This window comes from Ursus arctos, unplaced genomic scaffold (assembly GCF_023065955.2).
Source record: "Ursus arctos isolate Adak ecotype North America unplaced genomic scaffold, UrsArc2.0 scaffold_15, whole genome shotgun sequence".
Classification (NCBI taxonomy): Eukaryota; Metazoa; Chordata; class Mammalia; order Carnivora; family Ursidae; genus Ursus; species Ursus arctos.
Window position 1 is genome coordinate 22,954,765 of NW_026622819.1, and position 144,179 is coordinate 23,098,943.

The 144,179-nt window shown below is 35.4% G+C and overlaps 1 long non-coding RNA gene across 1 annotated transcript; it reads right to left on the reverse strand.

The window, feature by feature from the left end:
* Window positions 1-17,102: 17,102 nt before the first annotated feature.
* On the reverse strand, window positions 17,103-101,750 carry LOC123001449 (uncharacterized). Its single transcript, XR_006410356.3, has 4 exons — window positions 101,454-101,750; window positions 37,077-37,151; window positions 34,431-34,507; window positions 17,103-17,912 (listed from the first exon to the last, which is right to left on the reverse strand). It is a non-coding gene; the product is annotated as an uncharacterized LOC123001449 (long non-coding RNA).
* Window positions 101,751-144,179: the final 42,429 nt, after the last annotated feature.

The window sequence follows — 144,179 nt, forward strand, 5'->3', positions numbered from 1 at the left end:
AATTAATTTTTTTAAATTATTATCTGCTCCACCACAAAATGGTCATAAAGGAAATGGGATAGCCTTCAGGCATAGAGGAAGCAGCACATGAGTGGGTAAGAGCAGAATTTTTTCACTTTGAGGTCTGGGTCTACATCTTTTTGGCTACAGACCCTTCAACCAGTCACTTAATACCTCGAACTCTCTCATTTAAAAATAGGTGTTTAATAGGTACTATAAAATAAAACCTATTTTTATATAATATCTAAGATTATATCAAATATCTAAGATATAAATCACAGAGTATACACATAGTAACCATTTGTTAAATGTATCTTAGCATATCTTAAAAACATGTCATCTACGAACAAACTATTTTTTTCAAAGTTGATTGTAATGTACATCAGAATTACCATATTAAAACCCTTTATTTCAGGGGATGAATTCTCCAACAATTATATATATTTTGGACCTTATCTATATGAGGCAGTATTTATTTTTACAGCTCTCCTAGTTTTTTAAAATATTTTATTTAGGTATTTTTAGAGAGAGAGAGCACATGCACAATCAGGGAAGAGAATGAGAGAGAATCCTAAGCAGACTCCCTGCTGAGTGTGGAGACTGGCCCAGGGCTCCATCTCACAGCCCTGAGATCATGACCTGAGCCAAAATAAAGAGTTAACCAACTGCACCACCCAGGCACCTGTGACCTAGTTTTAATTATACACAATCAGTTTCTACTTTCAAGATAGCCATATAGTGGTTTTTCATACTACTACTTAGAGCATGCTCTTTGAAAATATTTTAAAAGCAACTTACTTAAAATTTTGATATCAATACCCACCTTTACAAGAAGAAAAATATTCTACCTTTTCTAAAATTGAATTAAGAGGACATAGACAGTAATGGGAGCCTCTTATCAGCCTCCAAAATGTTACTGCTACAGAAAATACCTTTACCAACTCCATAATTTCCAAACCTAATGAGATTCTGGGGGTGAAGGAGGATATTCCCTCTGCTTCCAAATTCAAGAGGAGAGAAAATATCTATCACTTGAACTTGAATAGAAGAAAAGAAAAAACAAGAAACATCTCTCATAGAGGGATGCATAAAGGTCCCCTGTGTTCAAAACTGTAATGAGATGAAGTGATGGAGAAAGTGGAGTATACAGCTGTGGGAGGTGTGAAACAACTACATTTATACAGCAAATATTGGTGTGATAGAAAAGAAGATGTCTGATGTGGTCAAAATGCCAGTGTCATTGTTAAAAACAAAAACAACTCATTTACGTCAAACTAGGAGCCATAAATTCAGAGTAAGTAGACAAATTAAATCTTTTAAAAGACCAATCTAGTCCAGCACTTGCATGTTATAAAGGCTCAATAAAGTCACATTTTAATCTGACTGACTTGGGTGTGAAGAATGAATGTATAGTACTACATAAAATGTGAAGTTTTAGGGGGTAAAAGTGAAATGACCCTCTATAAAAAGAATCAGGAACAAATAATCCTTTCAGACTATTTTTTATTTCTCTTACCTACTATTTAGATGTTTACGTTTTTCAAAATGTTTTAATCCACACACACAGGCACACGCGCACACACACACATACTGTTTAAAAATTTGATTACTTAAAGCTTTCTGTGAAATACAAAGAAAAACAGGGACTGTTTTAATTTCTATCTTATAGAATATAAAACTGAAATTTAAAGAGATTAAGGGATTGGTTCGTTTTCATAGAACAGTAATCAATAAAGCATTCGCAAAAACCAGTCCCCCAAGTCTGTTTTTGTTTTGTCTATTACTACAGAATGGAGAGATGTTCATAAAGAATTCACTGCCTAGTGTATGAAGACAGATCTTTTCTACCCCATTATTTCATGGTCATAATACTATGTGTCGGGGCGCCTGGGTAGCGCAGTCGTTAGGCGGCTGCCTTCGGCTCAGGGTGTGAGCCCGGTGTTCGGATCGAGTCCCACATCGGGCTCCTCCGCTGAGAGCCTGCTTCTTCCTCTCCCACTCCCCCGTGCCTGTGTTCCCTCTCTCGCTGGCTGTCTCTGTCAAATAAATAAATAAATAATCTTTAAAAAAAAATAATACTATGTGTCTGTCAGAAAAGATAAATTTCTCTAATGAGACATCCCATGTAAGCTATTGGAATTTCCAGTTAAGTACCAAGTCAGGTCAATAATCCACTGGTGAATTTCGTATTAGGATCAGTCTTCTCAATGCTCCCAGGGGTTTTTATGAAAAAAGATCCTGAGCACGGCAATACCTTCCATGGCACAGAGCCCTTAACTCCATTTGGCTTTTTCTTACCACCGCAATTCAGGTAGAGTGAACCGACATGGAGATGCTTGCCTCATGATGCTAACTTTGCAATTCTCACTTTCAGCCTGCTCTTTGTTTTATATTTGGTAGTAATTTTAAAGAATCTCAGAGATGTTTTATAGAATGAAGAAGACAGTGTGAGTATAGTAAGTGTTTTTTGTTTTGTTTTGTTTTGTTTTTAATATATACCTTTTCCTTTGGTGTAAAGTTTCTCCCATCTACTTCTCAGGTTATGCAGGGTACATGTGGACGATATGTTTAGTGAAGAGAAACTTCCTAAATGACAAAGCCAGTTATTTTCAGAATTTATATACTTTACTACATTTGAAAATATAATTCTAGTGAAAACTCAGCCAATATAAATGAGCATACAGATCCACTCGGATCAATTCTGTAAGTTTATTTTTAGCAGCATGTTGGTTTTTAAACATTCTTCACTTTCAACTCAGAGCAGAAAGAAAAAGACACCAAGGGAAGAACCTAGAACATTTTTCAGCATGCCTGAACATACAGTTTTGAAAATCCTTGGTATTTTCTAGACTCTTAGAATGCCTTTACTTAAAAAGGCAGTGAATATACATGGAAGTTGCTATACTGATTCAGCTTCTGTTTTTTCCATCCCACAGTTGAATCATTTGTGGGTGGCTGAGGGGGTTGAATGAAGTATATAACTCCCATATGCAAATGAAGGAGGAGGTAGGGGAGTGTCCAATAAATGCACACCTACAGTTGCAAAATCCCAAAACTTGCCTTTGCAAGTCCTAATAATAGCACATTCCCTTCCCCTGTGGATTTTGGCAGGCAAGTAAAATAAATGACCAATAATGGTATGCACAAAGGAGATAGGTATGTCAGAGAAGAAAAGCATGTGTAGAATGGAAAACAAGTTGGAAAACACAGAGGTAGTGGAGGACAGACCCGACCGGAGTCATCTGTACCTCAATGGAAACTTTATTTCTTTAATTTGGATAAGTTCCAAAAAGTGAAAGTATTTTTTACATCCTTCTTTGGCTCTGAGTAAATAGTTAGATACCATTTACCTAAGCACACTGAGCCAGATGAAAAAGAATCCACAGGCTTATAAAACCAAAGTGGTCTCTTCTTCAAATATAAAGCCTCTGGTGACGGCCAGTGTTGTTTGCTTTCTGAGAATTGCAGGTTAAATGAATTAGACAGTTAATGGAATCTAATTTCTCTAGAGGCAGATAACTTCCAGAGAAAACCTCAACCAAAGATGAAAAAATTCCACCTCCCGAATCCATTAAAATAGCTTAATCTAAATTATTATCCTTCAAACTTTGTAAAAGTAGTTTTGGGCAAAATCAGAAAATATTAAGCCATTCACTAATTCAGGCTGTATCCTTGAGGAAAAGTGTCTTTACCTGACTAATGTCAGGATTTGACACTGGGTCCACAATGAGCCAGGGAATCAATATCACATTAACTAACCTATAAATAAGTGATTGTTTATTTACAAAGCATACCTATAGCCTGTGTAACTAATCCTTACTCTCCTAATAGTACAGCTATACTAATCATAGTATAACCATGAATAAAGACAGTAAGGTCTCACGTAATGCCACAGCTATAGCATTGGTATTAACAGCCTCGATTTCTCCAATCAATATATTGAAATTGTATTTCACCTTTCTTCCCAGTATAGGTTAAGAATTTAATGACCTCTTTAGGTGCTTTCCAATATTGTATCTCTCTAAATAACTATTCGTGAATAAGATTATTCATATAGATGATCAAAATCATTCAGGTTGCTTAATATTTGCCAATATCTTAGAGAAAGACCTATCTCCTTTTTATTTAAATGAGACTATTTCAGAAATGAAAAATATTTGTAGAAGCTGTTTTTTAAGAGGTAACAATATAAAACTATTATCCAATTGAAATGTCTAACATTCAGTTTCACAGCCCATAATGGGCAAATTTCATGCCAGCTTGCTGGACTAGACCTGCTTTCTAGTCCTGCTTTCAGTCTATTGTTGACCACATACAATAATAAAATTCAAAATGGGGCTAAAGAGGTGAATGCATAAATGTATTTAGATAATCTTACTATCTAAATTAGTTCTAGGATAGTGATTTTTTTCACATATATAATTAGTTAGAAAAGATAACCCCACAATTTTCAGCATCCCTCATCCCATTCTAAACCTGGAAATAAAAGTCTCTCATTTCTATTTTTCTATTACAAGGCATTGTGGGGGACAATTAAGCATTAATTAGTTGACTTCCTACATTTGACTTAGATAAGATTTAGTCAAATTAAAACAAACAAACAAACGTAAGTCAGGGATCTAGAATGAAAGATACATGTATGTCCCCAGATACAGCTCTCAGAGCCCAACATCACTGCTGATATACCCTTAATACCATGCTGAGGTCAGCTGTAATAACTCTGCAAGCTAAACCGAAATGCCTAAAGACAACATTTAAATTCAGCCCAAGGTATTACACTGCCCCAATAATTTCAGTAGGAAAAATACTTTATTGCACAGGGATATGAAAAGGAACAAGGGAAAATCATAGTTAGGAACTGCATTAGTCTGCTCAGTCTGAGACAACAACATGCCACAGACTAGGTGGTTTACAACGGGAATTTATTTGCTCACAGTTCTGGAGGCTGACAGTCCAAGATTAAGGTGCCAGCACAATCCAGTTCTGCTGAGAGTTTTCTTCCTTTCTTGTAGGCAACTGCCATCTCACTGTGTCCTTATATAATGCCTTCTTTGGGTATTCATGGAGAGTGAAAGAGAGAGACAAAGAGAGAGGGGTGGGAGTGCTCTGGTAGTTCCAGAAAGGACACGAATCTTATCAGATCAGAGACCCATCTTTGTGACTATTTAACCTTACTTCCTTAGGGACCCCATCTCCAAATACAGCCAAACTGGGGGTTAGGGATTCAACATGTGAATTTAAAGGGGACATAAATATTCAGTTCATAACAGGAACTCCATCACTTTTGTCCAGAGACATCTGCTGGGGAGAAGGGAAAAGTGGTTGTCTTGAATTACGGAGCTTGTCTCTTTGAAAAGCGTGAAATACCTAAGTATTTATGCTGCATTGAATGAAACTAGCCTACTCTAGAAAATAATATTCCCTATATATCAAACTCTCACTTCAGGCTACATTGAAGATAAAGTGTAACTCACATCACTATACAAATGTTAGGAAATTTCCAAATAATCACCCATTTTAATCTGGTCTGACTTTTCCAGGCAGCTCACATCAGTGTATATTTTTATATGACTTTTGGACCACTGATTTTTCTTACCTTGCGGAATGTATAACTGAGTCACTGAGTTAAGCCAAAAAATTAAAAATGTGAATGTAAAAATTTCTAATAAAGAAAATGACTGAATGTGTAAATTATTTGAAATTGCACCATGGTCTTTGTTTTTTACTTTGCATAAAGAAATTAAGGCAGTCATGATATATTAAACAGAATACGTTTTACCAATAACCCTTAGAGACAGTTTAGGAGAGCCATCGAAAGAATGATCCAGAGTGGGCACTTTAAGAGAGTATATACAGATACTTTCTACCAGTGATATAACAATGGAGATAAATCTCGAACTGGAATTCAAGAACTTATTTTTTGAGATCCTCAAATTAATTGCACAATCTTTTAAATAAACATGATATATATAAATATATAAAATAAATGGCATATATACTACTGCGAGTATTAATGAATGTGAATATACAGTCTATAACTAGACTGAGCTAGGATGTTACAGTATATATGCAGAGTTTGTACATAGGTATGTCCACCACTCTGTATGAGTTTCCTTATCTAAAAAAGAAGATGGCCATATTAGCTACTTCGTAGGGTTATTGTCATAAATAAGTGAAGTAATACATTTAAAATAAAAATAATGCTTAGCGTGTAGGAGGTCCTAAATTAAGGTTCAGTATAATCATAAGGATCCGTATAATGATCATGTCCCTAACCATGTTACTAATGACCGTCATTCACCACCACCTCCAACATTATCATCATCATCATCTTCACCACAACTGGAAGAGGTGATTTCAGTCTCTGGAACTTGGCTTTGGATACCAAGTAGTTTCACTGGATATATCACAGCCTGATAAGAAAAGAACGGAGGTGAATTTAATAGGCAAATAATCCTCTCTTGTCATGTGAGGCCAAATGGTCTCATGTGCCGTTGCGCCAATGAAGATTTCACAGTCACTTCAGAAGATGTTCTGAGTGTGCTGAGTCAACTCTTGGCACATGGTAGTATTAAAGAGTCATTCCCGCTCTCCTTACTCGATTAAAAATAGTAAGCGTAGGAATTTATGCCTAGTTTTTGGCCTGCATTTATGTGATGATAACTTTAAAGTAGTAGTATTTAACCCTGAAAATTTAATGAGAAAAGTTTCACTTTAAAGGGGGAACAGTTTACCACATAAACATAAAAAAATATTTTAATAATAGAAGAGGATCACTCAGCAAGAAAGAAGCTTTCTTCTTCTTGCCCTGTATGCTGAGAGAGAGAAAAAGAACATTTTTTTCTACAAATATGTTGAATTTTTCCTTTACAAGGACTTCATTTTGAGGCTCACTCTAAGGAAAATGCTTTGGAATCATCATTCCAGGAAACACGTTCATGAAGGTGAACCCAGTCCTTTATGTGGCAGTACCATAGGAACTGTTCTACAATCTGGGCCCCTGTTTATCTGCGCTGACTGAAGAGAGTGGCTTTGATTTTAGGTTCACAATCTCTCTCCTTTCTTTTCCCCTGGTTAGATGCATAGCTCTTTAAAATAAAGAGTTTTGGATATCCGCCTGTTTCCATGATTGACAGGCTGATAAAAGCATTGGCTTGTCAATGGGCCTTAAGTTCTCTGGGCCACATGTTTTTTACTGGCAAAGTGAATGAGTGTGTCTTAGATGTCTCCTGAGGCTCTAACAGTTGATGATTCTATATATTACAGAAAAATTACAGTGTCATAATATGAACCATGAACATACATATTGGTTTTTGATTATTCTGGATACCAACATTATTTAGTAGAATAAATCTCAAAATAAGAACCAAAAAGGCAAAACGTAAGCCTAAGAATATGCAGGAAGGGCAATCTCCAGGACACATCTGTCTTCACGTTAATGAACTTACTGTCATGAACTTAGAGATATTTTAAGTAATTTTTTCTAATTCCATAAAAGTTAACAAAATATAACAGGGAAGTTATTGTGAGTCTGAATCCTAACACTACCAAGAAAAGCAATACATAAACGTGTGTACCATACATCTATCTCCCGTAAGAGTCTTCAGATACTAGCTTAATTAAAGTAAATATTATCCTATTCTTACTTTATAAATGTTTAGTGTACTGTTGAATCTTAATAAATCTTTAATAATATTAGGAACCAACGGAGTGACAAAGTCATTTTCCTTTTATAGATACAGCTTTTTAACTGAAGGAAAGGAACTTTATCTATAAAGGCCAAATGTTCTATAGAGTACTCGGAACCCATAATCTTGAAGAGACCTCCTAGCAGTATCTACATTAGCATTTAAATGGAGCAATATTTTTTTCAAACCAGTACCTCTGTTGAAATAATACGGTAGATTAACACAAAACAATCTGTTGAGCTATGATGTGACATTTTTCAATAAAATACATAAACTGCTTCTAAAAGTTGCCCAGAATAGATTTAATCCATTTCTTGTACTCAATTTTAATTCCAACTAAACTTTCTATTTCTCACTCAAGGAAAACCCCGTCAAAGCTCTTCTCGGTTAGAGCTAGTAAAACTGACATGTATCTGTACTTCTACGTAAGACTGCATATATATGTAACTATAAATCAATCTATGCAGCCTCTTTAACCGAAACTGGTATTAGCAGGAAGGGGGGGGGGTTTGAAGACCAAAATCATATATGCTTTTGACAATGAACTTGAAGCTTTCTATGGAAAACTAAAGTGACCTTTTTCTTTATTTGTAGTTTTTTGTATACAAATGTTATTCGAAACCCTCACCTGATTGAATCTCTTCCCTAGCTGTTCTAGTTAGCTGGAATTGCATATGTTTATTTTGAGGCATAACCCAGAGTTTGGGTTGCCTTTGTATACCATGTATACTGTGAAGTAGGAAAGTTCCTTCATGATTGAGAAAGGGTATGCTCGTGTGCAAAAGAAAGTGTACTGGGGCACCTGGCTGGCACAGTCCATTGGGTGGCCGACTCTTGGTTTCAGCTCAGGTCGTGATCTCAGGGTCCTGGGATCGAGCCCCATATTGGGCTCTGCACTCAGCAAGGAGTCTCCTTAAGATTCTCTCTCCCTCTGCCCCTCCCTCTCATTCTCTCTCTCTCATGTAAATAAACATTTAAGAAAAAAGAACAGAAAGTACACCACACCCTTATATTTTCCTCCTTTGCATAATGTATGATTCTATTTCTTGAAACCTAAAGGTTCTTGAATAATAAATTTTATAATTCTGAAATTTGGGGGAACTAAATAGATAAAATATGTAAGAAAATAGATAAGGCTATAATTACTGTGTTTATTTCCTTCAAATAAAAATGTAAAGTCTCCTAAGTAAAAGCATATAAATATCTTCAGCAATCTAATTTTGAAGACATATAGTAATTTCAAGGCCATACCATCCAAATGGTGGGTTAAGAAAATAGAATTATCTCATGCCATTACCAGAGTTTATTCTTGTTCAAAGTGGGATTTACTCAGGATTGGTTGAGGTGGTCTGTTTATCATAAGATGAGAATTTTAAATTATGCTCAGAGGGATTGAATATAGATAAAAATATTTAATTTTTATTTTAGTTTTTATATCTTTTAGCTATTTAAATAATATATCCTTTAGAAGTTTATTTTTAGCTCAGTATTTTTGAAAATGCAAAAGTGTTTCAATTCAAAGCACTGTGGAGAATTTTAGGATAGTATTAAGATCTGTTGTGGTTTGCTGTTCAGAATATCAGAACAAAACTTAATTTTAACATTGCCTCCTCCAAGATTATAACCTCAAATTAGGTATAAAAATGACCTGGTTTTGTTTACTCACTCGTCGGCACTAATAATCTTTTTTTTTTTTTATAATTTTTATTTTGTTATATTAGTCACCATACAGTACACCCCCAGTTTTTGATGCAAAGTTCCATGATTCATTATTTGCATATATAATCCACTGCACCATGCAATATGTGCCCTCCTTAATACCCATCACCGGCCTATCCCAATCCCCCACCCCTCTCCCCTCTGAGGCCCTCAGTTTGTTTCCCAGAGTCCACAGTCTCTCATGTTCATTCCCCCTTCTATTTACCCCCCTTCATTCTTCCCTTCCTTCTCCTACCCATCTTCCTATTTCTTATGTTCCATACATGAGTGAAACCATATGATAATTGTCTTTCTCTGCTTGACTTATTTCACTTAGCATAATCTCCTCCAGTCCCATCCATGTTGCTGCACATGTTGGGTAATCGTTCTTTCTGATGGCTGAGTAATATTCCATTGTATATAGGGACCACATCTTCTTAATCCAGTCATCTGTTGAAGGGCGTCTCAGCTCCTTCCACAATTTAGCTATTGTGGACAATGCTGCTATGAACATTGGGGTGCATATGGCCCTTCTCTTCACTACGTCTGTATCTTTGGGGTAAATACCCAGTAGTGCAATTGCTGGATCATAGGGTGGCTCAATTTTTAACTTTTTAAGCACCTAATAATCTTAATGCATACTCCCTACTTCAAAGATAGAATACCTGCTCAATTCAGAAAAGCTTGTGCTAGACAATGCATATACTTTAATGATAGCAAGTAATGACCCCTTATCTGTGTTTAGGGATAAATTATCATTGGTTCAGCAGACAACATTTAGTCATTTTTACATTTTAACAAAGAAAGTATGTATTTTATTGAGTATCATAGCTATTTAAATGTCTTAGTAACTATACATAAACAAGTGATCAACATGCACAAACTTAATACTAAGTGCTCACTTAATTTTTTTAACCTTGTGCCTAGATCCTTGTACATTTTAAATAATTAAACAGAGTCCAATCGACTGAGGTAGCCTACATAAGCGAACCAAAACCTAAGCCATTGTCAGTTCTGTAAATGCACTTATATCCAAGAACATGAAATTTAAGAACCAATCACAAACACCATACTAGTTTTTCCCAAACAAGGCAACTGTATCAGCTATAGCCAATCAAATAATTTCCTTGTTCTGTTTTCAGCTATGCCATATAAAAAGATTTCCCCAGAACCACTTTCAGTTAGGCACTGCCAGATTCAAATGGATGAATCAAGTAAACTCTTGAAAATTTTAATGTACCTTATTAGTTTATTTTGTGACACAAAAAAATATTAAAAGGGAGAAATGGGTTCAGACCAAAGCGTGGAACTGCCTTTTCATAACCGATACATATAATACAAGGAGAAAATGTACATATGGAGTAGAAAAAGCATGCTTACCTGCCCCAAAAGTCTAAACTAACATATTCAGATATTATTCTAAATAATTTGAACTTCAGCTAGTAGCACTCAGATAAGAAACCTATGTCTAGCCAGTTCTGCTCTTTTCTAGATAACTGCAGATAAATTCCAAACTACAAAATCCCTTTGCCACTATGATTATAGAAGATATTGATGATACCACACAAAAAGTATCATGGTTTTCCTGTTACTATCCAAGGCAGGAATGAGTGCAGCTTAGATTCAATCATGAAGTTATTACTAGAGCAATAAAGAATTATTCTAAAGATATCATTTTCATTTTAGTGAAGAAGGCAGAATATAGATAGAACAATATGTTGATTTTGGATTAGAAAAAGAGAAGAACTGCAGAGTCTTAGGAGAAGAATACAAGCCATTCTAATGTGGCACACATAATTTTATTTTCCTCAAACCAATCCATTTTTCTACTAGTCATATAAGAAGACTATACTACCAAGCACTCTTCTAGATGTGACTTTGTTTTGGCCAAATAAGACGTTTTAAACCTGTTCTTTGAAATGTCTCCATTTTCTTGCATAATGTATAGACCTCAGTTCTCACAGATGAATTCAAAGAATTGTGATATGACAAAGACATACAATGGAAGAAGCAAGGATACTTGTATCGTTATCTGGATTCTGCAGATTTCAAGAATCAGATGGACCAGATACTTTGTGTGCCTTTCATTCTTTCCTTTTCTAAGTATGAGATTTTATTCCTGTTATTTTTGTCCCTGTTTCATTCTTGTATATTTAGGATATGTGTGTGTGTATATGCAATAACTTGTCTACAATTATTCATAGGTCACCTTTCTGAAAAGGGAACAATCTGGACTTGATGGAGAAAGCTTTGGATAAACTGGAGATTAGGGATTTGGTCTGTGGAGACTGGATGATGGAACTTTGTGTTGTCATTCTTGGGGCAAGAGTGAGGGCATACTATGTATAGGGCGAGAGATGGAATGCAATATTTAGAAGCTGGCATGACCGAGATGCCCAGGAGAGTCAACTGACCCTCATTAAACTATGATATTAACAAGAAATGGTTTTAAGCCACTGTGCTTTTGTGGTTATTAGAGCAATTATCATGAATTGCCCTTATTTATTGCCCTTATTAACACACAAAAAAATACTGAAGGCGGTTATTTTAAAAATGGTGTTTAAAGCAAAATAACCCTTTTTAAAAAGTATGACTAAAATATGTAATTATTGTAAACTTTTGAGTATTTGAAGACTTAGAATTTTCTGTCCATAGTAATAGGGATACTAATTAAAGGGTATGGTTAGCCAAGAGCATGATGATGTGGACATGAATAGCATGAATTAGACATAAGAGGATCAGTAACAGAAGAAGATAAATTTAAAACAAAAGAGAACAGAGAGAGAATTAGTACAGGGTTCTAAAATGCCATAATTAGGACGAAATTAAAAATTAGTTGAACCCCAATAGATTATCACTTAGATTTTTGTGCAGATGTAATTGTTTTCTTAGTAATATATCTATCTAGGTCCTACCAGTATTTTTAGTTTGAAAATTTTTGTCTTAATTTATAGAAAATTTATATGCATTATATTCTACAGTATAACTTCCACTGTTCTCTATTTTAACACTTTCATTAAGCTCATCACTAAGAAGTATTCCAAATATTATTAGTTATCATCTGGTAGACCACATCTGACATTTGCAATTAGGATAATATAGCCAAATTGAGCAAACTAGTGGAAAACAATACTGTACACAGTCTAGCCTAAGAAAGATCATTGCTTACTGTGCATTTTGCTCTAGGAGGTTTAAAGATTATTAAGAGAAATAAAGTAATATCATTGGTATAGAATCATGCTTATGATTACCACACTTCTGTTATCATCACTTGAAAACTGTGTTAGAGGAATAACACTTGATCTGATGCTCCTTAGGATTAAATATATCACAGACATAAATCATTTTCTTAGAGGTACATTTCTCAATTTCTTGCTTTGCATTATTTCTTTCAGTGAAACACCAAGAATGGCTAAGCAATGTTAAAATGAATAGTTTGTTCCAATGTAATGTGCTCATCAACAGAAAGCAAAACACGGGCACAAACAAATTTTTATACTCTTCCTGCTCTCTTTTCTAGCAGCATCAGTGGTTCTGATAACGAGCAGCTCTATTTTTCTCTATGATAATAACATCTTTGTTTGACATTGTCTCATCTACAAACTCACATTATTATCCAGGCTGCATGCTGTAAATATTTTACCAAGTTTTCCTTTGGAGCATGTGGAATACACTCATTTTATTGTCGAAGAAAATACACAAAAGAAGAACACGCAAAGCCACCCACAGTATCGGAACTGAGGTCAGGATCATTTGGCTGATATTATGTCAACGGCAAGTGGAAAGCTAATTCAGGCTTCTGCTCCTTCTATCCCTATAAACAACCCATTCCTTTGAGTTGTGAAGCTTTGCTTTGTTCCCATATGTTTAGGGTTGGGACAGAGTGGGGCTAGGCAAAAGACCAGTTCATTGTAATTATCTTTAGAGGAAAAGGAAAACAGAAAATTAAGTTAAATATTAAAGTAATTAACAACAAAATTATTGCTTTCAACTCTGAGATCATTCTTTCTATGTAATTTGAACAGTTTATAAACAAAATTGCTTAACTGAAAATGTAGCTTTGGATATTTTGATTCCTCATTTGATTCACAGTGACCAAATTTTCATTGTTCACATCCAGGAAATTTGTGCCCACCACCATAATTTATGAAGTATAAAATTAAGACATGCTCTTAATTTGCATTCTTATTTTTCCTCAAGCAATGCAATATCCTCCAAAGATGTTATTCCTCATTCTTTATCATTTTGCCCTCTATGCAAGGGAGTTAAATGCACAATGGGGAAAAAACTACCATGAAGTCAGGGCCATTACCAATTACTCAGTTATCATATTGGTTTTCACAGCAGTTTGACCAGAAGACAATCCTGGACTTCTTTGAGAAGCAGAAGTTTTTAGAACTTAAAACTTGGTATATGGTAGGGGCGCCTGGGTGGCTCAGTCGTTAAGTGTCTGCCTTCAGCTCAGGTCATGATCCCAGGGTCCTGGGATCGAGCCCCACATCAGGCTCTGCTGGGAGCCTGCTTCTTCCTCTCCCACTCCCCCTGCTTGTGTTCCCTCTCTTGCTGGCTGTCTCTGTCAAATAAATAAATAAAATCTTAAAAAAAAAAACTTGGTATATGATAGCATAATTGTACACAAGATTTGTTTTTTAACTAGCCTAAGGGTTACAAGAAAATGGATAAATGAGTTTCTAGTGGTGATTTAATGTGTCATTTGGTTAAAGAAAAAATACATAGATAATATTTTAAAGCCCATAAAAATGTCTATTTTTTTGAAAATCTTATTTAATAGCTGCTATAAAAGTATCTATCAATATAATTCACATAAATTAAGTTCCATGAGGGTAGGTAGGAATGGCGTCTCTTGTGGCTCACTGCCATATTTCCATTAAGAAAACTAATGATACAAAATAGATGCCTAATGACATACCAGATAAAGGGCTAATATCCAAAATCTATAAAGAACTCATCAAACTCAACACCCAAAGAACATATAATCCAGTCAAGAAATGGGCAGAAGACATGAACACATTTTTCCAAAGAAGACATACAAATGGCCAGCAGACACATGAAAAAATGCTCAACATCACTCAGCATCGGGGAAATAGAAATCAAAACCACAATGAGATACCACCTCACACCAGTCAGAATGGCTAACATTAACAACTCAGGAAAAGACAGATATTGGCAAGGATGCGGAGAAAGGGGAACATTCTTACGTTGTTGGTGGGAATGCAAGCTGGTGCAGCCACTCGGGAAACAGTATGGAGGTTCCTCAAAAAGATGAAAATAGAGCTACTCTATGACCCAGCAATTGCACTACTGGGTATTTACACCAAAGATAGAAATGTAGTGATCCGAAGGGGCACCTACACCCCAATGTTTATAGCACAATGTCCACAATAGCCAAACTATGAAAAGAGCCCAGATGCCCATTGACAGATGAATGGATAAAGAAGAGGTGGTATATATACACAATGGAATATTACTTAGCCAACAAAAAATGAAATCTTGTCATTTGCAATGACGTGGATGGAGCTAGAGGGTATTATACTAGGCAAAAAAAAAAAATCAATCAGAGAAAAACAATTATGATTTCACTCATGTGGAATTTAAGAAACAGAATAGAGGATCCTGAGGGAAGAGAGAAAAAATTTAACAAGATGAAATCAGAGAGGGAGACAAATTATAAGAGACCCTTAATCACAGGAAACAAACTGAGGGTTGCTGGAGGGGAAGGGGTGGGGGGTTAGGGTAACTGGGTGATGGACATTAGGAGGGTGCATGGTGTAATGAGCACTGGGTATTATATAAGACTGATGAATCACTGGCCTCTACCTCTGAAACCAATAATACATTATATGTATTATTAACTGAATTAATTAAATTAATTAATTTAATTAACTGAAGTCAAATTAAAAAAAAAATAAAAAGAAGGCCAAACCATGCCTCCCAAAAAAACGCAAAATAGATGCATGGTAAATAAATGCCATTTAAATTTTAACTGGTTTGATGGATAATATGAAAGAGCAATGGGCTCAGATTTTTATAAATCAGACTCGTGTACTACCTTTTCACAAACTTGTGATATAAAACATACTTTCTCGGGGCATCGGTTTTCTTACTTATAAAATGAGGGCTTCTACTGTTCAATCCTATGGCAGCTTTAGCACTAAAGAAGTAAAGTTCTGGCTTTTTCCCCAGGATTTCCACTTTCAACAATATGTGGTTGACAATAAAATGAGTCCTCTGGCCTACTTCACAGCCTCTAGCTCCCACGTTGTAAAGGTAGTCTTCCCCTCTTCCTCTGGCCCTATTAACTGTCAGTAAAGGTTTGTGTTTGACAACACCCTGAGTCCTTAACAGGTTCATCTCTCCTTCATGGAGGAAGGTGGACTGCTGATTTCCTCTCTCTGAATCTTGAGGTAACTTATTACAATAGTACTTGTATTGAAAAGGGAAACTTTTTTCAAATTAGGTAAATGAAGCAAGTGGTACAGAAGCAAACAGAGCACATGTTAGGGAGATGAGCCAAAAACAAATATGAAGTAAGCTTTTTGAAGATAAGGTAAAGTGCATTTTCTGCCTCAGGAAAAGAAGCACATTCTTCTAAATACTGTGGAATTTTTATCCGTAGTTCATGTCTATGTTACTTTTTTTTTCTTTTCGCTGAAGAGAGTTTATATAAGCTACCCTTATGACAACCTAATTTCATATTCCTTATACCATTACTCTTTTTTTTCTTTTTTTATTTTAATGTTTTTTTATTATATTATGTTAGTCACCATACAGTACATCCCTGGTTCTGATGTAAAGTTCGACGATTCATTAGTTGCGTATAACACCCAGTGCACCATGCAATACATGCCCTCCTTACTACCCATCACCAGTCTATCCCATTCCCCCTCTGAAGCCCTCAGTTTACCACTACTCTTAAATGAAACCCGGTATTTAGTAAGATGGATCTCATGCTAACATGACTAATTCTACTGCATTGTGCATGCTGCAAGCATAGATGTTAAAAAGGAATACTATTTTTAAATTGTTTTCATTTTGCTGATATTTATGTACAGGATAATGTCAAAAAGAGTAAGAGTACACACAGTTTAAAATTAAGTCCTTACAATGTTTAAGCATGTATTTTTCTTTATGTATATTACAATAAGCTGGTTTCTAAAATTTGACAAATAAAATGAAAATATACAGTGAGTATACCCCTGTTATATCTACTTTTGCTGATGCTTCTTTTATTTAATTTACTGATGACTTGATATTTTCATCACAAAATATACTAAATTCATTTAGGGAAACTAGAACTATGGCGCAAGGATAATATGCGTTTCATCCAAGTGGAAAACACATCCTTCTCTGATTCTCATTTGATAATCTCTAAATTGATTTTAAAAAGAACAACAACAACAACAAAGCTTTTTTTTGTAGTCTATTTAAAAAAAAACTGTTCATATTATATTTAGCTCTTAAAGAGCTTTTAAAATTTCTTAGACCCTCCCAAATTTAATTTGCCTTATTAGGCATATTTTGACTTTATCCCTTTATACTTATAATAACAACATTAGATAAGGTGGCTACTCTGCATTAGGAGATAGAATCATAAATTATAATCCCAGGTCTACCAAATTGTCTCACCACTTGTTTTCATCTTCCTTTGATTACAAAATTATGTCTTGTAACTACATCTCTAAGACCCTCTTTGATCTCTAATTAACAAAAAGAAAATGAAATACATTTTGTGGATTGACTATACTTCAGATACTTTGCTAGGACAGGGGAGACCTAGGACAAAGATACAGCACACAATCTTTTTTCCGGAATGGCCTTTGGAATTAATTGGGAAGGATATATGTTGAGTGTGGATCGAACATGGGGGTAGTCAACCATTTCCAGATAACAACTGGTTTCACAGAGCAACCTTGAGGCAGAAATAAACTTCAGAGGAGTCTTTTTATAGTCTCCTATTCTTTGATCTCTCCTCTTTTTCACCGGTAGTCTCATGCTCTAGCAATCTCCTCCCCACCCCACCCCAATTACCTGAACATACCAAGCTTATTTCTGACCCTGGGCTTTTATATTTGCTCTTCCCTCTGACTGGTTTGCTCTTCTACTGGCTCTTTTTTAAAATGACATATTTATCTTTAAAAAAAAAATCAAAGTAATAAATGTACCTAATTTATAAATCTAAATGCATTAATATAATTATAATAAAGGAAACAAAGAATTGCCTTCAGAGGCAATCCACTTCAACTTTATAACACTTTCTTCTGTGTTAAATCTGTGTGTAATATCAAAAAAAAAAAAAACTGAGTTAAGGAAATACTCCATTTTAGGAAAATCAACAATTAGAGAATAAATGAGAAAAATAGTACCTACTAAGAGACTTGGCTCTTACAATGCCCTCCTGTTCAAGGTGGGGCTGATGAATTTTGGGAGTTTCGGTGACCGGCAGTTTGGGATTTGACTTGCATCTCTGCTGAAATCCATGGTCTTGAGACTGGATCAAGTTCATTTCTATTTAGTCAGAAAAATACCTAATTACCAATATAAGACTGAGACTCTTAGATTGGCAACATGGAATGTTAAGAAACTTGGTTCACTTGGGTGATTTTCATTAGCAAATAAAACCACACAAAGCACCTGTTTTTCTTACCTAGAAAATTAACTCAATCATTCATTTAGTAATTTTGAATAAACGAAGGTTATGTTAATTTAGCTTTTTATGAAAATAGAAAAATAAGACAAACTTACAGAATTAATACCTTACACTGTGATTCAAGAACTTATTTCAATAATTATATTTTGAAGATTAGTAAAAATATTTTCCCAGGTAACTCCAAATTATAAGCCTAATTATAAATTGTAACTACCAAATATAATTTATAGGAAAAAAGTTACAGATTTCTTCCCCCTTTCAAAGTAATTATATGCAATCGATGAATCCTTGAATGCTACACCAAAAACTAATGATGTAGTATATGTTGGCTAATTGAATTTAAATAAAACAAAAACAAAGTAACAGTACTATATTTTGTAATATTCGTTTTCCCACTTCTTCATTTTATTATCTATAGGTATTTTACCAATATACAGTGCATTTTATTAGTCTCTTTAATAACAATTTTTGTCTAGCCAAGTAGATTGTACAGTCCTAGGAGTTATGGTAAAGTTCAACTTTCTCTCCCCACAGAGTAACTTGCTTAGAGTTTGTATCACAATTGATGTTTATATTTATAGAATAAAAAGAGGTCATACAGCAAAATACCTCTTTGTTATTTTGAGTAGTTTACTCAAATCCAAATTTTTCACAATCATTGAAATATACTAAAATACTAATAATTTGCATCACTAATCATTCCATATATATTACAGGCAAAAGCATTCATTTTCCCCCAGAGTAGAACTCTTCATTCTTCAACAGATGAAGTGTCATGAGTGAATCGCAACCAGAACTGTACTGGACAAAGCCAAAGCATTCTTCTACCAGCAGATATATAGTCTGATTAGTTCTGACACCAGGACCTTTCTAGTAATCTAAAGTATGATGTCTCATGAAAGTTATTGTTTAACAATCGCACAGAAGGTTAAGTAGCAAAAAGAAGATTAGTGTTTTTGGACACCACCAGTATATCAACAGCAATATTTCTGACAAATAAAAGTCATTAGTTTGCCAAAAATGTTAATGAAATCATGATTAATAAATGCTTCTCAAAGGTCTACATCAAAGTCAAGGCATTTGGGTGATAAATGTAAACATGCAGACCCTGCTTTGCCAAAAGCTGTGTGTTTCACTTACACAGCGCCACTGATTGATCTGTCCATTATTCTAATACATAATTTATCACATCAAGGGGGACAATTCATTATGTGCATAGTATAGCCAGGGAGTTCTAAACAGCAAAATCTTTAGGAGACTTAACAGGTTGCCTACGTGCTGAAACTCTTTTTTCATTATAAAGTAGAGACTTGCAAACATTAACAAAAATAACATTTCCCAAACCAAACCAAACCAAATCTCAAATCTTATAATTTTAATTTACTTGAGAGCATTTTGACACATTCTTTTTTTCAGGTAACATTCTATTGCCCTCGCTGCTTTGTTCCTTATGAGGGGTCCATCTGTTGTTTAACTTAAATCAATCAGAAATAGGATGGTGTCCCAATTCCTGTCAAATAAGAATTCTGTGGCTATATTGCTTGAACCATAAACAGCAGTATGGACCATTACTTAAAACCTCATTGAATTAAATTATAGATTATGATATTCCTCTGTATTTAAAACGTGAGATGATGAATAGTATAGCACATTGGGTTTCCAATCATTCATTCTTTGATGCAGTCATCTGCATGACTCAATTCTATTGCTATATTTTGATGCAATCTAGAACTCAATAAGTGAATTTAACAGATCTCATGAATATCTTATTAGGAAAAATACATGCTTTTGTTGAAGATAAAAAATGGTGATGGATGGGATATTTCTCTGGGTTTTTGATGTGTACTTGATTTTTAGAAAGCTAAGAATTTGAATATAACCTTCAGATAAACAGAGAAGGCAGTACTACAGAAAGGCCTTTACATTTTTAGATATAAAGTGAGAACAGATGACTGAGCATACTGATTAGTTGATAGTACCAAATTTTATGCCTCCACAGCACACAATCCCTTAACTGCACTTACTTGCTTCTCACCAGCAGAATAATAAAAAAAAAGCCAACATTTAACTTTTTTTAATTAATGGAAATGCACTTAGGACTTTCCAATTCTGGATTACAACTTTAAAACTATATTTGCTGTCATGAATACATTAATCTATTTCAATCTGATCTACAGAAATAATGTGCCCATTTAAAGGAAAGTGATTCACATTGTTTTCTTAAGGATATGGTGAAAGTTAAGTGATCTGAAATGGAATATATTTATTTGAGGACAGTGTCTATTTTAGGTAATTAAGTAAAACTATCAGAAATTACAGCAGGAGACATCACTTTGCAAGTTCATATTCACAAGATTATGTTTCCTATCTTTGAGTGGCACTATAATCAAAAGATTGTAACTGAGCAATATTTACAATAAAGACATTCTTTTTTTTCCACCTCTAAAACGGTTTTATACCCTGCTCCCAACACTGTTTGCTGAACTTTGATTCTGCATTCAGGAAATTTAGCGGCTATTTTGGCACCAAAGAGATATAGAATCAAAGTATGTTGGAGGCATCTAAAACTGATTTATAAAACCTCTCTTAATGCCTAAAATTTGAATTTTTCCTTGGTTAAGTGTTTGCTATTATAATTGCATTACTTTACAGAGAGATCATTTAACTCATTATTTGGTTAGGGATTATCAATGTAGCCAAAGAAAATTCTAAATATTTCAAATATTTTAATTTAGCATAATCAAAATATACCTTCACTTGCATCGATAGCTGCTATTTTTGTACTTTTTCAGCTTAAATAATTAGTATCTCTCCTGCCTTTTTGGCTCAACCACCCACACCTTCCTTCTAGCCTGTAGTGCCAGAGCACCTGTGCTTCTGAGAGAAGCTATTCGATTCCTCACAGGTATTTGTTGGCTGTGCCTCTAAATGATTATGCAAATCATTTCAAGTGGGAGAGAAAAGGACATGTCTCACCTGCAGCTCAGTCCACAATGTTATGGATTGAATATTTGTGTCTCCCCCCCAAATTCATATATTGAAACCTTAATCCCAAAGTGATAGTCTTCAGAGGTGAGGCCTTAGGGAGATAATTAGGTCTTAAGGGTGAAGCCCTCATGGCTGGACTTAGTGTCTTTATAGTAAGAGACCACAGAGGACAAAACAAGAAGATGGTTCCTGCAAACAGGAAGAGTGTTCTCTCATCAGACGAGAAATCAGCCTGTACCTTGATCTTGGAATTCCAGCCTCCAGAACTGTGAAAAAGAAATCTTTACTGATAACCCACCCACTTTATGCTATTTTATTATAGCAGCCCAATCTCATGAAGACGATAATATTTGTAGAAATTTAAACAACAGGATGTCAATTTGATATCACTAGAATTTAAGTCTTGAAAAGTATTCTAATTTTTCAAAATATATTTGCCCATTTTTAATCAGCAAATACTTTTAATTTAAATCAATTATGTTATTTTTTATGTGATAAATTATTTCTGGATGGATCAAAGATATGTGTATAGTCAGGATATTTGTGTCCTCAAAGAGAATGCAGTGCAGTGAAAAGAGGGCAGTGAGAGGTCAGATCCCTGGGTTAAAGTCTTGTCTTGCTCTCCAACTGCTCTCTTGAGTAGTGACCCACTCTTTCTAAACTCCAGCATCCCATAAAATGAGAGGTTTATTTTACCACCTCATCTCTAAGATAACTTTTAAATGGACGATATATAGGAAAAAGATGACTAACTTAACCTTCAAGTACTTGAAGTAATGAATCTTTATCCAAAATTCATAGAATATTCATCTTTACTTTCTAGAAAAACTAAAATACAATTTTGAAAATAAATAGAATAAATTAAAGACTAGAATTAGTTCCTTCTTTATACTTACTGTGTATAACCAGAAGGCAATAAGGACAGTTGATAAGAGAATCTTATTGATTTTTTTTCCCCAATTACGTTAGGCAGATTCTGTTCATCCACTCTCTAAAATGGATATGAATATGAATTCCCAGAGGTATTTTTAACAAGATTTCAGGGAAAGGTTTCCATATCACTGCACTAACAGGATTTGCATGTAGTTGACAGCTGTGGCACATAAATTAAATAAAATTTTATTGATGTGTTAAAAACATGCCATTTAAACAAAATATAGCAAAGTTAATGTTTATTTTAGATGGAATAGAAAATAAGAAACATTTGCCCTGAACCAAATGTTAGTATTTGCTAGCAAAGTGCTCGTTTGTTTGTTTGATTTGATTTTTGTATGTATGCTTTGCAACAGCAACAAGCAAATGAATTAAATGTGAAATTTTAGTCATTATGAAATAGGTACTCTTACATATCTCTAAAATAGATTACCTGGACGGGAAGCTTAAAGTTTAAGCAGGAAACTAAAGAAAAGTTAAGAAGACCTGAGTACTAGTCCTAAGTCTATTATTAATTCACAGTATTTTTTATGTGGGTGGCACACTATCTTTCTCCACTATTGGGTTCCTTATCGTTAAAAATAAGGTTTTCAAAGGCCCCTGCCAACTATAAAATTCCGTAGTACTATCATAATTTAAAACTGAACAGAATCATACTGCCAAGGAAGAATAATTTACATAGGAAATAACTTAACACAGGGAGCATCTTGTTCACAAAATGTTCACGTATTTGTTGCCATCTTCCATTTGCTTTTCAGCAATTTAGTCAAACATGATTCATGCACTCATCTAAAATGTTATGATCAGCACATTTTTTAAAGCAAAACAAAACAACAACAGCAACACCCAGAAACATTCCTCAATGAATTGTGCATGAAAGCAAATCAGAAGTCCACATTTCTGATAGACCAATGGTATGATGTACTTCACACATTGAATGGGGGACAGTCATAAAATGAGCTCAATAAGCTATCAGATTGCTAAGGAAATTTCTTGAGTTAACCCCAGGAAGACCATATGGGTATAGACCATGAGAAAATGTATTTTCAAATATAGGGAAAAAATGTTTTGACACTGGCAATTGCTATGCTATAAAACCAGAGGCCAGTCTTGAACACATCCAGAACTGAGGATGACATGGTAAAAGTGGTCAACTCTGCCGTGAAGTAGCACACAGAGTGAACTGGTGATAGAAGCAGAGGCTATGTTGTTGACAGCTCTTATCTTGCTTTTAGGCTGCTATGCAAAATGTTGCAGCTAATGCAATTTGGAGAAAGTAATGCAGAGAGAGTCAGTTGTTCTACCTAGAATGCAAAGAGCCAGATATAGGTGGAGATGAGTTGCTAAGGAATTTGGCTCATTTGAATTCTCAATTACACATGACACATCTCTTTCCTGTCAAAGCAATGACATGGATAATTGTATAGCTGAAGATTTTACATTCAAATAAAACCGGTTCCATCATCTTCAATGGTGGCTTTCTACATGTACTACATGTGGTACATCCTCTAACTTGATGTGTACCAAGAAGATAAAATAACCACAATTGAACATAGATGGGTAGCCATTTATAGACTTTTCCAGTAAATCCATATATAATAAAATAGATATGTTACTGAAATTATTGAATTACCTCAGGAAGTGGAATGTCTTTGGGTTGTTTTGGTTTTTTTTGTTTGTTTGTTTGTTTTTGCTCAAAAATTAGGAACAGTTTGTTCAATGGACCAAGGAAAAGAAAGCTTATTGTACTGATTTTATCTATATTGAAAACTTGTTTATCAATTATCTAAAGGACAAATTAGGGAAAGAAATAGAAATGCTAAAAGTAAAAGAGTGAATTGGTTAAAATATAAAAGAAACACCCACTTCTTAAGAGTAATATCACTGAAAATTTCATTAAAAAGATAAGTATTCCTTAGCAATTTTCTCCAATGTACCCTACTTGTCAATCATTGACAAAAATGACTGTATATATGTGATAATCACTACTACATTGACATTTTCAGAGTCACATTTAGAATTTGCCCTACATAATCACAGTAGGTAAGTTTAAGAATAACTAGCTAAGCGAAATAAGTCAAGCAGAGAAAGACAATTATCATATGGTTTCACTCATTTATGGAACATAAGAAGTAGGAAGATCGGTAGGAGAAGTAAGGGAAGAAGAAAGGGGGGGGTAAACAGATGGGGGAATGAACCACGAGAGACTATGGACTCTGGGAAACAGACTGAGGGCTTCAGGGCGCGGGGAATGGGATACGCTGGTGATGGGTATTGCTTCACACTTGCAAGACAAATCTCATCTGCCATAAAAAGCACAAGGAAAGGGTATCAAAAGGGCGACCACAACAGGGGCTATTGCAATACTTATGTGGAAGATGTAAGGAGGAATGTGTAACAGAGCCAAAATTCACCTTTTTCAGTATGTTACTGATCTTTGCAACAGTGTTTTGAGTGTTATGTATTGGTGCTTCAGAATTATTAATTGGAAGAAACACTGATATTTTATGATAAAGGAATCCAGAGGCTATTTAAGAATAATAACTTATTTGCATGTATGTAATACTTGGCAAAATGCATTGCAAATACATTATTTCATTTATTTGTTAACTGAACCAGGGGAAGTATTAAAATAGGTTTTGATCTTCTTCCATTTCAGATTGGGAACCTTATGCTTTGCAGGATTGTGATCCCAAGATCTAAAATCTGTTAATTAGTAGAGACAAACATTTATACCTACAGTACTTTCCACAATTCTGCTTTTCATGCCCATTAGCACTTTACAACCACCTGTAGTGCTCTGCATATAGAAAATGCCCAGGCCCTGCCCTAGACTAATTAAATCAGAATCTCTGGAGATGAGACATAGGGACTATGATTTATTTAACGCTTAAGAGGTGATACTTATATTGGCAACAGAGCTGCTTTATACCAAGTATTCTGACTCCAAATTTAGTTTTCTTTCTATTCTCCCACAATGCCTTTCTTAAACAACACTTGATAAAATAGGCCTGACTTGAACAAATAACCAACTTTTGTTATAGGTTAGCATAATGATTAACATCTCAAATCCCAACAAACCAGATATGGACCTCAGAGTGGGAGAAAATATTTGCAAACCACATATCAGATATGGGATTAATATCCAAAATATATAAAGAACTCCTACAACTCTATAACAACAACAACAACAACAATCCTTTTAAAAGTTTGGCTCAGGCACTAAATAAATATTTTTTCCAAAGACAACACCTAAATGGCCAACCAGTACATGAAAAGATGCTCAGTATCACTAATCATCAGAGAAATGCAAGTCAAAACCACAATGAAATATTATCTCACACCAGTTAGAATAGCTATCATAAAGAAGATAAGAGCTAATGTTTGGCAAGGATTTGAAGAAAAGGGAAGCCTTTTACAGTGTTAGTGGGAATGTAAATTGGTTCAGACACTGTGGAAAACAATATGAGTTTCTTCCAAAAAATTTAAAAATTAACTACCATAAGATCCAGCAATTCTACTTCTGGGTATACACTCAAAGGAGATGAAAACGGAATATCAAAGAGATATATCCATTCCCATGTTTATTGCAGCATTATTCACAACCTAAGTGTCCATGAATGGGTGAATGGGCAAAGAAGATCAGTTTATATGTATGCTGGAATATTATTCAACCACAAGAGAGAAGGAAAGTCTGCAGTTTGTGACAACATGTATTGGACATTGAGGGCATTATGCTCAGGGAATAAGCCAAACAGAGAAAGACAAATACTGCCTGGTATCACATAAATGTGGAAAATAAAAACAAAACATATAAAGCAAAGTCATAGAAACAGGAAGTAGAAACATGGTTGCCACAGCTGGGGCAGAAGAAATAGGGGGAGGTTGTAAAAAAGGCACAAACTTTTAATAGTAAAGGTAAGGTCCGAGGATATAATGTATAACATGGTGGCTGTAGTTGATAACACTATATTTTATAATTGAAATTTGCTGAGAGTGCAACTTAAAAATTCTCACCAAACACATATTTGAGATGGTGGATATGTTAATTAGTTAAATGGGAATCCTTTCACAACGTTTATGCATATCAAATCAACATGATACACACTTTAAATATCTCATAACAAATTTTCAGTTATACTTCAATAAAACTGAAAAACTTAAAAAAAAAAAACAGAACAAAACCAAATAAACAAATAAAAGAAGAGGTTAATATCTACAGGACTGTTTATAAAACTCTCAGTTTCTAATTTTTTTAACCTTATAATTGCATTAAGCAGAAAGACTGCAACTCCCCATAATTACATAGCAGACTTGTACTAAATTGTCCCGGTATTTTAAGTAGTCATCATTTACAATAAAATTCATTTTAGAATCAAAGAAAAAGTAATCATTTTAAACCCTAGTAAAGTTTTTTGGCTTCTGCAAAAGAGGGTGATAAAACTTCCAAAATTAAAAAAAGATACACAATTTAAATAAAGAATTTAGAATTGGCATAAACTATTAGATATAAATGGGAGGTTAAATGAGTTAATAGATAATATTGAGCAGCTCCATCAGAATTATACACCAAGATAAAATATGTGTGTGTGCTTGTGTGTTTATGAAAGAGTAATGAGAAAACTGATACACAGATGACAGGACTCAATAGTCATCTAATAGGAATTTCAGAAACCATATAGAGAGAGGAATACAGCAACAGTAATATTTGAAAAGGATATTGCTTAGAAATTTCCAGAATTATAGAAAAACACGAGTCTTCTCATTTAAAGCAAACTCTAGCTAGGAAAAGGAATAAAAATCAGTTCTCACTTACAGAAATACTAATGAAACTTTATAATACTAAAAATAAAGATACAGAATACAGAGCACCTACAAATGAATAACTTTACTAACTTTTCCAAAGAAATAGTACTAGATTACTAAGCGATAAATTTAGAAGTGTAGAAGAAAAATGATGGCTAATCCAAAATTCTACACCCAGCTAGCCTACCTTCCATAAATAGAGTCAAAATAATGACACTTGAAGAGATTAAAATCTAAAATCTTTTGATACATGATCTCTCATTGAAAAAATTATAAACAAACACACTTCACCTAGAAGGAAAGTAAACCCAGAGGAAAAACACATGAAATAATTTAAAAAGTAGCATTGATAAATAAATTGAATTAAAAAGTAGCATTGAAATTAATAAATATATAAACTGAATGAACCATTTCTAAGAAACAGAAAAACTAAACAAAATATTTCCAATTATAGTGTCCCTATTTAGCCACACACACATACACAAAAGTGATAATGCTGACAGTGTATGTAGTAGGGAGTATAGGTTTTGATGAGAGAGAAAAAGATGTGCAGGCGATTAAGAAGTTATTAGAATAGGCCAAGGTAGAGATATAGCATATGTTTAAGTAATGGCAATAAGAACAGTAAAGAGCCGATGCATCTGACAATTATTATCACTAAATTTACAATGTTTAACAACAAAAAGACATACCAGTATTAATTCTAGTATTTTAAGATGCACTTATGTGAAATAAGCTATTACATTAAAACAGCACTGTTTTTCAATCTTTTTTCCTTTATTTTCAAAAGATTTTAGTTTCAGTATATTTCTGTGTTCTATATTTCTATTCAAATATATCTTGCAGTGACAAAACAGGGTTTTTTTTGTCAAAAGAAGCTTATTATTGAAATGTAATGAGGAAATATAACTCTTCTATGTGTCAAGAAAATGTGATGGTAAAAATAAACACAATGTGTTAGTATAAGCATTTCTTTCCAAAATGAAGCCTTTCAGTGCTAAAAAGTTTTTGTTTTATTTTTAGGGATTTATGCACCCTGTGGAGAATGAATACATAGAGAATGTAATCTTTCTTGGACTTCCATTTTAATCATAAATTTACTAATCTTCATTTTATTCTTTGGAGGCACTCTTTATTCTTAAAGAATGGTTTATTGTAATAAAAACATTGGCTTTCATGTGTTGATTTTGAAGATATATTTGTTGGGAGTATTGTATTTGAACATAATGTAAGTGGAGTAGATTCTAATTATATTATGAACGTTGCAAGTAAGCAAAGGTCAAAAATTGCAATCTAGATGTTTTGCAAATATCTCACACATCTGTTTTCAGTGCATTAAAACCATTTCATATACTTATACATATATCTTCTAAGACTTTCAGTCATTCATATAAAATCTGATTGATTACCTGCTAAGGACTTGGTTTCAAAATATTTTTCTGAGGAAAGCAGAAAAAGGAAAGCTGTTCATTTTTTAACTATCAAAATATATAGGGGTAAAATATTCAAGGAAAGGCAATCTAGAGTATACCAAAAGGACTAATGTTACTCATGACACCTATTTTATTAAGTATATGAAACTATTTAATCTATACCCCCTACCCTAGTATTTTCATATATGGTTGGAACAAATATTCATGCTTCCAAAGGTTAAACAGTTGATGGGAACAGTGGGCAGAGTTAGCATCACCATACTTAATTAATCACAATAAAATATCACAGTGCCAGAGTCAAGTGCTTAACCCCTCCCAGAGAGGGGGTTATGTAAACAACATAGTTTACATGTGCGTGTGTGTGTGTGTGTGTGTGTGTGTGTGTGCATGTGTGTTTTGGAAGAAAGGAAGAGGCATGGAGGGAAGGAGGGAGAGAGAAAACACTATTTGAAAAGATATAGACACCCTTATGTTTATTGCAGCATTATTTACAAGAGACAAAATATGGAAGCAAACCAAATGGCTCTTGATAGATTAATGGATAAAGAAGGTATGGTAAATATATACAATAGAATATTACTCAATCATAAAAAAGAATTAGATCTTGCCATTTGCAAAAATAGAGGGTATTATGCTCATTGAAATAACTTAGAGAGAAACAAATACCATATGATTTCACTTATATGTGGATTTTAAAAGCAAAACAAATAACAACAACAAAAATAGAAACAGACTCATAAATACAGAGAAGAAACTGGTGGTTGCCAGAGGGGAAGGGAATGAGAAAGGAAAATAATAAGTATAACAGATATAATAAGAGACAAAATGGAATCATAAAGTGTTCAGTTAAGACCAGAAAGCAGAAAAAGAAGAAAAACAAGGAACAAATGCAATAAACAGAAATCAGTTTTAATAATGCTACATATTAATCCAGCTGTAGAAATAATCACTTTAGATATGAATGTCCTAACTAAAACATTTGACAGAATTTCAAAGGAGATAAATACATGGAGGTTTAGGAACATCCTACCAAAGAATGAATGGTTCCACCACTAAATTAAAGAAGAAAATTTAAAAATACATGAAAAAAATGAAAACGAAAACATGATGGTCCAAACCCTTTGGAATACAGCAAAAGTGGTCCTAAGAGGGAAGTATATACCAATACAGGCCTACCTCAAGAAGCAAGAAAAATCTCAAAACCAACCTAAACTTACACTGAAAGCTAGAAAAGGAACAACAAATGAAGCAAGCCTAAAGCCAGCAGAAGGAAAGATAATAATGATTAGAGCAGAAATAAATGATATAGAAACAAAAAACTGTAGAACAGATCAATGAAACCAGGAGCTGTTCTCTGAAAGAATTGATAAAATTGATAAACCCCTAGCCAGTCTTAACAAAATGAAAAGAGAAAGTACCCAAATAAAATCACAAATGAGAGAGGAGGGATCACAACCAAAACCACAGAAATACAAATAATTATAAGAGAATATTATGAAAAATCATATGTCAACAAATTGGGCAATCTGGAGGAAAGGGATAGATGCCTAGAAATACATGAACTACCAAAACTGAAACAGGAAGGAAGAAAAAACTTGAGCAGACTGATAACCAGCAAAGAAATTGAATCAGTAATCAAAAATCTTCCATCAAACAGAAGTGCAGGGCCACATGGCTTCCTAGGGGTAATTCTACAAGACACTTAAAGAAGAGTTAATACCTATTCTTCTCAAGCAGTTCCAAAAATAGAATTGGAAAGAAAACTTCCCAACTCATTCTACAAGACCATCATTACCTTGATTCCAAAACCAAAGACCCCACTGAAAGAAAAGCATTTTAGGCCAACATCCCTGATGAACATGGAGGCAAAAATTCTCAACAAAATACTAGCAAATAGAATGCAATAGTACATTAAAAGAATCATTCACCACAATCAAGACGGATTAATTTCTGGGCTACAAGGGTGGTTTAATATTTGTAAATCAATTGTGATAAACTGCATTAATAATATAAAAGAATATGATCCTCTTCATAGATGCCCCCCCCCAAACCAACAAAAACACACATTGAAAAGTACAGCATCCATTCTTGATAAAAACCCTCAACAAAGTAGGGGTAGAGTGAACATACCTCAACATCATAAAGGCCATGTATGAAAGACCAACAGCTAATATCATCCTCAATGGGGAAAAACTGAGATCTTTTCCTCTATGGTCAGGAACAAGACAGGGATGTCCACTCTCACCATTGTTATTTAACATAGTACTGGAAGTCCTACCCTCAGCAATCAGACAACAAAAAGAAATAACAGGCATCCAAACTGGCAAGGAAGAATTAAAACTTTCACTATTTGGAGATGACATGATACTCTATGTAGAAAACCTGAAATACTCCACCAAAAAATTGCTAGAATGGATACGTGAATTCAGTAGAGTTGCAGGTTACAAAATCAACATAAAAAATTTGTTGCATTTCTATACAGTAATAATGAAATAGTAGAAAGAGAAATCAAGGAATTGATATCATTTACAACTTCACCAAAAACCATAAGATGCCTAGGAATAAATTTAACCAAGAGGTGAAGATCTGTACTTGGAAAACTATAGAACACTTACAAAAGAAATTGAAGACTACACAAAGAAATGGAAAAACATTCCATGCTCATGGAGTGGAAAAACAAATATTGTTAAAATGTCTATACTACCTAAAGCAATCTATAAGTTTAATGCAATCCCTACCAAATACCACCAGCATTTTTCACAGAACTAAAACAAACAATCCTAAAATTTGTATGGAACCACAAAAAACCCTGAATACAAAAGCAATCTTGAAAAAAGAAAGCAAAACTGAAGGCATCACAATTTTACACTTCAAGATATATTATAAAGCTTCAGTGATCCAGCCAGTAGGGTACTGGCACAAAAACAGACATATAGATCACTGGAACAGAACAGAACACCCAGAAATGGACCCACAACTATATCATCAACTAATCTTCAACAAAGCAGGAAAGAATATCCAATGTAAAAAAGACAGTCTCTTCAACAAATGGTATTGGGAAAACAGGACAACAACATGTAAAAGAATGAAACTAGACCACTTTCTTATTCCATACACAAAAGTAAAATCAAAATGGATGAAAGACTTTAATGTGAGACAGGAATCTATCAAAATCCTAGAGGAGAACATAGACAGTAAGCTTTTTGACATCAGCCATAACAACTTCTTACTAGACACACCTCTGAAGGCAAGGGAAACAAAAGCAAAAATAAACTATTGGGACTTCATCAAGATAAAAACTTCTGCACAGTAAAGGAAACAATCAACAGAACTAAAAGGCAGCCTACAGAATGGAAGAAGATATTTGCAAGTGACATATCTGATAAAGGGTTAATATCCAAAATCTATGAAGAACTTATCAAACTCAACACCCAAAAGCCAAATAAGCCAGTTAAGGAAAGGGCAGAAGACATGAATAGACATTTTTCCAAAGAAGACATACAGATGGCTAAAAGACATATGACAAGATAATCAATATCACTTATCATCAGGGAAATACAAATCAAAACTACAGTGAGACATCATCGCACACCAAAACTACAATGAGATACCACCTCACACCTGTCAGAATAGCCAAAAGTAACAACACAGGCAATAACAGATGTTGGTAAGGATGCTGAGAAAGGGGAACCCTCTTACACTGTTGGTGGAATGCAAACTGGTGCAGCCACTCTGGAAAACAGTATGGAGGTTCCTCAAAAAGTTAAAAGTAGAACTACCCTATGATCCAGCAATTGCACATCTAGGATATATACTCAAAGGATACAAAAATACAGATTTGAAGGGGTACCTGCACCTTGATCTTTACAGTAATAATATCAGCAATAGCCAAACTATGGAGAGAGCCCAAATGCCCATCATGTGATTAATGGATAAAGAAGATGTGCGCTATACATATGTGATGGAATATTACTCAGCCATCAAGAAGAATGAAATCTTGCCATTTGCAAGGATATGGGTGGAGCTAGAGAGTGGATTACGCTAAATGAAATAAGTCCATCAGAGAAAGACAAATACCATAGGATTTCACTCATGTGGAATTTAAGAAACAAAACAGATGAACATAGGGTAAGGAAGAAAAAAAGAGAAGTAAACAAACCATAAGAGACTCTTAAGTATAGAGAACAGGTTGCTGGAAGGGAAGAGTGTGGGCAATGGGCTAAATGGGTGATGGGGATTAAGGAGGAACTTGTCATAAGTACTGGGTGTTATATGTAAAAGCTGAATCATTTGAATTCTACTGAAACTAATATTACACTGTATGTTAATTAACTGGAATTTAAATGAAAAGTTGAAACTAAAAGAAAAAAAAAACTGGCTCAAATATATGTGATATAAATCCATTTAAAATACAATGAACCCCAGGGCACCTGGGTGGCTCAGTCAGTTAAATGTCTGCCTTCAGCTGAGGTCCTGATCTTGGGGTTCTGGAATCGAGACCCATGTCAGGCTCCCTGCTAAGCACTACTAGGATATGTACTCAAAGGATACTAAGCAGGGAGCCCGCTTCTCTTTCTCCCTCTCCCTGTTTGTGATCTCTTGCTCTCTCACTCTCTTGCTCTCTCCCTCAAATAAATAAAATCTTGAAAATAAAAAATAAAAATAAAATAACCCCAATAAATTAAAAGTATGGAAAAATATACCATGCAAACAAGTAATCAAAAGAAAGCTGGCGTAGTTATATTAATTTGAGACAAAACCAACTTAAGACAAGGAAGATTATCAGGGATAAAGAGAAGCATTATATAATCATAAAGGGGTCAATTCTCCAAGAAGATAATAGTAATTCTAAACATGTGTGCATCTAACAACAGAGATTCAAAAATATGAAGCTAAAATTGACAGAAATTGAAAGGAGAAACAGACAACTACACTATTATTGTTGGCTACTTCAATATCTTTTTCAATAATTGATAGATTAAGCATGCATGTAATCGATAAGGCTATAAATGGCCTCAGCAGCACTATCAACCAACTTGATTTAATTGATATTTATAGAATACAACATACAAACAATAGCGGAATATATCTTCTTCTCAATCTCCCTTGAAACATTCACAAAGCTAGACAATATTCTTGGCCATAAAATACCTTAGCAAATTTTAAATAATAGAAATATAAATTCAGTGCTCAGATAACAATGAGATTGAATTAAAAGTCAGTAAATGAAAGGTGTCCAGAAATTGCTAAATATTTGCAGATTAAATAACACACAAAAAAAACATATGCATTAGAAAGGAAAAATATATATATAACAATGATAACCTAATCTGTGCATTAGACATCTTGAGAAAGAAGGCTAAAGAAAGGCTTAAACAAGAAGAAAAAGGAAATAAAATTAGAACAGAACTCAACAAAATAAAAAAAACAATATGGAGAAAATCAAAAACACCTAAAGCCATTTTTATTCTTTTAGGAAAACTTCAGTTAAATTAATGAATCTCTATCCAGGCTAACCAAGAAAGAACCAGAGACAGCACAAATTACAAATACCAAAAATAAAAAATGGTTTATCACTACTAATACATGGACATAAAAAGGTCAATAAGGGAATATTAAAGATAAGCTTATGCATACAAATTTGAAAATTTAGATGTGATGGACCAATGACACATTTACCAAGCACACAGAAGGAGAAAAAAATAACATTAATAGCCCTTTATCTATAATAAAATTTTATCAATAATTGAAAACCTTCCAAAAAAAAGCACCAAACCATTATTTCACTAGTTAATTCTCTGAAACACTTAAAGGAGAAATAATGCTTATTCTCTGAAATCTCTTCAAGAAAATAAAAGCAGGAAGATCAATCCTTATGCATGCTGTGATGTCAGCATAACCCAGGTAGCAAAACCAGATACAAATATTACAATAAAAAAAAGATGATTATAGACCAAACTCTCTCAGAAAACGCAAGCAAAAATCCTCAACAAATCCAACAATATGTAGAAAGAATTATGCTCCAAGACCAACCGGGATATATTTTAAGTAAATGAGGCTGTTTCGATGTTCAAACTCTGTAAATATAATCTACCGTATCAATAGATTAAAAGAAAAACATATGATCATATTCAGATGCAGAGAATTTTAAAAAGCCAGTACCCATTCCTGATAAAATTTCCACATGTTTTAAATGAGAAGCATTCTAAAAAATACCTTATCAGTGTTCTTCAAAACTGTCCAGATCACCAAACACAAGGAAAGTCGGAGAAACTGTCATAGCCAACAGGAACCTAAGAAGACATAATGGATAAATGCAATGTAGTTTCCTGAAAGGGATCCTGAAATGGGGGGGGGGGGGGAGACATTATATAAACCCAAGAAAATCTGAATAAAGTATGTACTTTAGTAAAGAATTATTAATATTGGTTCATTAATAGTGACAAACAGGCCTTATTAAGTATTAATAGTAGGAGAACTTGAGTGTGGGGTTCATGTAGACTCTCTATTACTTTGCAACTTTTCTATAAATCTAAAACTCTTCTAAAATTTAAAAGAAGTTTATTTCAAAACAGTCAACAAAAATCGGAATAAATGAACTCATATATTTTCTTCAAATATTTCCTCTTAAAAAGAATATGTAAGTTTTGGCACAAATTTCAATGTGTTATTTTTTGAGGGTGAGGGCGTTAATGAACTTTGCGGAATAAGCGGAAAGAAAAATATGATGAGATAGTAGTATTCAGCCTACAAGTATAATTTTTGGTTTGTTATATGCTTTTTAAAGACAGTTTTCATTTCTTTTCTTCTTTTCAAATTTTTTTTTTAAATTCTAGTTAGTTAACATACAGTGCAATATTGGTTTCAGGAGTAGAATTCAGTGATTCATCACTTACATACAATGCCCAGTGCTCATCAAAACAAGTGCCCTACTTAATACCCATAGCCCATCCCCCCCATCCATTTCCCCTCCAGCAACCCTCAGTTTGTTTTCTATCTTTAAGTGTCTCTTATGGTTTGTTTCCATATCTCCCTTTTCTTTATTTTTTACCCCTTCTCATATCTTCATCTGTTTTATTTCTTAAATTCCACGAGTAAAACATATAGTATGTGTCTTTCTCTGCTTATTTCACTTAGCATAATATAATCTAGCTCCATCCGTGTTGTTGCAAATGGCAAGATTTCATTCTTTTTGATGGCTGAGTAATATTCCATCATGTGTGTGTGTATACATATGTATGTATATATGTGTGTGTATATATACACACACACATATACACATATGTATACACACACACACACACGCACACACACCCCAAAACTTCTTTATCCATTCATCAGTTGATAGACATCTGAGCTCTCTCCATAGTCTGGCTATTGTTGATAATGCTGCTATAAACATAGGGGTGCATATATCCCTTTGAATCTGTAGTTTTCTATCCGTTGGGTAAATACCTAGTATTGCAATTGCTGGATCATAGGGTAGTCCTACTTTTAACTTTTTGAGGAACCTCCATACTGCCTTCCAGAGTGGCTTAACCAGTGTGTATTCCCACCAACATTCAAGAGGCTTCCCCCTTCTCATCCTCATCAACACCTATTGTTTCTTGTGTTGTTAATTTTAGCCATTCTGACAGGTGTGAGGTGGTATCTCATAGTGGTTTTGATTTGCATTTCCTTGATGATGAGTGATGTTGAGCATCTTTTCATGTGTCTATTAGCCATGTGGATGTCTTCTTTGGAAAATGTTGAAGACAGATTTCAATTTGATTTTTAAAATGTCCCTAAAAGAACTATAAATCTGTCCTCTGTCCTCTACAACTTTTTTTTTAGCCTGAAAATTTCCTTGATTCTTAGATTTGAATTTGAAAGTATTTTCAGACCTTAAGAGGTGCAATGAGTGTACCATTATTAAAATACACATCCTAATTTTAAATCATTCTTTTTAGCATATTAAAAGCATGTTGTGTATGTGTTTTTTTTTGGCAAAATATATATTTTTGCCAATAAATTCTATGAATTACTCATAGTTTTGAAATGTCTCTACTCATAGAGTAAGGATGAAGTGTTTTATATGACTACGTCTTTGAAGGTACAGTCAAGTGGATTTCTTCCACATGTTCCATGAGAAAAAATAGTTTAGCTATGGGCTAATTATTATTTCATGCCATTTAATTTGTCCCATTTAATCTAAAGGCATGAAATAAAATATCTCTCACACACTAAATGCTGGGGAGCATGTGTGTGTGCGTGTGTGCACGTGTGCGTGCACACACACACGCACATGCACACATGTGCATATCTTTGGGGCACTGGCACAACATTTAATATTTTTCCCTTTGATACCATGTCAGTAAAGACATATAGATATAATGAAATAAATATAAACACATAAAAAGAGTATTGATCAGTACTTTTTCTTTTTTTAAAGAACACATACACCAGGTTACTCAAAGTTGGAGATTTGCTTTCCTTACTCAAGAGAGGGGACTGATACTATGGCTTTTCTTGTTTTCCAACCATTGCTTTCCAGGAAGGTAGAAAATAAGGGTTGATGTTCCTCTTAAAATCCAAGTTGAACTGTCTCCTGACTTAATCCTCTCAGCATAAATCAGCAACAACTCTTCCCCTGGCTTATGCTGAAATATTCTCAGTTGATTATACAATATACTACATTTGAAAGAAGCAAATTTGTTTGGACACTTCTGCAAGTTAGAAAATCTCTCCCAAATCCTGAGCTACATTACCTTTCTCTTTGTCTTTCACCCCTGTATCTGTTTCTGGGCTGCTTTAAAAAAAAAAAAAAAAAAAAAAAGAAGAAGAAGAAGAAAGAAGGAAAGAAAGAAAGAAGCAAAATCTAACCTTTAGTGACTTAATGTCCAAAGCAATTCATCATCTTGATAACTGCCTTCAGAATGTTTTCCAAAATTTCCACATCTATAAAAAGGTTAAGGACAAAAAGTAGTTGTATGAAATATGTTATAAATTCTAAAAATGATGAGATCATATTTAAGTAAGGAATGGATATAGAATATGATAATGTTCTTGGTTTAAGTTCATTTTGGTAATACTGCTCTTCAAAAATGATACTGAAATTATAAATTATCAATGGTTTTATTAAATCCCATGGACATATATGATGGTTTTTTTTCTACAATTTTTTTTTAAAGCAGAGAGTTTGATGCAAGTTGTAGATTTGCATATTTTTTTCTCAGGTATACATCCATATCTATTGTCAAAAAGAATAGTATACACTTTATTTTTTATAGAATATTAAGAATACACAACAAAATGTGTGGCATATCTTAAAATAATAAAAAGACATGTTACCTAGTATGTTTGGTAGATAATAAATTTGTTAAATATTGCCTAGCCTATAATAACTAACAAATTTATTTTTCATGGCATTTATGAAAAAAATTACCTTTGAAGTAATTTACATTTTTTTCTTTTTAAAATGTGTCTGGGTTGTTCATAGTTCCTTGCTCTTCAATAGATAATTGTAGATAGAGTGATTTTTAGGTAGAGTTCAAAATATATAATAGCTTGATTGGTTTCTCCCTCTTTCATTTTTCTTGATCTTATTTACTTGTGAGTTAGGTGAATAACAGCCACAACAATTTATCAGATGGCCATTCTTATTTTCAAACTTTAAAACTTTGTTTGAGGCAAACTGCATATTTAGAGTAGAAATCAAAAGTTGAACAAAGAAAGGCAAATAAAAATTTTGGTGTGACCAGTTTTACAAAACACTATGGATTAATTTTGACTTTCACACCATAAACTTTATATCCAGGCAGAGGAATTCATTGTGTTGCAGGTTAAGCAACATTAAATTTTAAAACACCACCATGATTTCATCCTATGAGCATTTGAGAAACTTTTATATTTTAGCCCAGATGCATATTTAATGGGTTATACTCTACTAGGCAGCAGCAGCAGCATTATGAAACTTCTGAATAATTGAGGTCTATGGGAATGACATATAGGAATGTTATTAGGATTTTTCATTTTTTATTACAGTCAATTAGACACTGATATGCTAATAACTTTTGAGATTGTGCATTTATCTGCTTAAGAGAGCAGGCAGGAAAAAAAAATTATCTGTGTTCTATACCACAGAATGTAGTAGCATAAAAATATCCACTACCAAAATCTCAAAGATCTTGTTTACTCAGCAGATTAAGAGAACTCTGGTGACAAGAGGAACAAATGAGTTAGCTGTTATTCACCAAGCCTCTTAAATAACGTAATGGATACAAGATTTAAATTACTAGTCCTAGTAAATTTGTACCTTTCTGATAATTTATGCCTGCTCAGGCAAAATACAAGCATGTTATTTCAAGGCATACTGCAGGGCACTTGGGGTCCTACTCCCCAGGACTGTAATTGTAGTTCGCAAACACTATGCATCAGTATCGGGTAACATGCTAATGAATCAGCTAGCCATGTGTACGTTCCAAGGTAGTAAAAACATTCGCGTTTATTTATCAGAGCTTTCTCCAGTAGGTCACATTATGATCTGGCTGTCTTGGAGCACAGTCTGCTCCCCTCACGAAATCATTTCAAGTGATTTAGATGTCTGAATCTCACATTGTGTTTTCTTGCTTTCTGTCCTTTGTTCTCACCTCAACCCTCACTCAATTAGGCTGGCCTACCCACTCATTTATCACATCTTTGCCCATAAAGAAAGCACTAGGTGCCATGCTAGGTAATGCCAATATCTGGTATCTTCTGAGGCCTCTCTCCTTAGTTTTCAGATGGCTACCTTCTCGATGTGTCACGACATGACCTTTTCTCTGTGCGTGGATGTCTGGGGTATAAGGACACTAGTCATATTGGATTAGGGCCCAGTCTAATGCCCTCATTTTAACTCAACCACCTCTTTAAACAGCTCATCTCCAATGATGGTTACATTCTGAGGTACTGGGTTTGGGACTTCAAAATATGAATTTGGGGGGACACATCTACATCTAGGCTCATAACAATGGTCTTGCTGTGGAAGATTAAATTCAATCAGAAAAGGCCAACATATGTAACAGGCTTCAGAAAAGAGCATGTAGAGAATTGCAGATCATTATGGCTGAGAAAATATTTGAATGGAGCCAGGAAGTGACAAGAGATATCATAAGGCAAGCAGGACCAGATCACAACATCCTTAAAGGTAAGTGATTACCAAAATCCACATTCTTTTATTTCTCCTGAGCACATATGCTGACTTCAATTTCAGGTTCCTTTTCAGCTAGATGTTGCCATGGAACTGATTTCCAGCCAATAGAATATGGATATCATTTCCAGGCTTCCAGAAAGTGACTGTGCCTTATTACATTGTTTTATGAGTTTTTTGTTTTTTTCCTTCTGATGGTAGCAGCAGACTAGATGGAACCAAAAGATGTAAGAATGTAGAACTCTGAATCAATGTATGATAGGAAGCTCTCTGAAAACCCAGTAAAATCCACATGGCTGATTTATAAAGCAAGAAATTTAACATCCATTACCAAGTCATTGTATGCTTTAGGGAGTTTACTTGATACTACAGCCTAATCTATCTTAATTCATTTATATAATTGGATTTATGCAATTCCTGAAGACACTTAGAGCATTAGAAAATTTAAAGGGGAGAGACCTCAGGAGTTCTGATTTAGAAGATCTACTCTAGACACATGAGAAGTATGGATTAAAGGGACACCAAGCTGCAAACCAGTAAGAGTCTCAGTTATCATCACAAAATGATGATAGCCTTAAGAAAGGAGTGGGAGATTTAAAAACAGCAGATAGGCTAAAACTTCAAGTACTATGTTAAATAGTAATGGTGAGAGGGGACATCCTTGTCTTGCTCCTGACCATAGGGGAAAGGCTCTCAGTTTTTCCCCATTGAGGATAATATTAGCTGTGGCTCCTTCATACATGGTCTTTATGATGTTGAGGTATGTTCCATCTATCGTTACTTTGTTGAGGGTTTTTATGAAGAATTAATGCTGTATTTTGTCAAATGCTTTTTCTGCATCTATTGAGAGGATCATATGGTTCTGACCCTTTATTTTATTAATATGGTGTGTCACATTGATTGATTTGTGAATATTGAACCATTCCGGCAGCCCAGGAATAAATCCCACTTGATCGTGGGTGAATAATTCTTTTAATGTACTGTTGAATTTGATTTGCTAGTATTTTGTTGAGAATTTTTGCATTCATGTTCATCAGGGATATTGGCCTGTAACTCTCCTTTTTAGTGGGGTCTTAGTCTGGTTTTAGAATCAAGGTAATGCTGGCTTCATAGAATGAGTTTGGAAGTTTTCCTTCCTTCCTTTTTTGTTTTGTTTTGTTTTTGAACAGTTTGAGAAAATAGGCACTAAATTTTCTTTAAATGTCTGGTAGGTTCCCCTGGGAAGCCATCTGGCCCAGGACTTTGCTGGGAGATTTTTGATAACTGATTAAATTTCTTTGCTGGTTATGAGTCTGCTCAAATTTTCTCTTTCTTTTTGTTTCATCTCTGGTGGTTTGTAAGTTTCTAGGAATTTGTCCATTTCTTACAGGTTGCCCAGTTTATTGGCATATAATTTTTCATAGTATTCTCTTATAATTGATTGTATTTCCGTGGTGTTGGTTATGATCTCTCCTCTATCACTTGTGATTTTATCTACTTGGGTCCTTTCTGTTTTCTTTTTGATAATTCTAAGGGCTTATCATTTTTATTAATTCTTTTAAACAGCCAGCTCTTAGTTTCATCAATCCATTCTACTGTTTTGTTTTGTCTGTCTCTATATCATTTCTGCTCTAATATTATTTCCCTTCTTCTGCTGTCTTTAGGCTTTCTTTGCTATTACTTTTCTAGCTCCTTTAGCTGTAAGGTTGTGTATTTAAGACTTTTCAATCAGACAACAAAAAGAAATAAAAGGCATCCAAATTGGCAAGGAAGAAGTCAAACTTTCACTCTTTAAAGACAGCATGATACTCCACGTAGAAAACCCAAAAGACTCTGCCAATAATTTGCTAGAACTCATACATGAATTTAACAAAGTCACAGGATATAAAATCAATGTGCAGGAATCTGTTGCATTTATACATACCAATAATGAATGAGCAGAAAAAGAAATCAAGGAATTGATCCCATTTGCAATTGCACCCAAAACATTAAGATACCTAGAAATAAATCTAACTAAAGAAATAAAAGATCTATACTCTGAAAACTATAGAACACTTATGAAAGAAATTTAAGAGGACATAAGGAAATGGAAAAGCATTCCATGCCCATGGACTGGAAGAACATTGTTAAAATGTCTATACTACCCAAAGCAATCTACACATTTAATAAATCCTGATCAAAATATCACCAGCATTGTTCACAGAGCTAGAACAAACAATCCTAAAATTTGTATGGAACCAAAAAAGACCCCAAATGCCAAAGCAATTCTGAAAAAGAAAAACAAAACTGGAGGATTTTAGGCTATATTACAAAGCTGTAGTCAACAAGACAATATGGTACTGACACAAAACAGACACATGGATCAATGGAGCAGAATAGGGAACCCAGAAATGTACCCACAACTATATGGTCAACTAATCTTCTACAAAGCAGGAAAGAATATCCAATGCAAAAAAGACAGTCTCTTTAACAAATTGTGTTGGGAAAACTGGACTGCAGCATGCAGAAGAATGAAACTAGACCACTTTCTTATTCCATACACAAAAATAAATTCAAAATGGATGAAAGACCTTCATGTGAGACAGGAAACCATCAAAATCCTAAGGACATTGGAGGCAGCAACCTCTTTGACATCAGCTGCAGCAACTTCTTACTAGACACACCTCTGTAGGCAAGGGAAGCAAAAGCAAAAATGAACTATTGGGACTTCATCAAGATAAAAACTTCCGCACAGCAAAGGAAACAATTAGCAAAACTAAAAGTTAGCCTACAGAATGGGAAAAGATATTTGCAAATGACACAAATGATAAAGGGTTAGTGTCCAAAATCCACAAAGTTCTTATCAAACTGAACACCCCAAAACCAAATAACCCAGTTCAGAAATGGGTAGAAGACATGAATAGACATTTTTCCAAAGAAGACATACAGATGGCTAACAGACACATGAAAAGATGCTAACATCACTCATCATCAGGGAAATACAAATCAAAATCACTATGAGATACCACCTCACACCTGTCAGAATGGGGAAAAGTAACAACATAGGAAACAACAGGTGTTGGTGAGGATGTGGACAAAGGGGAGCCCTCTTACACTGTTGGTGGGAATGCACACTGGAACAGACACTCTGGAGAACAGTATGGAGATTCTTCAAAATGCTAAAAACAGAACCAGCCTACGATCCAGCAAGTGCACTACTAGGTATTTACCGAAAGGATACAAAAATACAGATTCAGAGGGATATATGCAACCCTATGTTTATAGCAGCATTATCAAAAATAGCCAAACTATGGAGAGAGCCTCCAGATGTCCATCAACTGATGAATGGATAATGAAGAGGTGGTGTATGTATACAACAGAGTATTACTCAGCCATCAAAAAGAATGAAATCTTGTCATTTGCAACAACATGGATGGAGCTAGAGAGTATTATTCTAAGCCAAATAAGTCAGTCAGAGAAAGACAAATATCATCTGATCTCACTCATATGGGGACTTTAAGAAAACAGACGAACATATGGGAAAAGGGGAAAAGAAAAAATAAGAAGAGAGGGATACAAGCATAAAAGACTTTTAATGATAGAGAACAAAATGAGGGTTTATGGAGGGAGGCAGGTGGGGGATGGGGTTGATATAAGATAGGTATTAAGGAGGGCACTTTTTGTGATGTGCACTGGGTGTTGTATGTAAGTGATGAATCACTGAATTCTATTCCAGAAACCAATATTGCACTGTATGGTAACTGCCTAAAATTTAGATTAAAAAATAATATAAAAAATAAAAATAAAAAATAAAATAAACATAAAAAAAGATTCTCTCCCTCTCCCTCTGCTCCTCCCCCTTAAACACCACCTGCAACCACCAACCCCTGTACTTTCTCTAAAAAAAAAAAAAAAAAAAAAAAAAAATGAGTTTTTTGTTTTACTTCTAAAAGTAGTAATCATTTCTTTTTTAGGTCAGTTTGGTCATTAGTATAGTTTCTTACCCTTTAGTAATATTTCTATTGTATCTTTAAGTTTTTTAAACATTGTTTAAAATACCCATTTTATATTTTGCCTCAGTAATTCTAACTTCTGAATTACTTCTGAGTTTTCCTTCTGTTGTCTGGTTTTTTTTTTTTTGTTTGTTTGTTTGTTTATTTTTGTTTTGCTGTTAACCATGTATTTTTTCAGAGTCTCACAGGAAAATGGATGTCACTATAGAAGTCTTTAGCAATAATAATAAAAATAATTATTATTAATAATTATTATAATTAGTAAAATAAAGGCATATGCTAACTTGAAAGAACTGGCATGCCAAATGTCAGCAATTCTGACAATAGCTTTCAGAAAATCCAGAAATGTAGCAATTACTAGAATCTCTAGCCAATGATCTCTTCTGAAACTCTAATGATTCAGGATGATATGTGGAAGCTGTGAGAGAAGAGGCAGGATGTTGCAGTTCACGCTCTCTCATGTAACTCATTTGGGTAACCAAGTAAGCAATTCTCAGAGGAATATTTCCACCAGTGGAAGTACCCTATAGCTGTGTTATCTACTAGGCTGTTTCTTATTCTCTTCAACTTTTCAGATTTTATGTGCATGCTTCTTATATGTGAACTTTAACTAGAACTTTCATCAAAGAATTCTAGGAAATGGAATACATTAAAAATCTTTGAAAAGCAAGAATAGTAATAAGCATCTAATGACAATATATATCAAGGTGGTACTTGTGTGGAATTTATTATTTTCTTGGATATTTTATATGTTTATACCATGAGCCGTATTTTCTTTTAATTTTTTGTGAAGGTTTATTTGAGGAAAAACTTGAGGCCAGGGTTGAAGGTAGTTTAGAGAGAAATTGCTCCTGTTTCTGACATTTCATGTAGAATCAAAACCATTTTAAATAAATCGTTTCCTTAAATTGCCACATATCCAGAGAGTGTGAATTTGGTGCAAACCTGTTTTGATGTTGACTTGAGGTTATGGAATCTGAAGAAAGAAAAAAAAATGTTTCCCATCCTTAGAGCCAAGGTTTATACAGTTGTGAACTATATGTATTTTGGATTTGAGTTGGCAATTATAATTAAACACTGCAGTGAGGATTAGTCTTCTTGGATCCCAGTTTAATGGGCAAGGGACTTCTTATGAGATTCTGCACATCTCAGTAGGCTCTGGGCTTTATCCACAGTGACCTGAAAGTTAATAAGGTTTTATCAAGTATCAAGTAAGGCAAAAGTAAGCTTTAGTGCTCCTCTGACCTCCCTGGAACCCTCTTTCATCTACTTTTTGGTTTCTGAATATCCTGTGTCTCTTTTCCAATTCATTAAGTTAAAACATATTTTATCCAACATCCTTCAGTTGTTTTCAGCATGATGGGTAGTTAATCCACCAAATTGCTACAAATAAAAGTCTATAGGTATTTTTTAAGGCAAATATATATATATATATATATATATATATATATATATATATATATATATATATATCCTGAGAGAAAAATATTTGATCCCAAAATTATTAGAACATTTTATAATAAATCCAATCAAGATGATAAAAATAGACAATATATGTAAATATATGTAGACAAATATTTTATTTACAAAAGATTAGGAAATTATTTTAGTAAGAAGTATTAATGCTTACTTTTACAAAAAAAAAAAAAAGTATATCTGTGCTTGGCAGGCATTAGCCAACAAATACCAACACCTTGCACTTAACTTTCTACTTTACCTAATGTGGGTGAAATTATTTTCCATTCAAAGTAAGATAAATCCCACCTGAAGTAATTAAAATTTAAGACCAAAAACATCTCCCATAATAAAATGTACAAAGATAGAATTATTTCGGAGTTTATTGTTTTAATCTTTGCATCTTGATTTCATGATAATGTCCTTATTTTTCTCAAGTTACCTCCCCTCATGTTCCTAAGATGACTTTGTCATTTTTCAGATGGCACATTCAAAATGATGATGTTTGAAGTAAGAAGAGATTACATGTCACTTTTTTGAGAATGAGTAAAATTTTCCTAGAATTTACCTGAGGACTCACTCTTTGCTGTCATGGTCAGATTTACTCTGTCGCAAATATGCCTTTCCCACTCACTGGCAAAGGCAATCATATTGCTATGGTGAGTTTAAACTAGTTAGAATACACACCTGAGAATCAAAGAAGGTATTGAACCAAACAGTGAAAACAATTTTAAAAGTCACATTTATGTTAACACGTAAAATGAAGAAAGGTATATTTGTTGATGGATAATAGTAGATAAACATGACTTTATCTGCAGGTACATCTTTCCATATGTACTTAAGCAAACAAATGCAACAGCAAAAATGAGTAGTAATAACCGTTTATTTTAATATATTTTAATGTAGTACTTATTCACTGCAACAGATACCAACTTTTTTTCTAATGGCTGGACCATCGAATTTGCATCTGTACAAGTGAAAACATCAAATATTGGTATATGTTGTTCTTAATTAAAAATGAGAATGAGGTTTGTAATGTCTGAGCTGGTTTGTGTAGGTTTTGTACTGTATCATGGTTCTAACGATACCAAGAATGTAGGTTCTAGAGTAGTTCCTAACTTGTGCAATCCTTCTGCCAATCTGGAAGGAAAATTTTACTAGAATAGAAAAATTACAAATGGCTAAGTATTTGTATACTCATTTGTCCATCCTCATTAGTTCCTTGTAGTAAAGACAATGGATGAAAGATCTAAAAGGAGGGGCGCCTGGGTGGCACAGCGGTTAAGCGTCTGCCTTTGGCTGAGGGCCTGATCCCGGCGTTATGGGATCGAGCCCCACATCAGGCTCTTCCTGATGAGCCTGCTTCTTCCTCTCCCACTCCCCCTGCTTGTGTTCCCTCTCTCACTGGCTGTCTCTAGCTCTGTCGAATAAATAAATAAAAAATCTTAAAAAAAAAAAAAAAAAAAAGATCTAAAAGGAAAATGACCGTAGGAGGGAAAAGAAAATAAAGTATAGATTTTAAGTAATTTCATTAAAAATGTGTTTCTGGAGGAGGATCCTGTGTTCTCTTTCTTTTTATAAATTACTGGGACTTTCCATTGAAGTTTATGGAAACAATTCTGCAGGCTAAAAAAAAAAATGCCCACTACTCCTTCCTTTACCTATAAATAACCAGAAAATCTTCTTGGAATTCTTTTCTTTTTCTTTTGTTGTTTTAAGCATTAGCTCACCTATTGGTAGCACTCTGAAAGGATATAGCAGTTCTTTTGTTTGTTTGTTTGTTTTTTGTTTTAATGTTTTTTTATTATGTTAGTCACCATACAGTACAACCCTGGTTTTTTATGTAAACTTCGATGATTCATTAGTTGCATATTAACACCCAGTGCACCATGCAATACGTGCCCTCCTTACTAACCATAACCAGCCTATCCCATTCCCCCACCCCCTCCCCTCTGAAGCCCTCAGTTTGTTTCGCAGAGTCCATAGTGTCTCATGCTTCATTTCCCCTTCTAATTACCCCCCCTTTCTTTATCCTTTCTTCTCCTATCGATCTTCCTAGCTCTTATGTTCCACAGATGAGAGAAACCATATGATAATTGTCTTTCTCTGCTTGACTTATTTCACTTAGCGTTATCTCCTCCAGTGCCGTCCATGTTGCAGCAAATGTTGAGAAATCGTTCTTTTTGATAGCTGAGTAACATTCCATTGTATATATGGACCACATCTTCTTAATCCAGTCATCTGTTGAAGGGCATCTCGGCTCCTTCCACAATTTAGCTATTGTGGACGATGCTGCTATGAACATTGGGGTGCATATGGCCCTTCTCTTCACTACGTCTGTATCTTTGGGGTAAATACCCAGTAGTGCAATGGCTGGGTCATAGGGTAGCTCAATTTTTAACTTTTTAAGGGACCTCCACACTGTTTTCCAGAGTGGCTGTAACAACTTGCACTCCCACCAACAATGTAGGAGGGATCCCCTTTCTCCACATCCTCCCCAACAACTGCTGTTTCTTGCCTTGTCAATTTTTGCCATTCTAACTGGCATAAGGTGGTATCTCAGTGTGGTTTTGATTTGAGTTCCCCTGATGGCTAATGGTTTTGAACATTTTTTCATGTGTCTGTTAGCCATTTGTATGTCTTCATTGGAAAAGTGTCTATTCATCTCTTCTGCCCATTTTATGATTTGTTTATTTGTTTCTCGTGTATTGAGTTTGAGAAGTTCTTTGTAGATCTTGTATGCCAGTCTTTTATCTGTAGTGTCATTTGCAAATATATTTTCCCATTCCATGGGCTGCCTCTTAGTTTTTTTGACTGTTTCCTTGGCTGTGCAGAAGCTTTTTATCTTGATGAAGTCACACAAGTTCATTTTACCTTTTGTTTCTCTTACCTTTGGAGATGTGTCATGAAAAAGGTTGCTTTGGCCAATGTCGTAGAGGTTGCTGCCTATGTTCTCCTCTAGGATTTTGATGGATCTCTGTCTCACATCGAGATCTTTCATCCATTTGGAGCTTATCTTTGTGTATGGTGTGAGAGAATGGTCAAGTTTCATTCTTTTGCATGTAGCTGTCCAATTTTCCCAGCACCATTTATTGAAGAGACTGTCTTTTTTCCACTGGATGTTTTTTACTGCTTTATCAAACATTATTTGCCCAAAGAGCCGAGGGCCATTTCTGGGTTCTCTATTCTGTTCCATTGCTCTATGTGTCTGTTTTTGTGCCAGTACCATGCTGTCTTTGTGATCACAGCTTTGTAGTACAGCTCGAAATCCGGCATTGTGATGCCCCCAGCTTTGTTTTTCCTTTTCAACAGTTCCTTGGCGATTCGGGGCCTTTTCTGGTTCCATACAAATTTAAGGACTATTTGTTCTAGTTCTTTGAAAAATGGCATTGGTATTTTGATCGGGATAGCATTGAAAGTGTAAATTGCTCTGGGTAGCATGGACATTTTAACTATGTTAATTCTTCCGATCCATGAGCATGGAATATTTTTCCATCTTTTTTTGTCTTCTTCAATGTCTTTCAAGAGTGATTTGTAGTTTCTAGAATATAGATCCTTAACGTCTCTGGTTAAGTTAATTCCAAGGTAACGTATGCTTTTTGGTGTTATTGTAAATGGGATGGATTCCCTAATTTCTCTTTCTTCAGTCTCATTATTCGTGTATAGAAATGCAACTGATTTCTGAGCATTGATTTTGTATCCTGCCACATTACTGAATTGCTCTATAACTTCTAATAGTTTGGGAGTGGATTTTTTTGGGTTTTCCATATAGAGTATCATGTCATCTGCGAAGAGAGACAGTTTGACTTCTTCTTTGCCGATTGGGATACCTTTTATCCCTTTTTGTTGTCTGATTGCTGTTGCAAGGACTTCTAGTACTATGTTGAATGATAGTGGCGAGAGTGGGCATCCTTGTCGTGTTCCTGATCTTAAGGGAAAGGCTTCCAGCTTTTCCCCATTGAGAATGATATTTGCTGTAGGCTTTTCATAGATGGTTTTTATGAGATTGAGGAATGTACCCTCTATCCCTACACTCTGAAGGGTTTTAATCAGGAAAGGATGCTGTATTTTGTCGAATGCTTTTTCTGCATCTACTGAGAGAATCATATGATTTTTGGATTTTTCCTTCTGGATAAAATCTAAGACAATGACCGATTTGCGAATGTTGAACCACGCTTGCATCCCAGGGATGAATCCCACTTGGTCATGATGGATATTCCTTTTAATGCACTGTTGGATTCTATTAGCCAGGATCTTGTTGAGAATTTTGGCATCCATATTCATTAGGGAAATCGGTCTGTAATTCTCTTTTTTGATGGGGTCTTTGCCTGGTTTGGGGATCAAGGAAATATTGGCCTCATAGAATGAGTTTGGTAGCTTTCCTTCTGTTTCTATTTTTTTGAAATAGCTTTAGGAAAATAGGTATTATTTTTTCTTTGAATGTTTGGTAGAACTCCTCAGGAAAACCATCCAGGCCTGGAGTTTTGTTTTTTGGAACGTTGTTTATCACTGTTTCAATCCCTTCATAATTAATTGGCCTGTTTAAAAAATCAGTTTCTTCCTGTGTCAGTCTTGGTAGTTTATGGGTTTCTAGGAAGTCCTCCATCTCTTCCAGATTTCTTAATTTATTGGAATAAAGGTGTTGATGGAAGTGTCTAATAATCCTTCCAAATTCATTGCTGTTGGTTGTGACCTCTCCCTTTTCATTCATAATTTTATTAATTTGGGTCCTTTCTGTATTCTTTTGGATAAGTCTTGCCAGTGGTCTGTCAATTTTATTAATTATTTCAAAGAACCAGCTTCTAGTTCTGTTGATCTGCTCTACTGTACTGCTGGTTTCTAATTCATTGATTTCTGCTCTAATCTTGGTTAACTGCTTTCTCATGCATGGATTAGGCCTGTCCCTCTGTTGTTGAACCAGCTTCTTGAGGTGAGAATATAAAAGCTGCATTTTAGATTTTTCTATTCTTTTGAGTGAGGCTTAGATGGCTATGTATATCCCCCTTAGGACTGCCTTTGCAGTATCCCATAGGTTTTGGACCGTTGCATTTTCATTCTCGTTGGTCTCCATAAATTAAATTGATTTTTGATTTCCTGGTTTATCGAACCATTCCTGAGCAGGATGGTTCTTAGTCTACAAGTGTTTGAGTTTCTTCCAAATTTTTCCTTGTGGTTGAGTTCCAATTTCAAAGCGTTGTGGTCTGAGAATATGTAGGGAATAATTTCAGTCTTTTGGTATCGGTTGAGTCCTGTTTTGTGACCCAGAACATGCTCTATTTTTGAGAATGTTCCATGGACATTAGAATAGAATGAATATTCTTTGGTTCTGGTGTATAGTGTTCTATATATATCTATGTGGTCCAACTCGTCGAGTATGGCATTCAAAGCTCTTGTTTCTATGTTGGTTTTCTGCTCCGGTGCTCTGTCAATTGCTGATAGTGGAGTGTTGAGGTCCCCTACTATTAACGTATTTTTATCTATATGTCTCTTTATTGTGGTTAAGAGTTGGCTTGTGTATCTTGCTGCTCCCCTGTTGGGGGCATATATATTTATAATTGTCATATCCACTTGTTGGATACATCCTTTAAGAATAATATAGTGCCCTTCTGTGTCTCTCACTATAGTCTTTAGTTTAAAATCCAATCTGTCTGATATGAGAAATGCTACCCCAGCTTTCTTTTGAGGTCCATTGGCGTGAAAGATGGTATTCCATCCCTTTACTTTCAGTCTGGATGTATCTTTAGGTTCAAAATGAGTCTCTTGTAGATAGCAAATGGATGGGTCATGTCTTCTTATCCAAACTGCAACTCTGTGGCATTTATGGGAGCATTTAGGCCATTTACATTGAGACCGATTATTGAGAGAGATGATTTTAAAGATGCCATGTTGCCAGTAAAGTCTTTGTTTCTATAGATTGTGACTTTCTGTTCTGTATCACTCTTGGGGCTTTTCTACTTTTATAGAACCCCCCTTATATCTCCTGTAGGGCTGGTTTCATGGTTATGAAATTGGTCAATGACTGGCGATTCTGGAAGGTCTTTATTTCTCCATCAATTCTGAATGACAGCCTTGCTGGATAAAGGATCCTTGGCTGCATGTTTTTCTCTGAAACAGCTTTAAAAATGGCCCCCCCCAACCCTTTCTCTCATTCCAGGTCTGTGTAGACAGGTCTGACATAATTCTGATACCTTTGCCTTGGTATGTGAGAAATTTCTTTGCCCTGGCCACTTTCAATACTGTATCCTTGGATCTAATATTTGTGAATTGTACTATGACGTGATGTGGAGTAGGTTTGTCGTGGTTGAGCTTGGGAGGGGGTCCTCTCTGCCTCTTGGACATGAATGCTTGTTTCCTTTGCTAGATTAGGGAAGTTTTCTGCTACAATTTGTTCAAATATCTCTTCTAGACCTCTGTTTTTCTCCACCCCCTTGGGGATGCCAATGATTCTGAAATTGGAACGTTTCATTGAGTCAGTAATCTCCCGTAACCTACATTCTTGAGAATAGATTTTTTTGATTCCAGATTCTATTTTAGTTTTCTCTTCTACTAACCCATCCTCCAGTTCACTAATTTGTTCTTCTGCCTCATTTACCCTGGCCGTCAGAGCCTCTAGTTTTGACTGCATTTGGCTCATAGAATTTTTAATTTCTGCCAGATTCACTCTCATTTCCGCCCTTAGAGATTCTATATTCTCATTAACATTTTCATTAATACTTTTTTCAAGTCTAAACATCATCTTGACCATTGTTACTCTGAATTCCATTTCTGATAATTTGGTTATATCCATATCCATTAGTTCTGTGGCAGAGGCCACAGACTCAATGTCTTTTCTTTGCTGGGGGGGGGATTTCTCCTTCTCATCATCCTGATGAGGAGAGGTTGCGGGGTTGTCCAGAGCCCAAATTATTGACCTGGACCCAGGCAGTGTGCACTTGTTTTATAGGGATCTTAGGGATGTGGGCTTCTTGATTTTTCAGCCTCCTTCTGGGGGAGGGGCCTGCCAAGGCGATACTCAGGCAACCCTGTTTGGGTAGAGTCTCCATGTCCCCTGCGAGGGGGGATGGGGATGGGCACACTGTGAGCCGGTATTTCCAGGCTTTTGTTCTCTGGCGGCTTTCCCTGGCGGTTTGCCGTGCCTCTTCTGAGAGTCAGAGCAGCAGCAGCCGAATCTCAGCCTCTGTCTCAGAACAGAGGGATCGTGGACCGTTCTCCACTGATGCTCTGGCCACTTTAACTCTGTTTCTGTTGGTGCTGCTCAACCCTGCAGCATCCGGGGATGTGCGCCCCACACCCGGCGTTCCAGCCCTCACTTCCAGGGCTGGGGCATCTCTGTCCTTTGTGTTTCTAACGCCACCAGCCACCTGCCGCCAGCCGCCCCACACACGCTCCTGGAGCTCCCGGTCTCAGTCTGGATCCAGTGAGCACACCGGAGTTCCGGTGTTCCGCGAGATGCCTGGTGGCGCGCGCTCCCGGCTCACAGTCTCAGTCTGCTGTTTTGCGGGTGCCATCCGCGAGCCCACCCGCTCTCCGGTGCAGGTGGCTACCGCTTCCCGGTGCCAGAACGCGGCGGCTCCCTCCCCCTTCTGTTTATCTTCCGATATCTGTGCGTGGTTTCATGGCTCCCCGCTTTATACCTCAATACTCAGCGCTGGAGATGTTCATTTGTAGAGATCCAGATGCATCTTCCTGCATCTCAGGCTGATTCTATGGATGTTCAGGCTGGTCTGGTACCTATCCAGCTCGACTCAGGGGACCGGCTGAAAAAGGGGTCCCCTACTCCTCTGCCATCTTAACTCCCTTCGGATATAGCAGTTCTTAATATTCACCTGAAACATTATTGATAAGTCACATATTCAGGGAGTGAAAACTGAAGAGTTCATAAGTGACCACAGAATAGAACCAATAGAACCAAATAAACACAGAATATTTTCTTCTGAGTTCCATCCACGCTTATCAACCATTAAATTTCCTTTTTGTTTAGTTTGGTTTGGCTTGAATAGCATTCAGAAAGAAAACTCCCTTGGGCTTCTTAGGTGTGATTTATAACAAACATTAAGTTTAAAATTAGTTTTTTGTTGGAATTTCCCTGAGAGTTAAGTCCCCTTAGGAAATTACTACCCTCACTTGAACCTGCATGGTCTGTAGCAGATGAATTATGGCTCAAAGAAAGACATTCGTTAAGAGAAAGTTGAGAAGGATTGGGGAAATCAAGGAGGCGGCAAAAACAATATTCTGATTTAATCTGTTCAGCCAATGTCTGAAAGAATTGAGTTCCCCCATCCATACCAGAAAATGCATTTATTCGGGAAAAAACACAAATAAAAAGGAAGAGCATCATCCTTCAACAGCCACATGTATTCCTCATTTCCCTCAGGAGAAAGTGAGTAGGCTTCCCTAGAGAACTTAATTCAGTGGCTCTCACTCTTTTCAGTGCCAGATTTTAGAAGCTAGTTCAAGATAAAATAAAGTATGGATAAAACTGAAGAATGAGACAAATTCAATCCTCAAGAGGATTGCCCCTCAACCAAAGTTTATCTCTGGTTGTATTACTTATACCCAAGAAACTAATTTTCACAGCAGCAGAATGATTTTAGGCTTTGTTTTGTCTTGAGAAATAGGTGAACAGGGCTTTAAATGATTTCATATACAATTAATTTTAAAAACATTTAACCATAAGTACTCGTTTTTAAAAAAAGTTTATAATAAACGGATTTTAATGAAAATTTAAAATTTCATCACAGAATGAGTGGAATAAGATTAACACTGTATGGAGAGGTTGTACTACTGATCCAGTCAATATAGGCTCCTAGGTTTTCATTTGCCGAATTTTATCTGTGCAGTTGTTGTATGTGAGTGTGTAATGGCAGTGTCTAGGTATCCCTAGACTTCTTGGGATTAGTAACAGCTCACGGATAGGTATAAAGAATTTGAGACTGACTAGTTTAGGGCTAGAGTTCCTGTATCATGGAAAAGAATATCCAGTTGCTACTTGACTGCAGTCATGTTTTCATTAGTTAAAATAACTATCCTTTTCTGAAGAAATGCATCTTCCAAACACTTTTTCTTTATACATACTTCAGGATAGGAAAGACGACTGTAAAGCTTTAAAGAATTGCCATTCCTCTGATCACACTGACATCTCTACTTCAAAGTTCTGTTTGAGATATAGTTTTTGAACCTCACTGCACCAGTATCTTACCTCACTTATAACTTTTCCTTGAAATGAAAATTTGGCTAAAGAAAATAAATCTTGGACCATATGAATGTGGGATTTGAAACAATGCTTAAGAGAAAAAATAATTTTTTTGAGTCTCTTGTTTAAAATACGAGAGAGAGAAAACTCATTCTAATTTGCATCATCAGAATTCATTTGGTTTTCTTTCAGACATAGTGGATATAGCGGGCAGAGGTTTCAAGACCGCTTTCCTTTGCTTGGGTAGAGGTAGAAGGTTGAGCGTGGGAGAAATGTTAGAATCCCATTCTCCAAAATCTGAAGCCAGAATAATCTTTATTTTAGTCTTAAATGGAAGACAGAGATTTAAGTTACAAGACTGTTGTCTTAAGAACTTTCTAAGCTTTACCATTGCCTCATCTCTAAATTGTTTATATCTTGTTTCCTTCTGGTGATTTGCCTTAAGACCTAGTATAAGAAAACTATATGTCAGAGAAAGATGCTGTATTATCTAACTTACATGTGGAACTGAAAATTGTACTCATAGAAACAGAGGGCATAGAATGGTGGTTGCCAGGGGCTGAAGGGTTGGGAAATGAGAGTACAAACTCTTAGTTTGTAAGATAAGTTCTGGGTATCTAAGTATAGCATAGCGACTAAAAACACTGTATTGTATATTTAAAGGCTGCTGTAAGACCAGAGCTTTAAGGGCCTCGCCATCACAAAAACAACAAATGGTAATTGTGTGAGGGGAAGGGTAAGTTAACTAACCTCGTCATGATAAACATTTTGCGATATATATACCAAATCATCACATCATACACCTTAAACTTACATAATGTTACATGTCAATTATATCTCAGAAAAGCTGGCACAGAATGAGAGAGCGAGAGAGGCGGAGAGAAAACTCTCTGGGTGTTTGTCTCTGAGACCAGCAATAAGTAGGCATTCAATCTGGTCTGCAGGTTCATTTGTAAAGCCGAGAGAGATCCCCAGGTGCATGTATCAGTGGTGGAGGCCGCAGGGATGAGAGAAAAGCGGGCTACACATACAGCCCTGGATTAGAGGATGAAAGGAAAATCGATGGGGATAATCCAAACTTGAGAAGGGATGTCATGACTCAGCAGTTACAAGAAAGCCTTGAGGAGGATTAAGGCAAAAGGCAAAGTGACAAAACATTGGACAGTATGTGTGACACCAGGGCATTAGAATGAATGTACTCTAGTCCAGCTTGCACCTCCAGAATTTAGATCTTTAGGAAAGGGAATGGGTTCTAAGCGATTAAAATAACAAACACTAGAAATTAATTATTTGAAATTTTATGAAATCTAGGAATTTTTGAAATCCTAAAGTTGAGGGGCAGCTTCTGCCCAATGCATGATCACCTAAATTCCATCCTTTGTACTTTTCTCCTCTCTCTCCTCCCGTCTTTTGCCAGGGGCACTCTTTTAAGACCTTTTAGTGGTTTAATTGATTTCATCCACTACCTGTAGGGCAATGAATTGCAACTTTGTTGCCAGTTTTCCCATTTCTATACAATTTCTTCCTTGGCAATTGCAATCACCTCAAATTAAACACATCTAAAGCTAAGCTAGTCTTCTTGGACTCTCACCTATCACCACCGTTAGCTGCTGTAAAATACCATCTGCTACGTGTACATGTGCAAACGCAATCAGAGGTCATCTCCCAACTACATAACATGGGGGGGGAGTATATTTTCTTTATTATCTCTTCAGTAGTTAATACTATGCCTAATAGTAGGAGTTCATTCAATGGTGAAGTAGTGAATGTGTGGAAGAGTAGAAACTGAGGAAGATGGTCCCATGCCATGCCTCAGCCGTGACAGGAATAAAGGGCATCAAGGTTGGGAAAGACAAATCACATGATCTAGAGGCTTTGAAGGAATCTAGGGAGGCAGAACACCTGCACACACAGAGGGGCAATTACGTAAAGATACAGGGAGAAGGCACCATCTACAAGCCAAGGAAAGAGGCCTGGAACAGACCCTTCCCATAAGGGCCTCACAGGAAACCAACTTGCAGACACTTTGATCTTGGCTTTCTTGCCTCCAGAATTTTGAGAAATAAATTTCTGTTGTTTAAGCCACACAGCCTGCAGTATTTTGTTACAGTAGCACTAGGTGACTAATGCAGATTTTAGTATGTGATATTAGTACGTACAGATATTAGCATGTGTCACGGTAGTACGTCTAGAGGGGAAGATTTCCTCTATATATTAAAAAAAAAAAAAATCGTGGGTCTCGTACCTGAAGAGTAGAACAGAGTTCAGTTCTAAGCCTATATGCATAATCCTAAAGAGGAAAAACTCTGATGAGAAGTTGCTGTTTTTCATCAAGATTTAAATGCAATTATAATAAAACCATGTTTGTTTGCACTAGAGTCAGATGCTTAAACAAGTCGATAAATTTCTGGAAACACAGGAAGGAGAGATGCTTTGTTTACTTTTATTTCCATATTAATTTTAGTACTGACAGAGGCTGACAAAGTGATAGCCTTAGAGACCACTAAAATCATTTCATTCACAAAATGGGTGTTTTAGGAGTAAATGCTCTGCAGATCGCTTCTCTGTCAAGAGGGTTGCTCAGGGCTCGGCAGATGGCCACTGGAGTTGGAAAACATCTGTTCACTCTCCCTCCTTTTGTCAGTCCAGAACCCACAAAGATAAAGGCTTTCATATAATGATGTTATCTGCCTACCAAGACCATGTTTTATTCGGCAAGGACCAGGAAATTCAGTGATTTTGATACATGTGATTCAAATAGTGCCAAGGTGTGAAAACATTTCAGCTACATAATAGAGACGATACCCTATAAGAAAGAGCAGCAAATATAAGGTCATGAATTGACCGTTTGAACTTATTAAAGTAACTCACAAGTCAACACTTTTTTGCACCTAAGAAAATGAGTGCAGATTTCAAAAAATTGCATTTGTTCCAAACCCTACAACAACTTAATTTCTACTCTAAGTTTGGCTTGTACAAGTAAGTTTTAAAATAGAAGCATAAAAACTTAGAAAGAATTTTAATATCTTTTAAAGCCAGGCTTTCACTGGGATATGTTTTCTCAGACCAAAAACAATTGAACTGAAAATATTAAGCACCTGCTTGGCTCATGCAAAGAAGTTAGGTATTAGGGTTGGCAACAATACAGTAGTATTTCTGCCTTCTAGAGCTTCAAAAGATTTAAAACAAAAAGACATACCAAGAAGAGTAATAAGGAAAACATTCATAAATTACATCTACATGGCCCACCCAGTCAGGTGTAAAGGTGGTCACGTAAGGTCTCATGGAGAAGGAAGACCTTCAGGTGAATTCCAAGGGACAGATTGTGACAGGGAGGTAGGAAATAGCATTCACTATGAAAGTCTTGTTAAAAAAAGAATAGAGTCAGAATTCCACGACTGGGTTCAGATAGACTGGATAGAATAGTCCAGTGGTTTTCAATCATTTTTAAGACATCTACTGGAATATATTTTGTTACATTTCATTTTGATTTAATTTCACATTTACAAAAAAGTTGCAAAAATAGCCCTGTATTTTCTACATGCTTTACTTACATTCACCAGTTGACAATTTTCCTCTTAACATTCTTTCTCCCTCTCTAGGTACGTGGCTATCCTTTTGACATATCTCCATGATTCTTAGAGCACATCTGTAATGTCTGGCACGACAGGATGGTCCAGGCTTGCATCTTGCTTTTTGTGGCTCAGCCCCACTACACGCTACTTTCCCTGTTCCTTTCTCCATGGATAACAGTTTTTAGAAAACAAACCTGGGGAACCAAGTGTATTCACAGCTTCTATGCCTTCTCGGTGAACAGACTTAGAAATATGTCTATATTAAAATGACAAGTTCACATCGATGTCTCTAATTTTACCCAACAATTCAGGGCACCTAGTTTTGAGGGTTTTTTAAAAAAAATATTTTTAACTCCTTTTGAAAACAATGACAAACCTGGTTCTCATTAACCTCAACATATTTACGCATTTGCTTAAACTTAGCAAACACAGAAGACAGCTTTGAAATTGGTAACCTATACCACTAAAGCAAAACAAAAAACTCCTAACTAGAGTTCAGTATTTGTTTACCATTCCTTTGTTTCTTTGAGATAAAATGTAATTAGAGTGAAATGAGCAAAGCTTAAACGTAAAATTTAATGAGTTTTAACAAAAGAATACACTGTTAAGACATAAGATTTACATCACCTCAGAAACACATGGCTGTTTTCAATCAGCACCCTTATCCTCCACAGAGGTAAATACTATGACTTACTTCTTTTCCATCATGGATTGGTTTTGCCAGTTCTAGAATACAGCATGAATATAATACTACAGCATATAATTTTTTGTATCTAGTTCATCTTCCAAAGTGTCTGTGAGATGCATCTTTTTTATGTTTTAGGGTTTTTTTTATTGAAAAGCAGTATATTTGTAATATGAATTTACCATAAAATATTTACATATTTTCCTATTTATAAAGTAGGGCCACTTCTAGTTTTTGACTGTGTATAAAGCAGCTCTGGACATTCTTGTGTAAAACTATTTATAGACATGGGATTTCATTGATCTGGGATAAATAACTAGGGTAGAATTTCAGGGACAGATGTATTCCTTTATGATAGGCTACCAAACTTCCTTTTTTCAAAGGAGGTACATTATTTTTATTCTCACCAACATATATGAGACCTAGTTGTTCCATATCCTGGCCAACATTAGGTGCTGATAAACTTTTAAATTTTTATCATTCCAGTGAGTGTAGATAAATTTGATTTTAATTCACATTTTCCTAATGAATAATGTTGAATATTTTCTCTTATGTTTATTGAACACTTGTACATCTTTCTGTGTGAAGTATACAAGCTTTTTTTGTCCATTTTGCTAGATTGCTTATATACTTATTATTGAGTTGTTAAGGTTCCTTACATAATTTTGTATGATGGTCTTTTTTCTGTTATAGGTTTTGCTTATACATTTTATTAACTCTCCTACATTGATGAAGTCTGATTTTAATGAAGTCTAATTTATGTCTTATCTTTATTGTTCCTTTTTGTGTTCTAAGAAATCTTTGCCTCCCTCAGGTTCCAGTTTATTTTTTCTAAACTTTTAGAGTTTTAGCTTTGCATTTAAATTTAGCTCCATTTCAATGTTTCTGTATGCTACTAAAGGGGATTAAGGTTTGTTTATTCCATACGTGCATCCAGTTATCGCAGGGCCATTTGTTTAAAAGACTTCCCTTCCCCATTGAAATGCTTTGGCATATCTGTCCAAAATTAAATGAATTTATAAGTGTTTGTCTATTCCTGGATTCTTTATTTTGTTCCACTGTTCTACTTTTTCTATTCTCATACCAATAGCAATCTATATAACTTAGTTTCACATGATGATTTAGAGTTTCCCAACTTTTTTCTATCTATGTGTGGTCTTCCATTTACTTTCAGTCTTTAGGATATGTCCTGGCTTCTGGGAATGCAGGCTGGTACAGCCACTCTGGAACACAGTATGGAGTTTCCTCAAGAAGTTTAAAATAGATCTACCCTATGACCCAGCAATTGCACTACTAAGTATTTACCCCAAAGATACAAATATGGTGATCCTAAGGGGAACCCACACCCCAATGTTTATAACAGCAAGGTCCACAATAGCCAAACTGTGGAAAGAGCCCAGATGTCCACTGACAGATGAATGGATAAAGAAAATGTGGTACATATATACAATGGACTATTACTCAGCCATCAACAAAAGTGAAATCTTGCCATTTGCAAGGGCATAGATGGAACTATAGGGTGTTATCCTAAGGGGAATAAGCCAATCAGAGAAAGACATTTATCATATGATCTCACTCATACGTAGAATTTAAGAAACAAATAGAGGATCATAGGGGAAGAGAGGAAAAATAAAACAAGACAAAATCAGAGAGGGAGACAAACCATAAGAAACTCTTAATCATAGGAAACAAACTGAAGGTTTCGGGGGGGGGGGGGGGGATGGCATAACTGGATGATATAATGAGCACTGAGTATTACATAAGACTAATGAATCACCGTCTTCTACCTCTGAAACTAATAATACATTATATGTTAATTAATTGAATTTAGATTGAAAAATTAAAAAAATAAATAAAAACTGTTTTAAAGTAGTTTTTGTATTATATATACTTAGTTGATCTAAAAATAAAAGGTACTTCATGTAGGAGGGAAAAAAAAGTCTCCTCCACCAGGGCCCAGGTGCAAACGGATTAAATGGGCACCATCCACCTTGCCCTATTCCTGGCAGTATCCACCAACCAAGTTATTTTGAACAACTCTCTGCTCCAGCCAGGGCCACTTAATCCATTCATCTCCATCCACTTTCCCTGAGTGCAGGGGAAGGCGGGATATTTTTGAACGGCAACTGATGAGCCTGAGGCTGAGCCAGGCACAAGTTTTTACCCATAGTATCTGGAGGAGCTGACTTCGGGGTTCAGTGGTGTGACATCACCAACATCTTTAAGGTGGTCCACTACAAGCTGGTGAGAAGGTCACATGTCCACCTTCATGTTTATCTTCAGGTACCCTGCAAAGAGCATCGGTGCCTGGACTGCACAAAAGAGCAAGATCTTCTCAAAGGAAGTACTGAAGGTAGATGTGTTTCATGAGTCAGGCATGCTTTGGTCAGCCAGCTGCTAGAGCATATGGAGGCTATGATGAAGGTCATTGCATCAGGCGCAAATACTGCACTGGGCTTTGTTCAGATGCTTCCTGACAGATGTCACCTGTCCACCAAAGAGCAGCTGTTGGAGCAGATGTACATGGCCCTGGGCAACCATCTTCTTGAACAAGACCACTTCCATGGGCAGGATGTTCTTGGTACCTATAACTTGATCCTGTCGTTGGCCACTGGCTGTGCTGTTGCAGGACTCTGTCCCCTCCTGGGAACTGACCTCTACCCCGGGTTCTTGATAGGTGGTCTCTGGCATAGGGTCCTGCAATTCCTGAGGTTTTCCATCATAGGTGCCAGGGAGGGAATTATCACAACTCCTCCAGCATATGAGGGTACTACCTAGCCATGGGGGATTCCTTGCTCTGATCCTTCCGTCACACATGGGAGACAGCTCTCAATTTGCATTTCTAATTTTTGTTTGAAATAAAGTCCTTAGTTGGCATGCTTGCATAAACAAACAAAACAAAACAGGAGTTACCACTATTCATATTCCTGTCACCATTAGGTGAGGGATATTTCAATTGTGTGATTTATAAATTGATAAATATCTATATTACATTTGCAGGAAGACAGAAAGTCAAGGAATAATATCATTTAGAGGTTTTAACTGACATGGGAGGGAAAGAAGAGAAAATGATTGAAAATTACAAAGAATTTGGTCCTGTTTAGTTACATAATTGATGGACACAGAAGACCCAATGTAAGGATCTAATTTTATGATTGTGAGTTTTGGTATAGATGTACTGTGCTAAAATAAGAAAAGACATTTATATCCAAGTAGCCAAAGACCGTTGGAAATACACACATTACATTCATTCATGACTGAAGAAAGTAGTGGTAAAGAGCTCAGATATCTAATGAGTAAGAGAAGGAAACAGAACATGCTTTAAGAAAGTCAAGGAAAATGTGGGCTTGGGAAATATTAGGTTTGTGATTTGTGAATCCCCATTATTTTTAATGGTTGACACTAAGGAATTTAGAAGACAGGGGAAGGTAAGGCAAAAATAAGGAGTTTAAATTGTGAAATATTAATTCTTAGAAATCAGTAATTCAAAAGGAGAGATGGAGTTTGAAGAAAAACAACGGCAAGAGCAGCGTGATGGCTATCTCTGTGTTTGTTGATTATTTACCTGTTTGGTTAAATTAAAAGTTACAAAGGAGAATGAGAACTGAAGCATACAGGATACAGGCTGGGCTATAACTGAAAACATAAGTGGAGAAATTGCTTTTTGGCAGTCGTACAAATGCCTTTTGGCCTGAGGCTGGAGGGTAGGAAGGAGCTAAGAAAATAGAGAGTGAGAAGAGACATCACTTCAAATAACTTTGATTTCTCAATAAATATGTTAGATTCAATTAATATAAGTGAATATAAAACTAAGAAAAGTGGAAAAGTTTTGGAACAGATACTGTGGAAGTACAGCCAAAGAGGAGTGGAAGTATTATCAAAATCTTTCAGAGCCTAATCGATCTTAGTATCTTTCACATAATACGAGCTCAAAATAGTGATGATAGTCTATGATTTTCATGAGATAAATATTCTGTATAATAAGAGCAAAACTAAACCAGATAATGAATTATACAGAATAAATTAAACTATTGTAAAGGAGAGCAGATTCCCATCCCTTTTCTTGAGACATCAAACTGATGATTTTTAAAACATGGTATCCATAATCTCATTAATATCAGCACTTACTAGGCACAACGATTTTTCAAACCATTTCACTTGGACATAGTTCCTCTGAAAATGTTTTTCATAGTTTTCCTACATCTTTTCTTTTATTGATAACTAGATTATTATGAGATCCAAATATATCTAGTATATTAGGTAAACAATGTTTAAAGAAATCACCATTCTGGGGGCACCTGGGTGGCTCAGTTGGTTAAGTGTCTGCCTTTGGCTGAGGTCATGAACCCAGGGTCCTGAGATCGAGCCCCGCATCAGGCTCCCTGCTCAGTGGGGAGTCTGCTTCTCCCTCTCCCTCTGCCCCTCTGGTCATGCGCTCTCTCTCTCTCAAATATTTAAAGAAGAAAAAAAAAAAGAAAGAAATCACCATTTGGAAAGCATTCCTTTAAAATCTAACACTCATGGAGAGAAAATACTGATATATAATTTTAAGCATTCTCATAATGATAAACAATACTTATGTAAAAAAATCTAAACCAACAATCGAGGTTTGCAATTATAATATTGTGTAAATTCAAGTCTGCAGATTTTACTCAAGTCAAAGTGTTATAAACATTCAGTTGTGACAGTGACACTATCCTTGTTACCATCCTTTGTATCAGACCACATAAAAGATTTCCCAGGATTGATATCTACTTAAATGTACAGAAATTCTTTTGTATTTTTTGAATATGTAAAGCTTTCATCTTCCACTTAAAAGGATAGGACTCTGTGTGTGGTAATAGGACACATGGATGAACACTGCACAGCCACGAAGGGATGTAATTTACCCCCTTCCCCATTTCATTAGAACAAAGACCAAGTGACTGAATTTTGAAAGATAAAGTTAGTGGATTCAATGAAATGAAAAGGAAAAAACTTAACTAATGCTATTGTCGACAGTGTTCACATTAATTATTGGGATTGTTAACCAAGAGTGTTCAATAGAACAACTCTGGATTTGGACTGTATACTTATCTATTTTGATATCAGAAAACAAATAATACGAAAATTCTATTTTCAAATTTTTAATCTTTTTTGTTACCTTTCCCACAAGATTTCCTTTTTTTGCCAAATTTTCTATTTCTAAAAAAATCTGCTATAACATTTTTTTCTTTAATTTTTTATATTTTCTTTTCCTCTTTTCTCCTACTTTCCTTTCTTTCTTCCTTCCTTCTTTAGAGAATTATTATTTTGCCTTCCAAATACACTTTCTTTATATTTTTTCTCACCTCCCAACATTGTCTCTGTTTCCCACTTTAGCACATAGGCTATATTATAACTTCGTCTTAAATGTTTATCTCAAATGTTAGGTGCTCCTTGGCAATTTATATGTAACAGTGAGACACTAAAAATCAGCTTAGAAAACCCTTCAACACAGACCTACTGCCCATCACTGACTGATTGGATCAGGACCAGACAATAATAGTAGGAAATATTTTGGCTGTATTTGCTTCACGGAAAATAATAACTTCATTGTTGTTTCTACCATAAGTTTGATTATTAGCTTTCTAGACACTAAACTGGTGCTGGGCATCAAACCATTTCGATCAAATCATCTTCACTTCTTACTTTTTTGTGGAACCAGGAAAGGAGAGCTTATGTGGTCCCTACCTAATTTTTTCAATGGATAACCAATGAAGGTAATAAACAAGAGAACTTACTAATCCTATACTTTGTTTGGTTATTGGTCAAAAATAATAGCTTTGTAGTTTTTCTGTCTTATAAACATTTAGGTGGTAGGAAGTCATTTAGCTCAGTATAGACTGGCACATGGAATAACTATACAATGCAAAATCAGGACCAAAAGTTTAAAAATAACATGAATGAATACATATGTAAATAAAGGGAGAGGACATATCTTAGCGTAACCAAAACTGGTAATTTTTTTTTCTCTTTGTAAGTCTGTATTTTGGGTTGTAAAATTAAAATGCCTCACTTTTTTTTTTTTTTTTTTGATATGCATTCACCTATAAGGACTTTGAGACTCAGAAATGGCTTTCTCCAAGAAAACTTATCCAATTTACATCATGCACTTAGAGTTCACTTCGGGATCAATGCTTTCATTACTAGAGAGGCTCTATCACTTTCTGGAAGTAATAGTTCCTGGAATGTTAAAACGTCTCACCTTTGATATTGGTGGTAAACTAGAATTTATGACCTATCCTGGTTGGCACTGAAAGCCCCATTTTCCCTCTCCAGCCTGCCCATTGTCTTCACCAGAAAGAATAAGTTTTCACTGTTTAGCCAAGTTACATCTGAGATGGTTGCCAGGGTTTGGGAAGCACTTATGCAGCCTTCTTCGGTTTCATGCACAAAGAATGAGCAGGTAGCATTTACTATGAATAAATCAATAAGACTGATGCACTAGAAATGCAGTTTGAAAAGGGCAGCCGTCTTCTAAAAGCTTTGGAAGCTCACTTTTAACTTTAGAGAGAGGGGTGAAAGTTGAAATTCACATGGTGGGATTATAACCATTATCTTTTTTCATGTATATAAAAGAACTATAACTCACTGGGACTTACAGCAACAGTAAGAACTTTTCCAAGAGATGAAGAAACATAAAGATTGCTCTTTCGTGCTTCAAGATATTTTGTTTATTCTGTTAAAAAAAATAGAAAGCTATTTGTTTTTATGCAGTGTCCATGTATTGCTCAGGAATTATGACAAACCCTAGTTTATGACAATGATGATAATAGAGCTAGGAGATCAGAAACCCATTGAAAAACGTCATTCTGTACAGAATAGACTTTCTTTAATAAAATCAGAGAATAAATAGTAGATATTCCTACCCAATAACATATTATTTTCTGATTAAATAATAATCACAAGATACATTTTGATGTGGATATTTATAAAGCAATAATTTGTGATACTGATGATATTTTCTGGTTTACAACCCTCATCTGAGGGTACTGGCATTCTGACCTCAAAAAACTTTTTTGGGAATGCAATGTTTGTACCTACCAGTGGTAGTTAGCAACCGCAGAATACAAACTGACTCCTGTGTAACATTTTTGAAGTGCATTATAGGCAAATAATGATCTATTTCTAAAAGCAACAATATAGTGATGCTGCAGGTAACAGAGCTAATCCATTTTTTAAACAGTCATGTTCAGAAGAAAGGGAATATAGAGATACTTGCCGCTAAGGCTTAATACAGCTTCCAGAAAAGTTTTTTCATATACATCAAACTTCGTAAGATTTCTGCAACAACTGGGCAAGCAGCATTTGGTTTCAGGCTGCTTCATTCTATAACAGATAAAAGGTTTATGTGAGGCCTCTCTGTTTGGGAGACTGATTTTAATCACAGACAGTTCTAAGAGTTTGAAAACCTCTGTTTTATTTTCTGGCTTCCTCCATGCAGAGAGGGTAATGGTGACATAATTAGAAGAGGGGACTGAATTTAAAAGTCGTGACATTTGTTATTTTGTCACCTTTTTTTTTTTTTTTATCACTGGTGTGCTATATTTAAAGCATTATTTTAGATTGTGGAGACATGAAACAAGTTGGGAGGTTCTTGAGATAATGATACAGGATAAAGGTATGGCTTCTATGCTCTGAGTTCTCACAATAGCCTGGAAGAGTCTGACAAGTACACATGTTAGACGAGAGTAATTAAAATAGAGGTCCACAAACTATAGATCGAGAATAGAAAAGGCTAGGTTTTATACTGCCATTTTAATGCATTCATACGGCACAGGTATTTGTCCTATATGTTAAGAATACATAAAGTTAACTGGATGTCCTAAGATCAAATAAGTAGAGACCGATGTACCAATGTGTGTGTGTTATGCCAACAGTCGTTTGTTTGCAGGAGAGGACGAGTGGTGAGTGGGGGGAGGAAAGACTCATATTTTACCTATATCAGAAAAAAAGGTCATGACATTTCCAATTTGGAATCTCTGTTCTACCAGGAAAGTTCCTTTTCTCTGCCACATAATTTATCTTTCCCTTCATTCCTCACTTAAAGAGCTGCTAATTTTTTTTTCCCCTCTATCATCCTAAACAATTCAGTTTTCACTCTCAGCTGGCATGCTTAGCTTAGCAAACAAAAGCCTGGTGATTAGTAGAACCACAAACATTTTCTAATGCATGCTCTTTGGGAGCCTTATGACCCTCAAGAACATATCCTAAGGATCTTATTAATATATTCTTTCCAGAAAAATAAGGTCCTCCCTAGGGTATACATTTGTTGCTATAATTTGAAGATCTTCTCAATACAGTTATATAAATATGAAGAATCTCTGAGATTCAGATTCTTGTGGGGGAAGGGAGTTCTTGCTCATTAGAAACTCCCTAGCACATTCCCCGCCCCCCCCCAATGTGAACCTTATTCATATAATGATTGTTGGTAACCCAAGGTCTCAGAAATGCAACTTGTTATAGCAGAACAATCTTCCTCTCTGCCCCTCCCCCATCCTGTTTGCTCTCTTTTCCATTTTTTCCCTCTTTCTTTAAAACCAAAAAAATTATTCTAGTTGCTGAGAATGGTGAGTGAGAATCCAAAACAGTGATCTCAGTAAGTAGTCCTTAGAGAAAGAATGAGAGATTGAAGAGAATAGGAACAGAGAGATTGGGGGAGAGAGGGGTGACTAGCTGGTACCTATTTAACATCTACAGAACTTCGTGACTTGACTACACAGGGTCAATGAGAAGGACACATTTCTGGTTTGGCTCGTTGGGACAGTTGAGGGAGGTTCTATTCATTCTAGTACATACTACTGAGAGGAAGATTTTTCACAGAAGACAGATATATTTATTATTAGAAAAACTGTGCTCGAGGTAACTGGGGACAGATCACAAGGTCTTCTTAAGCAGAGGGTGCAATATATTGGTTAAAGAACCAGACTTCAGGCAGTTTATTCACAGTTAGATTTCCCTGAGTTTGGTAATAAGTGAAAAATGCAAATCGGTATGGTCTCATGGAAGGGACTGGCAGAAAAGAAGATTCTTTACGGCGATCTGGGGAACATTTAAAGGGTGGATATCTGAGGAACAGCGTATAACATAAAATAATAAAATGAGATAGAATGAACTACAAGAACAGTAGGAGAACAAGGAACATGCATTTCAGGAAATTCATGAGAAGTGGGGAATATCCACTGGACAGAAATGCTGCCAAGAAATTAAGAAAAATCAAGACTAAAGTATCCATCGACTTTGAAGTTAGGAGAATCCCAGAGATTTAATGAGGCAAATTCTAATACAGTCTTCATAAGATAAAACCAAACTGCAATGAGTTGAGTAGTGATGGATGATGAAGAAGTGATGGCAGAATGCTGATTACTCTTCTAATTAATTTGTCCCTGACAGGAAGGGGGAGTTTACACAGTAATAGAAGAGGATAGAGGTTTAAAAAAAAAATGTGTGTGTGTGTGTGTGTGTGTGTGTGTGTGTGTTGGGGGGTGGGGGTGATAAGGGAACACGATTCTTAAAGTTTTAAGAAGAAACTGAAATAATAATTAAGGTTTTTAAATTTGCATTTAAAAAAGTGAGAACAGATGCAAGTGGAAAAACAAGATACTATGTACCACTATTTATTTAACTGATATTAAAACTCTTATTCACATTCCTCTGTGACTAAAATCAAAGGAGTCTGTCAAAACCAAAGCCAATTCTTTCATTGCTAATTTGAAATTCCTAACAATGCTACTGAAGAGGAATTCCTATTTAATCATAGTAGTTAAATTCTGAGAACTACATAATAACATATTTATTGATGTTCTCCAGTAGTGTTTTCTACTATGGGGCATGTGTGTGTGTGTGTGTGTGTGTGTGTGTGTGTGTGTGTATGTGTCCTTGTCCTTGATATATTTATAAACCACTCTTCCTTTTGAACACAGGAAATTGTGTCTCATCATCTCCTGTTCAGTGTGCTGAGTACTGATTTTGTGCTTAGATGGCCAAAGCACAGCAGCACAGAAAGTGCCTCCTTTGCTGTCAAAAGCCAGGAAATATGAGGCTTAAACATGATCTGAATCGGGCATACATGCAGGCATTCTTTTCCTTTTCATTTGACATTTATGCTCTCGAAGTAAACACCCAATTACTGTTATTTTATGAAAGACAATCCTAACAGTTCTAGTGAAATATAAAATTAGTTGAAAAATTTTTTATTCAGCATTCATTTTTTTAAAGGAAAATGGCGATACACTTAAACATATATAGGAAGATTTTAATCCATGCAACATTTTTATCATTTTTCCCCACTCTGGAAGCAATGGAGACAATATATTTTATGTTTATCTAGTTTTACTTTATCAAGAGATACTTTTTCAATGTTTCCCCTATATCCACAGCATCTTCCAAATTCTCTTAAGAATGATCTAGATACTCACTTCAAGTCTATTGATTAAAGATAGGACTTGAACTTCATCTGAAGGGCAGAAATGCCCTTCTCTCAAATGCCCTACTCTCTCAAAAATTAAATAAAGTACTGTTATGTCTCCATACTCTGCAAAACAATAAGGATTCACAGTCGCATGCCCTTAGTGAAAGAAATGTTCTCACTTACTAAATTAAAAAAAAAAATCATTGGAAACTCTGTTGATTTCTTTCTCTCAGTAGCAAGGCATTATTTTTGTTCCTTGCGTAATTTATGTCACCATTATAGACATGCTTATTCTCCTTCCTCCATTTAGAGCTATCCAGACCAGTAAAAGGAAATATTTAAAATTTAATAACATGACTAGGATATTTAGTGGTGTCAGAGTCTATCAAAACAAAAGCCAATCACTTTATCCTATACCTCGGAATACAAACTCTGATGTCCTTCATAATGCCAAGAAAGAAACTTGTACACATTTCCAAGGCTAACTGAGTTACAGCAGTGCTGGATCAAACACATAGGGAAAAGAGGTGCAGATTTGAGGTAAGGCAGACCTGGATTCAACTCACTTATTGTGTGACCGGACAACTTTTTTATCTTCTCTAAACTTTGACATCATCTTTTTTTTCTCAGTTATTGCAACAGCTACTTCATGAATCCCTCTGCTGCCACCTTTGCCTCCCTATAGCATATTATCCACACAGTGACCAAGATGACCCCTCTAAAATGCAGAGCTGAGCTTGTGCCAGCCATCTGCTCAAAGGCACACATGAGACCATAAGTTCCCCCTGCTTCCACCTCCGACCCTGGCTACCATCATATTCTCCCTTGCTCACTCCTCCATGCCAGCCAGATGGCCAGGATGGCCTCCAAATATCAGGCAAGTTCTCAGCTTCAGGCTTTTCTACTGGTGATTCCTCTGCCCAAGACGAGTTTTTACTTACCTCATTAAGCTTTTTCTTAAAAGTCACCTTGTCTTTGAAACCAAACCTAAATACACAAGATTGCAACCCTCTCCTCTTCACTACTATCCCCACTTACCTGCTTCATGTTTTCCATAGCCCTAATCACCTTCTAATTTACTATATAAATTAAGCATTTTAATTGTTTATTGAATTTGTCTTCACAATAGAATGTAAACAACACAAAAGTGGGCATGTTGGAGTCTTTTGTTCACTTTTGAACCCCAGTACCTAATACAAAGCCTTGCACAGAGTGTGCCTTCAATAAATATCAGATAAATAAATGAATGAATGAGCATGAATTTTCCTAACTACAAAAATTCAGACAATAATTCTTTACTCAAGAAAAAAAAAATTGAAAACCAGATAAAATAGTCTGTATTTAGCCCAGCACTAGACACACAGAGGGTTGTGATGGGAGCCAGTATTGTGCTGCCATTATTGATGTTATTGCCATCAAAAGAAGAGTCATAGTATTGTTTAAAAAAATGAACTGGGCAGACTGCTAACCAATTACACATAGACACGTATACAAACACATACACCTCACACACTCACTCACACAAACTTTGAAGGGCATGCTGAAGTTTGATTTTAAAATGAAGTGATTCATTCTGGTTTTGTTTGTTTGTTTTCCCCAGTCCCTCGCAAACAGAAAATGGCCTAGTGATTAACAATCTGCAAAGTGGTTAACTCTCTGAAAAATATATCAGGCAGAATGTCACATTAGAAAGCAATGCCATGAGCAGAACCAAACTCCAAAATAGTGACCGTAGTTGAAAATCAAACAATAGTCAGAAGTATTTCAAAACAAAGTCCTCTCTTTCTCTCTCTCTCTCTCTCTCTCTCTCACACACACACACACACACACACACACAACCTGTCAACACCAGTAAGATATCTAAAAGGGCAGTACATTTTGGAAAAGCTAGTATCTTCACTTTAGAACCATCTTATGGACTACCAATGAATTTTTGGGGGGGATGCTGTTGTTAGATTTTTATTCATTTATTACTCCATCCATTATAAAATCCCTTGAATTTTTTCTCATCTGTGATTATAGTCATTAATGTATCTTGCTGCTTCACAAAAAAATATGTGTATTGTAAAAGAAAGTATGATTAAGTTGTAATAAAAATGACCATGCCTTTTTAGTTACTATTTAGACTATTTAAGCATTCAATCATTTAATCCAAAAAGATTAATTTTACTTTCATTTTAGCAAAGAAGATCCATTAGTGACATAAAATGAAGTTTTCATTTGGTTAATTAGTTGAATGAGGGTCATCCATATCTATCATCAAAAGCTAAAGCTGTTAAGTCACAAAAATAAATGTATTCCCTGTGCATGTGAATCAGCTTAGAAGCACTAGAGTAGGTATTGAGATGTATCAGAATGGAATGACATAGAGAGGCCACATAGAACATGCTAGGAGAGTAGATCATTCTCATATACAGAACAACATCTATGTGTCTGAATCTTTAATTCAATTTGTCAGGGTTACTAGTTCTGGATTTTATCTAAAACTGAAAGGTAATTGCCTTTTGTTTCCCTTCTTAATGAATATTAATTTCTTTCTACCACATTCGTTACATTTGCAATTATTCTCATTAACAATTTTTGTGACATTTAAAAGCTTTTAAGTTTGCTTTAACTCAATTAAAAAGGAAAATGTAGTCATTATAGTACAAATCCAAATATTTTACACAGATTTCCTTTAAGTGTGATCTCTCTTTTTGCTTTGTATGAGGTCTGAATGGTTAATGAGAACTTATAATTGTACACAAATACTTTTAAGTGGAGTGCACTTTAGAAATTTTGGATCTTAATGACTCCAGACTAGTTTTTATATGAAGCTATTTTAAAACTTGTTTCAGAAAATGTTGTATAATTTTAAAAAAATTAACTTTAATATAGACTTAATTCATACACACAAGAAACCAAAACAAACATAGTACAGTGTTTTGTTTTTTTTTTTCTCTCTCTCACTTTTGTATGCAGTACTTTTGGGAACAATGTGTAAATATAAACAAAAAGAAACTGACCTTTTAAAAAAATGTACTTACTGGGGTGATGTCAGCATGATGACGGAATAGGGAGCCTTAAACCCCTTTTCCCCCAACAAACACACCTATTGAATAGTAATTCATAAACATGTTACCTTTGTGAGAAATCTAGAAATGGGTTAAGAGAACCCTGCACCCTGGATGAGTGTGAAACCTGCCACATCAAAACCAATAAGGAGATTTGAGATACTCTCTCACCACAATTTCTACCTCCAGCACAGTGCCACACAATCAAGGAAGGAAGGAAGGAAGGAAGGAAGGAAGGAAGGAAGGAAGGAAGGAAGGAAGGAAGGAAGGAAGGAAGGACTCAACTTCTCCTTAGGGAGGAAAAGAGGTATATCACATGTTCATGTGTCCAATGCTTCAACTTTTCCAAGTGTTACCCAGAGTACTGCCTTCCATCTAGCCTATCTGAGAATGCTGAGATAATATGGAATATGATAGTGGCCTGGGGTCAGTAAAAACAGAGATAGTGATTTGAGCTGGAAGTCACCAAGGCTACTGTCTCTGGCCCAGCAGAGCTAAGAGTTGAAAAACTCCAGGTCTCAGTTTCTCCCAGGGGAGGGAAAGAGATGTACCAAACATCCAACAACCCAACTCACCTGGGGACTTCCTGGGGAATGAGCGTCAGTCTCTGTTATCTCACAGTAGTAATGGGACCCAACATACCCTAAATGCTTGGGGGCTTCTAAAACAAAGAAAGTAGTTTGGACTGGCATAAAGATTTGAGAATATCTGGCCAGACTTACTGGTGAAGCTCTTCTCTAGTACAGGACTAATCCATGAACACTAGGAGAGGTGGCTGTTTTGTCTAATACACAGACACCAATACAGGGTCAAGAAAATGAAGAAACAGAGGAATGTTCTCCAAATAATTCAATAAGATAAATCTTTAGAAACAGGTGCTAATGAAACAGAGACATATAATTTACCTAACAGAGGATTCATATTAACTATCATACATATGCTTACTAAGGTCATGAGAATAATGCATAAATAAAGTGATATTTTCAACAAAAAAGATAGAAAAAAAAGTACCAAACAGAAATCATGGAGCTGAAGAAAACAATAACTGGACTGAAAAATTCACTAATGGCATTCAATACCAGACTAGGTCAAGCAGAAGAAAGGATCAGTAAACTTAAAGACAAGTCATTGGAAATTATTTAGTCAGAGGAGAAAAAAGAAAGAAAAAATAAAAAAAGAAAAAAGGAAGAAAGCCTGAGGCATTTACGGCACACCACCAAATGAATTATGAGAGTCCCAGGAGTAGGGTTGGGGGGGTTGGGGGAGGGGAGAGAAAGAGAAAGGACCAAAAAACTTATTCAAAGAAATAATGGCTGAAAAGTTGCCAAATCTGTGAAGGGTGTGGACATCCAGATCCAGAAAGCCCACAGTATTCTAAAAGATGAATCCAAAGAAACCTACACTAAGACAAATTATGATCAAATTGTCAAGACAAAAACAAAGAAGTCATTTTAAAAGCAGCAAGTAAAAGCAACTTGTCAAATACAAGGGAAATTCCATAAGATTAGAAGCAGATTTCTCACCAGAAACTTATACACCAAAGGGACTGAGATGATATTTTCAAAGTATGAATAGAAGAAAGAAAGAAAGAAAGAAAGAAAGAAAGAAAGAAAGAAAGAAAGAAAGAAAGAAAGAAATCTGGCAACCAGGAATACTATAAATAACAGAACTTCACAACTGAAGGAGAGATTAAGACATTCTCACAAAAGCTGAGAAAGTTATTGCCACTAGACCAGACTTACAAGAAATGCTAAAAGGAATGCTTCAAGTTCAAAAGATGCTAAATAGCAACACAGTAGATTAGAAAGTCTAAAACTCAACAGTAAAGGTAAATATATAGACAAAAACAGATTATTGTAATGGTGGTGGGTACCCTTTGAATTATGGTATAACAGTTAAAAGACAAAAGTATCAAAGCTATAAAATATGTTAAGATACACAATAAAATCAGATGTAAGTTATGACATCAATAACAGTTTGGGGGAGGAAAAGTTAAAGCACAGAAGTTGTATGTGATCAAGGTTATGTTGTTACCAGCTTAAAATGGATTATTATTAACTACAAGATATTTTATGTAAACCCCATCTCACACACACACACACACACCCTATAGATATTACAAAAAACAAAGGAATCAAAGCATAACAATACAGAAAATCAACAAAACATAAAGGAAGCAGGAAAAACAAAATAACTCTAAGACAAACAGAAAACAAGATGAAATCCTTCCCTATCAATACTTAAATTAAATGTAAACTGATTAAATCCACCAATCAAAAGACATAGAGTGGATGAATGGATAAAAAAGAATATTGATCCACATGCTGCTCACAAGCAACTCACTTTTTTTTTTAGAGAGAGGGAGCGAGCACATGTGAGCAGGAGGAGCAGGGAGGAGGGTGGGTCAAAGAGAGAGAGAGAAAGAGAAGCTTAAGCAGGTTCCATGCCCAGCACGGAGCCCAACACAGGGCTCAATCTCATCACCCTGAGATCATGTCCTGAGCTGAAATCAAGAGTCAGCCGCTTAACCAACTGAGCCACCCAGATGCCCCAAGAAACTCACTTTAGATTCAAAGATACAAATAGGCTGAAAGTGAAGGGATGGGAAAAGATATTCCAGGGGTACCTGGGTAGCTTAGTTGGATAAGCATCTGCCTTCAGCTCAGATCATGATCCTGGAGTCCTAGAACAGAGCCCTGTTTTGGGCTCCCTGATCAGTGGGGGTCGCTTCTCCATCTCCCTCTGCCCCTCCCCCCTGCTCATGCTTTTTCTCCCTCTCCCCCTCTCTCAAATAAATAAATAAAATCTTTAAAAAATATATATATATATATATATATATGCAAATGGCACCCCAAAGAGAGCAGGCTTGGCTACACTTATATCAGACAAAATAGACTTCTGGTCAAAAACTGTTACAAAGAGAACAAAATTATACTATATAATGATAAAAGGAACAATTCAACAGGAAGATATAAATACACAATTATAAATATATAAATATATACGATGTATTAAAATATACAAAAATGGCAATTATAAATATATATGAATACAACAGAACAAACATTATATACAGCAAATATTGAAAGAACCAAAGAGAGAAATAGTATTACTATAATAGTATAAGACTTAAATACCCCACTTTCAATAATGGACAAAAATCAGCCATATGAAAATCAACAAAGAAACAGTGGACTTGACAATGGTATAGACCAAATGGATATAACAGACATTGCACTGAACAGAGGCAGAATGCACAATTTTTCAAGAGCACTTAAATCTTTCTTAAGGATAGATCAAACTTCAGGTCACAAAACAAGTCCCAACAAATTTAAGAAGACTGAGAAGACACCAAGTATCTTTTCTGACTATGGTGGAATAAAACCAAAAGCAGGGAAACAAACAAACAAAACAAAAACACACACACACACACACACACAAAAAAAAAAACCTGAAAAGTCACAAATATGTGGAAATTAAATATATTTTTGAATAGCCAAAAAGAAATTAGAAAAAAATTAGGGAATGTCCTGAAGCAAAAGCAAATGAAAATACATCTTATCAAAACTTATGAGACACAGCCAAAGCAGTAACAAAAGAGAAGATCATAGCAGTGAACACTCAAAAAAAAAAATCTGGAATAAATAACTTAAGTTTACACTTCAGGAAACTAGAAAAAGAAGAAACTAAATCCAAAGTTAGGAGAAGGAAGGAAATAATAAAACCTAGAGAAATAGACTAATAAAATGGAGAATAGAAAAACAGAAAAAAAATCAAAGAAACTAAGAATGTTTTTTTAAAAAGATAAAGTTGATAAACCTTCAGCGAGACTAGTCATGAACAAGGAGAGAAAACTCAAAATCAGAAATGAAAAGAAACATTACAACTCATGACACAAAAATAAAAATGATCCTAAGAGATTATTATAAACAAGTTTATGCCAACAAACTGAATAACCTAGAACAAATGAATTCCTAGAAACATATAACCTACCAAGACTGAATCATGAAGAAACAGAAATCCTGAAGAGACCTATCCTTAGTATGGAGTTCTTTTATTAAGTTTTTATTTGTTGGTTTGTTCGTGGAGTTTTCTACACATAAGATCCTGCCATCTGTGAACAGATCTGCTGTGCAACATCTTGCCTATAGTTAACAATACTGTATTGTACACTTAAAAATTAAAAGTTTAGAACTCCATGTTAAGAGTTCTTACCACAATAAAATAAAGATTAAAAAAAATCTCTGCTGAAATGTTTGTGTGAATTTGTTTCTTTGAAATTTTCCATAAAGGGATATAAAGTGGTAAAGTTCTCTTTATCAGTCACTGGTTTTTTTTGTTTGGTTGGTTGGTTGGGTGGTTGGTTGGTTTTTGGTGTTTTTTTTTTTTTTTTTGGTGTGGGTTTTGTTTTGTTTTAGCGTGTGTGTGTGTGTGTGTGTGTGTGTGTGTGTGTGTGTGTGTGTTTTAAGAGTTTTTAAAGTACTTGTACTCTTAACTGGAACACAACAAAACGTTCTGTTCTTGCTTCTATTTTCCCTTCACAAAGTCACACTATTCAACAAGTTTTCTCAAGAACAGCTTCATTTTTACTGCCCTCTTCAAAGTTTCACAGTGACTTTTCATTTCTTATACGAAAAAAAAAAAACACCTAATTTTCTTACCCTGGAATTCAAAAACATCTGTAATGTCTTAAAATCTGTCTATATGGCAGGATCATCTACCAAGTTGTTGGATACTCAACTTGAGCCCATAGAGAAGGGAAGGAAGCTGAGAGGAGGCACAACCAAAACCAGGTATACCATAATAATTAAGCACTGGTCTCTCAAAGACAAATTGTATTTTTCCTAACTCCAAGAGACATAGTGAATTAGGTCCTGATTTCTGTGGTTACAGCCAGGTCTAGGAAGTGATGAGTAAGAATGTTAACAGGTATCATTAAGCACAGTGAAAGCAGAACTGCACTTCGGAGCAGGATGATAGCCAGTAAGTGGGCACAGAAGTCGAGGTTCAATTACAGATGAAAAGATTCTACCCAGGCCTTGGTAAGGGGCAAGATCCAAGCCAAGGAGGTCCATGTGTGACAGTAGAGACATGCAGTGTTTTAGAAAGAGGAGGAGGGGTCTTGGAACAGTGGGATGCCAAATTCTACGGACTGAGAATCCTCTGTAATTATAACTAATAATGCTTAACCGCTGTGCCACCCAGGCGCCCCTGCAAACTGGCTAAATTCTTAATCACCCTGTGCACATAGGCCCTACCTCCCTTCCAGATATAACATACCCCTGATTTACACAAACTGGATATGATTAAAAATATTCACCAATGGTTATGAAGAAAGTAATAGTACCTACAGCAAATTTCTGCTTTTGTGCTCCTGTAACCAGGCTAAAACTAGGAGTCCAGGGAGGGGATCTTAGGGGTTGTCAAGGTGAGCAAGATCTATTGCGAATTCAAGGGTAAGTCTTTCTTTTAGCAAAAAGATTATTCAGGTGAGAAAATTGTGCTTCATCATAAGCAGATTTTGAGCCTACTTACATTTTGGTGCCTCTACTGATGGGAATTGTATATTATATTATTGAAAGAACAGAGTCACATGTTTCAGTCCTCCTGATGGAAAATAAGTAAAGCACAATAAGAATTAAAAAAATACTCCCAGCTTTAGAATCCAATCAAATCCTTACTATGATCATCATGTCAAAGGTGCTAAAGGAGTTATGTTGTGATTGGTTTTATTTTCATTTTTATTAAATTCTGTCAAGCTGAGAAGACCAATAAGCACTTTTATGCATGGTTAAATAATTATGTACTGACTTCATGGGAAATAAAGATATCTTGCAAAATGTAAGACAGGAATATTATTCCCTTCTTAGTATTCTTAGTAAGGGTTTTAACGTTTGCGCTCAGAACCTCAATTTCTATGGGCATTTGCCAAGCAGGTAATAAGTATATGCTGGGTGTAAGGAAATCACACTACCAAATCATAATCACTATTTTTACTTCTTTAAATGCAAGTATAAGCATATTACTTTTACACAATTGTGCATAGCATAAGAGATTATATTTTAAATTGGATATCTTAAAAAAATTAAAGCAGAAATACCCAATTACTTTTATTTCAATTCAATACTTTCATTAACAGAAAACCTGATTTTTTTTTTTCCATACACATGAACACGTTAAAAGTCAGATTTTGTATTTTGGGCCATACAGATTTAGACTTGAATTTTTAATGTGATGTTAGTAATTTATATTTTAAGGCTCAAAACTGGAAAGAAAAGCTCTACTTAATAGAACTATTTGACAACTTAAGATGAAAACTTACACAATATTTTTTTTGGTTATTTTTAGGATCCTGGCATCCAATATTACCACATGTCGTTGTCAGAGTCCTTTCTCAATCTTCACAGTAAATATCATTTGTAATGTTTCATTTACTTAATATCTATTGGAAAAGGCAAACTGATCAATGTATTTTCATTATTTCATGAACTTTCTGTGAAATTCAGATTTCAACACCGTGCTTTAAAAAATGTAGTACCGATGACTAATCTATTCACCAAATCAATGTTGAATGCATATTTTGTGCCAAACGTTATACTAGACAGTCACTGAATCATATGTATTACAGATCAGTCTAGGTATTATAGGAAGGTGAAAATTTTCCTGTTCTCATGGAACTTAAATTCTAATTAAGAAACAAAAGTCAGAAATGTGGGTGATAAAGGAAAGCCTTTTTAAGGACATAATTATTAGACTGGTAAGTAAATGACAAAAAAAGAGCTGGATATATGAATATCTAAGAGAACAGAATTCCAGACTGAGAAACTCTGCATTTGTTCCTGGATACTGATGTTAGAAGAGCAAAATCCAAAATTGCATAATCAGTTTCTCAATTTACAGTGACACTAAAAGACTGAATCACAGCAGAGAAATATAGGAAGTGTTTGTAAGGGCTGTACTTTCAAACATAAAGTTCGGTCCACTCTTTGCCGGTGAATCAAAGTGGCACTTCTTCCTTGAATAACATTATCATGGTAGAACTTGAAGAAAATGTCCAAATATTGCCTAAGGCGTCTGATACTGGCATATAATCATTTCCCTTACACTATGGAACAGATAGAACAATATATTATTGCCATTTTTTCTCAAGCAGATCCTGCTAAGGTCACAGCACACTCTTTACAAGATGGCTGACAGAAAACCAAAAGTTTAAAATTCCTGATTAGGAACCCTCTTTACTTGTGGTTAATTCATGTATGTCCATAGATAGGTTGTATCTGTTTAGCCAAATGAGGCAAAATGAAATTCTAATTGGATTTCAACATTCATCCACAGTTGTGTTTCTCTGTAGAAAGTAATAACATCTTTCAGAATACCTGTAAATTTGCTTAAAGTCCCTCAAAATCTGTTATGTGTTTTTGTCAATAGACACTAAATGCCTAGTGTGCTACCCCTGTTCAGTCTGTGGAAGTCTTACTACCTTCAGATGATAAAGTTTCCTATCTTTATATAAAAAGGCAAAAGGTAATGGGGTAATGCCTAGATATTGTTTAGAATTGTATTCAAATGTTCCCCACCCAGAAACTTCTCTAGAATGTGGTATTTTGCTGAGGGCCAACGTTCATCCTAATGATGTCCACGGAGACATTATTCCAGAAAGACTCGAAACTTATAAATTGCACTAATTGGAAAAATGTAAAAGCTCTAAGAGTAACATTACTCTTAGAAAAATAAAACAAGAGTTTCATAACCCTTTCATAACCTTTGTGGAAAATTTTAATAAATTTCTGTTGAGACAAGATATGAACCAAAGGCAAGAGAACCAGTTAGAATCTTGGGAATGATCCCTAAATTGACCACTGTGGTAGGTTATTTTTTAAAATTTTATAACATGTCAAAATGTTTATATATATATGCAAAGTTTAGAAAAATAGAATATCATCCATTCCCATGAATCATCAAAAAAACACAATCTTCTCCTTATTTAAAGGAAGAAATTATTTCACTAATGTGTGCAGTTGAGAGGTAGTACAACATAATGATTGAGATGCTGGATTCTGGGGGCGCCTGAGTGGCTCAGTCAGTTAAGTGTCTGCCTGTGGCTCAGGTCATGATCCCAGGGTCCTGGGATCGAGCCCCATGTTGGGCTCCCTGCTCAGTGGGGAGTCTGCTTCTCCCTCTCCTCCTGGGCATGTGCTTTCTCACTCTCTCTCCTTTCTCTCTCATGTGCGTGTGTGCTCTCTCTAATAAATAAATAAAATCTTCTTAAAAAATGCTGGATTCTGGAGTTGACCAGTTTGGCTTAATATACTGTTTTATCACTTACTGTGTGACCTTGGGCAAGTTATCCAAATTCTCTATAGCTCAGTTTCCAAATCTTAAAATCAGATTTATAATAGTACTTACCTCTTAGGGCTGTTGGAAAGACTTGAAAATTTAAAATATTTAATGTGCTTTAAAGATTTCTAGAATATAATAAGCACTCAATAAATACTACTTATTACCACCATTATTATTCTTAAATGTAATGAGAATGCTAACCCTTAGCAATAAGAGAGTAGAGAAAACAATTAGTATTCTTTGAGAAGTTTCGGTAAAAGGCAATGGATCCATTAGAGATTATTTTAAAGAGTGCCTAAAGTCAAACTTCCTATAATGGAAGAAGTCAGAATATGCTTAGGGGAAATATAGATGGAAAAAAGAAAGCTATAGAGTAAGTACTGAGGAAAACCAAGTAGAATGGAGAGGTCATACTAGTGCAGTAGGAAAGAATTACCCTCTGATATTTTAGGACAAGAATTTTGAATTGTTATAAATATATTTTTGGAAAGAGATGAGAATATAAGAAACTCATTGGCCACATTTTCATTTTTCAGAGAATGGATGACAGACATTTATGAAATAAGAGAGTTTCATGCCAAATCTTATGTGAGAAGTTTAGAATTATATTGGACAGGAATGAAAAAGGGATGACTGTAGAAAATTAAAATAGTGACTGTACATAGAGAAAACAGCTGTGGTTGTAGTTCATTAGCTTCAAATAACAACAGTCTGAAAGTTGGATTATATTCTTCAACAGAAGGCATTTTTCCTTGTATAGGAATGGAGGAATCAGATTGAAATAGTGATTTGGGGCCTTGAATTTTCACAGGAAGGTATGAAGGAAATATAAGTATCTTAGGGAGGTGTGGTTCTCTGGTAAAGTAGAAATATATACAACGAGACAACTGAACAGGTAGGCTGATGGATTGAAGAAAATTTGAAGAAATTGGTAATAGATCTCTGTGATATTGAAATGTGAGTTAATATTAATGCCAAAATAGAAAGTTAGGCTTGTATGTTAGGAGAATGCTTTTATGAGGTATACATTTTCAACAGCAGGGGTGTGCGTGTGTGTGTGTGTGTGTGTGTGTATGTGTGCTCGCGTGTGTGCACGAGCACGTGGTTACACATGTACATGTGTGTATAATATTTGTAATATATAAGCAATGGTAAAATCCAAGTAGCAGTCCTGGATATAACCATCAGAAGTTATTGTGTAGGAGACAACAATCACTGGGATTATGAAGGGTCAGGCGCTTTTTAGTCTTTCTGGGTGTTCTTTTTGGTGTTATTTCTAATTTCAAGAGTATCATTAGGATTTTTATCAAAAGGATGCAAGTGATGCAGAAGTTTCAGGAGAAAAATGTGAATGTCTCCATTCATCTTACCCAGCCCTCCAATAGTCTCTATAGAGACAACTACTGTTAACAATTCTATAAATACAGCCTTAAGTGGGACAGCACTGTTTGTGCTTCCCTACAACTTTATTATTGTTTTCTTAATTAGAATTCACTGTCCTACTTCATATTTTTTTAAGTACTGTAGAGTATCTCATGCATACCATAATTTAACTGCTTTTCTAATTACATCAATCTATATTCAGTCAGTGAAACAGAAGCACTCTGTAATATAGATAGAGTTTTAATAGAAAGATCTCGGGTAACAGCATAGCATGTCATGGGAAGCCAGAGAAGTCAGGATGGTAGGTTTCGGAGGAGCCCAGAGAATCCCAGCCTGTGGCTCTGATGTGGGAAATGCTGCTGTGGTCATGATGCTGTGTGAGAGTTTTCACTTGTGATCTCAGGTGGCAACGACACAACAGGGGGCTCTCAGGCACTCACCAAGGAATGGCTCTACACCTCTCATTTCCCCAGGTATCTGGTTACAGCCAACTCCTGAGAATAAAGGACTCTGCCTCCCTCTGCCTTCCAAACATTTCCAGATTCATTCCATTTGGCAAAAATGGAATCCTAGACCATAAGGGAAAGGAAACGAGGAAGCTTCTCCTTAGCAATGCAAAGGTGACTTTGAAAGGGAGGTGAGGTGGTGCCAAGTTTACAGTAGGGAATATAACAAACTCACAATAGCAAGTCAGGTTATTTCGAAGTTTTGATACCACAAAAAACAACAAGGAAAAATTTGTATATCCATCCAAACAGGAACATGGGAGAAAATCTTTATAATATTCTCTGTAGAGACTGCTTTTAGGCAAACATGCTTGAGCAGTGGAATGTAGAAAGGGTCCACAGTGACCCCCTGGCTGAATACAGACAGGCCCATCAGGCAACCCACCTCGAAACATCCATAAATCCTAACTGACCCACGGGCTACTTACAACCAGGCACAATTACCAAAAAAAGAAAGATTCCATACGTGGCCACACCACCTCATCTTCCCCCTTTATAAACAGCCCTCACCCACCGTCTCATGGCAGACCTTCTCTACTCTGCTGTCCTGCCTGCTGCTCCCTGGCAGTGGATTCAATCAACTTTTACCTCCTTTGTTCTGCTCAGATGAATTCTTTCACCTCCAATGCCACCAGCTTCCACCCGATCATTGCCCCACATTTGGGGCCCCCATCCCATCGAGAGACACCCCATTTAGACACCACATTCTCCAGCCAATGCAACACAACAGTAGTACATTTTTGTGACATTACATACATTCACATTATCATGCAACCCTCATCGTCATCCATTTTTAGAATTTCATCTTCCCCAAATGAAATTCTGTATCCGTTAAACACTGGATAACCCATTGTTCTATCTCCTTGCCCCTAACAACCACCACTCCACTTTCTGACTCTGTGATTTTGATTATCTTAGGAATCTCACATAAGCGGTATTATACAATATCTGTCCCATGACTGGCTCATTTCACCTAGCATTACCTCAAGGTTTATCCACATTGTTGCATGTATCAGAATTTCTTTCCTTATTTTTTAAAAGATTTTATTTTTAAAGATTTTATTTCACTCATATGTGGAATTTAAGAAACAAAACAGATGAACATAGGGGAAGGGAAGGAAAAATAAGGAAAATTGTAAGAAACTCTTAACTGTAGGGAAGAAACTGAGGGTTGCTGGAGGGGATGGGGGTGGAGGGATGAGGTTGCTGGGTGATGGACATTAAAGAGGGTACGTGGGTGTTGTGTGCAACTGATAAATCACTGAATTCTACCTATGAAACTAATGATATAGTATATGCTACTTAAATAGAATTTAAATTTTAAAAAAAGATTTATTTTCAGAGAGAACGACAGTGCAAGCAGGGGGAGGGACAGAGGCAAAAGAAGAGACTCTTAACCAGTCTCCACAGTAAGCGCCGAGCCTGGTACAGGGCTCAATCTCTCGTGACCTTGAGATCATGACCTGAGCTGAAATCAAGAGGCAGGTGTTTAACCAACTGAGCCACCCAGGTGCCCCAGAATTTCCTTCAAATAATATTCCATTGTTATATACTATATTTTGTTTATCCATTTATCCATCACTGGATACTGGGGTTGCTTCAAACATTTTGTCTATTATAAAAATTACTACTATGAACATGGGTGTACATTTCTATCCAAGTCTCTGATTTTAATTCTTTTGGGTATAGGCCCAGAAGAGGAATTGTTGGATCATCTGATTACATGGTAATTCTGTTTTTGTTTTGTTTGAAGAATCACCATACCATTTTGCATAGTGACTGCCCCATTTTACATCCCTATCAGCAATGCACAGGTTTCCAATTTCTTCACATCCTCTTCAACGTGTTTTTTCTTTCTTTCTTTTTTTTTTTTTATAACAGCCATCCTAATGAATATGAAGTGGTAACAGCCATCCTAATGGATGTGAAGTAGTATCTCATTGTGGTTTTGGTTTGCCTTTCTCTAATACCAGTGGAATGTTGATAATCTTTTCCTGGGCTTGTTGACCATCTGTATATCTTCTTTGGAGAAAGGTCTATTCAGGTCCTTTGCCCATTTTTACTTGGATTATTTGTTTTTGTTGAGTTGTGGTAGTTCTTTATATATTCTAGATATCAATATCTTATCAGATATACTATTTGCAAATATTTTCTTTCATTCTGAGGGTTGCATTTTTATTCCGTTGATAGCGTGTTGTTTTTTTTTTTTTTTTTTTTTTTTTAATTTTGATGAAGTCTGATTTACCTGTTTTTTTTCTTTTGATGCCTGTGCTTTTGGTGTCATAGCCCGGGAATCATTACCAGAAAGCTATTTATTTTTGCATACAATGTTCACTGTGGTCCTCCTGTTGTATTATCTTATTTGCTTACAATTATTTGATTCTTTTGGACTTCCTATGTAGATGATCATTGTAAATAAGGCATTGGATAATGTCCCGTGTTTTTTAAGCTAAATTGTTGGAAATCTTAATTTTAAAATTTACCTTGGATTGTGTCAGGATTTGTAAGAGTCTGACGGATATGAACCAGATCCCAAAATAATTTAATGAATATTGCGAAAGTGATTTCAGAGAGCAAAGTAAAACTATGTTGAGAGGGAAGGAAGAAAGATTAGATAATTCAACAGATAATGAAGAGCATATTGATATGGAATGGGAATGTAAAATTGTACAAATGAAGATTGAAAAATGCTTACTTTTCCAAGGCTATCACATTTTGTAAGAATGATAAGTGATAAGATACTAGTGTCCTGTCTCCTTACAATTTATTGTACAACTTGTAACACCAGAGTTGCCTGAAGTGTCCTGACTGTATCTAGATCAATTGTAGAGAGGTGATAAAGACTGACAATTGTTTCATATTCTTTTTTACTAGTGATGGTGGGGGGAAGGTTAGTTCTTTGCTTTGTGAATGAAAGTAGGAAAGCTATCTAGGCAAGGGAACTACTCCTCTAGATCAATACATAATATTTTAATACTTAAATAATATTTGAGTACATGTAATGAATAAAAGATTAATCACTGAAAATTATCGAGAATAAGAACTTAAAAAGTGCAGGGGCACCTGGGTCGCTCAGTCAGTTAAGCATTTGCCTTCGGCTCAGGTCATGATCCTGGGGTCCTGGATTGGGCTCCCTGATCAGTGGGGGGGGCTGCTTCTCCCTTCCTCTCTGCCCCTCCCCCTGCTTGTACACACTCTTTCTCTCTTGCTTACTGTCTCTCAAATAAATAAAACCTTAAGAAAAAAAAAAAAAACTTAAAAAGCACATTAGTTGTTACGGCCACAATGCCAACCTGTACTGTCCCACAGTAATTCTACTGCCCTTAAGAGCTAGCAACACGAGGCTGTGATATACACTTGCGGAGTTTTGAAAATGCATTTTTAGCCACTGTATAGTACATCATCAGTTTTTGATGTAGTGTTCAATGCTTCCTTAGTTACATATAACACCCAGATAAAAAGCAAAAAAGAAGAAAAAAATGCATTTTTAGTAATCTGTACATTAACAGATATATTGATATAACATGCTTCTTTTTACATACGTGGAGTCAAACAATGCATATTGTTCAGTAAGTTCCTTTTTAATGTCTCACATATATATGTTCTCCTATTTCAAACAATTCTCTATTTGTTCCATTATACAGCTACAACTTAATCCATTCTTTTCTTGATGGTCATTTATAAAGTTTCAGACTTTCTATTTTTATACATTAGGAGGGTAATAATCATACTTACTATATCTTTGGGCATATGAGAATATCTAGCACATATAACCAAAGTTGGAAATAATAACTGAAGGGGCATTCAGATTTTAAAAATACATAAAACCTATTAAAATGTCTAACAAAAAGTTTGTATAAGTTCATACTATTTCTTGACTTCTGAATTCAACTCATCCTTTAAGGCCAGAGTTAATGCTTTGTTCCCCTTAGACCTCCTAGGACCTCCTTTACTCATCCTAATTATCTGTGAGAATCCCTTGCAATTTTCTTTTACTTTCAAAGTTGCATTATCCTTTATGTATAATAGAGCTGCATATTAACATTAGTATCCTCTTATTTATTTCTCATGAGGAGGGCAGCATGAGTGGAAATAAGTATGAACCTTGAAGTCATTTGACTGCCTACATTCCAGACCCCCTTCCACGATTTGCTACTTGTGTGATCTGGGTAAATTTCTTCATCACACAGAACATTAGCTTCTTACTCTCTCAAAAAAAAAATCAGTAATGAAAACTTACAATTCCATACCAGAATTCACCATAAAAATAACTTAAAATGTTGTTTAAGTATACTTAAAATGGGTGGTTGAAGTCACAAAGTTTACTTGATTTAAATAGCAATATTTTTCCAATATTTTTAATCTGAAAATTTAAGATGGATGAATTCCATCTTGATAAATTACTGGATTTATTATTAAAATAGAAATAATAAGGCACCCACAGAATTCTGAGATTTAAGCAACAGGTTTACTAAGGTGCTATACGAGATATGCACAAATATATGTTCAGATATATTTCAATTTATTCTTTTTGAATTGTGTACTAAAAAGGAAATATGAAAAATGATAGAATTTTAGTGAAACAAGTTTTGTTTTGAACATCTAATAGTTTATGTCTTTTGTCCCATTATATAGAAATAGTTTGTGAAATATGAAAAATGGAGAAGTAATTTAAAATTTGTATGGATAAATTTGTTTACATTTTAATATTCAAAAATTATTTTATTGAAGAACTCATTCATTTTATGTTTATGAATGAACCCACTTACACAAATTCTTATGCTACTGCTTTTTGTCTAGCATGCATACAATGAACATTTATACATACAGGTGAAAAAGAGTAACAGAAAAGAAAAAAAAAAGGTGGAGCTACCAATTTGTAAATGCAGCAAGTAAATAAATATAAACAAGGCCTCCAGGAACCTTCAGTTCAGGTTAAATTAGTCGTATAAATGTGTAATTGTGAGGTGGATATAATTTGTGTTGCCTTTGCCAGTGGCTAATAATAATGAGATACTTCCTTGTGAAGTAAAATCACATTATCTATACTAACCACACATTTGTAAGCAATTTTTATAAATACCCTGATCAGAGGCAGCTAGGTGCCTTAGTCAGTTAAGCATCTGCCTTGGCTCAGGTCATGATCTCAGGGTCCTGCTCAGCAGGGAGTCTGCTTCTCCCTCTCCCTCTGCCCCTCCCTCTCCTCACTCCTGCTCTTGCTCGTTCTCATTCTCTCCCTCCCTCTCTCTCTCATGCATCCCCCCCCAAATAAATTAAAAAAAAATCTTTAAAAAAATACTCTGTTCACATTTTTTGATGGATAGATGTGGAGTCAGTAAGACTTCGCAGAAAGATGTATCTTAGAATGTTTTGGTTATGGTTTATAATTTAAAAGGAATATTTCTCTATAAACGTGTTAGATCACAGTATTTTAACACCACAAATAGTGGCTAATGCTTTCCTTGGAGCAGAATCTGAGACAAGTTTTCCTACAGAAGTGACTCATTAAGATAAGTCAAGAGGAATCTGGTAAGGTACTAGAGGAAAGCAGGTGAAGAAGGGAGAAGGAGCCAGTCCCGTCGTGAAGTGCTGGCTTCATTGATAAAGCATGGAATGAGGACCATGAAAAACACTGCAAAGTTTGTTCTCCATTGAGGGGAGGGAGCTTGATTTCCAAAATCCTACACCAGTCAATTGCTTGCAGAGAGAGGCTGAACTCTGGGCACAGTTATCTCTCGGAGCATCTGAACATCTGAATATCTCGTACACAGAACCATTAAGGGGATCGTAGATGATCTGGGTAAGAGCACTGACTGTAGCTGCTGGAAAGAAATTTCAAATAATCAAAATGGACAAGATCATGAAAGAAGTTATGCATTTTAATTGCATAACATTACCAGCAATGAGATCTTTTTGATAATCATATTTGAGAATTATAAGGTACTAGGATAAAAGATCATCAATTCACTGATAAAAATAATCAATGAATGATAATGATGTTCCCCATATTAAGTAAGCAGAAGCCATGACAAATGCCAGGACCAGAAATGATTACCTAAGTGAAGATTCTTCTCAGGAATGTGGTGTCATTGAGAAATCATGGTCTAACATAAATGTGATACCAATATTTGCTGGCTGAGTAACGAACATGCATGAAGCAGCCACTGTATAGCCTGCTACATTAAAAAATGCCTATTTTTTAATCCATATCTCATTGCATTTTTAACATGATCTATGTTATGGGCATTAGCTTTCTCTTTTAGGCCTAAAGAAACTGAGGGTCTAGAAAATTAAATACTTTGTTTAAGTTTACGTTGAGTGAACTTTGGATTCAGGTCTCTCAGTGCTAAGATCTGCACTCTTTTCAGTATTATTTTAGGTATTTCCTAAAATTCTACTTTTGATCATCAGATCTTCTGGATGAGAATTGAAAACTAAATGAAGCTGATTTAAGCCTCAGAATAGAAACTTTCCTCTTGGAATTTTAATCATTCCCTTACATAATGGCGACTAAGCTACTGCTAGGATTTAAAATTTAGATAACAAATACGAATGAAGCATCCAAAATTAAAATTTTACTAGTCAATAAGATCCAAGTATGAAAACGGTGTGCCTTAATAAACCTGTATCCATAAGACAGAGTAGATAACCCAACAGTAAGTAATCCATCTATCTCCTATCTTCTTGCCTGGGCCTTAAGAGAAAATAACCTGCCATTATTGACTATGCCTTTTTTTTTTTTTTTTTTTTTTTTTTTATAAATTAGAAACAGTTCTCAAGTTTTAAAGGAGAGAAAAGATATGGTTAATACTAAGCCAGGCAAAATAATCAACTTTTCTTTAAATAGGATGTGATATTTAGGCCATAATCTAGTAATAAAATGTCCACTGTATTATATTTTTTCAAGTCTGAACTCCAGAAACATTTCTCATACTTTAGGTATTCTGATATGCTCCATACTGAAAACCAGTATGCACTTTTTAATTTAAAATTTATAAATTTTCAAAAGGTAATAGATTATTAATTAGGAATTGTTCTGCTTGATTTATTGAGATAATTAGGACAATCTGACACACAAAAATAAATTGATTATTCATCAAAACTTTTCTTGTGAAGCAAATAACTTAATTCATTTTCATTTGTCCAGTTTCTTACCTTTATTCTGGGAGAGGTTTCTTTTTTTAAGAGGATGTTTTAAAGTTTGATCTGAAAAGCTTAAAAAAAAAGTTGTGCCTTGTCAAATATTAAGAAGACAAGATGAGAAGTGATTCATTTTAGGCAGTAACACCAGTGACAATGAGCTGTGAAGGGTTTTATTTTTATAATAGAACTAATTCAAGAAGTAACTATGGAAAAGTTGAAACCCCATGAGCTTCTAAAGCATATTGCTGTAATTATCTCTGCTTTCTCCTTCTTTCACAGAAATGAAATCACTTCAAACAAAACTATTTAAAAAAGAGACAAAGCCGCCACATATAATATACCCAAGCCTAGGAAAAGTCAGTTATTTTAATGAATACAAAACAAAGTCTAATGAAATGAATGACATTGAGTAGCATGAGCATAATTTCCATTTTTTGCCTTCCTTTTAGGAAAATGTCTTTATGCTTCATTTTTTAAATAATAATCTAAAAATAAAACAAGCTTTTACAATGGTAACTGGCATTGTCAGTAAATTGCAAATTCTTGTTCCCCACACAAGAAAGTTATTTCTCCTTGTTCTTGTTCTATAGGAAAATATGCTTGTTTTGTTAATATAATGTAATAAAATATGCCACTTATTTCCAACATTTTGCTTGTAATCATTCAAAAGCTAACTTTGATAGTAATTGAAATAGTCTTTTAATGACACTGTTCCAAAATAATTACAAGTAATTTTTACAAAATAGTTATTTATTTGGCAACTTTCTGAAAGCAATAGACACCTCTCCTATAAGGCAAATAATATGAAATTAAAAGAGGATGATAAATTATGATTAAATCATATATAATTAAACATATATATAAGATATGATTAGAATATATAATTAGATTTTAGTGAGCTATAATGTATACGTAGTAAAATTCATTTTCTTTGATGTATAGTTTTATGTTTTGAAATCATATGCAACTGTAAAATTATCATCATAACCAAGATACAGAAAAGATCCCTTACCCAAAAAGATTCCCTCATTTTGTACTCACTCTCTTCTGCTAAGTCTACCCCATGTCACCACGGATGAGTTTCTGATCTATATACATTTGCTTTTTCTAGAATGTCTGATAAATGGAATTATGGGTAACGTAGCTTTTGAGTAAGGCATTTTTTTCATTTGAGATTTAGCCATGCCTTTGCACACTGTCAGTTGTCAGCAGTTCCTTCATTTTCATTATTGAGTAATACTCCACTGTAAGATTATACCATTATACCACAGTTTATTCGCTTACCAGATGAAGGACATTTGTACTGTCCCCTGTTTGGGTCATCAGGATTAATGTTAATTATAAACATTCATACACAGGTTTTTATGTGAAAATGGCTTTCAATTCATTTGCCGAAACCGATGAATGGTATAGCTGGGTAATATGAATGTAGCTTTTTAAGAAACTGCCAATCTAGGGGCGCCTGGGTGGCTCAGTCATTAAGTGTCTGCCTTCAGCTCAGGGTGTGATCCCAGGGTCCTGGGATTGAGCCCCACATCGGGCTCCCTGCTCTGCTGTGAGCCTGCTTCTTCCTCTCCCACTCCCCCTGCCTGTGTTCCCTCTTTCTCTGGCTGTCTCTCTCTGTTAAATAAATAAATAAAATCTTAAAAAAAAAAAAAAAAGAAAGAAAGAAACTGCCAATCTGTTTTCCAAAGTGACTATGCCACCAGGAATGTATGTGAGTCCCAGTTGGTCCATGTTCTGTGGCAGAATTTGTAATTGTCGTTTTAATTTACTTCTTTTCATTCTGCTAGGTTCATAGAATATACTCTTTTTGAAATAAAAAGTAACAAAAACAAACTAATTGTTTAAATGGAGTTATTCTGGGCACCTGAGTGGCTCACTAGGTTAGGTGTCCCTCTTGCTCAGGTCGTGATCTCTAGGTTGTGGGATTGAGCCCATGTGGGACTCTGAGCTCAGAGCAGCATCTGCTTGAGATTCTCTCCCTCTCCCTCTGCCCCTCCCCACCACTCACACATGCTCTCTCTCTCTCAAATAATAAAATAAATAAAATCTTTAAAAGGAACTATTTAGTTGAGCATAATGATTAATGTCTAGAAAAATGACTGTCTCATGTTTTGAAAAGTAAAGCTAATCCTCTGCAGTATAAATTGATATTGTTTATAGTAAATTAGGAATTCAAGATATTTTATAGTTATATGAATCAACAAATTTTGTTGTCAGGGCACATCAAAACATCTGGGTTATTAGATATCTCAATAGCTATCTAAACTTACTTGTCATTTCAGAAATAGGACATCTGCATAAAACAATGTATGTTTTTTCCTTTTCAAGTAGGAAAACTTACTGAGAATCCAGTATTTTTCTGAGTTAAATTTCTATGGGCAAGTTAAATAGAATTAAATTGAAAAGAAGTACATGCATTTCTTAAGCACTGTAACATTTGGATCAAGGAATGAATAGTTTTCTTCATATGGCTTAAATCATAAACAATATTAAGTTTCAAACTTCAATGCTGAGTCAACTAACAAAGAAAATCTCTAGAAATTAAGTAAAAAAGTATGCTGATCCATAGCAGCTGTGTTTCTAAAAATCAATTAATAAGCAGAGAACATTTTCGAAGACCACCAATTCTAATTTTTAGAAAATTTTATCATCCTAATTTCATCAGTGATGGAGTCACTCCTAATCATGATTTCATCCATTTAGTAGATACTCTGAGAATGTAGCACCCACAGAGGTAGCATCAAAAATTAAAAATTAGCAAGCTACTTTTCCAAGATTATTTTAGGAATTCCAGAATCCGGCACTTTGCAAAAGCCCCCCAAACTGTGAAAATTGTATTTCTCCAATGTTTAGATTTTGATTATATGCACAAAATAGTTAGTTAATTGAAAAAAGGAAAAAAAAAACATAAATAGGATACCATATCGGCAAACACACTTGATAAAGAGCTTCAGTTGGTCTCATCAGTTGTTCTTCTCGGGAGTTACTGCTATATGGGAGTTTTTACTAAAATGTTGTGGAAATTTTTGAGGCAATGAATAATAGCGGTTGATTGACTTTTAGAGGTGATTCTACTTAATGGTTTCTTTGGTTAATTTCCTTATCACTGACCAAAAAATTGTTCACTGTAGAGAAAAATGTACTTAAAATTTAAAAAAAATAATAATTTGTTTAATAATTTAGCATAATCATATGGAAAGAGTAAAATTGAGACAGTTTTTCAATTTTAAGCTATTATAGTCATTCTCCATACCAAAAAAAAAAATGCACAGAAATGGGTTTTGTCACTGTACTTTTTCTCCCTTTTATCTTTCATGATCATAAAGATAAACTATATCATTATATTGAAATCATCAGGAAAACGTTTTCTTGAAAGTTACTGAATAGATTGTTAATGCAAAAATATTCAATGGAAAATTGTTAAATTTCCATATTTTTATCCTGTAAGTCTCTTCTTCTTAATGAAGGAGATTGTGACTGTCATTTCAGTGCTCCAGAGAGGCTTGAGTTTACTAGGGACATGGTGGCATATTTTTTTATGTTTTAAGACTAAATTTAATGTGCCAGAATATAACAAGGGCATAAAGAGAAGAGATGCTGATACCTGTCAAGCTCAACCAAGTTAATTAGGATAAACTGAAATGCAGAAAGCTAATTGTGTCAGATAAGATATCACACTTTAATTATGTGTTTAAGAGGTGTGATACTAACTTCAGCCCAATCCTTTATTATTGTAAAAGTTCTAGCTACTTCCATACGTGGAGTTTGAATTTGTTTGTTCTTTTGATGATTTAAAAAGATGTATAAAATTCAAAAATCATATTTTGACACATAAGACTACAGGTTTATGTTCTTGTTCATAAATTAGACGAGCTAACGAGTGACTTGTACACCCTTAGAAATAAAGCCTCACCCCAAAATTTACCTTGGAAACAAATGGAAAATTGATGATAGCTATTAGGGACAAATTAGGAATAATTAACACCCCAAAATAGAACATCAGTTTTGCCTATAATAGGTATTCGATAAAATTGTGTTGAATATTTTTTTTATTCCTTCCTATTAAATCTGAACTGAAACATGTAGCCACATACTCAGTCTTATAGAATTGAGGCTGAATTCAAATTTAACTATAAAACGAGTATCCACTGAGATATCATCCATCTAAAAATTAACTATCAGAAATATATTTTCCTAGGAAAAAATTCTCAATAAGCAAAAGTAACTGAAGTTAGTTTGATTTGTGTTTTACTAATATAGTAATATTAGTAACAATAATATACGGCTAATATAGTATACAGAAATGACAAAGGTCTAAAAGAGAAATTGATATTGAAATTAATGTATCTTAACCCTCCTGTCTTGAAGTTACAGAATTTGTGGAAAGGTTAAATTAGGTAGGATGCATATTTATTGGGTTGTACAACAATGAAGAGAGTTTTAATCTAATCTGAGCTTGAAACCCATTCTGCCATCTATTAGCTATATGAAATGGGAAATTTACTTAGACTATATATTTTATCCTAAAATATGGTTTCTTTTGAATATAAGCCCAACCGTTATTATTAACTATGCCATAAGAATAGACAGAGACCAATACAATACCAAAAAACCAGGAATTAGACTTGCCCCCCAACAACATGAGTTTAAACTGCATGGGTCCACTCATACACGGATTTTTTTCTTCAATAAATACAGTGTTCAGTAAATACCGCGAATTTATCTTCTCTTCCTTATAGTTTTCTTAACATTTAATTTTCTCTAGCTTACTTTATGGTAAGAATACAGTCTATAATACATACACAAAATATGTGTTAATCAACTACTTATATTATCAGTAAGGCTTCTGATCAATAGTAGGCTGTTAGTAGTTAAATTTCTGAGGAGTCAAGAGGTATTCATAGATGTTTGACCGCATGGGAGTGCAGGTTAGGTGCCTCTAACCTTATGCCGTTTGAGTGTCAACTGTAATAATCATCCTGGTTATAATTTCTCTACATCGCTTTCTTCATCCAGTATAGTCACCATCTTTTGATTCACCTACCTCATCAAAAACATTTTTAGAAATAAAGGTTATTTCTGGAGGCTGTACCTAATTCAGATCATGTGCCTTCTGTGCCAGATGTTATAGGGTTTGGAAATGTCAACATAAAGAATGGCTTATTTGCTTACAGGGTCTAGAGTAAGATTACCAAAGAGGGAAAAATCTGTCTAGTCTGAAAGCTCATAGATGGCTTTCTGTCACAGCTCAGTGCCTTCTCTGCCAGTAGCTATAGACACTCTGAGAATCATGATCAGAATATCATGAACCTTGGCAAACTGAAGAATATGAAATCTCTGATACCTTATAATTAATATGCTTTTAGGACACTGTAACATGGATATGAGAATGGAGAGGCTTGAGTAATTAAGAAAGCCTAATCCCTCCAACTACTCACACATACTTCTTGCTAATAGTGTCTCAGTTGAATTAGTTTTGGCCCTGAATGTGGATGAAGAAGATAGTCATGAAGAAATATGCATTGGTTCTTGTTACTTTCTCTATTATTTATTTCAGAATAGATACTTAAAGTTGTACTGTTAACTTGCTATGCTTAGGGTAGGTGAATTACCATACCAGGACTCTTTGCTAACCGGGTGAATACTAACAACAGGACATTGACTAGCTGAGAAGATGTGGAGTGACACATCCCCAATCATTCAGATACTGCCAGCGATGAGTTTATAAAATAGCCCTTGAAGACAAAATCATCTGGTATGTCTGTAGCAGCCTGTCTCCAAATGATTGACTATGGAAACATCAACCCTATCTTACTAACTGCTAGAACATCCCTGGCACAGGGACATAGCGTGGCAGGTGACTTGTTGAGACAGTCCTTCCCTTCAGTAGACATGCACAACATTGGATTGGGAGGCTGTCTCCAAATGCCAACCATCCCATGTGCCATTAACGACAATCACCATGAACTGTGTTCATTCACCCACACAGTTGCTTTCCTCTCTTGTTTAAAATGAAAGGAGTGTCCCCGCACCTCTCAAGACAAGGATTTGTACTTGAGTTGAGTAACTCTCAACTGTGTGCTTTCAAAGTCTTCACTTCTTTCTCCCATATCCATTTATTTCTGCCAGCTGGAAAATACACACTGGCACACAACAACCTCTTCTAGTGTTTGTTATTTTAAACAGAGCGAGATTTTTCTTTCTTAACCCTAAATTTCCTTTCAGTCTCTGTTACCCTTCTTCATACCATTTCTCTAAAGGTTTTTTTTGCAGATGTCTTCCCATCTTTACTTGCACTCATTCTTCAACACCTTTAATAATGACCCACCTGCACAACTGCAATGTTCTTGTTTTTGCTTTGTGACCCCAAATTTCTTTTCCACTAACAGAGTGATTTAAAAATTTTTAATCACACTATTGCTCCCCTGCAGTTGCCACACAATAGCTTCCCATTGGCTTTTTTTTTTTTTTAAGATTTATATATATATATATATATATATATACACATAGAGAGAGAGAGAGAGAGAGAGAGACAGAGAGAGAACAAGCATGCGTGGATGAGTGGGGGTAGGGGCAGCAGGAGAGAATCCCCAAACAGACTCCCTGCTGTGTGAGGAGCCCCACACGGGGCCCAAACCCATGACCCTTGAAATCAAGACCTAAAACCAAGAGTCTATTGCCCAACTGAGCCACCCAGTCGCCCCTCCCACTGGGCTATCAACAGACCTCAAGACTGTTTGTGATGGGGATCTGCGTTTTCCAACAATATCTCTCTCCCTCATGATCCCCAGATACACTGATATTTTTTTCCTTAAACATGCCAAATTTGTTCTAACAAGAGTGTTGCACTTACTGTTCCAAGACTTCTCTACAAAATCCTTAGTATCGTCCTCTTTCACCATTCAATTTCAATAATGTTTCCTGTAAAGGAACTTTCTTGATCACTCTGTTACTCTAAGGAACTACCCACCTGCAATTTCTATCATATCACCTGTTTAACTGTACTTATGTCATTTGCCACTGTCTGACATTATTGTGTTTATTTTTCCACTTTAATGTGTCTTCTCCTATGGAATAAGCTGCAAAGGGAGAGAAGGAAGCTCTCTTTATCGTTTGCAATTGTCCCCCAAGAGTTTAGAACAGAGCCGGACACCTTATAGATGCCAATCAGTGTTTGTTTGAAGAACCCATTGTTATGTGTAAATCAGGGTAAATATTACACAGTTACATTAGGAGCATGCCTGAAGAAATCTGGCTAAGTTAGAAACCTTTGGGGGATTTTTTTTGTCCAAGATAAAACAGTTGGAAAGAAGTGTTTTCTAATTTGTTAAGAAATTATAAGGGCTATGGGTGATTTCTCTCTAAAACCTAGAACACATAGTTTGCATACTTTGTAACATGAAATCTCACAGGAAATCAAAACAAACAAAATAACTCAAGAAAACAAGGCTATTATTCCTTGCCAAGTAATGTACCATTTGCTGTCACTTTGATGACACATGCCCAATTTTATTCACCTAACCCCCCCAAAAAAGTTCTATATGTTGTGAGATTAAGTATGTTTTTAGAAAAGACAGACTTGTTCTGAGATGAACAGTGGTGTAGATACACTGCCTTAGCTGCAGACATCTGTAGATTATTTTTTTAATGAATTTTCAAAAGTCATGGAGTAAATGATAAATTAAAGATAATTAAACCTTACAAAATAAGTGTGGATCTTTGAAGAAGTAATAAGTGTTTCATTAGGGACATCTCATGTAACCAGAAATGTCCCTTTGATGAAAGGAAGGAGGAACATTTAACTCTCAAGTTGATATGCTAATCAGTGTCAACCCTAACATTTTGGGGAAGTTAATGGAGATTGAATTCAGGAGGTTGAGATCAGCGGAGGAGTTAAAATGCCTGAAGTTAGCCATTTGGAATCACACTGAAAACAAACAAAAACAAACCTAATGGCTGTTAAATAGCTAGTTTCACAGGGAGAAGGAAGTATATTATCAAACAACAGCTTTTAACAGAGGATAATTTATAATAAAAAATGTCAGTTTGTTATTTCAATATTACTGAGTGAGATTAATGAACTATTAGTTATTAAATATATTTCCATTTTTAAGCACCCAGAGAAAACAATTTGAACTTTTGAATATGAGAGTTTTAAAAGTATTAACTGTAATGAAAAACAAATGATTTAGTATTCTGCTTTCCTTTGCCATCAACGTTGTAATAGAAAGTGAAAACATAATTATGGTATAGGAAGTGATGGAAATGATTCAGTGATCAATAGAGACAGGGTTAATTTAATATTGGGCTATCTATCATCCACGTTAACAAATCTGTATTGCAGACATCAGCTGACAAAAAATTGAGCATTTAACTGTTTCAGGATAAGAATATCCTTCTTTTGGTATTTCTTGCCTTGATTTAGTAACACTGACATTTGAATTTACCAGGAAAAAGAAAAGTTACAGCTGAGACTGTCCACCATATGGATCTCGTGTGTTGTATGTCATCCCCCACAGGGGAAGAGCTGTTATCTTCCAATATCGAGGATTACTATAGCAATGTTTGGTGGTCAGGCATTGAGGACAGACGATGTAAACATATGTATATAAGAATTTACCAGCTAATTCTTTTTAAATTCAAATATAAAAGTATTTTGTTTAATGTGCTTACGGAAGGGGAAGGGAGGTAATATTAAATGACCAGCCACAGTATTCCTATTGACTTGCAAGACACGTTAGGCATGTTATCTCATTCACTTTTCTTCATGACCCTGTGTATTATATTTTATCACCATTTCAGGGTTGATAAGGAGAAGTTCAAAAATCTACGTAATTTGTCAGAAGCCACTCTGCTGGTTAATGGCCCAGCTATGGTTTCTTTGCAGTTCTTCCTAAGTGGAAAGCACACAGCGCCGCTTTTCCACATAATCTGGTGGTCTCATACTGGGATTGGTGGAGGTAGAGGGAGGAACAAACAGTGAGCAGATACATGACTAAGTCATTGTTGAATGGAACCAGGTAGCAAGCCATCGCAAACACAAAACTCTTTCTCTTTAACACAAATAGTTCAGATGAGCTAGAGCCACTATATCATGTTTTAGAATGCTGACTGCACAAGAGACCCTGTACTTCAAAAGGCCTGTCTATAATTTCCCATGACACCTATTGTGAGGCAAAGAAGATGGTCTCCCACATAAGACACAACTTGTTTAAATCTTTTTGTTAAATCAGTTCTTCTCAAATGTCACTCTTCCAAGAATTTTGCAAGTAGTTTCCCATTTATCTTCATACCACTGGTAAGTATGAAGGCATACTGTTTTCTACCATTGTCTGGATGTGGCATCTAGTGCCTCAATCACAGGGTTTCATCATCTATACAATGACAGCAATACCATTCTCAGAGTGGTGGAGGGATGAGGGAGTGAACCTGTATAATGTGCCTCACATGTAGTATTTGCACATTAAACGGTATTTCCTTTCTTCCCCAACTACATAAAACACAGCAAATTTCACACCTCGGTCTTTTCAGGGACTACAAGGCTCTGAGAGTAATGCTCACCCACCTCCCCCCTGCACAGCCACTGGAGTTCCCTCTGACCTCTACAACACAGATGGAGTAGAATGTGCTGGTCGGACTATCCAAAGAGGTACTGGTCTGCATTTTGACAAAAACCAAGAACTTTTGTTCACCAAATAGTGCCACGAAGCTGCAATTAGCATCAGAAGCATTAAACTAGACAGCAGAACAGCAAACATAAATCACAGGCAGATTACTTAGGGCTTTTAACGCAGGCATTTATACCTCCCATTAACAAACCATGATGACAACGGCTTATACATATAGAGAGCAGCAAACACATCTATATAGACCCTATTAGTTTGATACCTTATTGATTTTTGCTGTTACACATATGGGTACTTGATGCATAATTTACTTCATTATTACTAAACACGTGCCGACTTACTTCAGATACCATTATTATGCAAATGATATGCCAAGACACTGAAGAAGCATTATAATATGTTTCTATTTCTCTTTGGATTCATTCTCTTTGGAGGATTTTCTAGTTATACCAGGTTTGATGATGGGAACCTGCTTTTTTATTTTTTTAAATATTTCATTTATTTGAGAGAGACAGCACAAGCAGGGAGGAGAGGGAGAAGTAGGCTCCCCACTGAGCAGGGAGCCTGATGTGGGGCTCAATCTGAGAACCCAGGGATCATGACCTGAGCCAAAGGCAGATGGTTAACTGATTGAGCTACCCGGGCACCCCAGGAAGCTACTTTTAAATAGATTTATGCCCAACAGAAAACTATGACTGGTTTGGTTACGTTGTGGTCAAACGAAAGAAAAGTCTGTTTTGATCTAAGGTTATAATTCAAAGTTAACTTATGAACCCATCCTATGGAGATTTGGTTGATTTTTTGTGCTAATGTATTGGCAAGTAGAAGAACTGTAGATATCAACTAACTGGTAGGTACTGTCAATGGTTGAGTTATTTTCAACAGTCAAATATCTAACTTTAAAGGATTTCATTATTTTGTAACTATGTTACAATAAAATATGTTAAAGTAAACATTTCTTATGATATTTATTTCCAATTCTGGATACATGTTACAAATGTATGCACAGGGAACACTTTATGGTCCTCATTGAAATTGTGCATTCTAATCATTTGTTTCTCCTACATGAGTATCTACCACACTGACACTTATTAAACCACCACTTCCACTCTTATTTAATACATTCCATTGTCCTGATGCCCTTTTGCTTCCCAAGTTTCTCCTTAGCTATTTGCACAGTGATTGCACTATCAATCATTCATTTTCTTCAAATTAGTTCTGCATTTTGTGACTTTTCCTATTTGTTACACTTGCAATGTGACCTCTTCTATCTGCTACAACTTTCTTTCAACCTAAGTGTGGATCCTAAAATGCATATGTATGCGTAAATACAACGTCCACATAGTTTATCTGACACTCTGTTTACAATCCTGTAAAAAAATGATGATTGAAGTATTATCTACTCAATGATTTTTAGGACATAACTTATAGAACTAACAAAGTCACTAGAGGGCTTTCTTCTCCAGAAACAATTCACATACACCCCTAGTCCCTTTATTCCTTTCATAAAGAAACTAATTCTTGGTAGTTAAGGGTGAATGGTAACACTTCATTCACACTAAAAAGGAAAAAAAAGAAAGAAAGAAAAGAAACAATGAAAGCTCATTTTGATGTAAAGCAATTTCTTAACCACGCACCTATTCATACAAAATACACCACAGACTAATATTACTCCAGTAGTTTACACTTCTAATTATAGTCTGTTCACAAGGAAATCAATTATCTAGAAAATTTAGCCAAATAAAAGCAGCCTGATAGGTTAACCAGACTTATTAGTGGTGAACGGAATTGGAAATCACGAGGGGTGGGAAGTAGAAGGTAGGTGAAAGGTTTAGTTTTTTCTAAGGGAGTCACTTAATTAAAGAAAAAGGATACTCAAGGCTGTGACCATTTATTCCAGGTGCTTTGTCTTTCAATAATGGGTAAGTACAAGATTGTGAAACTCATCTTGCTTATTGATTGCTGCACCTCAATTCCACCTGGCATGTGTAACTACAATCTGGTTGTAGGTTTCATGCAGAAAGAAAGCAACACAATCATTTTTAAGCATGAGGGCTGTCTTTGATTATTTCACTTCTCTCCCACCCTCAGTGCTATTTGTTACAGTTACAAACACATGAAGTATTCAATTACAGTTGACCCTTAAACAGTGCCTGGGGCTTAGGGTCACTGACCTCTGCGAAAAGCTACCTATAACTTTTCACTGCCCCAAAACTTAACTACTAAGAGCCTACTGTTGACCACAGGCCTTACCAATAACATAAACAGTCAATTAACATATTTTATATGTATGATACATTGTATTCTTATGATAAAGCTAGAAAAAAGCAAATGTTATTAAGAAAATTGTAAGAGAGTGTGTTAGCAGCAATGTACTGTAAAAAGTCAGCCTGTCAGTGAGTCCAGGGTCCTGTGGGCCTGTCATTGCTTCAACAGTGTTTGGCAGAACTGACCCAGGGATGGCCCTTCTTTCAGCCTCCAACCACTCTCTAACCTCCTTTCTGTTGCAAGCCTCCAAACCATTTTCTCGGCTGCCCTCTGCCTCCAGAGCAGCCAACAACCCCACCCCCTCCTTTTTTAAAAGCTTTGCTCCTTACTTCCAACCAACCATATGCTAACAGAATTTTGTCAGACTTATTCCGCCACCTTGGGGGCCGTAGTCAAGCACCTGGTCAACATGCACCTGGGGGCCTTTTACACCTACCTCTCTCTGGGCTTCTATTTCTGTCATGTAGCTCTGGAGCGCGGTGGGGGCACTTCTTCCTTGAGTTGGCAGAGGAGAAGTACAAGGGGGCCAAGCGTCTCTTAAAGATGCAAACCAGCACAGCAGCCGCTCCCTCCTCCAGAACATGCAGACTGTCCCAAGACGGGTGAGGGTAAAACCGGGGATGGCATGGAAGCTGCCGCCGTTCTAGAGGAGACTAAACCTTCAGCTCCGCATGCCCTGGGCTCTGCCGCGCGTAGACCTGCATCTCTGTGACTTCTTGGAGAACGACTTCCTAGCCGGGCGGGGGCGGGGCGGGGGCGGGGCGGGGCGGGGCGGGGCGGGGCGGGGCGGACTTATTAAGAACATGGCGACCACCTGACTCACCTCCACAAGCTGGGCTGGCCTCCAGCGTGGGCAGAGAGAGTGCATCTTAGAAGAGCTCACCGCCAAGCACGACTAGAAGCTTCCTAAGCCCAGGTGCTCGTTCTTGAGCGGCCCCTCTGTCATCCCTCTGGTATCAGAGCTTCTGCCTGAGCTTCTCCCTGAAGCCACTAGGCAGCTCTTTCACCCGCCCTGGAGCCCTCTCCCAAGCTGTGGGCCAAATGGAAACAATAAAGCTTTCTGCAGGGGAAAAAAACATTAGCCTGTAAGTGGACCTGCACGGTTCAAACCTCTGTTGTTCAAGGGTCAACTGTATTTGACAATTTGTTCAAAGAGCCACACGAACTTGAAGGAAAAAAAACACAAAACTACATTAAAGAAGAGAGGTGAACTGCAAAATAAATAAATAAAAATAAAGTCATAAATATTTATAAAGAATATGATTTAAAACATGTCAGGGTAAAACTTTGTGAATATTGGTGAAGCCAGTAGTAATGTGTTGTCCCACAAACACAATATGCAAATAGGCATAGGATACATAATTCAAAGTATTATTAATCTTTCATCAATTTTGTTAGCATCATTTATACACAATAAAATATACCCATATATAAAGTACAGTGCAGTGCCTTTGGGGAAAGTATATACCTGTATAACTCCCACCATAATTAAGACAGAATATTTCTTATATCCCAGAATAATGTTCTTGACTCTTCAGTCAATTTCCTCAATGCTGCTAACTTAAGGCAATCTTGGGTCTGATTTTTGTCACTATAGGTGATTTTGGGGTCTTCCTATAATTTCATATAAATGGAATCATACTTTGTTTTCTCTCTGGCTTCTTTTTCTCTCAGTAACATTTTGAGATATGTGCACATTATTGTGTGTATCAGTAGCTTGTTGATTTTTATTGCCGAGTAATATATCATTGCATTTATGGGGTACAATTTATTTGTTAATTCGCTGTTGATGGACACTAGATTCATTTGAATTCAAGGCTATTATGAGAAATAAGCTGCAATAAACATTCATGAACATATGTTTTCATTTCCTTTAGATAAATAATTAAGAATTGAATTGGTGGACCATATGATATCTGCATGTTATACTAAAATGCCCAACTTTTCTAAAGTGGTGGACAAATTCACATTTTACAAGCAAAGCATGAGTCTATCTGTTCTTCAAAATTCACTCTACCACTTGGTTTTATGAATTTATTTTACATCAGCTATGATAGTAGTTCTGAAGTGGTATCTCGCTGTGGCTTTAATAAACATTTTCCCAATGACTAATAAGGTTGACAGCTTTCTTTATGTGCTTATTAATTGTTCACAACGTTTATATTTATAATATATGAATTTCTCCTAGTCTTTTCATTACCTTCCCATTTTTCTTAATTTTGGGGTTTTGTTTGTTTTGTTTTTGAGAGGGAGGGAGAGAGAGAGAGTGATGGGGTTGAGGGGCAGAGGGACAGGGAGATAAAGAATCCCAAGTAGGCTCCATGCCAAGCGTGGAGCCCGATGTGGGGCTTGATCTCACAACCCTGAGACAAAATCAACACTCAGACACTTAACCACCTGAGCCACCCGGGTGCCCCTCATTTTCTTAATTTTTATATGGTCCATTTAACAAATTTTCTTATTTTACAATTTGTGCTTCCTGGTCCTACCTAAGAAGTCATAGCCAATCCCAAGGTCACAAACATTTCTTCTTATGCATTTTTCAGAAGAAACTTTAAGGATTTAGGTTTTTAAGTTTAGCTTTATGTTCTATTTCAAAGTAATTTTTTTTTTGCTGTGATAAAGGTGAAGGTTATCAAATTATCCAGCATGATCTGTATGTCATGCCAATACTACATTGTCTTAATTCTTGTAGCTTTATAGTATATCTTGAAATAAAGCACTCTATGTTCCCCAACTTTGCTGTTCACTTTAAAAGTTATTTTGGCTGAAAAAAGAAAAACAAAACTGGAGGTATCACAATTCCAGATTTCAACGTATATTACAAAGCAGTAATAATTAAAATAGTATGGTACTAGCATAAAAATAGACACACAGATCAATAGAACAGAAAACCCAGAAACAAACCCACAATTAAATGGTCAATTAATCTTAGACAAAGAAGGAATGACTATACAATGGGGAAAAGACCATCTCTTCAATAAATGGTATTGGGAAAACTGGATAGTCACATGCAAAAGGATGAAACTGGACCACTTTCTTTCACCATACACAAAAATAAACTCAAAATGGATTGAAGACTTAAATGTGAGACCTAAAACCATAAAAACCCTTGAAGAGAGCACAGGAAGCGATCTCTCTGACAGTAGCATAGAGCACAGGAAGCAATCTCTCTGACAGTAGCCATAGCAAAATTTTTCTAGGTATGTTTCCTGAGGCAAGGGAAATAAAAGCAAAAATAAATTATTAGGACTACATCAAAATTAAAAAGTTTCTGCACAGTGAAGGAAACAACCAACAAAACTAAAGGCAACCTACTGAACGGGGGAAGATATTTGCAAATGACATATTGGATAAAAGTTTACTATTCAAAGTATATAAAAAAATGGTACAACTCAATACCCAAAAACCAAATAATCCAACTGAAAAATGGGCAGAAGGCATGAACAAACTTTTCTCCAAAGAAGCCATCCAGGTGGGCAACAGACACATGAAAAGATGCTCAACATCACTCATCATCAGGGAAATGCAAATCAAAACTACAATGACCAATGTCAAAGAGGTTGCAACCTGTTCGTAGCAGCAATGTCCACTATAGCTAAATTGTGGAAGGAGCCGAGATGCCCTTCAACAGATGACTGGATTAAGAAGATGTGGTCCATATATACAATGGAATATTACTCAGCCATCAGAAAGAACAATTACCTAACATTTGCAGCAACATGGACGGGACTGGAGGAGATTATGCTAAGTGAAATAAGTCAAGCAGAGAAAGACAATTATCATATGGTTTCACTCATTTTAGGAACATAAGAAATAGCAGGAAGATCAGTAGGAGAAGGAAGGGAAGAATGAAGGGGGGGGTAAACAGAAGGAGGAATGACCCATGAGAGACTATGGACTCTGGGAAACAAACTGAGGGCTTCAGAGGGGAGGGGGATGGGGGATTGGGATATGCCGGTGATGGGTATTAAGGAGGGCACATATTGCATGGAGCACTGGGTGTTATACACAAATAATGAATCATGGAACACTACATCAAAAACTAAGGATATACTGTGGTGACTAACATAACATAATAAAAAATTATTAAAAAAAAAAAAAAAAAAAAACTACAACGAGGTATCACCTCACACCAGTCAGAATGGCTGAAATCAACACCAGAAACAAGTGTTGAAGATGATGTGGTGAGAAAGGAACCCTTGTGCACTGTTGGTGGGAATGGAAACTGGAGCAGGCACTGTGTTAAACAATATGCAGGTTCCTCAAAATTTAAAAATAGAAATACCCTACAATCCAGGAATTGTACTATTGGGTATTTATTCCAAAATACAAAAACACTAACTCAAAGGGATACATGCACCCTTATATTTGTTGAAGCACTATTTACCATAGTTAAACTATGGAATCAGCCCAAGTGTCCATCAATTGATGAGTGGATAAAGAAGATGTGGTATTTATACACAGTGGAACAGTATTCAGCCATTAAAAAGAATAAAGTCTTGTCATTTCCAACAACATGGATGGAGCTAGAGTTTTATGCTAAGCAAAACAAGTCAGCCAGAGAAAGACAAATACCATATGATCTCACTCATATATGTAATTTAAGAAACAAAACAAACAAGCAAAAGAGAATCAAAAACAAAAACAGACAAACCAAGAAACAAACTGATGGTTCCCAGAGGTGAGGTGGGTAAGGGGATGGGTGAAATAGGGGACGGGGATGAAAGAGTGCACTTCTCATGATGAAAAATAAATAAAATTATTAAAAAATTTATTTTGGCTATTTTAGGTTTTGCCTTTTTCCAAATAAATTTTACAATCAACTTGATGTTACCGAACACATTCTGTTAGAATTTTAATTGAAATTATATTGAATCTATATATCATTTTTGAGATAATGAACATTGGATCAATATTGTGTCTTCCCAATCACATACATACTGAAGATATTGTTTAATCTCTATCAGCAATATTTTATACTTGCACTGTACCAGTCGTGCACAAATTTTATTAAACATATTCTTAGGTTTTTCATCTCTTCTGATGATATTGTAAATGATATACTGTATTTCATTATTTAGTTAAAAAAAATATATACACATATAATTTACTTTTGCTTTTTGACCTTGCTAAATTTACTTATGAGTTTTAGTGACTTTGTATATATTTCTTCAGATTTTCTCTGTACACAATCATGTCATCTGCAAATAGACTGTCGTGCATTACCTTTTCAATTTGTATGCATGCTTTTTCTTTTCCTTTTTCTTATTTTTTTGCCATATTGCACTGGCTAAGACTTCTACTTTAATGTTAAATGGAAATAATCAGAGCAGATATTCTTGTTTTATTCTCAATCTTATAGAGAAAGAATTCAAACCTTTACCATTAATTTGATGGTAGCTGTAAGTTTTTTATAGATAATCTTTATCAATTTGAGAAGGTCCCCTCTCTTCTTAATTTATTGAGAAGTTTTATCTTAATGGTTTAATTTTTAAATGCTTTCTGTGAATCTAATAAGTTGTTCATTTTTTCCCTCCTTTATTCATTTATATAGCAACTTGCATTAATTAATTTCTGAATGTTAAACCAATCTTATATTCCTGGAAAGAACACCAATTGGTCATGGTACATTCCCTTTCTTATATATTGCTGGATTCCATTTGCTAATATTTTGTTAAGGACTTTTATATCTATCATCATAAAGGATGCTTTTCTGTATTTTTATTTTATCATAATGATTTTGATTAGTTTTGCTCTCAGAGTAATGTTGGCCTAATAAAGTGACCTGGAAAGTTTTCCTTCTTTTTTGGTCTATTTTTAGAAAAGATTTACATGAGTGTTATCATTTCTTCCTTAAGAATTTGATAGAATCACATAGTCAAATCATGTAGACCTGGGGTGTGTGCATGTGTGTATGTGTGTGTGTGTGTGTGTGTGTGTGTATCAGGTTTATAATTAGGAATTCAATTTTTTTAGTATAAAGAGGGCTAAGCTAATTTTCTCTATTTGAGTCAGGTTGGGTAATATATATGTTTAAGTAAATGTGTTAATTTCATCTCAGTTTTCAATTCATTGATCTAATTTTATTCACATTACTTTCTCACTATGTTTTTAATATCTATATGATTTTTAGTTATATCCCTTCTTTCACATCTGATATTGGTAACATGTATTCTTTTTTTCTTGATCTCTTTTGCTAGAATTCTATCAATTCTATTGAATTTTTCAAGCAAATAACAAATTCATGTTTTTTTTTTCCTGTTAGCATCAGTTCTTTGACTTGTTATCTTATATTTTCTTCATTGATTTCTTTTTTTAAGATTTTATTTATTTATTTGCTGGGGAGTTGGGGAGAGAGCACAAGCAAGGGGATCAGCAAAGGGAGAGGGAGAAGCAGGCTGCTGCTGAGCAGGGAGCCCAACTTGGGACTCAATCCCAGGACCCTGGAATCATGACCTGAGCCAAAGGCAGATGCTTAACTGACTGAGCCACCCAGGCACCTGTATTCATTGATATCTATCTATCTATCTATCTATCTATCTATCTATCATCTATCTATCTATCTATAAATATAGATATATATATATCTATATTTGTAAATATATATATAAATATTATATATTTATAAATATAAATATATATCTATATAAATATAGATATATAAATATATATTTATATAAATATAGATATATATATATTTATATATATATAATTGCTATTTTCTTTTTTCTGCTTATATGGGATATAATTTACTTTAGATATTTAATTTAGACCTTTATTATTTTCAAAAATAAGCATTTAAGGCTGTTCATTTCACTCTAAGCCTTGCTTTATTAACTCCTTCCCACTAGTGTAGATACGTTGTGATTTATTCTTCATTCAGTTAGAAATATTTGAATATTTGAATTTGTCTCTCATATTTAATAAAACATGTTTTATGATCTGGTATGCAGTTAATAATGGGAATCTACCATTTGTACTTAAGATGAATGTGCTTTCTGCCTTTCTTAAGTATCACGTTCTAGAAAAAAGCAGTTAGGTCAAGTGTGATTGTGTTGTTCAGATCTTCTAATTCCTTATTGATTTTCTCTCAAAATTAATTTTCAATTACTGAAAGAAGAGTATTAAAATCTGCATTTATAATTGTGGATTTGTCTATTTTTCTTCACCGTTTTGTCAAATTTTGTTTCATTTATTTAAGTGATTCACATTTATGTGCAAACTCATTGTACTTTAAGAATATAATTTTGACAAATAAAAGAATTAAAGTTATGCAGAAGAAAACACTGAGTGGTTGTGTAATTTGTTAGAGTCAAATGCTAAGTGCTACCATCCCTCTCCCTTACTCTGTTAGGATTAGGCTTGATTATATATTGGAAGAAAACACACAATATTAGTGTGGCTAAAACAAAATATGACCTTATCTCAAAAAATAAATTTAAGGTTGGGTATCTTGGACATTATAGAAACTTGCTACTATCTTTAGGGTTCCAGCTCCTACTTTCCTGTTCTAAAACCCTCAATTAGACCTCTTGCTTCAGAATGGTTGCTAAAGCAATAGCTATCACCACAGACTTCTAGGCAGCCGAGTGGAAGAATAATGTCCTAATATAAAGATTTCCAGAAAGCCCTTCACGTAAATTGTTCTGGTATCTCGTTGTTGAGACATTAACACATGGTCACACTAGCCTGTAACAGATGCTGGGAAATGTGGTCTTTTAGTCTGGGTAATTGTGCCTGATAAAAATTTGGACTTCGGTGACTATGGAAGGGGGATGATGGTAATTGATAAGTGTCCAATAATGATTGCTACAATTCCGTGTCAATTTATTTTTTTCACTTTATTATATATATTGTTTCTCCTTCCATATTAGATTATATGCTCCCTTGAATAGAAACAATATATATAATAAATGAGCATACCATGGCATAGGCCAGAAACATTAACAGAACTTATAAATATAACACTAATAAAATCTGGAGAAATCCAGAGAAGCTGACTGAAGTGGACATAGTTTCAGATGGGTGTTAAAAATGGATTAAAATTCAAGAATTTATTCATTCAGTATTATTAAACCATAGTTCAGGAACAGGGTGAAATCAAATCCAGATGAGACCACTGACCAGTTTTTATAAAGAAATAGCATTTCTATCACAAGAAATGAGTAGATTTTTAAAATGTTTTATTTATTTTATGGTTATAACATGGGTACACTAAATTTCATTCTATAATAAACCTGGGTACATTTTTTAATTAAAAAGAGATAATAGTTATATCTGTGGCCCTGTTTTTAAATGTTACCGCTATTTAGGAAATTACAAATAAAGGAAAATCATTTCTATGATAACACTTTTCAAAATTTAGTTAGGTGTCTGTAGGTACCTACTATGAAATTCAATCTAAAAGAAACAGGACTGCAAGTTTCCAGCACACCGTTTTAATGGCTCTGCTCTATGAGTCTGTGTGTGTCTATGCATGAAGGCATGCCTCTAATTCCCTGTTTGATGGAGAGCTTACAGCAGTTGTTTCAATAAAGCACTAAAGTATCAGAATATAATAAATCCAAAAATAAAAGACAAATCCTGTGCATTCCACCTGCTTCTTTAAATCCTGTATCCTGTTCCTTTCAGGGTATTTTGTCTTTCATCTCAGAAGCCCACAGAGCAATGTCACTGGCAGTTAAAGCATGCTGACACACTTGACATCCAATTTAGTTAATGCTAGGTCAGGCTGGAGATGCAGAGGCACTGCTATGTATGCAGCAGAGAAGGCCATATGCAACTACTGAGGAATACCCTCTAATTCCCAGGATACTTGTTAAACAATTCTCATGTCAGAATACCAGCAAGAGAGCTCGAACAATCAGTGGCACAATCACACACGCACGTTAACAGATTGTTTTGAGAGTTAATGTGTTAAAATATATTGCCTTTATCCGTTCTCTCTCTGAAATGGATTCTTTCCATAGCTCCTACAGTCGGTTTAAGACTCCAAAAGACGACGATGAGTTCCTTTACTCAGTGTTATTGGGATAATCATTACAGTCATTATTTTTTAACACAGTACAGTATTTATTTAAGCTTTGTCTGTAGCACGGTTTAATTTATCTGATGTCTGTCAACTTTCACAAGAACTGGCAAAATGCATTTAGTTGTTGCATTAGCAAATCTAAACACACAATGGGGCATGCTGCCAATGTAAATTAATTAGACAACACAGCCCAAATATTCATATTTGCACATGCTGATAAAAACTGGTGACTTCTTTGTTGTTTGTTGTTCTTTTTTTTTTCTTGTTTTTTTACAAGTTATACCTTATGTATATACATTTCAACTTTTCGGTGAAGTCCTCTATGTAGTTCAATACCTTATAATTACTATTAAATTCATAAAAAAATTAGTTCATGTTAAAATCTTTGCATTCTTGAATATCAGGAAAGTTATAAATCCCTGAAAAATGACTTGTTTCAAACCATGGATACATCCTTAGTATTTATGAACTTAAAAGGTTACTTTAAAATTTGAGTTCCATCCACATATCAGGCACTCTATTAGGTGACGGGACTAGAACAAAAAATACCTGAACCAACTGATATTCCTGAGAGTTACTGAGATTTGGAGGCATATTCTATCCTTCAAGGTGGCTTGATGTTTACAAATGGAATGGGAGGTATATTTCACTCAAAGGTAGGTGACAATAACATCCAAAACACTAAAAAGGGAAAATGTTTAAAATTTGTCTTTTAATAAACTTTAATTTTAGAACAATTCTAAATTGACGAAAATCGCAAAGATGTGGAATAGAAAGTTTCCTATAGCATTTAATGCCTTTCATTGGTATGGTACATATTGTACAGTTAGTAAACTAATACTGATACATCATTATTAACTAAAGCCCATACTTCAGGCACATTTACCCAGTTTTTATCTAATGTCCTTTTTCTGCTTCACGATCCCACCGAGAATACCACATCACATTCTGTTGCCATGTCTTTTTAGGGTCTTCTCGGCTCCAACAGTCTCATACCTTTCCTCCTCCTCCTCCTCCTTCTTCTTCTTTCTTCTTCTTCTTCTTCTTCTTCTTCTTCTTCTTCTTCTTCCTCTTCCTCTTCCTCTTCCTCTTCCTCTTCCTCTTCCTCTTCCTCTTCCTCCTCTTCTTCCTCCTCTTCTTCTTCTTCTTCTTCTTCTTCTTCTTCTTCTTCTTTTTTGATAACGTTGGTATTTGGGGACAATATTATTCAGGTAGAATGTACTTCAATTGGGATTTGTCTGATTTTTTTGTTGTTGTTGTTTATGATCAGATTGAATAGGCTATCCATATTCTCTGGCTCTCAGTTGGATTTGGCCAATAAAGAATCAAGTAGACAATCATGGGGGATGAGGCTGTTTTATATTTCCACAGCTCTCCCCAGGTGTGCACCTCAGGCTGACTGTATCCCTTGGACACAGTGCACAACTCCATTGAAGGTGTCCTATCTACAGTTCTCAGGTAGCCATTCCTCTCTCTGTCACTTCTGGAACTAAAAGGAATTGCATCTTTACTCTTAAGTTCCTAGATTATTTTATTACCCCTCATGATCTCCCTAATCCTCATACACATCTTTGTAAATAGTCCTTCTAATAAACACTCCTCAAATCATCCTAATGAAGTTACGGCATCTTTTTCCACTGGAACCCTGATTGGTACATTATTGAATCAAATTTAGCTTCTCTTGATGTTGAGGCAGAACTGACTGCTTTAAATATGTATCTTTCTTCTACTATAATACCTTATAGGAGAAATTGTTTGTTGATGGGTACTGCTATTCTTTAGCACTTCCATTTCTTTGAAATCTTCCTTAATGTGGCAAAGATTTGTTATTTATTTTTCTATTTATTTTCCCTTTACAACTGACTACAATTCCAAGTAACTCCATTTTATTGCATTACTCATATCCTTTATGGGTAGCTAAATGCTTGCTTACCAGGAGAGAATTAACCGCTGCTATGGCTATAGGGACAGGCTGGTAGTTTGTTAACTCTCCCTTTGGGTCCCTGAGCTGTACCCTGTTTCCATCAAAAACCTATAGGCTCTGTCAGTTCCAGCTGAGACAACCTTCCAGGCATCCTTCCCAAGCCACTGGACATATGACTGAAGACACTGTGTACCTGGCAATTGAGCCCATCTGCCAAGTGAACACTACCACATTTTCTCATGTGATGTCACATGGCGCAGAAGACTTAACCACACAAGCTCTACCTAAATGCCTGACGTAGAAAAAACACGAAATATAATTTTTAAACTTGTTATTTAGAGCACTTAGGTCTGGATAGTTTGCTATGCAGAAATAGAGACCCCAAGAAGAATCTAATACTTGGAAGAGGGATTTTCCCCAAATATCCTCACCATATGCCATTGCTTTTGGGATGAAGCAGAGGGCAGAAGCTACAAGAGACTTAAAGGGACTGTTAGCAAAAGCTGGAAACCCTTCCACAAGACTTGTCAAGGGCTTTTAAAGACAATAAGGAAAATATTGTTGTAACTTGGAGAAAAGCTGATGTCTATTACAGGATGAAAGGTTTGGTGATACTGCACTTGGGGAAAACTAGCACAATGGATAGACGTTCATTATACCATGTGTTCAAGAAAGCTTTTAACAGTGCATGTCTGATACAGTAGGAGGCACACAAAAATCTATAACATTATTTTATTTGTGGTGTTTTATTATAAGTATTTAATTTAAAAAAATACACATTTGTGAAATTTAAATTTTTTTTTTTTAAATTGAGAATGTGCATCACAACAGTATTCTATTAGTCCAACAAGAAAGTTTCATGGTTTATAGTTGATTTGTGTAATATTAAGCCTCTATGATTTGAAATACCACTTTTACTATATGGTAATCTTCAACTCCTCCTATTAAATTATTTTCTAGTTAAGCACTTCACTGTGTTACTTGGATGTCCAAATCTGTAAGCACAATTATCAAAGATTTTAATTACACATTAAATCTAAACATTGTGTTCCTATATTGCTTGTACACATTTCTGGAGCTAGTGATTATGGTTGTTAATTGTAATATAACTGTGGATTCTGGGTTGTAAGAATCACTGAAGATTTTTGTACTCTGGTTTAAAGTGTGTTTGTAGGCCAGCATCCCAGATGTGAGAAAAATAAAGTGCTTAAAATTGCATTAGCTCTTCTAATAGTGAGACAGTGTCTAAATCGATCTTAAAAATGTTCAATTTAGCTGAAGTCTTCTTTGTCAAGTAATCAATGTGTTTACTGAATGATAAAAGTGGTGTCAAGATGCTAGTGAGACTCAAAGTTATTTGGAAGATATAATGTGGGCCAGGGAAAATTCACCAACGTGAACTTTACCATCATTAGTCAGAACTGATGATATGCAAGAGAAAAATGGAACATCTGTTTGCATTTTTCCAAAGTATAAGAGTGAGGTAAGTAGTTGACCTCCCGAATAAACACTGAAAAAAAAATTGGGTAAAAATGGGCATGAACAACAGATGGTGTCCCCTCCGTTGATGGCTTTGATTCTGATTTGAGAGAATTTATAAATATTTTAGGAACTGAATTAAAATACAGAAATCACTAAGAAATAACTGGTAGGTAATTATTGACACTTAAACGTGATTTGTTCTAGTCTTTGTCTCCTGCATTTCATTCACAACCTTGTACACACAGGAAAATGTATAAGGCATGGCTTAACTCTGAGCTATTGTTCAGCAAAAGTAGATAACGGATGCTTCCCCCCCTCCCCATTTTGTTATAGTGATCACATTAATCGTTATTTAAATTGTGAAAAATAGACAGGCAATGAAAAGAAGGAAGCCTTGAAGAAATGTCCTTGATGCTGAACAAGGCTCATACAAATGGCAACCTATTGAGTGCAGAATAAATGAGGTAATTACCATTCAGTTTTACAGATGGGAAAGCTGAGTCACCAGGAGGTTAAGCGACTTGCCCAAGGTCAGAGAAGAAGCTACTAGCATTATTACATAGTTCCTCTTATTCTCTTTTATTTCTTCTGTTTCATCTAGTACAGTGAGACACATTCAAACATATTCTCCACATACAAAGCAAGTTCATTCTTTAAATTTCACACTGACACAAAAACAATGAAAACAAGTTTTGGTCTTTGTTTTGTTTTGCTTTGCTTTTTCTCCACATAAATATATTTTACTCTTTATTTCTTTTGTCCTTGTCACTGCAAAAATTGGTTTGTTCCCTTAATGTCACTAAGACAGCAGAGATCAACTAGAATACAGCAGAGTTTTCCACATCAGTGTTTTGGAAAGTGAAAGTATGTTCATGGAAACCCCAATGTAAACAAAACTCTCTTTCTCTTTTGATGACTCATTTAAATAGAAATCACTTTGCAATATATGAATTACAGAAAAGCCAATAAACTAAAATAAAAATAATTTTGATACTATATTACATAAATCTACTATAATATATATTTTTCTAAGTGGTGAGTATTCTGATTTATAAATTAGATTAACATAAATACTAATTTAGTATGGCAAACACGGGGTAAATAATACTTGGACGCTACTTAATTTCTTATGGACTCTAAAACTGCCTGCGTGTTTTAACCTGATGTAAATTATGGTTTTACATAATGTTGTATTTATGGGGACCAATCTATTTTGTCATATATAAGTTCACTTCATGGATAAGGATGAAATTATCGCCTTTAAATAGAAGCTGATTCCATCTTTCTATCTCTATAGCTCCTTACATAGATATTTTCCTCTCTCACGATTGTTACCCTAAAACATGTTAAAATTTACCTTCTTCTAACATTCTCCATTACTAGATAACTGTAAATAATTTAAGTTCTATTCTGTGAATGTTACAAAATATGTTCATAGGTATTAAATTTATACACACACACACACACACATCCAATTTGTCACTCTCGTTTCTCTCAGATACTTTCATCTCTATGGCATGTCAACACACACATAGAGGGTCTAGTCATGTATGTCAAAGGCATACAATATTTCATAATAACAGTAAAGTCTGTATTATAAAGAATCAAAAAAGAATCAGATTTATAGCCAAGCAAGATAAAATTCCACAAACAACATACTGGCTTAATGTAAAACCCTGGTCAGAAGCCAGGACTCTAAGTGTAGGTAGGAATTGCCCTGAGACGGTAATTTGTAACTGAAATTAACGTTTTCAGTTCTTTATCTTAAAAACAAAAGCCGTTTCTCCCCCATTTCTTGAAATACATTCTCTCTTCCCCTAGCCGCATTTTCTGGTTTGCTTTCTATGCCTGTATCAATTCCCATTTAGTTATTGTTTTGTTTTGTTTTAGTTTTTGTTGCCATTGTTGGTTGTTTTCCCATTTGCTTCTTTTCTGATTAGGGGCCCTTAAATATCAGGTTCTGTCTTTTACTTTCTTTCTTGCTTCTCGATACAATTTCCATGAACAAGACTATCAAGGATCTTCTGATATTCCTACATCTATACCTCCAGCCAAATTTGGTTGCGTAACACTTCTTGAACACTTTACAGGTGCCTCAAACTCAAAATCTCAGTAACAACTTATTCCCTGTGAACCAAAATATTTTACTTTTCCGTGAAATTTATCTGAGACAATGGGATTTGTCATACCCAAACTAGTCAGCTTTCCCTAGATTTTGCTACATAAAAAACAACCTCAAATTTATTTGTTCACTTACCCAAACAAAAAACCTGGCTGTTATTACTGACACCTTCCTCTCATATATACCTCATTCTGAAAATAAATGAAAGTGTTAAAAAAAAAAAAAAAGAAAAGATGACCAAAGCAGAAAAGTATTTTTAGAAAAGATGGCTTTTTAGATGTGCATAAAAGTGAGATGAATTGGGAATGAAGTTATGGTAGAGAGGGCCTTTTTCATTTTCTTCAAGATATTTCAATCAGGTAATTTATAGAATTACAGTATTTTCAGTACAAACAAGTATTAAGTAATATTTTCATAAAGTATAAAACTCTTGGGCCCCCAGGTAGCTCAGTTGGTTAAGTGGCTGACTTCAGCACAGGTCATGCTCTCCTGGTCTTGGGATCCAGCCCTGCCTAGGGGCTTCCCCACCGAGCAGGGAGTCGGCTTGTATCCCTCTCCCTCTACCCCTCCCCCTGCTCATGTGCTCGCGTGCGCAGTGTGCTCTCTCTCTCTCAAATAAATAAATCTTTTTTAAAAAATAAAGTACAAAATTCTTCAATACAGATAAACACTGATATTAATATATTTAGAAACTTCAGTTTTATTGAGAAAGTAAGACTTTATAATTAGCTCTTTCACTAAATCTGTTAGTCATCAGTAAAAGTGACATTGAGAAAAAGGGGAAAGGTAGAAAGGAGATAGGAATGGATGAATGGTTAGACAAATATGCTCTGTAAGGTGTACTTGAAATCAATCACTATTAATCTTGTTCAGTTAGGTGAGCAATTGTTTAACTAGACTGCTTTTCTGAACTCACCACTTGCTTCAGCCATTTTTTTCTATGTCTTTATTGATTGCCAATGAGGTTGTCATTTTGACTAATGCATTTATTTAAGGACATCAAGGAATGATGATCTTGTTCCTTTGGCTTGTGGAAAAGTGATGCCCCTCTGGATTTCAGAGAGGAGTTACACAGAAGGAAGATACGGTAAAACAACAACAGATTAGATGCAAAATATGCAAGAACAAGGAAGGGGAAAATGGAAATGGAAAAATCATGACATGGCAGAATATGTGGAGTTATTTTTTCATTTAAGTTGTATTTATTGTCTTCTTGGTTTAATAACAAAGTTTAAATTTATGTTATACTTATATCATTTATTTAAATTCCATCACCTTAGTAAATGTATTCATGGTTCTAACCATGGGAGAAGGGGTGGGTAAAATGTGAATTATGTCATCGGGTCACTCTTGGGCCACTCTCTGGAGGCTTTCTGCCTGCCTCCCATTGTGCTCTTCACTACGACAGAGTGATTATGTCACAGGGCAAACCTGATTATTACTTCCCTGCGTACATTGTTCAGTGATAGTCTCCACACTTTCTAACCTGGCAAAAGATGTCTCAAAATCCTAACTAATCCCATACCTTCCTCTTGTTTTCTATGCTTCCTGCTTTTAAACATTTTGCCTACAGCTTTTTCATGCCAACAGCCTCCAATCAAGGGTCACCTGAAGTCTTTCCTTTGGCCCAGTCTAAAGCTTTCCCACTTCCTCTTGTCTGTGTTTGATTCTCTGCCAAAATGCATGTAACGGTGGCTGACAACCTTGCTCTGGCAAGCTCTGAATAACTTTGCTTCTCTCATTTGGGAGTACTTTATTTATTTCTACAAATATCAGGTTCCCAAGTCAGGATTTTGTGCCTGGTCTTCTAGGAGTGAGCTGCTGGGTACTAAAAGGGGCTCAAAGCTGAAATGGCTTAGAACAGATGGAGGACCAATAGAATATGCAGGTGTAGGAGGACAAAGGCTGGCTTTGATAAAATACCAGCAAGGCCAACCTGATCCTATAGCTATGGCACTGGTGAAAGAAGGAGACTGGACTACATGATCTGTCATGTGCCTCAAGATCCGAAATGCTCATCTCAATGACCAGATTTTTAAAAATAAAGAACTCTGGATTATATTTGAGCAGAAGAAGCTGCCTCAGAGACAGGCTGGAGAATGGAGAAGAAATATCTTTTAAAAGTCCTACTGCAATTATCTCTAAGGAGTGCTTTCCTGACATCTATTAATAAGACAAACTCTTATTGGTCTATTAGTGTTCTCCAAGATAATGATAATACTGATAATGATAATGAGAAATATGTTAGAGTACTTCTAATTACCTCAGAATTTCTGTGATATGGGGAGACAGTTATCCCTGCGTCCATTTCACAGTTAAGGAAGCTATCAACGCTTAACCATAAAGAGAAAGAGGTCTTTTTTGGTAAGAATTGTGCAAGGGTCCTACGAATATTTTATAAAATGCTGCTATTAAGATAAATTATATGAAATTATATTTTACCTTAATAATACCTCTTATCCGGATAAGATTTGGAAATTGGCACTTGGGATTATAGTGTAAATACATTGTCTATGATATGACAGAAGTAAGCAGAGTCCATATCCACAAAAGGGCAACATGACAATTACTGGACATAATACTAACAGTAAAAATGTATTTAATATGACATATATAGAACACTTTTATTGGAGAGGGTCAATTGTGAAAGGGGGTGAGAAGTTAGCTTGTTTGTTTTTCAAAATCTGTCCCATCTCTGATATACTGAACACCACCACCACCACCTAAGGAAGCTCACTTCCTTAACAATATCTCAGTTTATTTCTATAGCTTCTTGGTCATACTTCTTTACAAAAAAGTCACTTTAATTATTTAGGACTTCATGAAAACCCCAGTCTCCTATTCGATTCAAATCTCTTCTCTCCACCAGCTAAGGCAGGACCTGTGCCTGTTGAGTCTTGGAGCAGCTGGAGTCATGTGGTCTGTTTTCCCATGGCAACTCCTCTCCCATGCTCCAAGGGCTTGGCTCTCGGGCAGGGTGGGGGGACAGGCACAAGACAGACTCCTTACCAACTCCATAAGCTCACAGTGCCCCGCCTTGTGGGCTGTCCCTCTTAGGCCATCTGTCTGTAGGATGCCTCCAGTCTTTCACCCCGCTGAGCACACACATGAAGGGTAGACCCCAGCTTCATGAGGCAGGCACAGCCCTCTTTTCCACCCTCTCCTCCTGAGTAAGCACATGGCCATGCAGGGGAAGAAATGTCAGTCCATCCCATAGGCAGCTATTCTTTTGGGAAGTACTTTTCTCTTCAAACACTCCCTCAGAGCTGACGCTGCCTTTCTCCCCAGATACATTTTCATGTTGTTTGGGGTAGAGGGCATGGGTGTAGATACTGGAAGTGTGGCTTTTTGTGAAATGTTGATTATCAGAGAACCCTTAGGAAGGCAGTTGGCCTGAACTGATGAAACCTAACTGTAAGCTTTGTCAAAACTCTGGGCAGATACAAATGATCTCACTCAGCACCTAACTATTGCTAACTAACGTGTTTCTAAAATAGATGACAAAATATAAAATATATTCTGATCGTTTAACTGTTCAATTTAATATGTTTATCTAAATTTTCTGGAGTTTCTACAAATTTTTGCAACTCCACAAATGCACTTCTCACAGGGAACAAAATGCAACATTGCAAAATATGCAATGAGATGAAGATACTGGGAACAAGTATTTTAAGTGATTCAACCTACCTTAAATTCAAAAACTTAGCAAAAATATTAGATACCCAGAGTAAAATAACCCCTATCTTATACATACACACAACTGCAAAACACACTCATAAAAGTGTGCTAAAACTAAATACCAGTTTGTGTTTGTTATGAAGCTTGTGTAACTTAGTCAAACTTATCAAACTGGGTCTAGAAGACCAAAAAAAACTATGATATAATTGGGAAAGATATATCATGTTCTCTCTTTTGTTATTATTTGTACAAATTAAAAATTTAATGTTAGAACTTTAAAAAACACAATTTAAAATTATATACTAATTATTTTTATAGTATAGAATATATGTCTTAAAGTCTATCACATAGGTAAATAAATTATTCATTTAATTAGATGTCACCCATAGAAAATCAAGGGTTCTATTCTAATGGGGCATCCTTTCAAATATATCTTTTCTGATTCACTGAAGAATGATATGTTAATTTGAATTTATTAACCTATGCAATTGAGAAATGAATCCCAAGCTAGCAGAAAGAAACCAATAACAAAATAATTTATCTTTCAGTTTTGTTAATACTAGAGTGCAAACATTTGTTGAAGAACTGAATCACCTTATTAATCAATTTGATTATAACTTATCATTTTGGACTCCTCCCCTCCACCCAAATTTTAAAAAGAGAAAATTGGAGACACAGACATATTAGGATAATTTATGAAATATACTAGATGAGGAAATAAGTTCATTTTTTAAGACTCCACTTCCATAAACATATATATATATATACTTATTTATACTTATACATATATATGTATATTATGATAGTTTTCATTTCCAGAATTTCTACATTAAGAACAAATTATCCACACAATACACAGCATTTCTCCTAGAGATGTCAATAAACAAGGCTTTTCTCTTTGAATTTATTCATTCAATTATTTAGATGAAGCAATAAAAATGTACTTGCCATTAACACACTGTTGGCCGGAATCACAATAACCAGAGCCCACAAACACCCTTTTGTGTTCATTGAGAAATTAGAGAAGGCAGATATTGCCCATAGACACTGAGAGATTTGTACTTTGCATGTGCTCATTCTGTCAAGGGCAGAAACACAAGGGGTGGGTTCCAACAATAACGCCAAGAGGAAAACACCTTCTTGTGAAGAATAAGGGTTGGGTAAAATGAAAAATGTACGTAACGGACAAAATATTTGACTCCACATCAGTAGCCATTGGGTAAATGGAAAAAACTTGTTGTTTTTTGTTTTGTTCTGTTTTTTGGTCTGGGGTATAGAGTTATCAGGAAAAGTAGCCTTTACATTTTTGCCAGTGATTTAAAGCATGTAGACAAAATGACTGAAAGTAGAATGTTTTGAGTTTAAATAGTCTGCATTGTGTTTTTATCATCATTAAAAATCACCTACATTATTAGTTAAGTAAGTTTTTATAAAATTAACTCGGGACACAAAAATTTTTCTTTTTTCTTTCTTTCTTTCTTTCTTCTTTTCTTTCTTTCCTTAATTTATTTATTTGTTTGTTCATTTATTCATTTTGTTGGCAAACTTCTCATAGCTTTGCTTTTGTAACAAAAAAGAGTTCTTGGAACTGGAACAACCATTTGCCTTACCTGTTGATTAAAATCTGTCGTGTAAATCTGGCTTTTGAAAGACATCATAAATAAATACTACACCAGTAACAATGTCTTAGTTGAGTAATTATTGAGCATTGTGGAGTACTCCAGTCGGACCACCACAAAGACTTTCTTAGAACTGAAACAAACATTAATCTGGAAAAATTTAATATATTTATACTTAATTTACAATGCATAATATTTTTGTATTACCAGATACTTGAACTAATGGCTAGTATCTGCTTCTTTCTGCTTTTTAAAATTATAATCAAATATGTGTGAGAGAATATTGAGAAAATAAGGACAGAATAATTAGTAAATTGATATATTAGTGAGTCTCTTATAATTACCACAACTGGTTGATGAAAATCTTCTTACCCATCTCTCTGCTCCTCCTCCTGCCCCCTATCTTCTCATCTTTCTCCTCCTCCCCACCTCTTTCTTCCTCCATAATCTCGGCACTATCATAAATTATAACATAGGCCAAAAATAAAAGTGTTTGATAATCTGACACTTTTCTCCAAAAATACATACCAAAATGTATTGAAGTGGAGATACTTATGCTGAATATTCTTAATTTTGATTATAGTCAATCTCCTTTTTAATCTCAAATCATTTTTATGCTCTTCTGTCTGCTGAAAATGTCCTATCACTGCTATTTATTATTATTTTTGTTGTTGTTTTTGACCAATTCAATCTTATCTTTCAGTTAAGGCATCATATTCTCTAGAAAGATTAGGTTAGCTGCTGCTGCTGCTGCTTCTTCTTTTTTTTTTTTTTTAAGATTTTATATATTTATTTGACAGAGAGCACGAGAGCATAAGCAGGGGGAGCAGCAGAGGGAGAGGGAGAAGCAGGCTCCCCACTGAGCAGGGAGCCTGATACAGGACTCGATCCCAGGACCCTGGGATCATGCCCTGAGCAGAAGACAGATGCTTAACCAACTGAGCCCCCCAGGCGCCCTGATTAGCTTAGCTTCTTAACTTCATCAGATAGGCAATCCTCCTTTATGACCCAATACATTTCTAGATGTAGCTTTATCATTATATTTAACCCACTCTTTTATAATTACTTATTTATATATCTTTTCTCACAAAGGTAAAGCAATATTTTGAGAACAAATATTTGTAAAATATTATTATATTTTGAATCTGGCATGGTACTGGAAATATGTCAACGTTCAAAATGTATATGATGGATGCACAAATATATGAGCTAATAAATTAGTTGAATTAGTATGTATTTAATTATTTGCTTTGGTTTAGGAATCATATTAGATGTCATGAGAAAAACAAAGTGTAACATAATTCCCTGCTCCAAGTTTTCAGGAGGACAGCTGGCATATTGATATTATGTAGCATTGGTATTATATTTCATAACATGTAGCTTAATTTATTGATATATGGATGATGAAAATGAAGTTTTATCTCAATGCCCAGCTCCAAGGGTGGTAACTTCTCTGAATGGAAAGCCATATAGAGAAGGATTCTAGGCCAGCGCCTGTCACATAATGGTTACTCAGTAAATATTTACCGGATATATTATTGAATGAACAAACTAGCTCTTAAACATGATTTTCTCTCTAGATGATGGCATGTCTCTGCTCTCTTTCTCATCGTGATTTCTCAAGACATTCTTTTGTTTGTCTTGATTAACAAATGGTAGTGGGTCATCTTGGATCCACCAAAATGATAAAACAACGAAATAGAGATCAAGTTCTTTGAAGCTATCCAAGTTATGAGATACCAGAGTTTGGACTTTTCGATGGGAGACAGACACAATTATGTTTCTCATTTTGTACTCATGTTACAAAACATATATCCTATTTCAAATGCTCCTGTTAATTGACATACTCTTATTGGCAGTATAAAAGAGTTTTCATACCTTAAAAATGGCTATTTTTAGAGGTTCTAACTTTCACCCATGTGATAGTGTGAAACAGTATTTGCATTCTCTTGATTAAAACAGAAATTTGTCAAATTTTCCCCATGGTGTTTCTAGTCTATTCTGAATTCCATAGGCATTGTCTGTGCGTTACAATTCACATGTCTTCTCAGAGTCTAAAGTACCTGCTTGCACTGCTTTATGATGCTACCTGGTGAACTGAACTCCTTATACTAATGTAGTCAAATTAACTAAAGCTTTCCTTCAAGATATTCTCTTTTTACATAATGTTTAAGAAATCTTTTCCTAACCAGATGGCATGAAGATAGGCTTCCGTATTTTTCAGCATCATTTTTAAATCTCTCTCTTTTACATTGTCATCTTTACTCCACTAGGAATTAGTATTTGTGTGTGATGCGAGATGGGAAGATGGATTTCGGTGGTTTGCTTATTTACTTATTTGTAGATGAATGTGAAGGTGAAAGGTGACCTAAATATATCTTTCACTCAGATTAAATGTTTCGGGGTTAAAATAAAGAGTGAATCAAAGAATATGTATTAGCATAAAATGATAAGAATCTGAATTAATTTAATGGTAATCAGAATTTAAAAAAAAATAGTGTAGGAGATAGAGGAACTATTACTTAGGAAGAATTAGCCAGACTTTATAGCTGGACAATTTTGTTTTTGAATGATTATGTAATGGGAGTAATGTTAGAATAAAATGTAAAACGAAGAGAAGAATTTGGCTGAAGTGATAATAAAGGATTTATCTCTGATCACATTACAACAGATTATTTCAAAAAGGCCCAGGTCCTGGGTGAACACATTAATGCTTTGACTCCTCAGAAGCATATCACCGGCATCTAGTAAATGCTTGCTGAATGAATGTAAATTGTTTAATGAATAAAAGCAGTAAGCCACAGGACAGGATTAATAAAGAGGTCTTATCAGATAACCAGATATTATTATATTGAGAAAAGAAAGTATTGAAAATGTCAGCGATATTACCACAAGTCTGGCATGCCCAGAAAACCAGCTAAGATAGGTCTTAGTGTGTGGACTTAGAACCTTAACCCTAAGCGGTAAGAAAGTATGAAATTTGAATTTCTGTGCTCCTCGTGCCAGGTTAATCTGTGAGTTTAGAGTTGACTCTCCTTGCCCTCTAATCTGCTTTATTCTTGCTGAGCCTGAGGCATTCCTGTTCTCAGGCATTATATCTTGTCAGGAGGAGGCCAGGCATCTATAGGTAGGTATTGATCCTAGTGCAAAGAAGAACAGAGAAAATGCTGAATGTGAGGCGGCAGGCAGGCACCCAAGTGGAAACATCAAGGAGAATTCCAAGGATGTTGGACTGGACATAGGCAGCCATCTAAGGGGATCAATAGTTTAAGAGTTTTTAACATTTCACATGAAAGCGGATAAGACTCACATCATTCTATTAAAAAAAATAATAATGAAAGGTAAATTGAATACTCTATCTCTTCAACTAAAACCAGGCTAATGCAATAATAATCGTTACCATTTATTAACTACGTATTTTTGTCAATACTCTATTCAGTTCTCACACGGCCACACGTAGAGCTGATTACTTAACTCACTTAACTGACATGGAAAATGAGAGGTCAAGTGATTTTTTTCCCCCCAGATCATTCAAGAGGTAACTGACAGAAGCAAGGATCCAAATTCATGTCCTCCTGCTCCTGAACCCTGTGATTTTATTTCTGAGCTATTTTGCCTTCCCACCTGGAGAAGCAACTACAGAGAATACACTTTCTGAGAGGCAGGGAAAGGATTTGCTCACAGAAAACACACCCCTGCCTGCCAAGTGATGCTTAAAATCCCCTTTACAGGGTGTTAAATTCTTTGCTTCCACAGACTGAGATAAGGTTTAAAATGCAAATACACTTTAGAGAGATAACGTTTGGGTGTAAATTCATGAAAAAAAAATATAAAATCTTTTTGTGAGCAGATTTGTTTAGGGAATTATGATTATGTGCCACATGGCATAGAAAGGAGGGGGCAGACTGGGGCAAGGGAGGGAGAAGGGGACTGTAGCAGATGAGAGACGAAAAACGGGCCCCCCTCGCTCCTATTCTTGTGTGACAGTCTGTCCTGAATTTTGTCCTGTCATGACATTAGGATCTTCAGGAAAATAACAGCAATAACAGCAAGCAAAACAAAACAAAACGTGGTCTTTGATAAACTTGCCTATTTTTGAACTCCGAGAAGGGAATAAAAACAATAATACTTACAAGAAAGGGGATATACTTAACGCTCTGATTTTGATTTCCTGAAAATTGCCACTAAGCCATAATGCTCCCTTCCACCTCCCCCCTCCTCCACAGTGTTCTTTTTAAAAGCTGTGCATTCAACTGTGTTCAGAGGGCCATTTCTACCTGCCAATGTTGTCTCTGGGAAAAGAGACAAGTTAAAAGAAGGACATTTTGCTGCTCCTGTAATATTAGGAAATGTGCACAGCTGCTACAAATATGCTCCAAGGGTAACATCTGGAAAGAGAGCTCCCCGATTGATTAAATCATTGCCATTTAAGTGCAAATACACATCTTTCCTTACAGCTTTTCTCTCTCCCTTTCTCAATCCCCAGCTTATAACTTAAAAAAAAAAAAAAAATCATGCTTCAAAGATATCCGCATATTTCCTAAATTTAGAATTCGCCTGAAGGGTGTTTGATTTGAAATTCACATGTATTAAAAAGTATTTAATCTGAAAACTGAAATCATTTTGACAAATTCTCATAGTGCTTTCTTTTAACAGTAAGTAATTAACTGACCCCATGATAAAGAATGGGGGATATTTAATAACCGAAGAAAGTGCCAAGCAATTCCCAGTATAAAAACTTCAGTATTCGGAATGTGCATAGAAATGTCTATGGGAAATTTAATTATCAAACAGGGAGATCTAAAGGGATGCTAGTTTACATTCACAAAACTTGAATTGCTTCCAGATAAGTTAGTAAAGAAATCTCTAGGACTCTTCTTTTTTTTTTTTCCCAAACATACATGTCTCGTCAACCAAAGTGAAAAAACACCACACCTCCACAATGAAGGAAAAAGTAAAATAAAAAACTTCCGTCTGCAGAATTTCAAGAAAATGTTCTAATCAATAGAAAATGCTTCCACATGGAATTTTAACTTTGTCAATTTAAATTATTTCATATTATAGGCTTAATGTAACAGAACGAGACTTACTTACAATGATGAAAAGATAAAGTAGAAATACAGGACTAGCAAAGTTGATTTCAGAATGAAAGTAACATGAAACATCTCCTCTCCCTCTCTCTCACACACCCACACACACTCGCTACAAAATAACTGCCATAATATTAGGCTTAAATACATAAAAAAGACCTTAAGTTTCTCCCTGAGCATTTCATTAACCATTGTGCATTGTGAGTTGTCAAAAGATAAAGTATGGGATATGGGTTTCCCCCTCTATCAGAAAGCAGAGCATTCCTATGGAACCTTTTGTAAGTGGGAACCCTATAAAGCGAAGAAGCAATTATCACTTCATTAAAGCAAAAATCTTCTATTTCTTTCAGTAAGGAAAAAACGGGTACTAACGTGGGTCTTTCATAAAAGCAAAGTGGTGTAAAGACTTTCAGATAGAGGGGGAAACCTGTATTCCCAAACTCACTGGATTCTGTAACTAATTTTTCAAGGAACTATAAGAACTACCATTTATTGAATATATATTACATGTCAGGCACTGTATTAAGCACTTTGTATATCTCATTTGATTCTCTTGCCACTATATCACTTTATGAGCAGGGTTTTTTTGTTTTGTTTTGTTTTTTTCCCCTTCAGTTTGTAGAAGTGAAATCAAGTCCTAAGTGGTTGACCAAGAGCCAAAGTTGGGGGAAAATGGACCCCATCTCCCTGATTCCCATATCTCCTCTCTTTCCTACTGTGCTCTATTACCTCCAAAAATGTAACCTAAATCATAGATCAATATAATGTATGCAATCCCTGAAAGGACGTTCACTGGTATTTGTGATCATTTTTAAGCACGGCGATAAATCTCATGAAGGAGTTATGGCCATTAGGCCCCACTCAGCACATATAATTTACTATTAGTAATACCTCTATTTTCAGGTGGATTAACTTATTATCTACACAAGGGATCATAATATAAAGTGGAGGATTACATTAATTATATTGAAATGTACACAGTTTTCCATGCAGTATAAGACCACTATTAACCATCATAGCTGTTCATTTTTGCCAAGTATTTTAACTATTTCATAAACTCATGAGTTTGTTGTTATTTGAATTTTATGACCTCCACAACTGAAATATTTTTTAAAAGCTAAACTTTGTCAAAATTCCATGTTCCGATTTAATGTCAGTACAATGCATTATAAGAAAATTTCGACATAGTTAATATCTATCTGTATTGCAGCATATATGTTTGAGAAAGAATGCAATGTATATTACCTTGTGGCTTTCACAAAATTTTCAGAACCATTTAACATTTGTTTCAGAAAAATGGTTCCCACAGTACTCGGCTTTCTGCTTTTCACGTAAAAATAATGCACTTGTTTTTTTTTTTTTTGTCTTTTCCTTTATCAGCCTAGTTCAAACCGACCTTCTGTAAAAGTTATCAACTTTCATATAGTGTTATGAAACAGGACTATAACATTAAAGATTGTTGTTTATCAGATTATTATAAATCAGTAGAGATGAAAGAAGAAACTGGATGATCTGGTAGCCTTCTCTTTAAATAAAGTATCCTTACTTTATGCTCAGTTCAGTAATTGGGATTTTTATAGACTGTCCTGAAATTATCAGTCTTATTTAGATTTATTCCTCAATGCTCAGAAATGAAAGGTCAATGTAAAATGTATTATATTACCTGATGATTTAGCAAATTTATACCTATTTAAACAATTATGAAGAGATTTGGAAAGGTAGACTTGAGATTTCTGAAAAGAATTGTAACATCAAGGAGAGGAATCTAGCATGTGGAGGTTTATTTAAGTTATTATTAAGGACTTTATTATTTATAGCCTTTTGATCCTTTATAAATTAAATATAGGGTTTCACAAGGCCACCTGCTCTGAAATCAAAAGAAGTAAGTAAGAAAAGTAAATTATTGCTCATTTATTAATTATTTTAAGGACCTAATATTTGCCCTATAACCAAATCCTGGCAAAAGACCTTCTTAAATTACTCAGTGGTCTTTAATTCTTGTGTACTTTAGTTTACGTTGTGGAAGGACTTGAACCTTCATAGTCTGCATCTTAAATTGTTATTGGATTATACAGAATTTGCTATCCTTTATTGACCAAGGAATTGACCATTTATAATTAATATAATATATATTTGAATTTATTCAAATATATGCAGCATCATAACATTCTAATATGGCCCCCTGGTCTATGCCCTATGTAATTTCCTAGCCATAAGTGTCAGTGGGATTTGTGAATATGATGGAAAATCACTCTGATGATTATGTTATGTTTTATGGCAAAAGGAATTATGGTCTCTAATCAGTTGACTCTGAGTTGATTAAAAAGGATATTATGCTGGGTGGGTAAAATCCTTAAAAGGAGTGAGGTAAATTCTTATGACAGCCTTAAAGAAGCAAGATGCATTTTTGGAAATCACATGGCAGGGAATGGCAGGCAGCCTCTAGCAGCTAAGAACAGCCCTTTTTTGACAGCCAGCAAAGTAACCACTCTTATTTCAGTCCCATCACTGCAAGGAAATAAGTTCTGCCAACAGCTAGTGAGCTTAGAGGAGATCCCAGAGCCTCAGATGAGCTCGAAGATCTGGTTGACACTTTGATATTAGTCTGTGATAGCCTCAGCAGAGGACTTAGTCACAGAGTGCTTACAATTCCAACTCGTAGAAGTGTGAGATAGTGAAAGCTGCTGAAATGTACGGTAATGTGTCACTAGACAAGAGAAACTAAACACAACCCTCTTCTTACTTGAGATTAGTCTGCCATGATTTAAGTTTTGGTGAAACTTTGAAATATTCAGAAAGAGATGGTATGAGGGGTATCATGTGGGAAATTGTCCCCAATTTTAGCAGACATAGGAGCAAGTTCCCACTGATGGCAGAACACCCTCGCTCTAAAAGAGTCTTGTTAGTCACCATCCAAACTTTAAGAGGTGCATTTTAGGACATGGAAGAAATTAAAACAGCCCCTGACTGGATTCTGATTGGATTCTACTTCTTATGAAGATACCGAACTTAGCATCACTCTGTGTTCCCTCCTCAAGGATCAATGCCTGGAAGAATGACAAAAGGAAAACAAGAAACAGAGAAAATGGTGAACAGAGAAATACCATGAAATGAGAGAAGTCGATGTTGAACTGGTTTGGCTGGAGCGGTCACTTTAGACGGGAGCAGGAGATATCCAGGCACCAGTCTGGCAGGGTAACATAAGGCAATGAATTATGGAGTCCTGCTCTCTTATGGGCCACCTCCACTGGACCATAATCATTCACATCCCACCCCTGTGTCCAGGCTCTGCCATCTCAGCCCCACCTCACCATTGGCTTTGAGCAAACGGTGCCAACCACAATCCACAGCAGTGACTAGTGCTCTGGTCCATGCGTCTCGTAAGTTAAATCAGGCCATCACCGAACTCCAGTGATTGACGTGGCTGAGAAAAATGGGTGGGGCTGAGTTAACTCTACGTAAATCTGCTTACTGCTATCCTCTGAACAATTATGACTCTTGAATTAAATCTAAAGTATAGTCCTTCCTAAAGCCACTTCTCTATTGGGAACAAAGGATGAAACCTTGATTTGAGGAGTTAGAGTGAGAAATGACTGAAGTTGATTTTGGTGCTTGGGGCTTTTTCAGTTGAGCACCTTTGGCTCCAGTATGAAATTCAGGATAATGAGTATGGCAATCTGGCCTTTTCTGTCATGTGTTGACTGGTGAGTAGTGATGAGTAGCCAATGATGCCACAGGATTATGAAATGATGGGCCTAAATATTAAAATAATTGAGAAGCACAATTACTTCAAAAGAAAAATAATACTGGATCACAGCCCCTAACAGAAGTACACAGATTAGAAAAAAATACAACCATATACTCTATCATTCATATTGGTATATTTGGGGAGTTAAATGTTGCTGTTACGGGGCGCCTGGGTGGCACAGCGGTTAAGCGTCTGCCTTCGGCTCAGGGCGTGATCCCGGCGTTATGGGATCGAGCCCCACATCAGGCTCCTCTGCTATGAGCCTGCTTCTTCCTCTCCCACTCCCCCTGCTTGTGTTCCCTCTCTCGCTGGCTGTCTCTATCTCTGTCAAATAAATAAATAAAATCTTAAAAAAAAAAAAATGTTGCTGTTACTCTTATCAATTACATTGGAATGACAGGTATAAAATTGGACAGCCACATGTGAGTTGACTTATAGTGAGTCTACTATTAAATATACTAAAACAGATAAGGGAACTTATGAGCAATATGAAGGGAAAAAATGTTGTATTTAAAAAAAGAAACAAAATGCAACATTAAAACAAATTTACTTGTTGAAATTCAAAAACAGATGGATAGATTGTCTTCTGCATATGAAAGGCTTCTGTAATCAGACCTTACCTTCCAGGTTTTATATCTTATGAAAATTACTTCTAATATACAACATTTTTCTTCATTTGAAAAAAGGATATAATATTTCAGTCTACTGCCTCTTTACTAGGTCATGGGATCTAACTAGAATGTAATAAAATTACTTTGTTTTCATTGCATTAACATTAATGATTACCTCCTATTTATTGCAAATGTAACAATTTTAAACTTACATCATTGATATGTTTTTTTTAAAAGAATAAACTTATATTAAAAAAGAATGAGGCAATTTAAAGAAAATATTAAGTAAACAGTGTAGGTAGAAAAGAAACAATTTCACATATCTGCCAATTGAATTTTAAATAAACTTCATAAATGAAAATTAAGGAACAGGAAAGTGCAGACCCCGGAAAGATAACTAACCAAAAAGAAAAATGAAAAGAAACTGCAGCACTGAAAATATAAATTAGCTTACCTTGGGTTCCTTGCAAGAAACAGAACAGATTGAAAAAGAAAAGACATATTATAGTGGGTCATTATGTTTATACAAAGAATTTTGTATTTTACCTTGAATATAACGGATATTTTTTAAGTGGGCAAGTAATATATTTAAACGTGCTTCCCGTATAAAGATTATTTTGTAAAAGTATGCAGTAGAAAGTAAAGAACAGGATATGTTAGAGAAGCCAAGACCAACTGGATCGCTATGGCAGCAGTGCAAGTGAGGTGTTAAGTGACTGACCTACAGTATAAGCAGAACAGATAAAGACCAGATAAAGAATAAAGACAGCATCGTGGAGGAAGAAACAGTTAACTCTTAAGTGGGTAATGGGACAAGAGCCTCCCAGAGAGGATGAAGTCTCATGTGTGTCCCAGGTTTCTGACTTAGATGACTGCTTAAATTATTTTTAGTTGCATTTAAATTCTTAGCCTTTATTCTTATTATGATAGTAAATAAACAATTTTTTTTTTCTTGACAACAAATTACATGCCAAGCTGTGTGCTAACCACATTCCCTGAATTATGTCACCTAATTCTCTGAATAGGCGCGTAAATTTGGTGATATCATGGCGCCCATTTTACACAAGAGGAAATGGAGAATGAGCCTGGCTACATAGCTCAGCTGTAGAGAGGGGAGGGGAAACCAGGCTGCCTTGTAAACTGCCTGCTCCACCCCTAAGGATACTGTATACAAACCCAAGCATACAGGAAGACAATGGGGAAGCTGAGGGAGACAAAATGACTTTTGTTTGGTTGTAATGAATTGTGGATGTCTGTAGGACATTCATCAGGCAGATTTCTAATAGGCAATATTAAAGGAATCGGAGCTGGTTGCTAAGATTTGGGAATTACCAATAAACAGGTGGTCGAGGAAGCTTTGGGTTGGGACAGTTTTCAGTGTGTGGCTTGGGAGTGAGTTTCAAAAGTAGAATAGTGAAGGCTTTATAGTGTCAAGGATGTAATGGATGTTGAGGCTTTATAATGAAATGGTCCTCTGAATTGATGTCACAATCCTCTAAGAATATAACATGACTTCAGATGAAAATCAAGTTACCAAAGACCCCGCTGGAATCCAGTTTTCCAGTAGACAAGAGTATATAGCAAGACGTCACCAAGCTGGGGGAAAGCTATTTTTTGCATGAAGCTGGAAGAATAATGTTTTTCGATTTGGCATTTTGATTCCCCCTGCCTCACCCAGCCCCTTGATATTTGAGAGAGAAATACTCATTGTTGTTTGTATTATCACTGCAATTTGGGGGCTGTCTTAAGATAAAGGCTAGGTGACAAATGAGAGAGTCTATAACATCAGTGGGAAAGGACACAGCCCATGGGGGCTTAGCGATGATGGCAGCCCTAGGATTTACACAGCATGATTACTTGGGCTGCTCCCAAAGAAAACTGTCTCCACTTCAAAGACTTTTCTGAGGAATGTTCTCATTGTAAGAATTCTAATACAGAATTCTTAGCTACTCTATTTAAAACATTTTTAGAATTTTATCACAGTTTATCTTTCAGTATCTAAATTTAAATTTTGGGATAATGCTCATCTCAGCAACTTATTATCTGCAGCCAACATACATAAATTAGAACACAAAAGCCCATGCAGCTATTTATTGGATGGGAAAATCTACTAGGTGGGAAAAAATTGAGAATAGAGTGATTGTAAATTATATATTTGTGTGCAAGAACTTAAGTTGGGCAAAATATGTTATTCCATCAGCAAAACTCATGGCATTTATAGATCAGTAAAACATCTTCGAACGTTCTTCAGATATCTGGCTTAGCAAAAACTTGAAAAAGCACTTAGTCATGTATTTTTATACTGGATGGTAAAGCCTATGAATACCACACAAGGCAAATTTCATCTTCATTTTTCTATATAATCTATGTCAGCCCCCATCCATGCTGCACTTAAAGAAAATATTACCATTTCTGAATCATACAAATATTTTGAAAGGAAAGATTATGGATTCTCAAGGCTGTAAAAGACATTAAAGGTCAAGAGCCCATCCACACAAATGGGCAAACTTGTTAAGTGTAGAGTTGTCACAATTACCCATAGTTCTCTAAGGGAATGCTAGTCACACTGTTGTTCCCTGTGTGAGCCATGGCACGGGGCACATTCAGCTCTACCGCTTCCTCACCATCAGCCATGGGGTTAGGGCGTCATGGAATCATGTCTATAGTAATGAGAAAATTTACTGAGTGTGTTATTTGCTGAATTATGTCCTCCTCCTAAAATTCATATGTTGAAATCCTAATTCACAGTATCTCAGAATGTGACTCTACATATTTATAGATGGGGTCTTTAAGTTAAAATGAGATCATTAGGGTGGGCTCTCATCTGACATAACTGGTGTCCTTATCAGAAGAGAAAATTGGGACACAGGCGCGAACAGAGGTCAGAATATGTGAAAACACAGAGAAACAACAAGCCAAGGAGAAAGGTCTCAGAAGAAACCAAACCTTATTAAGGAGGGCACATATTGCATGGTGCGCTGGATGTTATATGCAAATAATGAATCATGGAACATTACATCAAAAACTAAGGATATACTGTATGGTGACTAACATAACATAATAAAAAATTATAATAAAAAAAAAAAGGAAGAAGAAGAAACCAAACCTGCCATACCTTGATCTCAGACTTCTAGCCTCCAGAACTGTGAGAAAGTAAGTTTCTGTTGTTTATGACAGTATCTGAGGCAACCTTAACAAACCAATACAGAGGGAAGAGAGAAACAACCCCTAAAATGTTAGTAAGTTCTGTGCATATCCAGTTTTTAACACTCTCTGTCTGCTTTGTCAGGGACAACCCAGTTGTCCTTTCATAGAAGACTGATACAAAGAGTTCAAGGAGAGGATTCAAGGCTGCCAAAGGATCTCAGTGTATCTTCATATCCTGACTTTTAGTACTATTTTTGCCCCTCATATTTCAGAAGGAGGGTTTGAAAAACAAGCTTAGCATTCCCTGGGGCAAAAGGGGTGGGAAGAAGAAAGAATTTAAATTACCTGCTAATGAGTAAAACTCCTTGGTGTATAAAGCTAAACTTTAAGTTACTAATTCAAAGATTTCCTGTTTAATGTTTGATTTCAGAATACACTCCAATTTAGTGTTTAGGGCATTAGGAAAACTTAGAAGCACAGCTTGAATGCATTCTAATTATAAAATTAAAAGATGGGATATTGAACTGCTTAGTATGCCACTTACATACTTTCAAACAATAATGAGGGTTTGAAAATAAGCAGCAGTCTTATAAAATTCAAATGGATGATCGTTGGGTTATGGTAAATACTAGCAAATTGTGATTTCCTTATCTCAACAGTAGTATATAGAATGAGACTATACCAAATATTTGTCTACAGATGTCAACAATGTAGTAAATCTAGCAATCTTTTGAGGGATTATGAAACATAAAATGGCTAAGTGGTAAAAGAAATAGCATATATTGGTAATTTTTTAATAGAGAAAACATTTCCTCTAGGTAAACACTAACTTTTTCTACCTCTCAGTTACTGTATAATTGGGAGAAAGTCCTTCAGTACCACCACACAAACCGTGAGAAACTTGCTGCTCTTGTCCTGACCTAAGAGGGGATGCCCATTGACCAGATGAAGATATGGGGATTAAAACGGCTCCATGAGGGGCACCTGGGTGGTTCAGTTGGTTAAGCGTCTGACTTCGGCTCAGGTCATGATCTCCGGGTCCTGGGATGGGGTCCTGTGTCAGGCTCCCTGCTGAGTAGGGAGTCTGCTTGTGCTCTCCCTCTGCCCCTTCCCCTGCTCATGCTCTCTCTTTCTCTCTCAAATAAATAAAATCTTAAAACAAACAAACAAACAAAACAAAACTGCTCCATGAGTTGTTCCTAACTAGGAATCATTATACTACTAATAAACAAATAACAAATAATTTCCCTTAAGTGGGAAAAGTATATATATCTTTTCAGTTGGAAAAACTGTCAGTACAATGTTCTCTGATGCTTTTGACTCTCAACTATATCCCTGAATCCAAGTGAACTAGGCTATTTAAGTGGATTATTGATGAAGGAAGAAAACATATAGTCTATAACAGAGGGAAGGATTGGAAGATATGAGAAATTGTGGATCCCTTTCTATTGACCTCAAGGATTATTCAAAACCTGTGATTAAAAGTGTAAATGATTTTCAAAGTTTTCTTTTGCTCAAAAACTTCTAAATTTTATAATTTGGCCGAAGAAATTTAGAATTGATTAGGAGACATCCCAAAAGAGTACCTCAAATAGTTGGTTGACATTTAATGTTGATATTATGACATACTGTAAAGCGATTTTATTCTTTTCAAAACATGTTCTAGTATTTATGATTGTCTTCACAACAGATGTACTGGATCTAGTTAATATCATTGTTTTATTTCAAATACATGTGGTTTTCATGTTATTTATCTCTTTTACAACTTCTAGTTCAAAATGAAGTATTACAATTTAAAAAACTGACTTAAGGGGTTCCTGTGTGGCTCAGTTAGTTAAGCGTCTGCCTTCAGCTCAGGTCACGATCCCAGGGTCCTAGGATGGAACCCTGCGTGGAGCTATCTGCTTGGCAGGGAGCCTTCTTCTCCCTTTCCCACTCCCTCTTCCTCTCTTCCTGGCTTGCACTTTCTCTCTCTAAAATAAATAAATAAAATCTTAAAAAAAAAAAGACTTAATAGGGCTAGTGGTTTATTCCCCCTCTTTTCAAGAATCTCACTGAAATGACATAGGTCATTATGGATTTTGCTAAACTTCTTTCTAGGCCAAGGTTTTAAAAACATCTCCTAAGGTCTTGGGTTCATAACCAAGCAAAGAAAGTAGAAGATGGTCTTGTTAAGATGAAAAATACAACACAAATTCTGTCATCATTAACAAAATAATAACAGTGTTAATAATGAAAGGAGAGGGACACCTGGGTGGTTCAGTCGGTTAAGCATCTGCATTAGGCTCAGGTCATGATCTCAAGGTCCTGGGATCGAGCCCTGCATTGGGCTCCCTGCTCAGCGGGGAGTCGGCTTCTCCCTCTCCCTCGGCCCCTCCCCCTCACTCGTGTGCACGCACGCTCTCTCTCTCTCAAAATAAATAAATAAAATCTTTTTAAAAAATACAATGAAGAGAGAGTTGACATGAATAATTCAAATGCTTGATTTATCTGAGTATATTGGTTCAAGTTCAGTTGGACAGTTTGTCTTCACTCCCCCACCTCCTCAAAACCCCAGTAACGGACCCGAGAGACCTGAAGCTGTTTCCTCTTCTGACTCTTCAAAGAAAAGAATCAGTTAAATCTTATTGGTAAGGGGCTTGAGTTAGAGTTGAGAGAAAGAAGGGAAGGGGCACCTGGGGGAGAGGAGAAATGGAAACAATCTGAGAAGAGTATTCTGAATTAAAAGAAGAGTGAGGACAGAGGGAACTCCTGGATGTCCCACATCACTCAATGCAGACGGATGCAGACTGACAGGTATGCTGAGGGAAAATGTGAAAAACAAACAAACAGAAATTCTGCACCCATCCCCTGGATCCCATGTACATACTTGATCACATTAAGTTGTACTTTTCTCTTATGGGAATAAACTTGCTACATCGATTAGACCATGAAGGATTGCACACTGAAGAAGTAGGAAAATAAAAAGAACTTGATATCAGAATTGGAAAATAAGAAGCCTTCACCACAAGAAATAAGGACAGAGAATGATTTCTAGAAGATGTAAAGCAGATTGGACCAGGTTGATGGTCATACTCATCAGAGCCGAGGAATCCACAGTCACATACAAAGATGACAGGATCATAAGAAAGTGCTTGCTCATCAGAATCCACAAACAATTCTACCGTCAGAAACAGAGGCTCTGCAGGCAAGAGAAATATGTCAAATGTCAGAGCCATCCACCATGCTGCCCTACAGCTATCTGAGCAGAGTGGACCTGGGTCCAGAGCAGCAAAGTAGTGACTCCTGAAACAGCATGGCAACAGAAGAGGCAGTTAACTACCACATGTAGAAGATGCAGTCATCAGGGGGTCACTTCCTATAATCAGAATTGAATTTATCATAAATACAGGAAGAAACGACATCCCCATTTGGACTAAGGATTCATACATATTAATTTTGCTTAAAAGTAATTTTAAAATGTGAAGTTAATTTTAAAATATTAACAATCAATTATCACCAAACATCTGAAGAAAATAAACAGCATTTAAGAGTGGCATCAAAACAGAAGAAATCTCCCTAATAGCTTTATAGGGGAAACATTTAAAAATTAAAATTAGTATACTCAGTATTGAAAGAGATATTGGAGATTTCACACATCAATTTCATCCTTTAGAAAGCACAGTTGCTAAGAAAATGTAAATGTTCTAGGGAAAGGATAATTGCCAAAGCAATTAAATTAAATAAAACATTAGTTGAAGATCAGGATTGAAATGGCTGGGGATAAAATTAGGGAATTGGAAATCTTTAATGCAAAAGTTGAAAGGACTTGTGGAATTAATCCTACTTATGATTTCCCCCCATTTATTGGTGATGTGAGAAAAACATGGCAAATTTATTTATCAACTATTAAGCGCCAGCCATGATTCTAGACATTTTATGTACATTTTCACAACATATTGCAAGATTATATCACCCATTTTACAGATGAAAATCCAGAGGCTTAAAAAGACTAATAATTATCTTCAAGTCATTCAAATAGGAAACTGAGCCAACATCTTGCCTCTTTAAATCCTAAAATAAAAATATTTTAACCTGGATCAGGTATAAATTCTGGGGTCCTGGATGCAAATAACCATTAGAGGTCCAAGCAAGCATACTGTATTGTATTAAAGTACGCTTTAATCTGAGGTAGTAATACATTTTCAAGGAAGAGAATCCAAGTCTCTGAAACACAGAAATGTTTCAGATATAAATGTGACATACATTTCAGAATGAATTCTGACTTGGTTTAATAGCACCTTGATATCTACTATAGCTGTATTTGCCAAAACTGGGAATCATAATGAATCATACAAATAAGACAGCATCTATTCTCTTGCTAATGATTATATAACTTCTACTGCTGTCAGTAGTAATTTTGAAGTCATACATTTTCAATGAAAAATCTTTGTGTTACAAGTTTTTATGCAGTACTTGACATGATTTCAGATTTGACAATAGTAATCTTACTATTTTTTACCTTGTTACATCTTTTTGTTAGTTTCATGGCCAGAAGTTAAACTAGAGTGGCAGAATGACTATATATTACATATTAAAATTCTAACAATATAATTTTTGTGTTAACTTCACTTTTCGTTGACTTTTTTCATTATCCTTCTATTGAACAACAAAAAGTTAGCTTTAGAGTAATCTTTTTTTAGACAAATGGAGAGAATTATAAAGTTGGATTATAAAGATTCAATATAGTCCAACTACTAGTAAATCTATTTAATTTTCTTCATAGATATTCAATCATGTTTAAGTCATCCAACAAATAGTGAAGGGCCAAGCAGAAAAAACAAAGTATTGTTTCCCTGTTGTTTCTTTGTCTATCAAAACTGATTTTTAATAAAGAGTATATTTTTCAGAAAAGTTTTAGAAATTAGAAAATAAAATACCTGTCCAAAAAAACATGGAGAAGCTCCAGATTTTCATCAGAAGAGTTTCTGGCTAAATCACAGCACTTGTATTATGCAACTAGTGTGCCTCTTTGCTCTGCTAATGTTATTATATCATTCCCCCCCACTTAAAAAGATGGAGAATATACCTTTATTTAGAGAGCAGATGGAGACTTTGAAGAGGAATAAAAATGAAATTAATATTTTTTGAAATAAGGTAGAGAGTTGGGCACTACATATTTTTAAATTATATAATATAACATCCTGAAAGGCAGGCATGAAGGATTCTTATTTTACAGATGAAAAACCAAAACTACGGTGAGCAACTAAGAAAACCAGCTGGTTAGTGGAAGGGCTCAAAAGCTCCAAAACTCATGCCCATCCCAGCTCATTCAGAAGCACTTGATTTTTTGTGCAATGACTAAAAACTATGGCAGAAATTTTCTTTTGGGGAAAAAGAAGGAAAAAAGAAAACTAAACTATTTTGATTGCAGGTGGTAGAACAATCCTGCTTCTTGCAGACTGGGTGAGTGAATCTCTCCTGTACAAGCAGAATCGGTCAGTCAGCTTTGCTTGAGCACAAGCTTAACAGGCCATAAATGCAAGAGCAGGATAAAGAGAGTAAGCAGGAGAACTGCTATTGACAATCTTAACAAGCTCTGATAATTGATTTATGTAGAAAATCCAATGAAATCTGGCTGACCAGAGCTCCAGTGACATCAGATGAAGTCCAGTTGTGAGTAGAGATTGTTGTTAGGATACCCGTTGGCCAACTGATCAAATATTTAAACCCCCTTTAGTTTCGTTCCCATAATAAAGATACTACCATTACTTCTCCACACATTACAATCCAAGTCCATGGAGAAAGACGTAATAAAGATTTGACTGGCAAAAATAATCGTGCAATTTTGCATACATGTATAAATAAGAGTATATGATTCTTTTTTCTTAATCAAATGTTTCTGAACAAATTTACATCTTATACCCATTTCTATAGAAAAGGCCTAAAAATCATCAAAGAGCATTTTCCATGTTGTTCATTTCCTTGTTTGTCACTAGGATTCCATAAAACTTCACCAATTACTGAAAAACTGATGTAGCACAGTGGTTAAAAACTACTTGTCCTCCCTAACTTTAAATTGAACATATTTAAGTTGTTACTTTTTTGTTTCTTTTTCCTATTCTGGATATACTATTTTTACATACATTCCTAAGAAAATTCTACATCATAAATACCAAAGTTGATACACACTAAATGAACACTCACACAGACTCAATTTGATTTTGTTCTTTGACCTGTTAGCGTTCCTGGTGGCTGAGTCCCCACATCATGAAGAATGGCAGTTAGCGCCATCTTCCATACACGGCTCACGATAATGTTTATCTTAATTAGGCTTTTATACTATGAACTAAAATTTAGTAATACTCATATAGTGGATTACTAGTGAGCTTGGCCAACCACAGACCCAAGAGTCAATTTTGGATGTGTCTCCCTATGTGCTCTCGGGCTATTATGCACTTAATAGCAAGAGCAGTGAAATCACCAGAAAGGCAGTTTGCACAGCTGGTATGGAACAATACTTCAGTCTCTTGTCCTTGGGTCAGTTCGCTTTCTCATTGCCACATTTGCCATTACATTCTTTTTTTTGGTCTGCCAGGTTTATATTTTCTTTAAATGGCTAAAGGAACAACTGAGCAGAATTAATTACATTCTCATCTGGGAGCCATTGTATTTTGTAGCATAAAACCACTTTTTTTTAGATTTGTTTTTCTTATTTAGATGGAAACTCGGTTATTCATTTGTTCACAGGAACCAGTTTAGTGCTTGGCACATGATCTATGTTTAAGTTAATGAACAAGACGTCTAAGAAAAATATGCCATACATAGGTGTGTCTCTATTTCAGCCCCCAAGAGTGTAAACTACATTGAGAACAGAACACATGGCTTTTGAAATTTTTCTTCCATGGCAGGCGCGTGGGGACTGACAAGCAATAAAGTCTCAAATATTTGTTAAGGAAAAAACAACTGAATAATTAAATTAATACATGATATTCATGGTCTACAAAAGATTACAAATACTTCAGAAAATTATGTTGTGTGGAAAAATTACTTGGGTTTGGGTCCTGCCATATCAATCTATCATCCACACTTCAGTTTGAGAATTTTCTTCTCTAGGATGTCATTTGCAAAACAGGTTTCAAATATAGTGAAATATTACTCTAATGGTCCTCTTAAAATGTTTTGAAGTCTAAGACTTTTTAATCCCTTCAAACATTCTCCATAGAGCATCTGAAGTTGTTCAGGAGTAGCATTCATACAATGATAAAATATGAAATAGTTGAGCTGTGCACATAAGCATGTAAGACCATTTTAGAAGAAGAAACTTCATGAACCTGGTGAACCTTTTTATCAAATCAATTCGGTAAAACCTTTTGCTTGTTGAAGCAAACGGGACTGTCTCCAAGTGTTATTAATAATTTCACGGAGACTAATGGAAGAAAGCACTGCTCTCTTCGTGACCAGATGAGGCTTGGCCCCTTCTTGAGAAAAGCTTACTTAATTCATTCTAATGGATGAGAAGTAACAGTAAAGTCATCGACTCTACATCCTAGGCTGCTCAAAAAAGGGAGCTGGCGGGGGAAGTGTTCTCTCCCAAAGGAACTTCATGAGTCATGATCTCTTTCCAAACTAGTGTGAATAACTTAACTACAAATGGTAGATTATTCTCCTGTGAACTGTGAGTAATAAGCTCTGAGTGGCCTTCAGATTCCCAGGGAAATAGTCACTGGATCTTCAGCATATATCAAAACACAGCAATAGCTTAAAAAAATAATAATAATAAAATAAGATAAAAACTAAACCAGGATGAAAAAAAAATCAGGAGAAAGGGAATGCACTGCTCAGAAAAGAGAGTGAAAAAGATAAAGAACAACAATACACAGCAAATATTTCATTAAACTTTTCCCCCAATATCCCTTCACACAAATTTTGTGGATAATTCGTATAGCTGACGTCATGGAACATGTTTTGGAACATTATTCAGGATCATAATATATGAGACATAGTAGAGAGCCTTTCTATAAAATTAGTATCACAACACTTCGAAAATTTTTAAAACAACTTATTTGACATGCCTGATCTCATCAAATTGATATCAGGTACAACTGGAAAGGAAGAATTCTGGCTAAGGAAATATTTTGCAAGGGGTCTTTTTGTTTGTTTGCTTTGTTTTGTTTTTATATACATGGCATGCCTATTCTAGACACAAAAATTTTGTCTGCATTATAACCCCTGAATTTGCTACTATGCCAAATAAAGCTGACAATATTCTTTTATTTGGACACTATATTGAGACAAAGAATTGATTAATTATAACAATAAATAAAATAGTATGTGTGTGTGTATATATATATATAAATATAATGTGTGTGTGTATATATATATATTATATATATAATATATATATAATATATTAATTTATTACACTGGTAAATTAACCTCACAATATACAGCTATGGGAATCCACACAGGATGTGTTGTACATCTTCAGTGACTAAAAGTAACATAATTGTCAAGGTTGTGTAATAGAAACAGGTTTATGTAAGTGAAAAAGTCATGATGCAGTAATTCGCTTATGCAAGTCATGTTGTAACATTCTTCCCATTTATTAAAGCTGGTTTTGTCCCAGTTAGAATGAAACTGTGAACTTGAACATCTGAATTCAGTTAATAAAATTCACATAGCTTATACAAAATGAGGAAATAAAATCAACTGGAACCCCAGAAGCTTTTGGGTCACATGCAGCAGCTTCAACAGTCTGCCCTTCCTCCAGCTGGGGAATTCCAAGGAACCCTCTGTCAATCTGCTTACATCCCAGCTGGACAGCTTGAGACATGAGCTGATGGCTTAAATGAATTGGTCTTTCTCTAGAGGAGAGCCAGACAGCTGGCAGGGGAGGTCACTGTGCCTTTGACATCAAACTCAACTAGACCTCTCCTCTCCTCAAATTCCATCCATGTACCTTTGAACCAACTATTATAGTAATATTGACAACAGTGTATTTCGCAGCAGCCACAACAAGATGATAATAAACAATAAACTAAATAAAGTGTCTTTCTGTTAATAAATCAGAGTTCCTACTTAGAATTAATTTAAATCCTGCAGGAAAAAAAGGATAGAGTAATCTGCTTTGGTCTCTTTAAGATTCCTCCCTCCCTCCTTCCTTCCATCCGTCCTTTCTTCCTTATTTCTTTCCCTCCTTTCTTTTTCTTTGCTTTCAGCAATTACTTCACTTTTCTGTGATTCTGTGATCAAATAATTATTTCTTTGAACGAAAGCATTCCATTCTTTGTGCAATCATTCAGAATTTCTGTTTTAAATGCAGAATGGCTCTAATGTTGCTAGAGAGAAACTTCTAATTCACTCAGAAAAGAAAATCGCTTTTGCTTTGTGTGTGCAACCTTGCAACTTTGTGACTCTGGAGCCCGTTCTTTGCTGCCTATGCTTTTTGCCCTGATGCAAAAATGAGAGGCAAATTTTAAATTCCTTTCATTTCAGGGGAATAATATAATTTCCAGGTAGGAACTTAGCTGTAACCAAATCTACACATGAACATAAATATGGTTATTACCTTTTTAGCATTATGAATGTAATTCCTGCTTGCCATAGTTTGGTGTTTTACAGTTTCTGTAGGATAATGATTCCCTAGACTTTTGGGATTTTGTACCACATAGAAAAATGAGCAGCCAAAGAGTCACATAAAATTGCACTTTTTCTGGGTTCACATACTAAAAATAAAAGTGATTTTTTTTATCACCAATATGTCATAAAAGAAATATAAAAAAAAATTAGAAGTAGTGGGGGGCGCCTGGGTAGTGCAGTCGTTGAAGCGTCCAACTCTCAATTTCGGCTCAGATCATGATCTCAGGATAGTGAGATCAAGCCCCGCATCGGCTCCGGGCTCATCAAGGAGTCTGCTTGAGATTCTTTCTCTCCCTCTCCTTCTGCACCCTCCACCCCCAGCCCATGCATGTTTTCTCATTCTCTCTCTCAAACAAATAAATCTTAAAAAATATCAGAAGTAGCAATTTCAGTATAGTCATAATTTTTCAAATCATGAATGTATAACTTTTTAGAACACATTCTGTGTATCATCATCCTTGTTTCTCTAGCTTTGGGGGACACTTCAGCATGGACTGGCACTTCTCCTAAAACAGGAATTTGGGAACCACAGTCTTGGCTTCTCACATAGTCTATAGATAAAGGACATTTTGTACATTACAGCCTTAAACATATACATGCATTACCTGGCATCGTTTATTGAATTTAATTATTGCATGGGGGCTGTTTTTATATTCTGTGTCATAATTATAACTTTTGGAAAATTACGCAAGCATTGTTTAATAATTTTTACTTTTTCTGTTGCTTAACATATGACTCTATCCTTTCATTTTTGGGAAAAGTGACTTTGCATGATATTATGTTTAAGAAGATTAATATAAATTTAACAAAATTACTCACAGTTACTGCTTTTAATTATTCATTAGGTAAGTAAATCCAAGGAAGAAATAATTGGAGATTTGCGATTTACAGCAAGATTTAAACTAAAAATGTTTATTTAGTAAAACTGCTTAATTAGGATGACACATTGAGAATATACGTCTAAACCTTAACCTCTTTTACACTCTATGAACAACCACTTCTATTATTTTCTTATGGATACTTTCAGTGTTCTTTTGCAGATATAAGCAAATTTATGTTACATATTTTATACATTGACCTTTCTCA